This window comes from Chelmon rostratus, chromosome 16, assembly GCF_017976325.1.
Source record: "Chelmon rostratus isolate fCheRos1 chromosome 16, fCheRos1.pri, whole genome shotgun sequence".
NCBI classification, from domain to species: Eukaryota; Metazoa; Chordata; class Actinopteri; order Chaetodontiformes; family Chaetodontidae; genus Chelmon; species Chelmon rostratus.
In genome coordinates, this window is record NC_055673.1 from 22,244,064 (window position 1) to 22,376,355 (window position 132,292).

General features: G+C 42.5%; 6 protein-coding genes and 1 non-coding gene across 8 annotated transcripts; 4 read left to right on the forward strand and 3 right to left on the reverse strand.

Moving 5' to 3' along the window:
• Positions 1 to 2,067: 2,067 nt before the first annotated feature.
• On the forward strand, positions 2,068 to 14,185 carry maneal (mannosidase endo-alpha like). Its single transcript, XM_041955743.1, has 4 exons — positions 2,068 to 3,152; positions 4,190 to 4,299; positions 11,637 to 11,713; positions 13,128 to 14,185. Exons 1-4 carry the CDS (start codon positions 2,648 to 2,650, stop codon positions 13,762 to 13,764), a joined length of 1,329 nt encoding a protein of 442 aa, XP_041811677.1. The 5' UTR covers positions 2,068 to 2,647; the 3' UTR covers positions 13,765 to 14,185.
• A 2,477-nt stretch (positions 14,186 to 16,662) lies between these two features.
• On the reverse strand, positions 16,663 to 16,735 carry trnav-cac. The gene has a single exon. It is a non-coding gene; the product is annotated as a tRNA-Val (tRNA).
• Positions 16,736 to 24,825: 8,090 nt separating this feature from the next.
• Positions 24,826 to 31,740, reverse strand: sf3a3 (splicing factor 3a, subunit 3). Its single transcript, XM_041955305.1, has 17 exons — positions 31,526 to 31,740; positions 31,381 to 31,428; positions 30,739 to 30,791; positions 30,372 to 30,477; positions 30,208 to 30,280; positions 29,489 to 29,580; positions 29,314 to 29,396; positions 29,010 to 29,148; positions 28,836 to 28,904; positions 28,663 to 28,730; positions 27,534 to 27,641; positions 27,375 to 27,444; positions 27,053 to 27,217; positions 25,607 to 25,717; positions 25,341 to 25,431; positions 25,191 to 25,246; positions 24,826 to 25,093 (listed from the first exon to the last, which is right to left on the reverse strand). The coding sequence occupies exons 1-17, from the start codon at positions 31,619 to 31,621 to the stop codon at positions 25,016 to 25,018; spliced, it is 1,506 nt and encodes a 501-aa protein (XP_041811239.1). The 5' UTR covers positions 31,622 to 31,740; the 3' UTR covers positions 24,826 to 25,015.
• Positions 31,741 to 33,016: 1,276 nt separating this feature from the next.
• On the forward strand, positions 33,017 to 98,144 carry LOC121619262 (ubiquitin-conjugating enzyme E2 E2-like). Its single transcript, XM_041954842.1, has 6 exons — positions 33,017 to 33,150; positions 36,805 to 37,002; positions 42,066 to 42,116; positions 84,072 to 84,204; positions 90,001 to 90,148; positions 97,404 to 98,144. Exons 2-6 carry the CDS (start codon positions 36,812 to 36,814, stop codon positions 97,499 to 97,501), a joined length of 621 nt encoding a protein of 206 aa, XP_041810776.1. The 5' UTR covers positions 33,017 to 33,150; positions 36,805 to 36,811; the 3' UTR covers positions 97,502 to 98,144.
• Positions 98,145 to 102,917: 4,773 nt separating this feature from the next.
• ube2e1 (ubiquitin-conjugating enzyme E2E 1) lies at positions 102,918 to 119,568 on the forward strand. Its single transcript, XM_041955443.1, has 6 exons — positions 102,918 to 102,992; positions 104,242 to 104,412; positions 104,948 to 104,998; positions 115,631 to 115,763; positions 116,316 to 116,463; positions 118,951 to 119,568. The coding sequence occupies exons 2-6, from the start codon at positions 104,249 to 104,251 to the stop codon at positions 119,046 to 119,048; spliced, it is 594 nt and encodes a 197-aa protein (XP_041811377.1). The 5' UTR covers positions 102,918 to 102,992; positions 104,242 to 104,248; the 3' UTR covers positions 119,049 to 119,568.
• A 63-nt stretch (positions 119,569 to 119,631) lies between these two features.
• On the reverse strand, positions 119,632 to 123,388 carry nkiras1 (NFKB inhibitor interacting Ras-like 1). 2 transcript variants are annotated; one of them, XM_041955444.1, is made up of 4 exons: positions 123,294 to 123,388; positions 122,901 to 123,001; positions 122,301 to 122,542; positions 119,632 to 122,023 (listed from the first exon to the last, which is right to left on the reverse strand). In XM_041955444.1, the coding sequence occupies exons 2-4, from the start codon at positions 122,992 to 122,994 to the stop codon at positions 121,781 to 121,783; spliced, it is 579 nt and encodes a 192-aa protein (XP_041811378.1). In that variant the 5' UTR covers positions 122,995 to 123,001; positions 123,294 to 123,388; the 3' UTR covers positions 119,632 to 121,780. The 2 variants fall into 2 exon arrangements, with proteins under 2 accessions (XP_041811378.1, XP_041811379.1); XM_041955445.1 differs by lacking the exon at positions 123,294 to 123,388 and having other exon boundaries at positions 122,901 to 123,003.
• Positions 123,389 to 124,738: 1,350 nt separating this feature from the next.
• Positions 124,739 to 127,066, forward strand: rpl15 (ribosomal protein L15). Its single transcript, XM_041955442.1, has 3 exons — positions 124,739 to 124,956; positions 125,050 to 125,186; positions 126,709 to 127,066. The coding sequence occupies exons 1-3, from the start codon at positions 124,785 to 124,787 to the stop codon at positions 127,012 to 127,014; spliced, it is 615 nt and encodes a 204-aa protein (XP_041811376.1). The 5' UTR covers positions 124,739 to 124,784; the 3' UTR covers positions 127,015 to 127,066.
• Positions 127,067 to 132,292: the final 5,226 nt, after the last annotated feature.

The following is a 132,292-nucleotide window of genomic DNA, read 5'->3' on the forward strand; positions in this document are numbered from 1 at the left end:
TTACTGTTTCAACAAAAGAAGAACATGCCTGTATGAGGGGTGATTAGCGCCACAGTGAAAGAAAAGCAAGGGAACATTCAAAGAAAAAGCTGCACTGAGAACAAAGTTGCAGGTTTTTGGTCACTGAGGCATTGTCGTGGCATGTTGCAACTGCATCATGTACACTTTGTCTCACTGTAACAAACTTCTTTAGGCCTCAAAGGTACTATGACAAACTTCCTGTCTTCTAAAGGTGACTGGGCAGTGCCTCCTGGTCTCCCAGGGGAGCCAAGGTTATGGCAGATGATCTGTACTCTGCCCCGGACTCAACAAACTGACTTCCTGTCTCCCCTACAATGTATTACATGTGACCTGAGTGTACCATACAACGTGACTTAGGTATGCATAGTGTCCTGTTTAGGATGCAACAGCCAGTAGATTCTATGCCTACGTATAGATGAGTGAAGAATATCCTGACTTGGATGTGTGGTAAATCTCACGGTTCTAATAATGGCTTTCACACAGGAGACCAGGGTTTGACTCCAGTGTGAAGTCAATTGTCAATGTTGATTTTTTAAAGAAAATAGAAACCTTTTCCAAAACTTGACCAAGTAGTTTTGGTGCCAGACAGAACCCATCTTCAGCTAAGTACAACCATATTTTGTCATAATTCTAGTAGTTTTGGAAATATATCCAAACATGTAGTATAGAGTTTGCTCTCCACATGTCCCTCTGGTTTACAATGTGTTTTTAAATAGGTGGAGCCGAAAAGGAATTTAAGGGTCAAATCTTGCTAGGAGGACGTGACAAATATAACCTGACAAAACAAAGAAACCAGGCTACAATAATATGGCTATAAAAAAAAAAGGTGAAAGCAAAATCGACAGCGCACCTATACAAACTCCTGGAGCACCACAGCCACCAGCACGGCAGAGATCCTTCCACTATAAAGCACCCAGCATGCAACTATTTTACACGATGATTCCTGGATTACACTTCCACATATCTCACACAGCATGTAGTCCATATGGTTAATGTAAGGAAAGACTGGGATTATGGTTAAAAATGAAACTATTAACACCACTGGAATGAGACAGGATGAAAACCTGGACTTTCCACCTATTGTATAAAGGAAATACTACTTCTTGCATTGGCACAAGACTATGTTATTTGGCTCCAGGGAAAACAGAGCTTTCAGATATTCAATTCAATTCAATTTTATTTATATAGCACCAAATTACAGCCGAAGTTGTCTCAGGACACTTTCCATACAGAGCAGCTACAGACCAAACTCTTTATCTACAGACACCCAACAATTCCTTCATGAGCAAGCGCTTGGCGACAGTGGCGAGGGAAAACTTCCTTTTAGGAGGCAGAAACCTCGAGCAGAACCAGGCTCTGGGTGGGCGGCCATCTGCCTCCCTGCAGACACATTTTTACATATTCAGCTAACCCGCTGTGCAGGGAGACAAGGATAGGCCACTCGTTGGAATTGATTCATTTAAAGGTGTTTCAGCTATATGATTTTTGATTGACTCCACCCATGTGTATATACACTGTGCACAGATCAATTTCCTGTATGACTTTCCTGTAACTGGTCACAAAATTATTGCTGGAAACTTCCTAAAATTCCTAAAAAATGATTAAATGAAGCAAGTATACGATTCAGCCATTTCCATTTTCACAGTGTACTCTTTCAGTAAGATATAAATCAGGCATCTCAAACCGGTTCCATAAAGGGCCGCGTGGCTGCAAGTTTTCATTCCAACCAAGGAGGAACACACCAGGCTGGAATCAATTAATCAGCTGATCTCAGTCTTCAGCTGATAACTAAGTGATCCCTTGATGTTGATTGGTTGGCCTGATGTGCTCCTCCTGGGTTGGAATGAAAACCTGCAGCCACGCGGCCCTTTATGGAACCGGTTTGAGATGCCTGATATAAATGCTTCTTTATATGTAAGAGATTAACACCAACAGCTTTAATGGAGCTCCACCTCCTGCTTCTCTGGTGGCACTAATCACCCCTCATACAGTCCATTTGTTTCCGGTTGGCGATGATCCCGCCTCCCTGCTGCCCCCTCAGAAACAACATCTTCATTCTGTCGTCTGGCGTTGATGCTCGGTAAAAACACTGACTGCCTCATGTGGTGCTGCTTCCAGTGACGGAGCAGACACCGTGGAGAAAGAGGTGATCTCTGGCGGTCGGGATGGGATGATCGCAGCTGCAGCAGCTCGACGGAGAGATGCGAAGCAGACGGACGGTGCGGTCGGAGCAGAGGAAGGATCACGAAGCTGCCCCCGCTCGCTGCGCCGGAGCTTCACAAAAGGCTCGGCTGTGACCCGACTGGCTCCTGCTCTCTGAGGACGTGCGAGGAAACTGCCGATCCCCCGAAGAGAAGAGGATGGAGAAAAAATAAAAACCCGACGCGATCATCATGGCCGTGCCAGGGCGCTGGAGGCGGTGCACTGAGGCGTTGTAGCGCAGGATCCCCTCAGGTGGTGCCGATGGAGGGGGAATGAGATCGTTTTGGTGACGGCGCGTTTAACAGTAAGCTTCCTTCTACCTGCCCGACGCCACTGGAAGACGATGCCCGGCTGCGGGAGCCGCAGCTGACTGACAGGAATCGGCGCTCCTCCCCTGGACTCTGCAGCACCACGGACAGCGGCCATGACGCGGCTCCGCAGGAAAGCTCTCGTGGCGCTCTTCCTCTTCACGCTCTTCATTTTCGGGGCCATGATGGGGCTCAGGACGCTGAAGCCCAGCGACGGCTTCTCGGACCTGGCCCCCGGCATGGACCTGATCGCGGAGAGGTCCGACAGGAGGCGGCTGGATGTCAAAGACGTGGTGGCGTCGCCGGGCCAGTTCCACGCGGGCGGCAGCGACACTAAGGTGGTCTTCACCAAGTCGGACCGAGAGTACAGCATCTTCTACGATGTTCACATCTTCTACTACCTGTGGTACGGCTCCCCCAGCATGGACAACAAGTACATTCACTGGGATCATGTGCTGGTGCCACACTGGGATCCCAAGATTGCAGTCAGCCATGCCCAAGGAAGGCACGCGCCTCCAGAAGACATCGCCTCAAGTTTTTACCCTGAGCTGGGACCCTACAGCTCCAGGGACCCAAAGGTGCTGGAGGCTCACATGGCCCAGATAGAAGCGGCTGCAGCAGGTAACAGCTCACATGTTTCCCACCTGAATGTTGAATGTTGACATCCCTCCAGGGCTGTAACCAGCCTCCACATCGCCCCCACCCCAGACATTGAAAATTAACTCTCTACTCTTTTCTAATCATTTGGGTTTTCTTAAAAAAAAAAAAAAGGTTTATTTAAAAAAAACTGTGAAAAATACAGAATCCTTAATTTATCGACCTACATGCAGTCAAGTTTACATGCAAATTTAGTCTGAAAATACTGGAAACACCCCATAATAGTTTAATAGTAGAATGTAAACACCTTCCAGGTTGCTAAAACCCCAAATTTCTACACCAAAGTACAGTGTTGGGCCTCATTGGCAGCAGCTTCCCATCCACAACTGTGATCAGCTGACAGTCAGCTGACTGTAGTTTTTGTGTGTGGACAGTAAAAGCAGCCAGATAAGAACATCAGCATCAGACTGTTATAAAACAACAATGAAACCCTGGATAACATTTCATGCCGTTGTTGTTTTTTTTATGGAATTGGTTGAACAAATGGTTTGTTCCATTATAATAATCATAACAGTACACATATAAACCACAGTTCAACTTTGCAACTTTGCAACATTCACTGTCCTTTGGAATCTCTGTAAATCTGCATAGCGCCGTGCACACACTTGGCCTCGCTACACCCCCCCACAACTGGTCACGCTTCATTTCCACCAAGCTGCGTAAAGGGCGGGCTACTTCCTGCGCTGGCGCTGAACGTTGGCATTAGTCTTAAATCATGATGTGTGGAATCATCCAGTGTGGACGTGGTTGCTAGGATACAGGGCTGAGTAAAAGAGATTAAGCGAAACTCAGAAATCCAAGGACTTCCCCATAGCTTAATGTTCTGAAACAAAAGCAGAGCTATTATGGAGGAAACATCTCCATCTCAGTGTTGTACATGCATTCACAGGATAATTATCTTGAGTTTCCTGCATGTGCCCCAGTCCTCCAACCCAACAGTTGCCTCACCTCAAACACCATTCATCACATTCAAACTTCCCCCTCGTGCTGTGGTGCTGCAGGGGTGCTGGTGTTGTCCTGGTATCCTCCCGGGGTGGCAGACGACCACGGGGAACCCACCGAGGACCTGGTTCCCGCTGTCATGGACGCAGCCCACCGGCACAGCATCAAGGTAACTGGTGAGACAACCGGTATGTTTTTCCTTTCTGATGATTTACTGAATGAATGACTTGCCAGTGACGGTTAAATGTTAAAGCTGAGCGCATGTGGTACAAAAATCAGATTCTGACATATGCAGCCAACATGTCAGTTGTAGGATCTGTGCTTTATCTGAGCACTATGGCCTCAAGAGAATACTGAAATCATCATTTGTCAGTGTTGACTTGACAAAAAGCGAGTGTTATCTTTGTGTCAGGCTTCTGGCTGCACATCAGATTGGCCAGAGCCGAGCAGTAGCAGTGTTTTGTGGACTTGGATTAAACCTGGAATATAGACACAGCGCTTCATTCATGGGCAAACCAGTTTGGGACCTAAAAGTCTGCAATGTAAACATCATGAGTAAAGAATTTGAAAATGCCCACACTGCCAAACGTTCACCTTTCACCAACTTATTCAACGATCATGTCTTCTGGAGCTCGGAGACTCTGCAGGTTTGGAGTCTCCGGCTCTTTGTTTCCTCCATTATGAGCACAGTTATGACATTTGCTAATTGTCACCAATGCAAAGCATTCACCAAAGTTGAATACAGCAAAACATTGTCCCAGATCCACTTTGACATTTTTGCTCTTAAATGCTTGCATGACGGGCCCCTAAGAACGCATTTTCTCCAGTTGAGGAAAAGTGTGTCGTGCCCTTTATTCAAAATGCAGCATGTCTTGCGGCTGCATTGCATTCTGGTCCACTGAGGCTCCTGACGGTGAAGAAAGTGGTACCTACCCAGTGGGTCCCAGCGACATCTTCAATTTCAATGCTCTGACCTCAAAACCTGACATTTACAGTAATATGGGCGTTGCAGAGAGATGAAAATGTTCTGCTTTCAGACGGCTTTCTAGCCGAGCCAATGGCTGTTTTTAAAGACTTGAACGGCTTCAGGGTAGCTTTTCATTTTCAGTGTCATATTTACTTTAGCACAGAGGGGGTCAGATATCATAAAGCCGTAAGATGCTGAAGGTGCTTGAGACAGCAGTGGCAAAACAAGCTGTGCACAGACTAGATTCAGCATAGAGAGGACGGAAGAGCTTTCCCTCAGTCTACTTTCGTGCTCCTTATATGGAAGTCTTAGACTGAGAACTGGGTCTCTCTGTGTGTCTCAGTCAGACTTACACAACAGTGTGTATCTCACAGCTGACCTGAAGGCTAATGCTCCAGTGTTTCAGCGCACCAGAGCTGCCGCTGACAAAATACAGGCCGAAGCCTGTGTTTCTGAGCAGTGTGTGTGTGTGTGTGGCCATGTATTACTCATGTTGTGGGGACATAAATCTGTTTACACGGTCACATTGTGGGGACTCACCTTCCTTATGGCAACAAAACACAATTCCCCATGATCTTAATCCTTGATTTAAGGTTAGGGTAAGGTTAGGTTTAGGTTTAAATTAGGGTTAGGGTTAGGATTAAGCAAGTTGTGGGTCAGGTAAATCTCTAGGAAATGAATGTAAGTCTATCTAATGTCCCCAGATGTGATTGAACCTGTCCTCAGTAGATATCATATGCATATTTGTGCCTTGTTGTCATTTAAAGATGCTTTTGACACAGGATGAGTTCCTCTGTCAATAATCAGAAGTAAAATGAAGTTAAGAGGGATTCAGACCACATCACCGGTGTCACAGGCAGGCAGGAGGACACAGGCTGGTCTATAATCCCCTCCAGTGCTCCATACTCACTAATTAAACATAGATTGACCCTGTTTGCTCAGTGAAATGTTGATGTCAGGATGCCAAACAAGAAGAGACAAATGAAAGTTTAGTCGAGCAGTAAAGTGTTGTGTTCTAACGACATAATCTCTCAATATAACACGTAGGCTTTGTTGTAATGTTATTCTCTTAATGACAGCGATCTGAACATAGATGTGATCTGAATATTTGAATCAAGCCCTTCTTCCTTTTATAGTCAACAAACAAGCATGAAATATATGTTCATTACCATCAAGTCTGGCAATGAAAGCATTAAAGCTGCACCCATCACTATCTTTATATGAGCTGTGGGTCAGATGACCATGTGTGATGTGGGGGGTGTCGCTTGTAGTGACAAACCCACAGAAAGTGATCACCCACTTCTGCAGCTCTTCATAGCTTTTTAGCATCTGCAGGCTCATTGTTCTGGCTTTGTTGGCCGCAACTTTACTGTTTTGGTTTAGTCTCACTGGTTTCATCAACCTCATTTCCAGGAACAACAGGCAGCATCCAGCCCTCCGAAGCTTCCCGTCCGGCCCACAGAATATATTGAATTCAGATAATCTAACGAGAACCATCATTGGTTATTTCGCCAATCCCTGGCAATGACCCAAAAAGTCCACAATTCTTAGCTCACCCATTCTACAGAACAAGATTATCCTCCATCCTCTCTCTTCCATGTACCCACCATCAACATCTAGAGCTGTCAGAGAATCACTGAGCTTGTCTGTTAGATACCAGAGGCATCACATAGGATTATTTTCATTGACCAGCTGTCGTATTCACTCTCAAACTGAGTATTTCTGTTTGCTTCCTGGGATCCTGAAAAGGACTTCTGTTGAGATAAGGACTCATTCATCGGTAGCTGAACTGTGGGTTTTGTATTGAGCACTGACTGTTTCCTTGGTGGAGGTCAGAGAGCATGTTTTAGTTTAGCATCTAGTTATCACTACTGGTTTTCCATGTTGTCAGGAGTCTGTTCAGACTGATACAGGCTCATAAAATAACATTCATTTTGTAAGAAGGTGAATAACAGGATAGCTAGAACTAAACAAATGTCATTTTTTTTTATTTAGAAAGCTGGCCCCCACTGTACACTGTGTTCCCGCCACCAAATGGCAGAAAGAGAAAGTTAGCGACTAGCTGGGGAACATAGTGCAGCATTTAGCAGCTAAAGAGCTGAGACCAAAACAGAGCTCAAAGAGTGAATATTGGACATCAAGTGGTCAGAAACATGACTTCAGGTGAATGCCAGCATTTTCTGCTGGATGAGTAAACGGGCAGTTGTCAAACGTGTGGCCTAAAGCAGCTTTAAAGAGCAGCTAAACACAAAAAACATCTCTTCAGTTTTAACGCATTCATATACGTCACGTCTTAGCAATTCTGTCTTTGTGAGCGTGGAGCTGTAATTACAAACAGACATATTATAATGAGAAAGTTGTTCCACTATAATGACATGCACTCTTGAGAAAATGTTCCTGTCAAATCAAAGATTTGTCAAAGAGCACAAATGATATGATGTGTAAGTTGTCCAGAGAAAGCTGATTCAGCCAACATTAGACCCCGTGCTTGTGTTTTTGCGGTTGGTTGATTTTGGTATAAAGCCAAAGCTTTCAGCCATTTTCAGATCTCGAGAAGCGAAGTTGCCCCTGTGCAGATTTCAAGACTTTTCTTTCACAGTGGTTTTGAATTTATCACCTCAGTTTGCATAATGAGCTGATTTCATGTAGCACACAGCAGCACGATGAAGTAAGGTTGCTTCAGGTTAGTGTTTGTCTTTAACTGAAGAAAAGGCAAACTGGTAAAAACTGTTCAGGAGGCCCGTTAGTGGCGGCAGCGCCTTTACACCCGAGGCGAGTGCAAATATGAGAGTCTGCTGGCATCACGCAGCACGAGGGGATCTGAGCAAACGAAGCGTCTTTCATCCGCATCCGTTCCTCGGTTTATTCAGCCAAGCAGGAGCAGATTGAGCTGCGTCTTACCTCGCCAGCCTTTTGTGATTCCCAACCAGTCAGGACGGTCGACAAACCCGAGGCCGAGCGCCAAACGCCGTGTGTTGCCATGGAAACGGCTTAGGAAGACCTTGCAGCCTCCTCTGAAAGATGGAGTGGGCGTCGAGCACTCCGTGTTTGTGGCTCAGCAGCTCTGTCAGTGCTCTACTGTTCACCGCTTCGCTGTGGTAGACATGTTTCATCTGCGGCTGAAGCAAACGAGCACGCCACGGTTTTTCCTGGACAACAGCAGGTGTCCATCGCCCGGCTTTCACCTGCTGACAGAGAGCGTAACACAGTGTTCTCTGTGGCATCGTGCTCATAATCCCAATTGTGGCTAATTTCATATCTTAATTGTGTTCTCCTGAAAAATGTCTGCAGACATGTGCTTAAATCACATAAATCTAAGAGGAGTGTGCAGAAGCTCTTTGAAGTTTTAATCATTACTTAGAAGTAGCTGAAAAAGATTTCTGAGACAAGTGGGTCAGTGGAATAGATGCCACCCTGTGTCACCTGAGTGTGTTGACAGATGAGACGACGATAAGGGAAAAGCCCGCAGGGATGGTTGTCATCTCTCCTCCTCCTCTCTGCTCCATCCAAGAAATCCTCAGCATCCTGCCGCCTATACTTAGGTTCTGTCTGCAATTCAGCCCCCTTCTATCTTTATACGAGAGGAAAAGGCCACCGCTTGCCTGCCAGGTTTCTCGTTGATGACTGATGGCTCATGGACTAAGGTGCCTCACCACAGGGAGATTATTTTTATACCATTTGTCAGGCAAGCAAGAATCTAAGCACATTCGATCAGTCTGTATCAGTTAACCTGAGAAAGCATAGAGGAAAATAGAACTGCACTGAAATTCCACGTTTTAAAATAATACCTGGACCACGAGTGGTGGTGTAGAGAAATGTTTAATGTGCAAGTCTCGTTATAGTTTATATCTCATGTCCTACCAGCTCTAGCATGAGGACGCACGTTCAGGCATGAGGGTGACATGATCCTTATTTCTGCCAACTGTACAAGCTAATGTGTGGTAATTAATGGATCAAAGTAAAACGGTCAAAGAATAAAGGTGCAAGCCGCAAACAGTGCAGGAGATAGCAATGTGTTTGTTAAAGCTCTTTCCCGGAGTGCTGCCACATTTGTGGAAAAGTCATATTGTGGTTCCAGGTGGAGCTGTCTGAAGTCTGATCAGTGTCCTCAAGTAATGTGAGTGGAGTCAGCATCAGTTGGTGCTGAAGACTATACATTTGAACCTATAAAAAAAATGTGGGGGTGTAGAGTTAGAAATAAGTGAGATCTCTGTAGCTGCTCCTCATCTCTGCTGCAGGCTGGAGGCTGGAGGCTGGAGGCTGGAGGCTGGAGGCTGGAGGCTGCATCAGCTTGCCCGATCTCCGACCAAGTGCCATTTGAGTTGCCTTGTGGCTAAACTCTTCCAGCAATGTGTTTTGATAGATTTCAAGCCATGTGAAGCTATAAACCAGTGTGAGCTGTAAAGCGATGCCGTGAAGTGTTTTGTTTGTTCTCTGCAGAGAGGCTATTAAATGTGTGACAGACATTTCCTCTGTCAATCATCAGGAGGCACGCGCACATTCAGAACTTCCATGTAGGCATTGGGCAACAATTATCAGCACAAAAGAACAGCACCAGCACGCTGTTGCTCTCGTTCCCCATTCTTCATCTATTACACATGTACATGAGTGACGGCATGTCAACCACTGATGAATATTTGTAGACCAAAAGTCATGACTCATCAAGACCATTTATGGTTAAAATGTTGTCATTTGCATGTATGATGAAGGCAGAATTCACGTGGAACATCAGCATGTGAGAGATTCTAAAACAGAGATGCTTTATAAGGGTCATTTTAATAGAACTTTAATAGAATAGTCACTTTGTCTATCTGGGTTGTAGTACCAGGATCCAGTCTCCACTTTTTAAACTCTGTCTTCTCTCTGTTTCCACTGAAACTTGTCTTGATAGTGACATGACCTTTTCCTTCCATATTGCTTTGAAAGGCACAGTTTCCTCCCTCTGGTTTCAATCTAGCCCCATTTGTCACATTCGCTCACACTCTTTAGCGTTCACCACGCAAACCGTAGGTGAAAAGTTCAAATGCTATTTGTTACCCAGCAGTGGTTTGCATCTTCAAAGGTATTATCCAGCTTTGACAGATGTCTACTATCTGCCCTGAAAGATAAACAAGCCACAACTGAGCAACAGGTAAAAAAAGGGCTTGTTTTTCCCCCTTAGGTTCTCACAGGTAATGCAGTGTGACTGAATTATGGAGTAACATTCAGAGTACTGAAGTCAGAAACAGTGCTAGTGTTCATCTGCACTTGGTTTCTCCCATCAGAGAGCACAATTCAAACACAGCCTTAAACCTGAGCATGTGTGCATTGATTAGCTGGATGTTGACAGATGCTGTATCATACAGAGCTTCTGCATTGCTGTTCAGCATTATGAATATCCTTTAACTGGATTTTTTTTTTTTATTTGCATTGATCTGTCTCCTGTCTTTTATCGAACAGGACTTGATTTCTCAGCTTGATCTTAGTCCTCTTTGGACTTGAGGCCTGTATCACAAAGCAAGTTCATTAAAGTGTGGCTCTCTTGGTGTTACCTGGCTTCACTCAGCCGCAGAGGGTAACCACTAGCACAAAGATGGATATTTCTATTAAGTTTTCCTATCAGGCTGTGGCATGCTCATGTGAAAGAGGCCCGGGATGTGAATTACAAATGACATTGTCAGAGGCACGAACGAATGAGATGAAACTGTGATATAATTGCAGGGAAATTTGGTTATAGCAACAGCAATTTAGCATTTGTCTGATGTTGTATTTATAATCATGGGAGTTTATCAATAGTGTGGATTATGTCTCCAATGAAAATAAATAGTTCATGTTATTCTGAGCTGCAGTGATGGAATAAGAGGCTAAAAGCATCGTCACTGTCAGGAACCCTGCTGGGAATGAACAAATCTCTTAATGAAAAATAACTAAAGTGCCGCTTTAATCGTGATTATGCATTTATTGTGCTAAACTATCCCTCCGTGTATTCAAAGCTCTGTTTTAAAACCAGAGTGGAGCTGGAAAGCCTGGAACTGCAAAAATGATTCTGCTGACCTATAAAAAGACGTGTTGCTCCTCAATTAGTGGTCACTGTATTATAAAGTCAGTACTTGTAGGAATGATATTAGTCCAGTGAGCTGATTGGTCAGTAAACAGGCTGTTGGCAGGTTCTGATCCTCTGGAGTTAACCTGTTTCAGAGCACATTAGCTGAGCAACATCGACATGATGCTGTCACGATGCTGAGCAGTTTGATATTTGAGTCTTCACATTCAACCACTGTGGAACAAGTACTGCACCTCTCGAGTGGCCCCAAAATGACCCTCCAGTCAACACTGTGTGTCACAGAGAGTGTGACCAAATAATTAACGAGGTCCACAGACTGCTAATTAAATGTTGCCTTCGTACTGGCTGTCCATCAAACCGAATAATACTCTGGAATAATGGAGACCTGATTGCTCAGTTTCACTGCGTAACCCCCTGTTTTACAGGTTTGTGTGTATTTATGATGCGCTTTTCTAACCTTTTTGCTAACATCCGTGTTCAAATGTGTTTCGCACAGGTGGCTTTTCACATACAGCCATACAAAGGACGGACGGACCTGAGCATGCACGACAACATCAAATACATCATTGACAAGTAAGTTGTCTGTCTGTGCTCCCTCTTTCCTCTGCGTCTTCGCTGACCACAGGGCTGAACTCCGCTCCCCACATCAGCGGCTGCTGACGTTAGGAGTCTGGAGATCTGGTGAAACATGAAGTCCAATAAGGGAAGGCGAGGACGGTGTTTGTTAAATATAGATGTCTCCCCTGTGATCCTGCTGTAATGGATCATCAGGTACCTTTTGCTCTGACTTCAGGCAGTCTAACTGTGTGTCAAAGGGAACCCGACTTCATTGGCTACCTCATAAAATTTGAAGATGTTCAGCTTTTTCCATAACTAAAAGCACCGTATAAAATATGTTAGCTGTGAGAGAGAGACAGGGAAAGGCTGTGAGGTTAATCAGATAGTGTTTCAGCCAATAAGATATTTAGTAGTAGCCTGATTTTAAAAAAAGCCCCTGATCTCACACTGTGACTCGGAGCGAGAATAAAGAGGCTCACTGATGCCATGTTTATAACGATACAAGCCTGGAGGAAAATCAAAGCCCAGGCTAGAGTGCTTTGAGTTGAATCCGATTGCTGGACTTTGGATATTGCTGCCAGTATTTTCAGGAACCCACTGTGCCGACCATCTGTATAAAATGAAACAAAAACTGGAGGGACAGAAAAACAGACGGTGGTTTCAGTAAAACACAAATATTTTCTGAATGTCCGACTCAAAGTCAACCTGAGAAATCTTTGCTGTATTAAAGGTGCTGTGTGTGGCATCTTAGCATCATTCCGTTTGAATCGGCGTAGTTACAGTTGCCTGGCTAGCACGCTGACTCTGGATCACGCTAATGTACATGGCAGTTCAACTTCATGTCACTAGCATTTAGCTTGTTAGCTTAACTCACTGTCATTGCTCTCCTATTTTAGCAGTAATTTTACATTAACAATAACTTCAGTGGCTATGTCTAATCTGAAAGGTGTTGCTCGTGGTGGCAAACACAGGCATTTGTCACCCGTCTCTGCAGGGCCCCTCCGCTCTGCAGAGCATTTCAGCATCTTTCAGCTCATTCTTGCTTTTGGTTTTATGGACCTCAGACTACTGTGTTGGTTCAGTCTCACCGTGCTCATTAACCTCGTTTTCAGCCGTAACAGGCAAGACAAGTCCATTAAACCCCCTGGACGTTATCTGCATAGCACCAAACAGTATACAGACGATGTTAGCCGGAACATTTAGCAACTACAACCTCACCAGGACCAGAAGTGTTGTTCTGTGTCTACAAGGTGTCTCTGTAGCAGGGCTGCCCAACATGGGGCTTGTGGGCTACAGCTGGCCCTCCATAAGGTTTGCTTTTGGCGCGCCAGATGTTTCCAGTGGGGAAAAAATCTATAAGTAATGTTTATTCTATATTGCAACAGCTTGAAATTCAGCTTTTCTTGTCCCTCTCTCTTGTTTTTCTCAGTTATGGAAAGCATGGCGCCTTCTACAGATTCAGGTCCAGCACTGGGCGAGTCCTGCCTCTCTTTTACGTCTATGACTCCTACCTGACGCCACCAGAGTCCTGGGCGGAGCTTCTCACAGGTAAAGGCTCCCACAGCATCAGAGGCACGCCTTACGACGGCGTTTTCGTCGCCCTCATCGTCGAAGAGCGCCACAAGCATGACATCCACGCCAGCGGGTTTGATGGCATCTACACCTACTTCGCCTCCAACGGCTTCTCCTTTGGCTCGTCACACCAAAACTGGAAGGCCATCAAGACCTTCTGTGACGCAAACAATCTGCTGTTTATTCCCAGTGTTGGTCCAGGGTACGTGGATACGGCTGTCCGGCCATGGAACAACCACAACACCAGGAACCGGGTGAACGGACGTTACTACGAGACATCCCTGCAGGCAGCTTTGTCTGTCAGACCAGAAATCGTCACCATTACTTCCTTTAACCAATGGCACGAAGGCACGCAGATAGAGAAGGCTGTACCCAAGAAAACAGTGACCCGTTTGTACCTAGACTACCAGCCCAACCAACCAGACCACTACTTAGAGCTCACTCGCCAGTGGGCAGAGAATTTCAACAAGGAGAAGGACAAGTGGCTGATGTGAACATGACTTTATTTTCCTGGTAGATGCCCTGAGCATGACCAGAAATGACATTAAGTCCGCTTTGTGAAAAGACAATCCTCTATGTTCATCCACCTACCTGTTTGTCTTAACGCTGAGTACTTATTGATCAGATTTCCCTTAAATGTTCACTCTACCCTTACTGTTTTTAATCACTAACATTTTTGTACAGATTATTATGTCACTGACATGTTGAAGCTACAGTGGTACGAGGTCACAATGATGGACGGCTAATCAATCTTTTCCTGAAGACAGCTCTGTACAGTGTCTGTTTGTGACATCAAGAAAGTGCATCTATGTACAGTAACTCTGCCCTGTTGGGATTTTTTTCTTATTTTCTTATGATGAAACACTGTTTTTTCCTGTATTTCTCTCAAGACAAATTAAAATTTGTGTCTGTTTACTGTTGGCGGATCAGTGGTGTCACTGCACAAGAAAACCAACTTCTGAGAAAGGTTATAAATAATGGAAGAGGTGAAAGCAGCACCTGGGTTGGAGGAATGCAGCGCTGCAGTCATTTCCTGCAGACAGAGTCTAGTTTCAAAGCTGCGTGTTTGTAGATGGTGAAATAATCAGCGTGCATAAAATACAGAAGGTGAATCGGGAGCAAAAGGGTAGGAAAAGCTTCCCTAGGAGGTCTAAATTATGGGCGCGTTGAAATTCAGAGTCACAGTGGGTTAGGGTTCTCTAACAAATGACTATTCCATTATGCATGCAAATTAGTTCGAGGGCCGCATGGACACTGATTGGGTGGTGTCACTCCTAGGAATCCAGGGATAGAGGCTCAGTTAGAGGCATGTCTCAATGAGACTCCACAGCTTTATCATACCTCATGTGGTTCCTGCAGTACGAGAGAAGGAAGAGATGAAGCAGACAAGAGGGTTTGTAGGGGATGGTTGTGAAAGTGAGACAAACAGGAAAGAAAGGCGTTACACACAGCCATTGATAGTGGTAGGCACAGGAAATTGATTTAGAGCAAGGCTTTGTGTCCATTCCTCTCTAAGCTTTTTCATAATAAGATAAACTTGACTATGATGGGTCCTGTTATTCAGATATGGTGGCATTCATATGGATGCCTGAACTTCTGTTCAGATTTGTCTGTCATAGATAGATAGATAGATAGATATACTTTATTTATCCCAAGCTGGGAAATTGCAGTGCATTGCTTGGTTTTGTTTGTTAGGCTACCCAAGCAATCTAGTTGCCAATAAAAGTTTGCGCTTTCGGGTTAATTCCAAAAGTTGATTTGATTTTGTTCACATTCCTGTGTCCTTTATCCATTTCATGCAGGTGACTGGACGGCATTTATGCAGCGCTTTTTTAGTTTTTCCTACCACTCAGAGTGCTTTAGAACACATGCCGGCATTCGCCCATTCACACAGTGGTGGCAGGGGATACCATGCCAGGTGCCACCTGTTCATCCGGAGCGATAACCATTCACACGCACACTCAAACACAGATGGCACAGCTATCAGGAACAACTTAGGCTGCAGAATCTGGCCCAAGGATACTTCTACATGTAAACTGCAGGGGCCGGGGATCAAATCACAGACCTTCTGATTAATGGACGACTGCTGTACCTCCAGAGCCACAATTCATGTAAACTACCCCAAGCATTCCTCGCTAACAACTAGACATTTCAAGCAGTTTTCTCGGTTTTCTAAATGCATAAACCTCAGAGCAGCTTTCACTGAGCAGCCCTGACTCTAGGTAGATGACAAGGGGCGATACGCTCTAGTGTAATTTACCACTGAAGCCTGAGTGGGTGCCTCCATGCCAGGCAATTGGAAGTAGGTTCCAACTGCCTGGCACGGATACTGATCCAGGCTACTTGGATCAGTGTCCAAGAAGCCTGGCTTCACCCCTCATTTGAATGAGAAATCGCTGAAGCAAAGCTGATCCCTCAGGACACTGTAATGGGAACGCCTGTGCCCATGAAAATGCTGTTAGTACCTGGCTGCTGGCAGCCCACAAATGTAAGTTATCAGAGCAGCTAATCGCTGCTAAACTACAGTTTGGGATTTAAAATTTCTATCTGATTTTTTGCTGGGGAAAAGCCTCTTAACAGAATTTAGATCCTTACAAGAGAGTAAAATGCCTCCCCGGGCACAATGAATATAACTACTACTGCAATTACCAAGTGCTAGTGCCTAAACTATAAGTATTAACTGCTGCTCTGTTGTTGCCCTGCCTGCAATGTGTCTCTATATGGCAATGTGGATTTGTCAGTCCATCATTTTGGATAGCTGTTTAATAAATCATCATGAAGTTGTTTGTAGACATTCACTGTCTGCAGAGGATGAATCCTAATGGATCCTTCAATTTTCTCATCTAGTGCCTTCATCACGTCAAATTTGAACCAATAACCAATAAGAACATCAGCATGTTGACATTAGCATTGAGCTCAAAGCACTGTTATGCCTAAATCTATCTATCTATCTATCTATCTATCTATCTATCTATCTATCTATTTAGCAGTGTGTGTAGCATGTGCTGTATTGTTTTAACATGGACAATCAATAGTTCATCAGTAATGGGTCAGTGTTATAGATGCCACATGGGGATTGGGGAGTGGGGGATGGGGGTTGTTCTAGAATATCTTTGGTATCATTCATAGAAAACCACTACATCTTGTACTGGTATTTTGATATAACAGAGCAGAGCTTCAGTTGAGAGCTTCATTACATTACTTTACAGTGAGCAAAGTTGTTTCCAGCGCTTTTCTTCACCTTTCAACATAGAGAGCACATATCCGTAACTTTGCATGGCTGCGTTTCTATAGTCTTCAAATTAAAACGCACCTCTCAATGTGACGTCCTGTCGGATCCGTAAAACTTGTCAGTACAAACTAAAAACGCGTAATCACGAAAAAAAAAAATATGTTTCCGCCCGGTTTCGAACCGGGGACCTTTCGCGTGTGAGGCGAACGTGATAACCACTACACTACGGAAACCACTGCGTCGCTTGGACACGTGACTTGTACAAGAGGAATCCAGTTTAATATCTACGGTTGAAAAAGCGTCTTTCTAATCTCTTGTAAATTGCACGTTAATGCAGTCAGTGTTTCTGATGGACGTCAAAAGTTTATAAAGCTGTTTTAAACCACTACTGTCGTTTTCGCTATTATGTCATTTCAAATGTGAGAATATTTATCGGGCACTAACTCGTTATCAAAATCTAAAGGGCGATTTTACAGACCATATTAGACCAAAATCTAGCTCAAAAAACACCACACTGCCTGTGTTGGATGAACATGGAGAGCCTCTCCTGTATGGAGGTCTACATGTATAAATACATAAATAATTACATAATTAAATGCTTGAATTAATGTATAATTTATAATAATATGCTTAAATAAATGAATAAATAAATATAGAATTTAATAATTAATCGTCACCATGCATAAATAAATCACAAATTAAATATAGAAATATTGCATTTATTTATTTATTTATTTCATTTTTTATTTCTTTATGCACTAATTTATTTCTATACACATTTATATATTTATACATTTTGATATTTATTTATTAATTCGTATATTTACTTATTCATTTTCTTATTCATTTATTTATGAGTTTATAATTTTATTAATTTATTTACTTAACTACCCCTAACCCTACTTGTAATGATTGATATTAAAATGGAAAATCCCAGCGATGATACAGAAAGAACACCAAGGAAGTATATTTAAAGTTAAATCTTATTGGTGTAGAGCATCTTCTTGACTTTGAACTACAGATTTCCAATAATACCAATCAAGGCCACTGATTGCTATCTTAAAGGGCAATGAAAGGGAAATGAAAAACAACAGAACAAGAAGAGATTCTGACTTTCCCTCGCCAAAATTTAGCTTCTGACAGCTTCTGCTCACGTGACAGGACTAGCCTGGTTGGTGCCAGTGGATGCCTTAGGTCATCTAGTTTGATGTGATAGCAGTGTACTGACTCCAGCGTTAAAACTGAGCCTGCTACAGCCGCTGAAATCAATATTCAAATTAATCTAGCCGCCAGTGACATGGCTATCTTGCTGGTGTTGAACCGGGTGCTGCCATCTTGAATTCAGCAAAAATGGTAGATTTAAGTTCAACCAAAAATGGCCCTGGCTTCCAACAGATTTATGATATATGTATTTATTTTGACTTTTAATCATCCACTACATGATTACCTTGGTTGTCAACTTCCACTGGAAACACAGAACAGCCACAGATGGATAGTGGCCAGGTTGATTTGTTGAAGCGTGTTTTGTTTAGTAATAGTGATTGTGAGTGGGACAGATGCAACCTGACTAAACCCAAATATTCACTTGCGAGTGTCTCCAGATGGCCTGCAGCTGCCAGCATTTCTGAAACTGCTCATTCTGCAAACATGTCCTAAAATTCAGATGAGTCATGCAAGAGCAACGTAGAAAAACACCCAGTTTAAAAAGCAATAAAATCACTCACTCCAATCCCCAAACAAAAGGCCACATTAAACAGCAACACAGTGACAGTTTATTCAGAGCTTCATACCTGAGACCTGCACTTTCAGCACACTTCCAAATTGCAGGCCTTTTGCCATTTATTCACCATCACTGGATAAACGCTGAATATCTTGGACTGCTGGCAACACTGGATGGGTGGCTTCAAAAAGTATAAGTGACACAGTTGATGAATCATCTCTATATGTCGGCCTCTACCTATAGGAGCTCATTAAAACCACTTGCATCCACACTATTACTGATCATTTTGAATCTTATTCCAGAAACCTGTTTGTGTCTCACCATCCCAGTTCACAGAAAGACACTGTGCTTGATGAAGCTTTTCTGTTCTCACTGAGTATGTACTGCAGTGTTTACAGTGTTTGTGTTTAACAGCTCCACCACATACATCCCGCAGCCTACGTCACTTTAGAAACCCAACACCCGCCAGCAGCCTTGGGATGTTGGTGCGATGTCCAGTACAGTTCACCCTGCGAGCTCATAAACTCAATATCTGAGCTACTCAAAAAGCTTCTGTCCACTTCTCTGTGCATGGCAGAGGCTGCTGCATGTACTAAAGTGTTCAACATTTCTACAATCTATCCTGTGTTTCAGCTGGAAAATCATGGTAAAGTGGCTCCATCTGCAGGCTTTGATGAGTTTGTAGGTCTGAGGATTGCATTTAATGTTGAAAATATTGAAAGGATTTTAGCTATGACTGCAGACGACCACATGGCTGGACTTCCACAGGGTTTGAGGGCCAACGCTGTATTCTGTATTTCCAGAACACCATTATAAATATATGTGACATTTATATGGAGACTGTGACTGCTCCCTGTAATAAAATAATTAGCTCAATTATCCAATTCACAACTGATGTGCTACGTGTCATCACAACTCATCTTCATAAGTGTGTTCACACCGCCACCTTTACTTGAGGAAGATCATTTGCAGTCGTAAGGTTGTCATGTTCATGCGGAATTAAATGAAATATGTTTTTTTGCAACCGACTCAGGCCATCCAGAGGGTCACGCGATGAATCTGAGGGGTGGTGAGATGAATAATCGGGCAGGGAAGAGGAAAACACAAAGAGACACATCTGTTCGGCTTTTATATTGGATAGCTTGACTTCTGGGCCTGAAACAGTGATTTAAATAAAACCATCTGAGACGTTTAGAGGAGAAAAGTCTCTTAGGTTCGACTGCTACTCTGTTAATATGATAGGAAATAAAATATACAAAACACTGTGTGATAATTATACATATATGTACAAAATTAAGGACAATATTAAGAATTTAGGTTTGCATGTGTTCATTTATGTAATGAATGACTGAACATTCATGAAGACCTTCCCCCTTTTTCACAATAAGAAAACGAGCTTGGAGAGCGAACACTCTTCAACACAAAAGCCCTCTGCTGGAGTTCGTGGGCCCCCTGGACTCACTGCAAACCCTCGAGCCTGTCTGTAATAAGCTCTTGTTGAGTGAGTGAAAGGAAGGACAGATCCCCCTTTCTTCATTATTGCACCCAATGCAGGTTTCTACACAGACACTAAGCTCATCAAACAGACTCACGAGCTACTCAGCAGGACCTGAAGTAATTAAACTCAGCTCCACCTTTGCCAGCTGCAGTATATACTGTAGGTTAACCTTCACCTTTCCCCTGCTGCCGTCTGGAAAGGGACACAGAGGTTCCTGCTGCCACACCAGCAGACTGCAGAGCAGCGGTTACCTCAGGCTGGGAGACTCCTCAATTCATCCACCATAAAAAAAACATGCTTTATTTTTATGACTCATTATTTATTCATTCATTGATAGAATTTTTGTTTTGTGGGTGGCATAAAGGGACTGCAACTAGCATTTCATTGTCCAACCCTGTGTTCTGCAATGATAAATAAATGAACCTTGTACCTTGTAAAAGAAGTGGTAAAAGTTGGCAACCTCTCTCTGAAAGCCGGTTTGAAATACACCAGCCCCTCGATATTGATTAGAAAATATATTAAATTAAGATCAACCGACAAACATTTTGATCGAGTGTAATAAACTGTCAAACTAATACCTTGTATCCTGGCTGTAAGAAAACATCTTTTCATAAGCCTGTTTACAGGAAAGCTGTTAACACCTCTCATATAACCATCGCTATAATGGCAGCATGGCAACAGGCCCTGAGATGATCTTATTACCCCACGCTGTCGACAGAGGTGTTAAAACACAAGCCGTGCCTAATTATAACCAGAACATGAAACCACAAGTTTCAGCCTGTTGTCAGCTAAAGTCAGTTTTCGATGCGCAGACATGCAGTCTCCAACCACTCAGGTGAGTGGGAGCGTCGAGATGCTTTGCATTAATGCAGAGTTTAGCAGACCAGACGCCTGAACGATGAAGCACAGATATGAGTGAATGCTGGTAAACATAGTGTACAAGCTGAGAATGGTTTCATGAACACAGACGACAGGCAGACCACAACCCTCACATGCATTTCCACTGTATCGCCCCCGTGACTATCCTTTCATGTAATATCCTGCTTTCTTTTCCTTTGGTATCTAACTGCAAGTGACAAGTGGATGGTAGGGCCATCAGGACAATAACCATGCATCGAGCGATAGTTAGATCACTCACAGGTTCATGAGGGGATGCTGTTAGAGGAAACATTTCGTATTTTAACAAACAAACTTAAATACACTGTCTTTCCATGAGCTAGATGAGAAGATTGATACCACTCATATCTGTCCGTTCAATGTGACGGTGGAGCCAGGAGATAATTAGCTGAGCACATCTTAGATTAGGACGGCCACCGGAAGAGACTGTAGGAAGTCCCTGCTCCCTAACCCTAACCCCATAAAACCATCAATCATAATTTTTTCACTTTGGATTTTGCATGAGTTAAACAAACAGGATCTAACATGTCAGCTAGTGAGCTTTACAGGTGCAGGTCGCCAGGTTTTCTTTCGTCATTTTGACAGACCCTGGATAGCCTGTTTTCAGTCTCCATGCTATGCTGAGCTAACCATTTCCTCGCTATAGCTTCTTATTGAATGGACAGAACGATTGATCTCATCCAACTCTCAGCATCAACATCCCAAAATGTCAAACTATTCCTTTAACATTGAATTTCACTGCTCTCTGCCAGAAAATCCCAAATCCACCCATTCACATGGAAACACCAACATTTGAGAAAAGTCAGTCCAAATAATCGTAAGTGTGTAGCAGAAATGGTTTCTTTTGCTTTCCTGTAGCCCTTTGCGGGGCCCTTGGCCCCCAGGTCAGGAAGTGCTGAAGTTTTTTCCTGAATAGATGTCAATAGGGAGGCGCTTTTTTTTTGCAGCTTGGTGAAATCAGTGTGATTAATAGGATCATCACTCTGACATCATCAGTTATTTTCTCAAACTCAGTCTATGTTGCAAAGATCACTGCACATAGCAAATCTTACCTTTTTTTAATTTGTCATCAATTATGAAGAAGTACTCACAGGCAGTGGTTAACACATTTCAGTCTGTGGCAATTCAGTGCCAGAGCATCTTCCCTCAGAGACAGGCGCTGGCAACATCTCAGTGGCGTTTTCACTGCAGCGGAAATCAGGCAGAATATGTGATCGTCACATTGAGTCAGTCCAGAAAGAGACGTTGTGGCTATCACCACTCTGCCACAATGACTTTAGGGTTTGGTCTGGTTATTTTAATAACAGAGCTGATACTCAGCAGAGACGCTCCAGTTGTCTTGTAACAGTCATCTGTTACATCTTAGCAGTTTTTTAGTCATGCTAGCAGAGTGGCTCTGCGGATGGCAATGTTCAGCTGGTCCACCACTTTGGTCCACTCTAAAATATCTCAAAAACTTTTGGATGGATTGTCATGAAATTTTGTACAAACATTCATGGTCACCTGAGGATGAATTGTAATCACCTTGTCAATCCACTGCTTTTTCATCTTGCAAACATACGTTCAAAGAAGTTTCAAATTTCAATTTGTCCAATACTTTGATTTACGAACAAATACCTGCAAAACCAATGCCATTCCCATCAGCCTCAGCTGCAAAAGGTAGCATGCTAATGTGCTAAACTAAATTGGTGTTGATGGGATTATTTTACGTGCTAAACATCAACATGTTAGCATGTACAGTAGATGGTGACATTTAGCTTAACACACTGTGCCTGAGTACAGCAGGACAGAGCTGCGAGCACTCTCAGACTCTCCGCCTCGTTAAACAGGCTCAATCCTTCATGTTCGGTCGACTTTTGTGTGAATCTGAGCAGAGCTCTTCATTTTCATTCCGGCTGCCTCTGATGATATTAATCATGTGACAGAGCTCCACGGGAATAGTACAGAACACATCAGTGCTTCTGTAGCATGAAAATCATGTCATTAATTTAATTTATGCAGTAACTGCTTCCAATTACTGTTGAACATAGGAAGCAGAAAAATGAGTCCTAATCTACGGATAAGAAGCCTATTTGCTCTTGCTTCAAAATTAGAAATAAAAGCAATCAGTCATGCCACTCCAGCCTAATCTGAAACTGACTAAATCAGGGGGCTTCTTACAGTTTGCTTCACCCACTTTTTTTCACCTATAAACAAATTAAGACTGAACCAGAGGAGCCAGGGGGCTGCGGGAGCAGGTAATGAGCTTGTTACTTCATGTGCGAGCTCGCTGTATTGTGATTAACAGTGATGATGAGTTTGGTTTTCCATGATATATGAAGGTGTTTTGTGCTGATATTCAATATCTTAAATTTTTATTTGATATGATCTGTTTGAAAGCTCTTTTAACCCAGGCCTGCACAGAATAGATCACCGGTGATCACTGCAGAGTGCACGCATCGCGTCCAACCTGATCCCGACTTGCTCTAATATTATCCGCAAGTTGGCAACAGTACCATATGAGATTGAGGGGGCCGCTGTTTTTAAAGCCAGGCCCCAGCTGCTCTCCACTGACTGCAAGACCCGGGGCATGATGGGAAACACTTGGCGTCAAAGAGCTGTTATTTCTGTGCAACTGTAATATTCAACGCAAATTATGGGTCGGTAGTATCTTGTTGGCCAATAAGGTTTATCTGTTAACAAACATATATCATGTGGTTGATAACAATGATAATTAAGGTTATATATGAAGCAAAATGAGCAATTACAATGTGCTTTATAATGCAGACATACGAAGAACAAAGGATAGAATGAAAATGCCAAATACAAACACATTTCCACATATATATGATTAGAAACAAATATGAATAAATCAATAAATACAGATTAGAGAAAAGCCTGATCTGGTCTACTTTTCCAGGTGAGCCGCAACTCTTCTCCAGTGAGCCTCACGTCTGCTGAGCTGCAAGGACTGGTAGAAAATTAATGTGCAACTACCTTGATGAGCGATTATTTTTTTTAGGTTTGAAGTTTGAAGTAAGTAAGTAATGCTGAACATTCAGGTCCAGGGTCTTAAACGTGAAGATTTGCTGCCTGAATTTGACATGACAGTAAAGTCATTATCTTTGTTATTTAGACTGTTGGTCAAACAAGTTATTCTTACGTTTCCTGACATTGTACAGACCAAACAACTGATTAATCAAGAAAATAATCTGCTCATTATTAGAATTGATATTGAAAATATTAGTTACAGCCCTAATAATCAACTCACTTAACACAGCACAGGTGGGCATCTACGTTTGTTTCAATTGGAGGAATTTTAGCATAACAACAGTCCCTGGTCTGCGCTATTTTCCCACCTTAAACTACATTTAAAAGGTGTGTGTTCACAACACACCTTGTTTAAAATGTAACTATACTGTATCTGAGCTATTTTAGAAGCGACCTAGTAAATATTCAGGACACATCCTGTTGTGAAAAAGGTTAATACACTCTCACATTTGGCGTCAACACTGCATATGCTCCAATAAACCAGTTACTACCAAGTGATCGCACTTTTCTCTCGTTGAGCAGACGGTGCTGCATGTATCTGGAACAGCACAAAATGCTTCCATGCATTTATGTTTTATGATTTTCACACACCGGCTTTACTTTCTTGGCACCAGACCTGAGATATCTGTGACAAAGTTCCCCACAGGAACAATCGTTTTACCTTATCTGAAACAACTATTCAGCACCTTCTCATAACATCCTTTTATAAACAATATGGTGGTAGAAATACTCTGAATGCATTCCATTAGAAAGACGAGGAGGGAGGTTTTTGTGAGGTCTTTTCTGCAGTACAGGAAATAATAAAATTTAAATATAAAATATATATAAAACAGAAACCTTAAAATGTTCTGTTTTTATTGCACTGTATGTAGTAGTTTGACAAACAAGGCTCTGCTAACAGCCGGTTTGCACATTAAAAGAAATGTAGCTATCCATGTTTTAATTTATTACTCGTGTTTAATGCCACCATAAAACCACAGCAGTAAACTGGCCTACATAAAGAGAGTTAAAATATGCTTACGAGTCAACTGCAACAATAAATCACACACACACACACACACACACATCTGTCTGTGCACAGTTGCTGTAAAGTCCCAACACTGATCCAGTCCTTGTAGGAGAGACTCACCACCAGAGCATAACACCTAGCAAACAGGAGATGAACACAAACAGCCCAGTGATAAAAATACTCAGTTTATTAGAATGATCAATGGTTGCCACATTACAAAGTTATCAAAGGGAGGAATGGAGGGTGGGACACAGCCTGTAAAACAACATTACTACATACAAATAAAAATGTGGGTGATAGAAAATGTAGCCGATCTTAAAGGACACTCCTCTGTGTGACTCAGCCATATTCTCCTCAATCTACAGCAAGCCCTGTCTCTTCAGATCCTCATAGGTCTTCTTGTTGACCACATTTCCACTGGAGTCCTCATATTCTTCCTGAAAAACACACAGGTCATACAAGGTGGGTGTAGGTTATAACTCGGAGGCATTATTATCCCAATCTATTGTCCTGATTCCATCTATGTGGACTCACCTCTGTGTCTGGCTGCCATCGCTCTGATGCCTTCTGGGACTTCAGCTTCGCCCACACTGGAGGAACAAAAAAAAACAACACAAAACTTATTTGAACCAACTTCCAAGATTCTCCAGATGTTCATAACAAGCCCAAGACAAAGACTCTTACAAGAGACAGCGTCCTCAATCTGCGTGACGTTGGCGAAGTGAGCGGTGTTGGGGATTCCAAGACAGCGCATACCGTGAGCGTGTCTCCATTCCTACAAACAACACAAAACTTCAGCTGCAGAGACACACACTTCATGTCGTAATCAATACGATATGTTGATGTATTCTGTTGTTGACAGTGGAAAATCTGTTAGAAGACCTGAGGAGGTTTACTGAATGCAATAACAACGACTCTGTAATAGTGAGACCTTAAATGAAACAACATACTGCAAAGTGCCTCTGGAAGGCTTTGGGTCCCCTGTAAGTGTAGTTTCCACAGATCTCACAGTTGTAGTTGATGTTCAGGCCGTGGAGCTTGTAGAGCCAGTATGGAATTGGCTGGAGGGAATAAAACAACAGTGAGTCCGCACATAATCCAGTTCTGACAAGGAAATAAAACATGAGCAGCGAACACAAAGTGAGGAAGGGCAGAATTTTACAGTGACGACGGATCAAACTGAAGGCACTGAAGGATAAAAGAGTGTTTTCAATACGTCTGATAGATACTGCATCAGAGCTCCAGCCATTTAATATTGCACTGATTAAACAAAATCAAACCAGCAGATGCAGAGATATTATTAATTGTTGTTCCTAGTATGAGTGAAGCTACAAATAACACTGGATCCCACATTTCCCATAATGAATAATGCATGCTTTCTGCATGATGTATGCCTACTTTAAAGCTCCATGTCCCCACAATGCAATGCAGCTAGTATTTGTAATAGTAGTATTTGTAATATAGAGGTCGGGCCTCTAGTAGCCTCCCAGCAAATGATTTTATTCAGGTCTCTTAGCCAATATGGCTTTAGGGTTAGGGTTACAGTTGATCACTGCCTGTTGGTTTGGCAGGCTCTTGAAAGTGCTTCACTTGTGTTTTCAAATGGACAGAGATTTTTATGGGAAAAACCCTGTTTAGAAATATTAGTGTACACATGTGCTAAGGCTGACACACCATAACATCACAAACACATGACCATATTTATGTCCTTTTAATGCAGAAAAACAGAGTTCTGCAGGTGTTGAGATGTGGTGATTGCCTAAAGCTAACATATGTTGCAAACATACACTTGCTAGCTTTTGCTCTGAACTGATTTGACTCTACATTAATCACACAGTAATACATATTTTACTGTCATATGGCACAATATCATTTCTGCTGTTCCAGGTGATCAATACCACAATTGGAACATCACTAGAGACTTTTTTCCCTTTTTTTTTTTTTTTACTGTTGGGAGTTCCCTGCCAAGTTAAGCCTGTAAAATGAGCACTGCTGGGTTTTGTCATCTTCATCTGAGCACTGCCGACCATCTGCTACATAACTGAGTGGGTCTTCAATGTGTGCGGCTGTTGTGTCATTTTATTTTCTGTACTGGGCTCACAGTTTATTTTCTACCATGTGCCTTTGGTCAACATAATTTCATCATTAACAGATAATCATTTTTTCCTGTTCCTTTAAGCTTCATTCAGGAGCTGTTAGTTCAATCATATTTAGCTCAATCACGTGTCCCATATGGACACTATTACACAGCCCACTGAGCCAGATGACTCTGCCGGTGGAGTACAGTGGGTGCAGTTGCTCCACTCCTCCCACACTAGTTAGGTGACATTTTGAATGTTGGATTGTGTCATGCTTCACAGGACTACTGATAATTTGGTAATGGTGTGTCTCCTCACCTTGCCGTCCCAGCCCAGTGGCAGGTTCTTGGGGTTGTAGATGATCTCATTGTCTTCGTCTTCGCTCTCGCTCTCGCTGAGCTGCTCCTCCTCCTCTTCCTCGCGCTCCTCTCCGGTCCGAGCCTGTTTCCTCTGGACGTTCTCATGAGTCAGCTGCCTCTGCTCCTGTAACCGCCGACAACATCAACAGCTGTCATTAAAACTGTCATATCTGAGTGCACTCTCACCCCAGTAGGCCGGGCAACACTTTCTCCAAATGTTGGCTCTAACCCTTCATTTATGAATTCAACAGCAGAGTTAACTTGATGATACACTGACTCACCCCGAGGATCTCCACATATTCATAGACTTGAGCCTCCAGGAAGCCAATTTCCTTGTTACGCTCAGTGTCTCTGCAGAAGTGATGGATGGAAATTGTTATGAATTATGTAATGAACACTATCATAAGACACTGTCAGCATTAGACTGAACACCCACTTACTTTTTAGGGCCTTTGGCTTTGGGATTCTTGGCAAACAGCGAAGGGTCCAGTGATTCCAGAGATTTGCCTTTTGTGCTGAAGAGTCTCTGAGCTCTCTCTTCCAGAGTCCTGTGCGACATACAGACATACAGTCAGCCAGTTGTCCTGTGTGACATTCTCTATACTTGTCAATCACATTCTGACAGTGCAGAAAGGAAATCAGTAAGATAAGTTATTTAAAAGACTGTGCTGCGCTTACTGCCGTTTACCCTGACATTCATACAGAGGCAAACATGCAAAGTCTAAATTTTGAGGAGAAAGGATGCAATTACCAATTTTGTGGGGTATAATATGAAAGTAATATAACAAGTAGTCTAATGAATCTTTGTTAGCAGGGAGCAATAAGAAAAGCAATAATATTACTTTTGAAAAACTCAAAGTTGCTGGTTGTTTTCTGTTTTACAGGTGCACAGCAGTCAGAAATATTAAATGTCAGCACAAGCAATAAAAAGCTTTAGCGTCGTAAACAGAGATTAAAGAAAAGCTGATACATCTCAGCCCTCAACACGGTCTAAGAAGACAAAAACTCAGCTATCCAAAAGAACTAAGACTGAACAGGGAAAGCTACTTGGCTTATGGCTTTGTGGCTTGGGAAGGTATCCTGGGGGATACAATGGTGCCAAGTAAGCTCATCTTGACACACAACATTCTGCTCTTTAGCCAGCAAAGATATTGAATGGTTCAGCAAATAAGACGAAATACTGAATAAATATAAGCCAGAATTAACAGATGTCCGCATGTTTTTTGTTCATAGAAACCTCAACTGTAAGGTAAGTTTACTTCTGACCAGTAGAACAATACATTTGATTAATTAGCACAATGAACACAAAATCATCCCTCGCTCTAAAGAGTGCTGTAAAAACCACCAGAACAGACTCCCTCGGGAGCAGAGACTTCACGGGTTATAGGGACTACTGCCTGGGAACTAAAATTGGACTTAATGCCATAGAAAACTTAGTAAAGTAACTAAGTGCCTCTAAAAGTTCCCAAGTTCCTGGAAAAGTTCTGACAGTTCAATAGTACTAGGTTCTTCACACATTTCGAATAGATGTCTCCAATGTTGTTTTTTTCTGAATGCAAACATACTCACCCCCCACATTTCAGTCCCAACGCCATGAGGGCAGACTTCAATCTGTCCAGACCCAAGGAAGCCAACTCCTGTGTAAAGGAATATGGAAAAACACGCCAGTAGAAGAATTAATGAGCAATCTTAGTATCAATATTAAATGATAAATCTTCAAATATGACCACTTGATGTCTTACCTCCCAGGAAGAGAAAGCAGAGAGGTCCAGATGAGCTCCAGCGTGCGTCAAAGCACTACTTGTCTCTTTCTACATTTCAAAAAAAGAAAGAAAAACAACAACAAATAAACAGGTCAGATGAGATGAACAACAAAGACATCAACCATCATCACACAACCTGTGAGGAGAACGTACAGGCCAGCCTGGAAATGTCCCCATCTCCCACTTTTTCTCAAAGTCTGACAGCACTTTGCCATAGAGCTCGTTCTGGTCCAGAAGAGGTTTGACACGGTCTGTGTAGTCCTGCAGGTACTCCAGCAGCATCTCCAAATACCTGCACAAACAGCCATCACATCACATCACATCACATCACAGTACATACACAGTCTACACATTTAAAGTTATTATTCCTACATTACTAAAATGCTGAACATGTATTCTACTTGAAGTTCTATACAGGTGTGAGCAGTCAGTCCTGATGGGAGCATGATGGACCTACTTTTTGTATTCAGCATTCTTCCTGTCTTTAGGGATGTCAAACAACTGGTCAAATGAAGACAAGTAAGTGATATACTCGAGTTTCTGTAAGGGAAGAGTATAGATCATGATTAAAAAAAAAGTACTACTTCAGTTTGGTGCAGCATAAATTATGCAGACTTTAACATGCTCATTACCTCAGCTCCCTTCAGGTTGATGTACTTCAGGTAGCAGTCATGGAGGTCAAGATAGCGACCGTATCCTTCCTCATCAGTGAACTCCACCAGGTCTGTGGGAGACACACAGATTTCACTCAGTCATCCATTACAGATCTGGGCCCTGTCTTACAGGACCGGATTAGCAAATTGGCCAGCTAACATTGGTCTTATCTAGTTTACTTTTTACCACTATGGATCCCCATGGAGGCTACTTAACCTTCCACAGAGCACGCTGGCACTATAAGACCAGGCTCAAGTGTATTAGAAGCCTCCCTGGTCACTTATCTGAAAATATAGAGACACAATTCCTACAGGATCCTGACATGGATGAAACACTGCTCACAAGTGACAGTCACAAATAATACAAAGACCAATTGGCAACTTCTGAATGAACAGGTTGTAGGCGGGGTAGTGCAGAGGGTGATACAGTAAGTACACAACTCAGCAGAAGGTCTGTTTTGCATAATGAATTATTATGAAGTACCAATAATCAATATTGCTATGAACAACAATGTATCAAAAACAGAGCTAAAAGAGAGTGAATATTAGACTTATAGTCATCAGGTGGACACAAAAACAACTCTAAATTCCAGGTTCCAGTGTGAAGTCTGATGAAGACAGCCATGGCAAAGAGACAGCCGAGAACAGTCTTTTGTTGCGAGGCAGAGCTCATTAAGATGAAATACATTGAGACCTACTCTGAGCCTCCTCGCTGGGGTTGTCTCTGGCCTTCATCAGCTCCTCAAACTCCGCAGACATGGGAATGGAAATCTACAAGAAACAAATTATAGCATCACTGTTATTTCATTTCAACAGGTTTACATAGACAAATTTGAACATTAACAAGTGAGAGGTTAACCACCTCATTTGGGTGCTTCCTGTGAAACTCCTTTATCTGTTTCAGTCTGTTGTAGAACTCTGCAAACTCATTTGGTCCTGAGATGGCAGCAAGTTCATCCCTTCTCATTCTGTCATAAAGAAAAAGATTGTCTCAAGGTAACTGGTTAAGTGACTATTCTGCATGCAAACACAAAAAAAAATGTTTCCAAGTTGATAAAAAGAAACTGAGAGGAAATGAAAGAGGTGAAAATGTTCACACAATATGTATTGTCTTTCACAAGTCGGAGTACCATGATCCCTCAACATCTGTAATTTGAAGAGGGACCATTTGACCACATCTGGAAGTGAGTTAAGGTAGGAATAGCCACAAGTTAGTCTCTTTGACTTACCCATCTTTGTCTTCATAGGAGTCTCTAAGATTTGCACTCACTTCCATATACCTCTGCCAAAAGAAACAGACTGTCAGGCTGTAGTCGTTTCCACATTTATATCACCAATGCTTATATCCAAAGCGGCTTACAATAATAAGTACCTTCAACCATGCAGATACGACCCAAGAATCATGCAGTACATCATATTTATTAGATATGATGAATTGTTGTTTGTTATTTATACGTTTAGAAACAATAAGAGAAAGAGACCGGTGTCTTCCGAGTGCCGAATTTTCCACCAAACTATATCAATAAGAATGACGCTGGAAGTACAGTAAATGCAAACATATTCATGAATCTATAATGAAAAGTACATTTAACATAAATATATATATATATTTAAAGTGCCAGTTTTTTTCTCCTCGACAATATGACTTGCGGAGACATTATAGCTACGTTACTGACATATAGTAACGTCGTTACTGTGAGGAACAGCAGAAATATTGACTTATAAATAATATCAATTAGCTAAAAGGCATGTTTACTTTAGCGCAAGGAAGGCTAACGCTACCCACGTAACTGAATGAATAGCCACTACCTAACGTTAGCCTACCGGTGCTACCCGTTTACAGCAAATCAAAGTCAACAAGTCTCACTTACATCCAACATCGCTCTTGTCCGATGGTCAGAGTTTATCTGTTCCCGCAGCTGTCGGGGAAAGAAATAAGATAGATTTGAAAGCAAAAGTTTCCCATGTTTGCCGTATTGATTAGCAATAATGCTAATGCTAGCATGAACATCTTACCGTGGACTTCTTGTGTAGCATTTCTTTTGTTTTGGCATCCATTAGCCTCTCTTTCTCTTCGTGATAGCGACGCTGTTGCTCTAAAATAGTCTCCATGGTTTATAAAACTGGCGCACCCCGAACAAAACCAGGACAGGGATTTGAACTTGTTAGCATATATATCAAGCCACCCCCGCCGTTTCGGCTACGTTTGTTTTCAATGGCGCATGTTAAGAGCGAACGTCCGTCGCTATATTCGACGTAGAGAAACATCGTGCACATAAAGGGTTCCGCAGTGGTGACATTGTCGACACAAACCATAGACAATAGTTTTTCTAAAATTTCAAAGTTTACACGAGTCATGTGATAAAGAGAGTCAAATAATGACAACAATCAAAGGACAACAAGGCAATAGTGGCTTCATTTAGTTATTTATATGTGTTCATTAAAAATATTTACGGGCCTTCCTGAGGTGTTTTAAAGCCCATATTAATTTCAACTGTGACTCGTCCCAGTGCTTTAGATGAATTGAATGAAATGGAGTATGGTGTAGCAGGCACCAGAGCACATACATCATTAACAACTCATTGATGTAATAGATCATCATCTAGGAAATTGGTTATGTTCTATTGCACACTTTTCAGACAACATGGATTAGTCCTCACTGTACCCCGTTCTTTTGCACTTCCTTTGTAGTCCACACTATCATCAAAGCCTGCCATAACGCCTCAGAGCGCACAGTCTGCGCGGACTCGTGTGGGAGCGCGCACGGAGGCGGTCTGATTTGTCAAGCTACGGCAAACAAAAGAAAACATCGGAACTGAGGATTCTCTGCCGAAACATAAAAGACTTATCAGACGTTTGATGAAAAAAGTCAATAAGCTACTAGGTTGTATTAAAATGTGTTATTTTGTTGCAAAACGACGAAAGAATTAAAATAAACGTTTTGTATAGACACTGGCAAGCAAGTTATTTTAAATCGAACATCAAAAAGGCAAGGCAAGGTTTGCAAATTTTGAGGCCAAATTAGAATGAATTATGGTCTCTTCAAGAGCAAGGATTGAGTAAAAACGACCAGCAGTCGACGGAAAGCACTGCCAATTGATCGTTTTCTATTCAAAATGTCAAAACATTGTTACCGGTCAATGATTGCCAATAGACTGGCAACCACTATTTTAAGTTTTGGGGTCAAATGCAATTTGGTGAACGGGCTGTCTGTATAACAAACAGCATGTCATTTAAGATAAAATAAGAAATATGAAATTCATAAATTATGATAAACTGGCAACGATGGACGGACATTACAATACTCTAGTCATACACAACAGCTTTGCAGTGCTTTACCTGTGCGAAGTTTCTTATCGTAAATGTAGTATGACATTATAGCGTCGCCTCAGTTGCGTCTCTCTTGAAAAACCAACAAACATGAGAACCGCTCATTTAGGCTTTTATTTTGTTAGCGGACACCGGAAACCGCGTTTGTAATTACAGCTATCGTTTGACAGTCGCGGTTTGGCACATTCTCCAGCAGTCAGTCAAAGCAACGGCCGGAGAGCAGCGGGCGACCTGGCTAACGGAATACGGGATAAACAGCGGACATTATCACACATTTCTACTGCCGCCGTGCGTCCAGCCTGCCTAAAGAGGTGAGTCGTCCGCATTCTTCTCTAAAAAATCAACTCTACCAATTGAATAAAGGTTCATTACGTTATCTTCTAGAGGGAGGGGGCGGCGGTGGTGGTTGAGGAAGAAGGGGGGGCATCCATTCTGTCTTTTGTGCTGGGGGAGATTTGGCAGTGGTCAGCGCGAGCTCCGATACTGGTTAGGCTAGATGTCGGACAAGTGTGCCTTTGAGCTTCGTGTCGTTCTGCCTTCATCAAGATGTCTCACACCGAAGCTGTCTCGCTGTTAACTCCTCGCGGATAGCCAGTAAGCCGGGGCACCGGGGCGGCGGGCGCGCGGGGGCTCCTCACCATTAGCCCAGTACGTGCCTGCTCTGTGCGGTGCTGAATAGAGAGAGCGTCTCCCCGAACTCCGTCCAAATATCACTAATTGTAAACCTACTCCCTCCTAGCCGCGTTGATACACTTCAAGGGGACGTCGTTGAAGAACCTCTAAAATCGTTAACAGCCACTGTTTCATTCGGGGTACACCCATTGCACCAAACAGCACTTAAGAACAGTAAAATTTCAACTTTTTCGCCAGGTAGTCCTACAACCACTAACGACGACTGCCAACTAAATGTAAGTTAAAACGTGATATTTTTAAAGAGTTGCTTTGTTTACTGCGTACTCACAATGCACTAAAGTCAGAAAAGGTTGAGAGTAAAATACGATTTTACGACCGAAAAGCGAGGCAGTATTTAAGTAAATGCCAGATTTTGTCTGTATGAGAAGGGAATTTGACATGTAGCACGCAGGGAAGGACATGCGTTGGGAGTGTGGGCTCCTCTCTGGGGTGTGATTTTCTGTAGGCCTGCTCAATAACACACCATTTGGAAAGCTTCACCTAGGCTGATAGTTATGGTTGAGGTGTTTTGACAGTTTTACACGTAAAGGGAAAAAAAAACATCTGCCCAGTCCCTTGTGGCACGAGCAGCAGATTTACTGCGCTGTCTGCAACTTTTGCTTTCAGCGTGTTTGCCCTCACCTGACAACTGGGAACACATCATTTCCCACATGATAATAACAGCTCACCCCGAGAGGATTCCATTTAACAGAGCATGTACATGTTATAACCTTTGAAATGATGCCTCTGTATCACCCTAACCCGCATAATCCCCCAATTATCTCCCATATCAGTTCACCACCAAATACAGTTAATTGCATCAGATAGCCTGTGTGCAGTGGCTGTTTGTCAAATGTCAGAAGCTGAGTCAGCTTGCCAAAGCCGCTGTCATGTTTATTGAACAATCTGTCCTTACTTCTGTCCAATTTCATATTCATTCCAGCTCAACAGCGTGCTGCAAAAATGCCCTCACACTCATTCATCTGTATCATACATTTTTCATACCGGACCAGGGAATGTAAATAGAGGCATTCACCTTGAGGTTCACACACACACAGACACACACACACACACGCACACACACAAGCACAGTGTGATGGCGGAATTGGATTTAGTGAACATGACCTTGTAGGTGTCTTTTATTATGGAGACTCAAGGCTTGTGACCAGCAGGCGTTCGACTTGGCTGCTTCTGAGGATGAGTGGTGAAAGATCTGAGGTCTGTATTTAACTTTTCACCCTCTGTGGCTCTGAATATGTCTCTGTGGGACACGCAGTGCGCAACAAAAGTTCCTAGAGCCCATGGTGCTTTCACACGTTTTGTTCTCTCTAACCAGCTGTCTGAACCTCAAAGGTACTTGGATTACTGTCATAGGATATTCATGTTTGAGAAGCTGGAACGGATGTTATCTGATCACTGTTGATCACAATCAATTGATCAAAACATTTAAATTTGAATGAGTGTGTCTTTTACTTCTACATCCAGTTTTAGTGTTCAGATTTTCTTTTTCTTGCTATCATTTTTTGCCATCAAGAAAATGAAATAACCTGCTTGCTATGTTCTGTGCTGGTGGTTGTGATTGTGTGTCTGCTACATCTGTTTGCATCGCTACACACATATCCAATTAAAACATGGTATGTGGTGTTTGTATGAGGAGTTGATCGATCACCATTGTTGCCAATTAATTCTCTGTTGACCAACTAATCAATTAAGACAAAGAACTGCACCTCTATTCGTCATTTTTTCAAAACCCATGCATTCTTTTAAAGAAGAGTAGATAAATCAGTGCTCCGTTAAAATAAAAGTGATAGAGCTCCCGCAGACTACATGACCTTCATCAGGTTAATATATATATGCACAGATGCTGAGTGAATCATCCAATCAAAGGACAAAAATGAGTCAGTTGCTGACTGAAAACACACGTTACCATTTGAGTAATTAGTTAAAAGAATGTATATGTTCTTAAAAAGCTATTATTATTTTTAAGATAATATTTGTATTTAAGCTTAAAAAATTGTAAATTAACACAGTCACCCTCCAAAAAGAAAAAAAATTGTGTTAAAAGAATAAATAGATGACAGTGGTGAACATCATTTCCAGTTCATTGGAAAGTGTTCCAATAATTGAGCATAAGGGCTCCATAAATTAGAGAATTGCTTCTTTACCCTTTAACAATGTAAGTCAATCTTTCCAATGCAAGACAGTTCCTTTGTTCCCATTCCTGTACAATGTATGTCTGTGCTCTTACAGAGCAGTGCAGTCAGCCTCCCGGCTGCAGAGCCGACTACGATACCCATTATACATTCATCAGCCTGCTTCCACAATCACTGCAGCCTTGGGCATTCTCATAAACAAAGTGTTAATGTATCTCTCAGCATTTAGCATTTTGATGGCTCCTCAAATGTCAGAATGTGCTGCTTTTTAACGACGTGCTGATGTTTGATGGGCCGAACAAACAATCAATAGATCAAGAAAATAAGCAGCACTTGAATTCATAATGAAAATAGTCATTAGTTGCAGCTCTAAATGTAATGATTGCTTTTTCTTCATTCATTAAAAACTCAATATTATCTAAAGAATGATGACATTATTAGTAGATATTGGCATGATATTACAGGCATGCAAAAACATGCGAGTGTGATTAAACATTTGATGAATTCCTGGCTGCAGAATGTCCCACATTGAGTTGGTAATAATCTAACCAGACACCTGCACAAAGTACCTGAATCTGCCATAAACCCTGAATATGAGACTAAGGTTAAAATTAGCTTTGAAATGAAAAGTTGATTCACAGAAAACTCTTCAACAACAATTCTGAGAACTGATTAATAATTTGGGGGTGCATTTTGAGTCTTTATTTAAGAGTAGACAGTATAGTGATGACAAGAAATGAGGCGACAGAGAGGGAAATGGGAAATGGCAGGAAACAAAGGACCCCGGCTGGAGTTGACACAGAGATATTGTGGTTCATGGTTGGTGCCTCACACCCTCAGCCATGGGGATGCCACTTGATTTATTAAGTCTTTTATTAAGCCCAAGCTTTTCAAATGTGAGCATGTGCTGCTTTTCTGCATTATATTATTGTAAACTGAATATCTTTGGGTCTTGGAATGTTGTTCAGACAAAACCACTGTCACTGGGAACTTGTGATGATCCTAAATTAAGTGTGAAAATTCATTCTTGACCAACAAACAATCCAAACTCAAGGTCTACGTATTCGCTTTTTCCGGGTCTTTGTGTATTCAGTATACGCATAACACTGTGTGTGTGTGTTTGTGTGTGCTCACACGCAGTGTCAGCATGTCTAGTGAGGTGCAGCCGAGGCCGGACGACAGCCCCAACACCAGTGGGGGAAGCTCAGATGCCGAGCAGAGGGAGGCGGCTCCACCGGAGCAGCCGGGCCCCGAGCAGCGGGACCAGACGCAGCCTAAGAAGAAGGAGGCCAAAATCTCCAGCAAGACCGCTGCCAAGCTCTCCACCAGCGCCAAGAGGTAGATCCGCCGCTCTGACTCTCTTTGACTCAGTGTCCTCTGCTGGGTGGTCAAGCGATCGTTTGTCACTTGCTTATGTTGTGGATCTGTTTCTCCGTCTTTGGTGCTCGCTGCTGTGTTGTATTCTGGTGTTTCCAGAGACCACCTGCCAATCAAAGCAGCGGGGGGCTGTCATTTTCAGTGGACGAGGCCCGGTGATGAAACTATTAGCCGATTAATTGTTATTAGATCAACGGGAAATGAATTGAATTCTGTTAAATTATGTAAGACATTTTTCAAACACGAGGATGTGCTGCTTTCCCCTGTTTCCTGTCAGCGTAAATTGAGTGCTTTTGTGTTTTGGACTGTTGGTCGGACAGAACAAGACATCTGAGCTCTGTGAAATTATAACAGGGCTGTTTCCATGTTACAGTTAATCTATTCATGAAATGATGTGGAAGTGAATTGGTAATGAAAATAGTCATTATTTGCTGTGCTGATGAGCTTAGATTTTTTGTTGATGACATTATTTTCTTTGTCCTCTCTTTACCACTGGCTCGTTTTTAATTCTCCCAAACACACAACTGGTGGTAAAAGCACCACTTCCTGTGCATTCAAGGCAATTTCCTGAGAAGGCCCCACCAGACACCTGCGACACTAAACCATGACAAAGAATTCTTCTGTATTTGTTTATTGAACATCTTGTTGTCAGGTCAGCACTAGTTGCTAAAAAGCAGCATATGAACACAGTTCTGTGTGTCCACGTCTTTAAGATATTCTAAGGGGAAAGTTTAAATGGTATAATTATGCTGTAGAGTGCTCCATTATGTGTTAATAGCTGTATGAAAGTCACAGTTGTGTTTGCACACACCACTGTCGGGTTTTTACACCCAACGTATTGACTCACCCAATCAGATCTTAAAGGCTGCTGCTGCTGATGTGCACCGTTGGGATTAAACACAGACTCCAGCCAGAAAGCGGCTGCAAACCAATGCCAGACATTTTCACTTTAAAGGCACCGCTGGTGTTTTCGCCCAGCTCCCTGATGTAACACAACACTGATTCCGTTTATAACCAGTTCATGGCAGGTTGTCATTGGATATCACGGGGTGATGGCACGGAACAACAGCAGTTGTTATCTGACTGGGGAATAAGCCTGCCAAGCCGCACAGCCGGTTCACACGGTGTGTTGATGCTGATACCAGAACCGTCGAGAGAGATGTCGTTCGTCTCCGCGCTGTGCCACTTATTGGCAGCTGCAGTGGCGATGAAGAACAAGCCTGCTGGAATTGCTAGAAGCAATGTGGCCAAAATAAAAGCACATAATTCAACTGGCCTTAATGTCAAATCATATAAGCACATGGAGTGTGTTAAAATCACAGCAGCAGCTCTCAGAAAGTTAAGGCAGATTTCGACTAAAAGTTTTGGGTAGTTATAGAAACGGAACCCCCCCCCCCCAATCTGCTATTAGAAAAGTGTGAGGGAAGGAGCATGGACTTTGGTTAACTGACACTGACATCTTAAGGGTGGTATGTGGGAGAAAAACAAGCGCCCTTCACTCAGTACCACGTTAGAGAAAAAAATGTTACTTGGACAGTAATGTTTAAATGGAACAAAACTACATCTAAACCACACATTGGCCAGCATTCAGCCTGTAGCCTGGTAGCTACTGTCATGCTGTGTAATCTATAGGAATTCTTTAATGAAAGCCTCTGCATTTGCTCTTGTAAATAGTCTGCACCAGGCATCTCTAAAGAAAGCAATCCCGTGGCACAAAGGAAGTGATACTCTGTATGCTTTTGACAGCAGCCACAGCAGGCAGCTAGAATTAAGTACAGTGATGACTTCTTATCACCAGAGATGGCAACAACATATAAAATAAGGACCCTGAGGGTTACCACTTTATAGGGAGGTTGACAGGCACCAAGTTATTTAGTTGCTTTTCAGTGCTACTTCCTGTGATAAATCACTGGCTGCTCCGCACACAAGCCAGAGCTGGTGATTTCCATCATAAAAACTATGCTCAGATGATATTGACTTATTTGCATGTGTCGAGGCATGCAGAATGTAATAGTTTAGTGCGTGCGGTGTCTCAAGGGATTATCAAATGCAATGAGCTGTGCAACATTAGAGAAAGCAAGCGTTTGGTTAAAGGCGGCCGAGCACGAGCGTGAGGAACTCGCGGCATAACCAGCACTTTTCCCTTTGGATCACGCGGCCTTGTTCATTGCACCACTCTCCCTAACAGGTCCCCAGCTTCAGCCGTCAAAACGTGCCACCTCAGGAAATACTGCAGATAAAATTACACAGCACGCACTCAAGCTGAGAATGACTCCATAACCGTGGAGATTGTATTACAGGCTCCTTTGCAAATATATGTCTTTTTTTCCCCCCTCCTTCCCCAAGTGAGTCGTGTGCAGTCATTTCCCCACTGAGGACAGTTTAAAGGAAAATCCCCCCTTGGATACTCTTACTCTGTTATGTATCATCAACTTGTGATGTACACTCCATTCCAGGAGTTATTTTCTGATGAAGTGTTGTACTGGACTTCTTTATACGTGCGTTCCTTTAGCTGGCCTCGTGTTCTTCAGTTCCTGATTTGATGTGCTTTTCTCAGACCATCCTCACACAGGGGAGTAGCAGTTGGTTCGCTTTTGTTTGTTTTTATTTTGGACACAAGACAAAAATATATAGACGGATATAGTTCCATCATCACATCTGGCAATAACCATAATCATTGTTGAAGATGAAGGGGTGGAGCTATCTTTTTTTCTCTGCTTTATAAGCAGCCATCAGCAGTTTATATTGACCTGCATTCAGTTGTACGCTAAAGTACAAGAACATTGGTTGCAAAGGAATATCTTTCCCTGATAAATCTGACAGTTACATCTCTCTAAGCTGTGTAGGCAGAAGAACAGTATCAAACTACATGCCTGCAGTGGTGAGACTTGATAGTAACCCTATTCTATCTGAAAATGGGTAACCAGTGGATTCTAACGGAGAAATTTGATGCAAATTATTCTGTGATTTGGAAAAAGTTTGTACTGTTTTTACCTTAGCCAAGATAATCACACCTGACAGAAATAAGATGCCGTTTTCCTCAAAGATAAATGATGGCAAACCTGTCATTATCCATCATCCCATAATCACTGTTCCATTCTGCAGATACGTACGGTAGATCTTCTCTCCAGCATGCACAGTAAAGAAGCATTTTAACGCGTGTGACAAAGGCTAAATCAAGCTGTGGTGTAATGTGCGAGCCTCACGTCGCGTTGCGCTTTTGCTTTGTGACTGCTGCACATCCATTCACTGCCACGTCGATGCTGAAACAATACAGTCTGTCAACATCGACTGCTTGTCTTTCTTCTCCCTCTCTCTTGCAATAGCAAATAATTTTTATGTCCCAGCTAACAAATAGCTGAACGAACAGACAGCATGATCAATAAAAGCAGTCAATAATTTAGCTTTTTTGTTCACACGCACGCACGCACACACACACACACACACACTCACACACAAGGCAGCTCCCAATGCAAAGCCTTCATTCATGATGATGCCATTACTTTTACTATACTATATATCCTATACTGTGTTACTGTAACACTGTAATGTATGGAAAGGGTTTAAGTGTCCAGGAGATCCTGTAGAACCTTCTACATGTTAAAAATACAGTCATCAAGTTCCATGAAATAAATGTTCATGTTTTTAATCACATTCTGAGAGGCAACAGAGCGATCTGCCTACAAGGGGCCGATGGTGAGCTGATCCCCCGGCCGATCTCCTGCTCGCTAGTTTACACCGCAGTGTCACGTGTTTCAGATTGTTATCAAATGATGTAATTCCTCTGATCATAATGCAAGAATTCATGGAGTGTGATTATTTAAATCTTAAGATAGTAAGTCATTCCTGCTGGGTTTAATTAGTTCCTCCACGCAGCACTTTCACATGCAGACTGTGGAGGCTGGACAAAAGCAATATGTTAATGTTATTTTTCTGCGTTGTCTGTGTTGTAAATAATTTCAGAGTAATGCTTTGAGACTGAATAACTTCCACATTCACACAGTCTACCCATATCTGCTGGAGAGGGCGGCTGCTCCGATGATTAAGCCAAACATCTCTGCTTCCACGGTCGCTGTTAACATTTTTAGTTGAACTCTGCTACTGCAGTAATGGCGGCAGCGCTGTAAGAGTGCAACACAATAATCAGCTTCGTCTAAAGTATTTCTGGAATGTCGTAGAATTTGAATTCAGAATATTCCACAGAGGGACATTCTGGGAATGGAAGATGGAAAGATTTAACATATTTAATGCTTTTTGTAGTTTTCAACCAATCTGCAATGGAAAGAGAATATACAACCCTCCAGAAAAAGCGCATTAACAAACCAAGGAGAAAAGGAATATTTTAGCTCATGGGGGCACTTTTACTCACAGTCTATGGAACATTGTAGAAGAAGCATGGACACATGAAGACGATGGTGAAAAAGCTGGTTTGAAACGTTGCTCCATCAAGAGCATTTGAAGAATGTAAGTGAGGCAGAGGTGGCACTGCATGGAGAGAATAACAGCAGCATTTATAGCTGACCAAGTGATTGTAAAGTAACACCTGGCTGCTGGGTCCCTGTTGGCATCACTGACAGTTATGTAATGAATACTTAACCAGGGAGAAATCTGACCTCTCTATGTTCAATTCATTGAAACATTTTTTATGTGCCCAGTGTGGAAATGTTCCCAGCAACTTTCTGAAATGGTGAGAACTGAGACGAGATGATCAGCAAAATGAGTTAATGCAGATTGATGAGATGTGACTCCTTTATCTGACTTTTGACACCAATATCTATTCATGCTCACGTGGTTAAAAAAAACGGCAAACATTCAGGCGTGCGTCCCTGTGTTGATCTTGCGTGACGGGACTTATTCCTGCGTCCAGTCACAGCGCTCAGGAGCTCATTAGAAAATCAATGAGGTATTCAGTGTGTACACTTACAGATTGATTTTACAGGCAGGATTTATATAACTGTCTGTGTTTTGTGTGTGTGTGTGTGTTTTAGAGTGTGATTATAACACAGATCTTCCTCTCGTTGCAGAATCCAGAAAGAGCTAGCAGAGATAACCTTGGACCCGCCGCCAAATTGCAGGTAGGAGCCTGTTGATTGTGTGTTTTTAAAAGGGCTATTTGCTCTGACACCTGAGGCACTTTTGTGTGCGTGAGTGTGTGTGAGCCTGTGTGAGCTGTGTGAATGGATTGTGCCGGCTCAGTGAGTCACATGAACAGCATAGGTGGGTTATTGTGGCGTTTTTGCACCACTGTTTGCTCAAGCTGTAGCTCAGTGAATGGACCTTGTAATCAGTCTGAGCCATGAATCAGACTCAGGGGAAAAAATAAAATAGACAGATATCTGGGCGATTGACCTGATTGGTGGTGTTTACCATTAGGATCACTGTAGCAACAGTGTTGTGCTTGCTCACACTCCTAAGGGTGGGAAAGGCACTCAGCTGTGGCTTGACTGGTTTGCATGGTTTATTTTCCTCCCGAGTCAAAGCATGGTAAATGACGGAGCTGCCTTACGCCCCTGCCAGTCAAGATCTGAGTAAGAGCTTTCATTGTGTGTGGGGTTTTCATCGAGTCAGCATTTGGTATTCTTCTCTAACTGGCGACTTTGTGGAGCAGTGTCAGCGGGCGAGGGGAAGGTGGAGGTGTGACCGTGCAGCTGCGAGCAGCGCAGGCAGCAAGTCACTGACGTCTTGGCATTTCCTGTAGGGCTGAGAAGGCAGGGAGACTCACTGATGCATGCATGTCACGCTCGTAGGCTGAGAAATGCTGGCCAAAGCGGGGTTTGGTCACTCTAAATATTTTCACCCAACCCAAAAAGTAGAGATGCAGTGATCCAGTGTTTTCTCTTGCAGTACCATTCCTGATGCATCACCTCAGTGCTCTTTATTCCTTATTCAAATGTATAAGCTCACTGTGTGAAACACATTGGGATGAACCTGTGACTTCTTAACTGTGACATTCATACACCATCATACCTTTTCAGCTGATGCAAATTTTACTCATATTGCTCTAGACATTTTATAAGATTGTGTTGTTACGACAAATCAAGCTCAGTCATATTTGTGCTTTATCCCGACCAAAGGGCACGCACACCATCCTGTTCAACTTGTCTAATATATGTAACATGCACATCATTTTAGGCTTACTAGTGTCGTGTGCAGGCCTGACAAACTGCTCTGAGCTGCTGTGAAAAACAATGATCAGAGTCTATGCAGTACAGAACAGCTGAGGCAGAAGGCTTCATTTAGATTCATTACACCCTTCTGCAGCTCTTCTAATCATTTCACCTGCGCATGGATCTTTTTTCATCCCTCACGAACCACAACCAGCTGGCTAAACTATGAATACATAGCTCCTTTATAGGGTTTTAATCAAGGATCCACCATTCCAGCAGTCTCTCTCTGAATATTATGTTACCTAAACTCATACTGAGTGCCCATCTGATACCTGGCATATTGCTTAATAAAGTAATATTATGTACCAGGATTGCTGTGCCATTGAAAATTGAGTCAGTGGTCCTGAATTAATGTAACTGTGATGATTTTTGTGAACATTTTTCTGACTGTAGTTGTCTTTTTATGGTTCCAGTTTTGTGCACACCCCACCCCCTCACTTTGCTGAAAGTGATGGGGATCTGAGTAAAGAACAAAGAATGGATCAGTCACATCTGGCGCTTACCTGGTCGGCATAATAAGGTCATGATCAGTGGCAAAACCAATCCAATGGATCGGATTAGTGCTTCTATACTTACTGCTGTTGCCAAAAGGTCATCGTTAATAAGATGTAACTTCAGTCCTCGATTTCTGAGTCACTCTCCTTTGTTCCAGTTTTGTTCCAACATTACTTCGTCCTTTCATCATGTCAATTTTTGGTCATTCTACCTAACCTTGAATGGTGTTTTCAACACTTCTTTTTGCACAGTAAGAATTGATGAGATCAGAAGTGGTTTAGAGCATCAAACACTGCTGCAAACAAACATAGTAGAACAGAAAACTGTTTAATCTAGACTATCAGGTCTGGCCGGTAGCTGATCCACTTAATAAGGTCAGTATTGGGGCCAATACCGCTCTGGCAGATTGGAGCGGTGGAACCTTACTGACCCCTGACTATCTCACTCAAACCTGCGATGGACCCGTCACTTGGGCACAAGCCCAAACCAATCCAAGGCCACCGGTTTAACCGTGAGCTGTCTGGTTTCATTGTGTTTCTCGTATCAGTCTGTTCAGTGCCACAGTCATCTCTGGCCTATGTTACCTTGCATACAGATGATCCCGGTGTATTCCATACAATGAGGTACATAGTGAAGCTTGTGAAATAGATTATTACTTCTGTTACCACAAACAGCACTCTGAGTTGAGGTGTCGGGATCAGTATTGTGAAAGATCATCTCTAAATGTAAGTGGTACCCAGCCCCCAACTGACCTGAGACCTGATTTTGAGTTTTTAATGGGTCAGGTCCACCAGAAGATATCTATTTAAAAGTCGCCAGTCACCAGTAGATAAATGAGATTTCTGTTCCGCCTTGCCTCTTAACTGATGTGATCTAATTTTCTGAACAATGACTCCACCTGGACAGTGTGAACTGGATGTGGGGATGATTGCAATCATTCAGAGTTTTTTTTTTTGGAAAACTGTGAGAACAAACCTCTCAGGAGAACAACTGCACCCATTGTTTGCATGGATTATAAACTCTGAACTCTGTTCCGTTGTCATTTTTGACAAATGTTACATGGCTCACTATGTTAACTCATCAAAAGGAGCAAACACTTTGAAAGGTGTTAAAAAAGCCATTTTCCCTTTGAAAAGTTTGTATCTGCAGACAGCTACATAAATGGGGGTTGAGCTTCTTATCTGTGACAATAGAACAATTTCTCAACTGCGCTGCTTGCAGTGTAAATGCACAGCTGAGGCGTCTTCTAGCTGGTGAAGAATGACAGAAAATAACCTGTTTATATGAAGAAGCTATCTGTCACAGTCGGAGAAGCCCATCCTCGGCAGGTCGCAGTCTGTTTGTCGGCTCTCCGATCTCAAAGACAAGGCTAATCTGGCTGAAGCAAGCCATTATGTTTCCTGACAAAGGGCCAAACAGCGCAGGGGGGAAAAGAAATTTCATGGGCAGACGTTTCTATAGAAAATGACATTTTTGTGTAAAGGGAGGCTCCTTGAAGAATGTCCACGCTGAAAGGAGCTCTCGTGACGAATGGATTGAGCTCGGCTGCAGTCAGGAGTCCTCAGCCGTAAGTGAAAAATTAGGCTCAGGCTGCTCGAGCATATTTCAGCGTCAGGCAGAGATACGAGCCAGCGGAGGTGCGACGCTACTTGAAATGTAGATTTCTGTATTCATATGCTCCTTGGGGTATTTGCCTCACTCTAACAGCTCCTGATTCCCCCACAAGGCTGTCACATCCCCGGTGTTTGATTCTGCCTACACGTTTTACCACTACAGTCCTGAGTCAGCCTGTTCTTTTGTGCAATGAGCAAAGCACAATCGCACATTGTGAACATTAAAACCTTCTGCCGAGATAAATTCTCTTAAACCGCACTGTACCTCCCCGCACACAGTGTCTGTTTGAACAAAAGGCTCCACGTCTCCCCAGCCCTTTCTTCACCTACTAATTGATCTGACAGTGTTGAATAGGCTGTGTTCGCTGAAAGACATCAGATGTGAGGGGTTATGAACGGACGCTGTGATGCAGCTCATTACCCCACAGGCTTCAGCTCTTTTTTCCGCCGCCAGAATAAAGCACAGCTCATGATCACAGCCGCTCCCTACAAACATCCTCTCTGGCTCATATTCTGCATTCCCTTCCTCAGTAGACGGGATGGTACTGTAATCCCTCTTGGGAATGGGGAAAAAAAACAAAACACCTTTAACTTTTACTAAGACAGCACGCCTTGTTTTAGAGATCATTTGGATGGATTTTAAAAGGACTTAGCAGATTTTTTTGGAGCCATGTGAGGAAATATTTTTCATCATTCTTTTTAATCATCTTTGTCACCCTGCCAGAGAGTAATTAATTGAATGTGACAAGCGCTCTGGAAGGGTATGTAAATAGCCCCCACACCAGACACATTATATTAGCCCGGTGCTTGCTCGGCCTTCCTGGCTGTGTGTGTGTGTGTGTGTGCGTGTGTGTGTGTTTTCCATAATTACCATATCCTTTCATGATAGCCCTGGCAGCGTTTTGATAAGAATCCCCCATCGGCTGAGGGGAAACAATGTGTGGATTCCAAGGGGGAATTGGCCACGCTCTCTCGCGCTCTCTCACTGTCATTCATGGTCTCTCTCTCTGTCTCCCTCTCTCTCTCGCTCTCTCCTTCTTAATCCCAGCAAGACTTTGTGTGTTCCAGAGGAATAACTTCCAAGTGAATATCAGCGAAGATCTGTCAGCGAAATGAAAGCAATAAGGCAGAAGAAAGTGTCGCGGCGGAATGGGTTGAATGAGAGAAATGTAAATCCATCCATGACTATCAGTTCGTAGATATGATTGACTCAAACACAACTTGGCTGTCATTGTCTGCCGTGAAGCGTTGGTTCACTTTCTCAAAGGAGGATGACAGACGCTGAGCTCAGCTTTACGATGGTGGTCTCCATCCGCCTGTCGAAACAGGCAAAAAAACATCACATGAAGCATTTGTCGTGTTAGGTTTATGCAAATGAATATTGTTTGTTAATCTCATAAAATGTTATTAATGACTGAACTCGTGACTCAACAAGAGATTAGAACAGATCACCAGTATTGTTGTTCTTAAGTGTGAGCTAATGTTTGCCATATTTCATACTGTTAAGTAAAGAAAGACACTTAGCAGCATTACACCGGGCTAGACTGATGTGTTCAGCTATTACTAAATAGCTGATGAAACAAATGATGCTTTCGTTGTGGAATGATCTGCCAATTATTTTCTCTGTTCATTTTTTGGACCAAACAATTAATCTTTTTGTCCCTAACCGTCTGAAAATAGAGAAAAATCCACATCACAGTTACGTGATGCGTGATGTCTATGCAATGATTTATGACGAGGCAAAGCAGTAATTTCACACTGATGAGAAGCTGACACCATTAAATAGGTATTTTTCTGCCTGAAAAATGACTTAAACAATGACTTTAGCATCAAAATCTGACAAATTGATTAATCAGTTAATTTTTGATTATTTATTCAAAGCAGTTTGAATCCTGAAAAGCATCAAAATTACATTTAAGTGAGTCTGTGCCAGCAACCTTTTGCTGTATTAGCATCACTTCTGCCTTTTAGTGTTTTATAGCAGAGGTGGGCCACCTGGCCTATGGGTTTGGCAACAAGGGCCCATCAGCAGTTTTGCCCCTGGGCCCCCTCACAAGTGAATCTGGCCTTGTATGCAAGAAACAGTACGGCCCAGTGACATCAGTTAGGTAACCTGCACGTCCAGTGTCGCTCAGTAAAGAGATAAGTTTAATTTAACATTTTTGCATCTGTTACATGAACTTTAAAGATAAGTAATGACACTCCCATGAACAGTGAAGATGAGGAAACCAATGTTCCCAGTTTTCACAGTCATAATGGTCTGTGGGTCTGTCTTTTTGTGTTGAATGCTTTTTTGTGTGAAAATATGAAAAGCATGTAGTGATATGCAAACTGTTCCACAGTGAAGGCAGCATCACAAGACAAAGTCAGTACTTGTGTATACAAGTTACTGATGTTTTGTGTCGGCGTATTAAAACTGAACCCCAGTTGTTTGGAAAAAAAAGCTTCATTTTTGTCCAAAAGTCACATCTGGTCATTGCAGCATATGGGAAAGTTCTGGAGACATCCTGTGTTCTCCTGGTCCTGGCCTGGCCTGCTGGACCACGGAAAGTAGTTTTACTCCAAGTCAAGGTTTTTGTGTTCTGCTTTTTTAAGGGCTAAGACCTTTACAGACAACTTTGGTTTTAGTAAAAGGCAGAGAAGATGTTTTATTAGTGTTGGTGAGATATAGAGTGTTCCTGGCAGTGACTGTCTTATATCGCTCTCATAACTCTGTTATGTTTTGTCAGAATCATTAGTCTCTCAGCAGCTGGGGCAGCTCTGAGAACTGTAGTACATCAAAGTCATGAACAGGAGTCTTATATCAGGACCATCGCATATTTGTAGTGTGCTCAAGTGTCTAATGCTGCCACAGGACAACATTTAAAGATGTCAGTAAAATGGACAAAATGAAATCCCCTCACTTTGCCTTCAGTAGTCTCTCAGTGATTGACAGAGGCTAAATTAGTGGAGGGTCTTATTGACTTCTGAGCTCCGCTGCCTGTCAGCTCCTTTCCAGCCATAATAAACTAATAGAGATGGAGCTTTTACCACAGAGATGATAAATCTAAAAGCCAACAAAGTGTACAACAAATGTCAGAACGAATGGAAGCACATTTTATCCACAGACTACACCTAAACGGCTTTCAAGATTATTTTTAAAGCAAGAGCCTCGTGGATTAAGTGGCATTGTTAGCCACTAGTGAGAAAAGACTTAAATCAGCAATTTGCTTCCAGCTGAAGTTGTTCAAGTGGGTTGAGAATAGTAAGCATTATTTTCCTCAGAAAGGTTTGATCAGATTCCATTTTTCAAACAGGCATTGAGATGCATGAAAGTCCTGAGAAAACAATCCATTTATCAAGTGGTCAAATAAGATACACTCCAAAATAAAGAACATACAACCCAGCAGAAAAAAAAAAAAACATTTCTAAATCTGATACCAGAGATGCACCAATCCAATCTTTTCTTCACACAGAGCGATTCCAATACCTCATATCAGGGCATCTGTCATAACCAAGTGCTGATCCAAACCCACTTCTCTTTCTTTGCCAGCTTTAATATCAGTCAACCTCCATGTGTGGAACTGATTAAAATCATTCTCTATGTGTGAGGTAATGTGAGGCTGTAACTGCACATCACTATTAACTCTAAGTGAAGACATTCGTACATCAACATCCTTGTCCAGATTTAAAGATGTGCTGTTTAGAAGGTTTATGAAAATGCATTATTGCGACACATTTACTTAATGACAGGCCATCATGTTGGGCTTGCCTAAAGCACACAGCGGTGCGATTGCTGGTGTTGTGTGCAGATATGGTCCTTACAGTCGGTCCTTTGAGCAGCTGTGATCGGTCGATGCTGCACTCGCTGTCCTCTGTGTGTCCACAGCACAGCTGAGGCAAGAGGCAGTGTTCAGCGGCATTACATGCTCCTGCAGCTCTGCGTCTCAATTTGTTTTCCACTAAAACCAAACACGATCTGCCACAATGTAAATCCTTCGTAGCGTTTTTGATCTTGCTTGAAGTTTACGGCTCAGTTTTTAACCTCAGAGCCAAAAGTCTGTCTGTCTGTCTGTCTGTCTGTCTTGCAAAACATCCTGTGTTTGTCTGGAATCCCCAGAGTTTCATGCAAGATATGTTAGATCCATTCATATTAGACTCTGAAAGTCATGCAGGCAGAGAGAACAATTAGAGACACTTAAGCTTTATTACTTTATTACCCAGTCATTTAGAGAGTAAATGAGTAAACCCTGACTCTTAATTTATGAGGCACACAGTATCATAATGCAGTCATGCCAGGCTCAGTATATGAAACTAACCAGTAAGAAGACCAGTCTTCTAGTAGCTATAAATGCTACATTTGTTTAAATAGATAGATATTTGGCAGAACTTCAGCGTCTTCTCCGTGTCCCTTTCTTCTGGAGCATTGGGGTGAGGCTGAATGGTGGCTCGTGTGAAGCGCTCTGGCCTGGAGTTCAGGTCTGCAGTCCAGCCCTGCAGCATCGCAGCCAGCTACTGTAGCAGTGGTCTTGTCAGATAAATGGGAGGAGGTCCAGTTTGTTATCAGGAAACATCCCGCTGTGAAACAGCCGGCTCGTGGGCACACCAGCTGTTCAGCCAACAACTCGCTGCTCAGACTAAAAGCTGCATTAGTTCATAAACAGACACTGAGAGGAGCTGCGCTCTAAATGTGATCGCTGCCACCAAGACTAAAATCTGAATAAAACGCTAACTCCTGTTAACTAAAGGCTATATAAGGAGCCAGTATGTGTTAGGGACTTTGCAGCATGCTGTGCTTGTTGGTGATGAGTATGTGTGTTTGTGGTTCACAGGGAATAGTGCTGAGGCTGTGGTTTGCTGCTGAGAAATACCACAAGTGTAGCTACCATGGAGGGTCACTGCTTATGGAGGAGGATTATAATAACAATAGACTGTTTTGTGACAACAGTGCGGTCTGAAATGATGACACAAGGTTGCTGTTTTACTCTACTTTGTTGCCACTCATCTTTACCCATAATGCACGACAGACTTAAAACAGCAGAAATATTTCTACAGCACCACGGTCTTACCAGAGCTGTCTTTGTCATTTCAGCTCAAGGTTATGGCAAAAAGATATTTTTGATATTTTTGCACGATGTAATGTTGAATTTGAAATTTGTAGCTCAGTGAAAGTCAGTACTACCTCGCTCTGTGTTTTAGTCTGAGTAGAACAGGATGCCATACAATGATGTTTTACCATTAATGCCTGGATTCAACAAGGCGCAGTTTGTCCACTAAGACCATAATAAAATCATTCACTGTTGCCGCGGTCAGCTCATTTATCTCATTTGGTAATGCATGTGTCAAGTTCCTGACACTTAGGGTTGTATAAGCACAACAGCTGTGTTGGCCGCTGAATGGTTTTATACATCACATGAGCTTTGAGCATGGTATGAAACACTGACTCTAAGACTGTCTGGACAGATACAGACAACAGATCTGCACACAAGCACACACAAGTGGACCATTCATTTAATAAATGTATCAGGGATTATGTGGGTGTATGTCTAATGGAACATCTAGTATAGTACTAAGGCCAACTATATTCTCCTGTAAAAGACTTGAACAAGCTGTAGATATCGCGATCTGTCAAATCACTCCAGATTTGTGCCGCGTTGCCTGCTACATGGGAGGAATCCCTTGGGATTTGGACAAAAAACTCATTGTCTTTTAAGCTTGCAGATTGTTTGAGGAAGAAAAATGAATAGGATCATAGTTGAGCTGAGAGTGACAGAGAGAAACGTGCCCATCTGCTTTAGAAATGAAGCAGAGGAGGGACCTTAAAGATGTCTGCAGCCCCCCTGCAGCGAGACAGCACTATGGAAATACTAATTATTCACCATCTCGCCAGCCTGCGCTGCTCTCCCACTGGCTGACTGTGAAACCCTTTTTGATTTTCACACTGTGTGCGGCTCTTACTTGCTTTACACCAGGAAATAAGCCTGATGATTATGCATGCCTGTCTTTCTCATTTTTTATATACAGTACACCTATTGTATTTACTCCTACAGGTAAGTAAAGTGCATGTATTTGGCCCATCTGTGCAGTGATACTTCAGATTAGAGTCTTTGCGTATCACACACGATGTGATTTTATCTGTCTACACCAGCTGACCCAGACCATAACAGATCCAATCTAACTTGGTGCCATTTTTGGCACATAATCACGGGCGGCTCAGCAGTCCTAATGTGTGCGCCTGCCTGAAGACGTGCGTTTCGCTGGTGATTATCAAACAAACTTGGCGACTGACTTGCAGTACAGCAGTGAGTCTGTTTCTCCCACATCAGCACCTGATTGTGACTAATTGGTCTGTTTGTTTTAAATGTGCCCATGGTTTTCTTTGTTCCTGGACATGAACACTTTACTCTTACTAATCACTGCGATATGAACGGGAATGTGTTTGATGAATCGCTGGACCTTATTTGTAGCATTAAATACGCCCATTTACTCACCGAGACAACTTTGGTGGCATTTGGAGTCATTTTGAAGAAATTAGCCCCAGAGGAGCGGCGCGTATATCCGAAAAATGCGAGTCCTCGGGGCATCCATGCGCAGCCTCTATATAACGCATAATCTGCGGCGAAAGTCGTTCGTCGGCTACGAATACGCAATAACGAACCACAGCTGTTCAAAACTACAGCTAAACTAGCCGACCGCCGCAGAGTTAGCCGTGTTGTGGCTGGCTGCTCGCAGCGCCCGGCGTTCGATAATGACATCATCCACGTCAGAGGTAGTTGTCTAGAGACGTCGGATGTTGATAACATGCCACCACGGGCTCAGAGGGGAATAGCACCAGCATATCATAACAAAATATTGGAACATGAACGAGTTTCGCCGCAGATTATGCGTTATATAGAGGCTGTGCATGGATGCCCCAAGTACTCGCATTATATGGATATACGCGCCGCTCCTCTGGGGCTAATTTCTTCAAAACGACTCCAAATGCCACCAAAGTTGTCTGGGTGAGTAAATGGTCGTATTTAATGCTACAAATAAGGTCCAGGTTGTAAAAAACGAAAGTTATCCTTTAAGCTTAGTAAGTCCAATGTTATAGTTCATTACTTGTTAGTCTTTATTTCAGGTGTAACAGGAGGCCTCAACTTTATCTGTAAATCAGAGTCAACTAGAGTCAAACTCCTTCTATGTGCAGACAAACTTGGCCAATAAAGCCGATTCTAATTCTGGTTTATCTACTATGACTTTTACTGACCAAAGTCCAAATTGTAGATCAGTAGATAGACAGATGTGGAGAGAGGCGGGCGTGACATGCAACAAATGTACCTGGCTGGAATTGAACTTGTGTCCTAACCATTAATCCTAACCAGTAAAGCTCAAATTTCAAATGTTTAATCCATGGGACTGTTGGGAGTGGATGTCATTAGTTTAATGGTGTAAAGTTCACATATTTTGATCCTGTCCACTGCTATAAGAAGTCACATCTATTTTTTCCATTCCATTTGTTCTAAGTGTTTTCATCCTACAGCTTTGGCTTGAAACACACTCCATAGAGTCACTGCACTGATACGTACCATCAGACACAGCAGGGGAAGGCAGGCTTTGTGTAAAAGACCCATATGTGACCCAAGCAGCTGCTCTAGAGTATTACTGCAGTGTCTTTTGGAGTCTGTGATCAAACACAAAGGAGGGTGTCCTTGTGCTTTTTGTGTGCAGTAGGATGGCGTGTATTCTTCTGTATAAGGTCATCAAAGTGTGCTGTGGCAGCAAACACCCATTCTTTTTGTCGTCTGTGCCTTAAACTCAGTCTGTGACCCGCTTGAACAATCCCTTGATCTGACATTTCATGTGAAAGCATATTTATTGTCTGTATCCAGAGAGGCTCAGATATTGGCACAGTGTTCTAGCTGATTCTCCACCACTTTCTCCTCACCTTGTTCCGCTCCTCCATCCTCATTCATTTTCTCCCTTCTCTTGTCTGCAGTTCGCTACAGCTGACTAAGCTGGCCTCTGCAGTGCTGTGTGCGTGTGTGTGTGTGCGTTGTGTTTGTGAATGAGGTCATCATCGCGGTGCGTATATCAGCTATGCACATGGCGTCTCTGTGTTGGATGAATGATTAGTCCCTCATTAGATATGCTGTCCTGTTCCGTAGAGGAAGGACTGCAGCATCCCCCTCCAGCGCCGCTCCGTCTCTTACAGAAACGCATACAAGCAGCTACATGTTCCTCCTATCCACACACACGCACACACTTTTCAAAGAGACACACAATTGCACTCAAACATTAAATGTACCACTTCCTCTTCTCTGCTTAAAGGGAAACTTCATTCATGTCGGATATACAGAAACACACTTTGACTTCCTGAACATCGCCCATTAGCACCACACTGATACATCCAGCCATAATTGGGCTTTCATGAAAGGGTATCCTGCAGACATGTCGTCCACCTCCGATATAAGGGTTTCTCCCTGAGTGCAGCTCCATACCACAGTCTGAAAGAACTGAGTGATTTATTTAATTGATCCGATATGTTTCTTTGATATTAATTCTCATTTGACTATTACAAAAGCTTTTCTGGTGTTATCAGTCTAGCTTTGGGTGGACAGCTGTCCCGGTGCAGTGACGTTCATATTAAAAATAATGATATGTGGCACGAAAACAATCCAGATGTAAAGTATCAGTATTGGCCTATAGAAAACCACACTGGTTGAGCCCAGGCACCATCAACCGCACATTACAAATTACTGTCAGGCTGTGTATATTAGTGTGATTATGGTGTGTGTGTATATCCTTTCCGTTTTTGGAAGTCTTACATAGTGACTTCCCGTAGCTCAATGAAGCACTATTCATTCCTGTTACATATTTACTTTTCTAAGGAAATTGATTCTATGATTTCTCTTTGTCCACAATGTCCTTGAAAAGACCAAAACCAACACTGTGTTAGTCTGACTTTCAGTCACTGTCTGTTTGTTGGGGACTATTTGCAGCCACAGATTAATCCACATTTGGTGCTCAACTGACTATTTGGGGCAGCAGGACGGTATATGTGGAATTGAGTCAAAATAAACTACAGTGTGTGTTCACGGTAATGAACAATGTGCAATGACAAAGACTTCAGACAGGAGAGTATTGCTGTGCGGCAGGATGAATTGCATTCATTACATGTAGAGATGCATTCTCGTATTCAGAATAATTCTACTGCAGATAAAGTCCATGTATAAACTTCAGCAGCATCAAATAAAGATGCTTGTTATGACTTCAGATATCTCCTAGAAGTCATCATGTTTAGACATTTCCTTCTGATCAAAAGTGTTGCACTGATCACTTTTTTTAACCTCCTCTGACAGAGAAAACACTCTTCCACTATATCTTAATAGTTTGCAGTTATGAATGAATCAAATGTACGTCTGTTGAATAAACTGGCTGAACCCAGGAACTTACTCACTGTTTGCACTCTTATCACCACTGAGAGCATTATTTTCCTTCTCAGATAACTTTTTTTTTTTTTTATCGAATGTACAAGACAGCAGAACAGCAGAGTCAAAACGCATGCATGTCAGTGGTTAGCTCGCCAACTACAACAGCTAAACCCGTGAGTACAGTCACTACATCATCAAGACTGTGCTGCTGTATAAACGTAAAGCAGGATACTGCTGCAGAGGAGAGCTCCGGCAGCCACTCTGTGTAAACACAGTTGAAACATTTCTCACAGCCTGTAGAGCCTCTGCACTCATCCCATCCGCACCTGAGCCACCACGCTGCCAGCACAATGGAGAAAAGCGAGCTAATGGGAGTAATTGAACATCAGCTCCTCTGATCTGTAGAGGAGCAGCTGAATCGTGTGTGTGTGTGTGTGTCTGTGTGTGTGTGTGTGTGACTGGGTAGTAGCCAGAGTCCCCTGTCATCACACAGATAAAGCAGACAGCAGACACAGTCCTGGGCGTCTCTTTATCCGCATGTGTTGTTACAGCTTAACTCAACCAACCAGTTGTGAGCGAGGGGAAGATAAGGTGAGCTGTGCTCCACTGACACCCGTCATCATGCATCCCCGAGGCTGATCCTGGCGCAGAAATGTGTGGCCTCAGGAAAGCCTGGCAGAAACATGGTGTTGTTGACTCTATTTTCAGGTTTCATTGGCATTTTGTTGTCCAGAACCTTCTGTCAGTGTCTGTCTTGGTAATGTGTATTTCTGTTTAATATATGCATAGTTGTTTGCTGTACAGACTTTTTTACTTTTTTACCCATGCAACACTTTGGTGATGATTTCTGCATTTCTGTTCTTGTATGACTCTTCATTTACTGTCTAGCTGCCGTACCATTTTCCAGCTTTTGCAATGTTATCAGCTTTAGATAGTGATAGTCTCAAGTTCCAGGTAACAGCCATTTTTATCTAACATCCCAGTTTTCAGGACATATTAGTGCGGTCCATTTTAGCTTAATTTCTGTATGAATGGACAGAAAGTACAGTGCAGTTGAGTGATTGTCCATTTAGGCAATTAGAGGCAGTGCAGTGTTTTTTCTATGTAGCATCAGTACCACCATAAGCTCACTTAACCGGTACTCCATTAACTTTAAGCTCAGATGGCACACTTCATATAACGCAATAGGCCATTTCACAGCAGACATTGTGACTCGTTATAGCAGGAACAGCTGTAACGAATAACATGACGACTCTGTTGTATTCAGGTGCCGCAGTAAGTCCTGACAGTGAGCCAACACGTGCTGTACCAGGACCCTGAAACTGAAAATCATCACACATTTTATTGTTCACACCTGCGCTAGCGTTGTGCTGAGTGATGATCATATCCACTACTGTTGGTCAGTGAGACAACTGCCGGTTTCTAATGCGGCTGCCATTTTTAAAACTGTTTGTTTTGTGCTTGCCAGTTTATTTACTGGGCAAGAAAATAGACTTTTTCTGCTACAGGAACTTAACGGCCTGGAGCCTGCAGCTTCCTCGACTTAAATGAACAGAGGAGGCCCACAGGTTGATAGAATGAAGCAAAAAAAGAGAGAATACATGAGACTGACACCAGACCAGCTCCAACACTGCTGACCTGCTTTTGAGAGACAGGTACGTCTCTCGAGAGAGGTTGAAATTTGGTATCACCTCCTGAACCGTGCTGAAATTCATGTTCAGAAAGTATCCCCAAAAGTGAAGAGATAACACTGGAAACAGGCAGAACCTGTGATGATTGCTACACGTTTAATTCGTAGGAAGTGTGTTTATGAATGAATGAGATCACGCTGTCATCTGCAGGCTCTGCAGATCTAACATTGTGTATACAGTACATGCACGTGCCGGCACAGCTGTATATCTGACAGACTGACAGCTGGGTTGTGGTTGTGCCATGATTCCCCTCTGGGAATCTTCACATCCCCACTTCCCCCAGTGACTGATTTTTCCAACACAAACTCTCAATATGTGCTTTATACTTTCTTTGTTTTTCTTTTCTTTAGCATCACAACTACAGATGCCCTTCACATTTTTTGCCGTCAGTACTGATTGCAGATCCTCTGTGAGCCATGCCAGCTGATACACGGCCGATAGCGATCGTTTTTTTTGTTTTGTTGTTGCAGCTGGTATAGCAGAATAAGTCAGTTTGACTGCTGTGTGTTGGGATCTAGACCAGGTGTGGCGTAACCTAGGCTGTTAATGCTGTGGGACTATGTAGTGTGAAAGTCAGGTGGCAAGTTTACATACATTACTTAATTATAACTGTATGAATACTTTGTTGATGTGACAGCCAGTCAGACATCTAGCTAAGCAGTTTTAGGTGATAACATGGATGTAATTAGCGTGGCATTAAGCTACACAGAGAACGAACACGAGTAGTTTGTGTTTTGAAAGATTTCATTCACTTGATCGTGCAGTGCAGATGAAGATGCATTTGAAGCTTTCACTCTGAGGAAACGTTGCAGTGCAGGCAGAGGTCAAACCCAGTTAAAAGGCTATGAACACGAAGCTAATCAAACTTTCATTTCCTGCAGGCAGTGTGGATGCAGCACAAGCCGAGCAAGTGCAACAGGCTAACTTTGCAATGCTTCTTTGCAAAAGAAACCATCAGAAGAGTGAATGATGAATGAAAATATGTTTTGCTGCCTTTTCGTCTTCGCATTAGCTAGCTACAGACTGGAGAACCAATAATCTGATTCACTGTGCGGCTGGAAGTACAAAGGCTACTGCCAGCTAGCAGCGACTTTTAAGGGGGAATGTGTTCTTGCATGTCTTGCACTATGCGAGTGATCTTTTTGGTTTATTATTCTGTCAACAGCATGTTTTTGCTTACTCTGTTCTGTCAACCGAGCAGTACAAAGAACTGCCAAGGAGCAATGCAACAAGTAGCCTGCTACACACATTAAAACACATGATAAGCTGATAACGCTGGGCAGCTGATCGATCTGGGAATCCCTCATTATAAGTATTTATTATATGATTTAATAATAATGTAATAATTTAGAAATGTGTGTGTTTGTGCCCTGCTGTATAAACTTTTTGACTGTCCCGTCGCAGATAAAAAGCAACGGTTTAAATTGAGGTGAATGCCATTCAGTACCCGACACTGCCCCATCATATCATTTATTGGTAATCAAACACAAACACAAAATGTGTCTCCAAGCCCAAGCAAAAAAAGACTTGTCTGATTAATTGTCTCGATCTTGACATTACACAGCTGTGTTCATAGGCTGAATAGAGCTCTGCATGACGACTACAAGTAGAGTTCACATGTAAAATCAATGAAGCTCCCTTTTAAAAACAGCTAAAAACATCTAAAATAAATATTTCTCCGATCTGTCGGTCTGACAGATCAATGTGGACACCTTTTCAGAAATTGTCTTCTGGTTTCTGGTTTTAAAATGAATTCAACTGAGTGAATAAGTATAGTTTTACCCAAATTGAACTGCACTGTGAGGTGAAAGTGTTAAGATTAAAATGACTAAAAACTTAAAAGTGAGAATTTAGCTTGTGATTTTTGAATTGAGATTAAATGTTTCTCTAAACTCTTCAGCAGTGGGTAGTCTTTGGACTGTAATCATGAATCTGTATTCTTTAACTGGTTCAGTGTCTGTTGGTCTGCTCCCATGGAGCTCCCACAGCTCCCACTTGGTCCTCTGTTTATTTTCCATTTCTCGCAGCCAGCCAATGCTTCTCTAAACTGCAGTGCTGCTGAATCAATAGTGCAGTGGGAGCCAGGCTACACCCACAGGCTCCACTGTAGCATACACTTCACAGCCGCCTTAAAATCAGCCCATAATGTGTTTCAGTCAGCAGACAACGGCACGGCAGGCGTGGGAATGATGTATTTTTTTTTATCACTCAGGGATTGTGTTCCAAATCATCCCTTCTCTTTGCCTCTCAGGCAGCTCTGATCCTTCCTCCACCGCCTGTCTGAAAGGTATCTGCAGCTCTTATCATCAACCATAAAAGAGTATTTTTATTCACTCAATCGCCTCGCTTGTCCTCACTGCGCGCACGTCTGCCCTTGATAAGATTAATTAAGCGCAGTCAGTGCAAAGATAGTCGGAGTTTTAAGGTAGTTGTACTGCGGCATGCTGACTGTAGGTCACCTGCACGCCAGATGCAGCTCAATGGAGCCTGTGGGAGCCATTCACACAACTGGCCTTCCCATTTTGACACCAGTCACTGCACCGGCGACGCCCTTAGCTACCATTAATCAAAGAGTGCGTTTCATAGGAGACCACGGGAGGAAGCGGCAGATTCCACGTACCTTGCCTGATCGTCCTCCACGCAGTAACTCTCTGGTTAATTGTCTCTATGCATGCCTCAGTTGGTTTTCCAGCTGATGTGGCTGCGCTAGCTGTTGAATTCTTAATGTGCCCTTTTGTGGTCTGCTTTCAACAGCTATCACCTTCAAGCCTTGGCTCTTAATGGGGGGTGTCTCCCCTTTTATTTTCACGGCAAGTCAGCAGAGAAAAACGGCATTAATGCTGTTTTAAGGTGAGATAATGGATCAGCGTAAACCATCGCAGGGTGGATCCTTCGTTCTTTTCCTGAGTCTCCACTGCACTGTGCGGACACGTAGCCCTCTTCCAGCAGGGGTGAGGGGGTTAGCTCCTTCCCGAGGGCTCATGTGTGGGTAAACAGTGAAATCTTGGCACCGGCACAAATAGTTCCAATGCAGAGCAAGGCTACGGTGAGATTCCATTACTGTTTTGGCAGCAAGCTTTGCACATGCAGCCAGGCCGAGCCCCTGGCCTCAGCAGCCACCACACACACTGAGCTCCCTGCCAGGGCTTTGATTTCATTTAAGTGACGAATCCCTAGCAGCTGGCACTGATGGGGGCAGGACACCAGAGTCTTGTGTCCAAGACACTTAGATCGACGACGGTGTTTCTATTAAATACAAAATGAGATGCTGATGCCATGAATACAATATGTCCGTAAGCATAGCGTCTTTGTCATGGTTAATTATCATTTCCATCTTATTCTTAGCATAATTTTTAAACTCAAATGAATTGTTCATACCTGTTTATGGTGACATGTTATACTAATTTTCAGGTTGGGATTTTCTCTCGATCAGAATAATGAAAACAAAAAACTTAATTTGTTAATGTAATTAATTGTTAAACAGCCAGTGTCAATGAAAATCTATCTGAGGTGACTCAGGCAGAAATGTTCACAGACGAAGTGATGTATTGAAGTCTTGTTCATGTTTGTTATTAATTGGAAACCAAATGAAATGCACCATTACCTCGAATAAAATGATGGATTTCTCAGGGTTTAACATTGTTGGAAACATTTGGAATAGTGTAAGTCAACAAAATAAATAACACAGGTCTTGTTGTTTTTTAGACATTTTAATGTGGGAATGATACATATTGTGCTTTTAAATTTAATTGCTAAAGATTATTTGATTCACTGTGAGGTCAGGTGAAAACACAGGATGGAAGTTATCATTTCCAACAGGCAACGCTGTAATGGCATCAACAAGAAAGCGCTGACAAGGAACTTCAGCGCTAATGGACTGTACCATCTTTAATATCTGACGTTTAGGTCAGGTTGAGTGAACATACATGCTTTTTAATATGAGACCCCCCCCCCCCCCCCCTAGCTTTGATAATCCCTTAAGAGTTCAAGCGTCAACACTATGACGTGCACCTGCTTCATAACGATTTATGTCCGATTTAATCACACACTTATGCAACTGGAATGCATTAACCATTTATGTATGAGTTTAAGGAATACACCACTAACGAGTTAGCTTTATGAAAGCATAGCATTTTCAAATGTGGGCAAATTTCAGTTTTCATGTCAGTGGAGTCAGTTTTCCACTGGAACATGACTCACATGTTTTGTTCCACCCACTAAAAATCATTGTACTACAATTACACTCACTTAATTATCATTTCTTTTCCACAAAGAAAATCAAGTCACTTTAATAAACTACAGAGGAGTGTGAATGAGCCAATTCTGAAGCGTAAGGGGGATTCGTCTCACGGTAAAATCAGTTTAAAGGAGATCATAAAGGAGAAATTTGTGAAGTTTAATGCAATGATGAATATTTCCACATAAGTTTTAAAATCCAGCACAGATGCAGCCTGTGAGAGGTCTGGGAGCACCGCTGCTCCCTCTTGCATGTCACATGTCAAATACTGTGCTAGCATTGGGGCTCTTTCTGCACGGTCCTGTCTTGTTTAAATAGAGCATTTAGGCAACATTTACATTAGGGAGACCTGTATTTGAAAGCCCAAAAACATTTCCAGATAGACGAAGCTTGAAATGAGACAAATCGCCTGTCTGAAAATAGCTTTACGCTCTCATTTGTGAACCTATGTAGGAAATTGGCCAGTGGAAAAGTCTCTCAAAGACGTGTTGTGTTCATGCGTAGCACAGAGTAGATGTGTCTGTGCAGGGTGGTGAGAGAGATCAGGCCGACAAAGGGCAGAGTGAACTATAGATAGACTGAATGTTTCTGGCTGTGACTGATTGCAGTCTATGCGAGCCCATCTCAATAGAAGAGCGACGTAAATCAATATTCAGAGTGCAACCTAATCAATGCTGCCATGATGACTGTGGGGAGGGCACTGAGAGATTGTTTTATTTGGTTAGCCTGGGAGGTCACCCTGCGTTTCCTTTGAGACACCTCTATTCATAATAAGCTCAGCACATTGTGTTTTATAATATTACCGTAAGAGTGCTGCGGCTTTGACGGCACGGTGCTTGCTCGCCCGGACTGCTCAACATGTTTCTTTTTCACAGCACCTTGGCAAGTTTCCTCAGTCATTTAATTTTGTCCCCACAGAGAATATGTTCATTTCTGTGAGAGTGGCCTGCCGTCAGCTCTGCATACGATATTGACTGAACAGCTAAGACATTCACTCACAATAGTGAGCTGAGTCGGCAGGTCTCTGTGACCTTGGTGTGTGTGTGTGTGTGTGTGTGTGTGTGTGTGTGTGTGTGTGTGTGTGTGTGTGTGCGTGCGTGTGCCTCTTGAGGACTGTGTAATGGCAGAGCCAGGTCTTGTAGAGAGGCCAGAGGAAGAGGCTCTGATATATTATTGAAATGCTGTTTGACTTCATTCCTAGACTTCATCTTGTGTAGATAATAATAGGTGCACTTTACTTGAAGTGGTGCTTACAAGATATCAGAAATATATTACGGTATGTTAAGCAAGCAAGGAGGGGGTGCATGGTGATTAATGAAATTACTTGATGTGATAAAGTACAGAATATGACAAAGGTGGAGGTGGGGCGGCGGTACTTTTTGAAGTGGCATTTTCAGTTTCACACCCATACCTACACCTAGTTTGATCTCATATAGTTTAGTTAGGCTCTTCTTTTCTTACTTGTGTAATTACCACGCTTCATCGAAAGTGTAAGCATTGAAACACTGACAAAGACATCCTCTTACACAGTTTTAACCACATCTTACTGTTTTAGAATTTTGGCCTTAAACACAGCAGCAAAACCATGCAATTATTAACTCCCACTTTAACTTTACTTTAAATGATGTCATCTCTTACCTTGTGACACTTCCATTTCATTTATTCTTTTGACGCTTAAATTGATCTTTATTCTTCAATTGACAGTTCTCTTTCCATGCTCCCACTTCAAAGAAAATTTTAAGAATGTCTGTCACCTATGTATCACGTGGCATTTCAACTGCATTCATCTCTTACTCTTCAACTGTTCAGCTGCTTTCAGAGCTGAGGCTTCTAATGGAGTTTCAAATGCTTTAATAGCCTCCACTTCATCTGCTTTCACCTTCATGTCCACTGACAGTTCATTTCAACTGTCATTTCACCGAGAGCTTCACACGTACAGTATAGTCAAGTTCAGTGCCAAAATACATGAAGTAGTACACAAGCACAACACGCCTCTGATTTAACATCTTTTGACTGTCTGGTGTGTCAGGGAAAATCCCAGCATCCAGCTGCTAAATCGCATATTTGTCACCATGGTGACAACATACTTCCTACTATGTTCAGCACATAGAACCAGTCAATTAAAAAGGAGTTCTGAATTCATGTTAAAATGAGTTATCTCTTACGACACATTTTGATTTACAGCTTTCACACCTTCCAGAAGTGAATTGAAGCAAACTGGCAAATGCACCGCAGTTGATTTGAACCACACCAAACGTGGTCGATGTGAAGGCACCCACAGTGTCAACATTTTGACTGGCTGGCTGTCTGTCCTGCATGCACTAGTGCACTAGAGAGTTGCAGCTAAACCCTAAGACCTTTGTTTGAAATTCTAGTCAAGATCACAACTCAAGGTCCCCTTACTTGCTTGTTTTGGTGCTTTCAGCTGTATTGCATTGTCTTGCTCACTTTGCTCATTTAGAACTATGTTAAAACTTTTAAGAGCACTTCTGGTCCATGATAAAGACCCGAGGAGATTGTTGTGTTAACTACCGTTGCTAAGGTCAAGTGCAAACTGTCACTGAACATCACATGATCACAATCATTTGATAGATGTGTATGGGTGTATGTGATTGGGTTTGAGACATTTTAATAGAAAGTCTGCGTTACCAACTTGTGACATGAAGTTTGAAAGATGTGGACATTACCAAGCAGGGAGGGTCTAAGGACAGATGCCATCAAGTTGCACTATGGGAAGTTTAGGAGCCTGACTAAAAGTCAGGATATCCCAGCCACTGCTGCATTTTGACCAAAATATGTCTCTTGTAAACCCTCCAGGTTTGCAACACTAAATGTCTGGACTACTCCTTCAACGAACCAGATACAGGTGGAGGTTGTACTTTATGGGGCAAAAATAAAGTTAATGGCATGACATTATTCAGAAGATAATTTTTTATTATTATATGCTAAAAGTCTTTTTATTGGGCCCATGTGGGTGATCAAGCTTGCAGCCTTGGCTTGAATTAGGTGATACACTAGACAGAAGTGGCCCTGGCAGTTACTTAGTGTTATCAGGCCGTTCTACAGAGCAAAACTGCACTCGAGTGTCAGATATCGTTTTTTCTGAAGACAAAGAACAAGCTGCATTTGTGTTCAGTAGGTTTCCTGTCACTCCTCGACTTCTCTGGAATTATTGAAAGTGTAAGCGCTCTCACCTCGAGCGCCGTCTTCACACTTTCAGTGAAAGCGTTTACGGCTTGTAGCATGGAGCTTGAAAGGTGGAGGTGGCACTGGAGGCTTTGCTGAATTAATTCTAAACAGAAGCTTCACCTCTCTGCAGAGCTGGCTGTTGTGATGCCGCTGCTGGATTTTGTTACCTTTCAACAAGATGAGACACTGCCGACTGCACACACACAGTCACGCACAGAACACCAGCAAATCTCCATCCTCTCGCCAGTGTGGAATCTTATACCCTCCGCTTTTTTTTTTTTTTCATGAAAAGGATGAAAGAACTTTGACTTAAGATATTTTACAAAAGATGAAAGAGGCTTTTTAGATAAAAGAGTGTTTTTCCGGGAAAGGAACATCACACTGGCACTGATCTGAATTTCTGAGGACCACAACTGAGGCCATGAGGAGTGACCTGAATTCTCCCAGGTCTGACTTTCATAACTCATTAGTTTTGATGACTTCATTCGAAGCAGATTCAGTGAAAGTTTGCAGGGGGCAGATGGTGCTACAGTATATCATCAGAATTCAAAAGTCAGAATGTCGTGTTTTTTACAGATCAGTATAAGTCATAGTCAAGGTGCAGGGTCCAGGGTGTACTGACCTGGGAAGTGAATGTGATTAAGGTTCATGCTTTTCTGGAGACTTGACATGCAAGAAATGGAACAGTGGTGTATGCATACAAGTTGACGATCCTGATCCTTCATGGTCGGCGCCTGAAACCCATCAGAGCTCGTGGCAGTCTTGACAGACTAAATTTCCCTCATCACTCCCCGATCAGCACGCAGTCAGCTGAGGTAATTAAGGCACAGGGTCTCCCATTGAAAGAAGTCTGTTTGTAGGTCCACATGCCTGCTCCCAAAAATGCATGCATTGAGGTTTAAACTCCCGCTATTCGTCCTCCCAAACACATGAAAAGGCCTCGCTATTTCAAAAATAAAGGAGAGAAAGGAAAAAGAGAATGATAGAGAGCACCAAAGAGAGAAACTGTGTTTCTACCAGCTACCTCCATGTGTTAGCGGGAGACCAGTATTAGCCAGCAGGACGCCCCCTGACCTTTACTTTCAGCAAGGAAATGGACAGCTACAGGATATCATTGTTTTCTATGCAGCTATGAATATTTATTACAGTTGTTTTCTGATAGCTGCAGTTTTGATTGTTATTCAAATTAAGCCAGTCATGAAGGTTTTGTAATAAGGCCAAAACTGATTTGACAGCTTATGTGTCATCGTCAATACTGTTAGATAATGTACTGTATATCATTGTTGTCATTATTGTTGAGGCAGTGGGATTTGGGGGATCTTCCATGTACTGGGACCCCTTTTTACATAGTTTTATATTTTTTAAGCCTTTATTACAAACAGTAGAAAGATGACAGGAAAAAAAAGGAGAGATAAATGCAGCGAAGGTCTCCAGCTGGACTCAAAACAGATGTGGCCATTTCAACCCCTCCACTATGGGCATGGCAACTGGTTATGTTTTAAAGTTAGGGAGCAAACTTGGAAAATACATGGCGGGCTTCTGGAGGTCCTCCCCTGGAAAAAAAAAAGTAATTCAAAACATATTTCTTGCATATTTCTTTACAGCACCAAACCGCTTGGATTAAGTCAAGACACAGCCACCTGCACTAGTCTAGAGTAGTTAGATTGAGGGGGGCAATGAAAACCAAGAATGCATCAAGAATCAAGAACATTACATGAATTGGTAGAGGGAGAGAGCGGGGCAGCAATTCTAAAAAATGCACAAACATAACCTTGCCTCCCCCAATCGAATTATGGGGACTCATTTGCTCCACTCGCTCCATTGTTCATCCGCCTTTGGCTTTGGGCGTGTCCCAGCTACACTCACTGTTAACCCATGTGCCAAGATGGGGAAAGAAGATTTCTGTAATGTCACCCAAGCATGAGTTCTTGTTTTTCCACTTCACGCTGACTGGAGAAATGAAATGAATGAGCACATTATGTGAGGTGCTGTAAGAGCTGTCAAAACTTGATCTACTGTTGCCAAGTAGTATGTTGTAAAGCTGCATTTGTCGCCAAAAAGCAACAAGCGTAATCCTGCTAAGATGCTGGTTGCTGCAGAGATAGCCTTCTCTTTGTGGACAGAGCGGCCGCATCCCACACAGATCACAAACATAATTCATTATCAGTTTCTTTTAACAAGCTCATTGTTACCAAGCGTTCCCAAAGCATCTCTCTTCTAACGGAAAGTGCATGCTTGTGGCTGCCTAACCTCCATCTCCTGGCAGTTCCTAACAGTTCAGGATACACCTGGAGCTCTCCTAGATATATGCACAGAGAGAAGAGTAATGTACGAAGTTAAAAAAAATGATCAAATGTTTTCACTCCTTTTCCTAAAAGAAGGCCCAAATATGCATCAATCTGAGAGTCTGAGACATCCTAGTGTCTGCATAGTAAGATTTTCCTTTCCTTAGAAAGCGACGTGAAAGCCCGTTTTGCATCTGCACCATTTATCTGCTGCGTTTTTCAGTCCAAGGCCAAGGACACATGTGACAAGCTCTGAAACTATTCATATTCCCAGAGTCTTTTCATCTCTCAGCACAGTGACTCAATAAAATTGGCGTAGACTGTCACAGAGATGACTGGCCAGCGGGGCCGCTCAGAGAAAAAGATTCAGCCCTATTGATCTCTGGTTCAGCAGCTGGTTTATAAAACAGGATTCACCGTGAGCTAAAGTTTATTGGGCAGGATGTATGTAGATTGTCATCCATTTAAATCTTAACATTTGCTCTGAGAGAACAAAAGGTTTTAGGGCAACACAGCTTAGCTTTTTTTGTGGTCATGAATTATGAGAATATCATTTTTATCTTGCATCATCTTTTTAATGGAAAATGCTCAATACATGATGGTGATCTGTGATTTAGCACAGGAAGTAATCATCATTTTTTGGTGCGCATGACTACCCAACCTGATTCATCTGCAAATTCCCCATAGTGTGCTTTTATTTTATTTTATTTTCTATTCAGAGGTCTGTTGTGTGATAATATTTTTCTTTGAGCTTTGCTTCACCAAGCAAACCATCACCTTCTTGTTGTCTCATTTCTCATTTCTGTGTGTGTGTGTGTGTGTGTGTGTGTGTGTGTGTGTGTGTGTGTGTGTGTGTGTGCTTTTTTATTGGCTGTAGTTCTGCGCAGCTGGTGGACGAGGGTTAATGAATTACCATTTCCGCACCGTAATGGGAACCATTAATGGCTACAGCAGTAAAGGTTATCATAAACACATTTGCCTCCCTTTAGTGTCTGAATGTGTGAGAAGATGAGGGAGAAATGACTCACGGCCAACCTTATCATTTGCTTAAATTATCACTGTGGACGCAGCGTAATAGGCTGCATGGGAGACATATGCCGACTAGTAGACAGAGTGATGTCATTTTAAAACAGAAATGGAGAATATGTAAATGATTTCTGATGTTGCACACACAGGCCAAGTTTATGGTTTCTATAACAAGAAAGAAGAGTTTCTTTCTCGTACAAGAGTACTGAAAGTTGACATTGAATGAGAGGGTGCCCTGTCCCAGTCCTATGACACAGTCAGAAAATAAGTAAATAAAGAAATCCTGCCCATCATGTGTCTTTAGGCATTACAATGATTTTGATATGAAGTTCTCACCATCCTTTTAGTGGCTGCACTACGCGTCGTCATCACAGTGCTCACACATTGACAGGAGAGAATAAAAAAAGATAAAATAAGACAACATAACTAGCATTATGGTCAAAATAAAGACAATCGTGTGGCATCCCCAGCTGAATGATGTTATCTTGATTGACAGTAGTTCCCAAAACATTGCGTGAACACAGAATAAACAAACTGTAAGAGTGAAAAAGAAAAAAAATATTCTGATGATATCTATCACTAAAAGTGTAATAACATTCAACCACAACTTTAAGATTGTGTATTATAAAGATCAAACTACTTAATTTTAATTAACTGTACTCTTAATGCAGTCATGAAATACCACGATTTATCTTGACAAAATGACAAGCTCTGATAGCGTACTGAAATGAAATGATTAGTCACTTTTATACATCATCAAATATAACAAACATCGTCAATGAAAATCATGCATTAAATGCATCTTTAAGCTTCCGAACATGTAACAAAGCCAGTGAATGCAAATTGTTTGCTAACATGACTGGAATTACGGCACATAGAGCCAACACAGCATCCTTGTTAGCTTAGACACACACTCGCCCACACTGCTACACAACGAACGCGAGGATGTGTTGATGACATTGATGACATTACATGGAGTGTAGCTGCTCCCTACTTTTTACTGCATGTCTGTTTGTGGCTTTCCACTCTTTTGTTGACATTGCAGATATGTGCAAATACATGTAGTCCCGCTATCAACACAAAAATAGTCATCATCATGGATGAGTCCTTCTCTTCCTGCACGCCATCCCTCGCCTAAACCAAAAAGAGTATTACCAGTAATCAGTGTCCGAACCTGATTCTGTCTGTCCAGATTTGATATAAGAAAACAGCTGTGGTGTTTGATATATATTTGGGCCGTGCAGCACGATGCAGCAGTCCAGCTGCCTTTCAGGGAGATGTGATTTGGGCATCAGGACAGTTTACCACGTTCTCCTGTGACATGCGAGCGACAGTTGGTGGCAATAATGCAACTCTATTACGTTACGTTGTTCTCATGTGGAACCTTAAAGCTTGCATTTTGAGAAGAAGTTAGAGTTGCTGTTTTGAGTCTTTTGTTTTTAAGTGTTGTGTGAGGCAGTTGTTTTTGTTTGTATGGAATTACCGAATACATGAAGAAAATAATCAAATGTGATGAAGAGTGGTACACTATGGTTATTTTACACAACAATTTCTATATTGTGATGTAAAATTCCATACACCATGATAGAACATTTTGACCATATCGCCCACCCCTACATGTAAGCACCAAAAACTATTGAAAGCTTATGTACAAAATCTCTGATTGGTCGGGTCCTAATGTGTAAGAAATGTTTAAGAAAGTTACTTTTGACAATATTTTGTTCGCAGTCGGTATGCAACTACTAGTTATCAATGATTAGCTGTTCTCATTTTACAGATTAGATTCAATTTGATTGAAAATAGAAAAAGAATGAGTGTACATTGTAAAGCAGGACTACACCGTTTCCCGCTCCCATTCCAGCTGATGTACTGGAAGAGGAAAAAGCCGCCTGTGTGTCTGCAGAGGAGTGTGGTACAGCAAGGCCTTAGATACACACACAGGCCGAGAGCAGAGAGGGAGGGAGGGGTTGGAGCTAAAGCAAACACCCGCGCTAACAAAATGACTAGAAGAAAGTGGAGACACAGAGCCAGAGAATCCCCTCCTCCCTCAGAGTCAGCAGTGTGGCTGCACTGTGTTTTGCCTGTACACTGTAATGAAAATAATGACAAAACAATTCACACTGACAATACGATGCCTGAGCCTTGGCACCTATACAAAGCAATGCTTTTTTCAGTAGCTTACTCTGAGAAATGAAAACAAGCTCTTTTTCTGAAATATTTCATTTAACAAAACAAACTCCAAACACTAACAGCCGCACAAGAACTTTGTACAACAGAACTGATCAATAGTTGAACAAGATTACAGGTCTGGACATTTGACGCTAGCTTTCAGCACTTGACGGTTATTGCTTAATCCTTTAGACAAAATCAATGTTCGACACCCAGCTGTAATCAGGACACCTTTGGAGGGTAGGATGGCACACATACCCACTTTAAAAAGGACAAAAGAAGCTGTGTTGAAATCATCGTCTATTTTTAAGGAATTTAAAGCAGTGGGTCAGCGATCGACCAGAACTATTTTTGAGGTGTTCTGAAAGAGGGTTTTGAAAGGACACGTGGTAGCTGATCAGAAACAGGCTTCCATAAGCATCTAGTCAAGTGTCGCGCTGCACCAAGTAAGGACTCACCAAACTACATCCTCTGTGAAAGACCCATCAGGACGTCAGTGTGTTCCATGAAGATAAGACGTGAGGTAACTGAGTTGGGGATGATGAGTTTTTCCCATGACTGCACTGTCAGTGCTCGCCATCAAAGCAAATCATGCACAAAGCCTGAATGGCCTAATTCATTTGCAACTGCTCTATATTGGTGCAAATCTCACTTCTTATTTGAGGCATCGTTAGAATGAGCATGCGGCGAGTGTGTTAGATTTGATGCCTGCCCATGAGCTGTCACTAACATTTAGGAAGTAATGTGTGTCTTGATTTCTTTCATATGAACTTGTTGGCTAATTTAATAGCTTAACGTTTGTTGATTTGTCCCTGAGGGACCTACTTGGAGGTTATGAGCCATAAGTAAAGATGAATGTGTGAGATCATTCTTGTATTAGCCTTTATGTTTCATCCATCGGGCAAACAGTTTTCAGGTGAATCCTGCGCTGTTTTGTCTGTCTGGACTACTGTTGTTTCCATGGAAATTTCTCTTGCCGCACAAAATGCACGCACACACACACATGCACAGAGTCACTGCCGGGATGTAATGTTGCCAGGCAACATGTTCAAGATAATAGGGACATGCAATTGGTTTAGTGCTGATTCAAAGGTTAGAGGGTGTTGGAGTTACTCCAGGGTCGACCCTCCTCCAATCAGCTCTTCCCTTGCTTGCTCTGGTCACCTCTGCTCCCAGTGAACTTGTGCATTGTGAATGTATAGCTGAACCAAGTGAAGAGGGACAAAGGCCTGCACAAGCCAACACTTAGTCCTTTTAGCTAAAGCAACAAAGGAATCAAAAGAGCTTTTATCTCAAGAGGGTTTAAGCGTTTCACCTCTTGCTGGAGCCTTTTTACAGTGGATCATTCCCAGAGACCTTGAGCCCACCCTTCATTAAAAGAACTGACGTTCTGATGCTGGTTAGTGTTCGCTAATGAGGCTTTGAAATCCTGCTAACCTGCAAGGAACAGCCTCCTCTCCAGAGATTTACTGTTTAATAGTACCTGCTATAACTAGTTAATGGTTGTCAGTCAATACCTGCAACCTGCTGAGTTGTCCTTAATGAGATTTAGCAGATATCTTTGGAGCCTTGAGTGACTGAGTACGTGCTATGTAGCTGTAATGAAATAAATGCATCTGTTAAGGTGTAGTTGTCTAATGTAGGTTGGGGTTCATCTGCATCTTTGAAATGTAACTAGGTTTTACTAAGTGTCGTCAAGCCACATCTAAAGGCAAAGCAAGAACCAACAATATGAGCTGTGCCCTGTTTCCCTTAACCCTACCTAAGTAGTGCTTGTTTTAACCCAAACCATGATCTTTTCCGAACCCTGAGCAACAACGGTCTAAGGTTCTGTGTCGAGGGCTTGTGTCTGACTTATCGGTTCAAGATTTGCATTCAAAGTTCATGCTACTGCTAAATATGCAGATATCCACAAATGTTGAGATCAGAAGTTCAAGCTTGACTAGTGCTGACCAATAAATGGTATTTTCATCGTCATCACAATATGAACATGCACGATATACATATTGCAAAAGACTGCCTGAAACCTTATGAGTAAGGAAAAACATTTTATTGACATGCGCCAGTGAAATCAACACCCCCCAAGTACCAAATGCAGATAGATTTTCCATTTGGCAAGTAAGTTTTGGACGACCACATGCCACACTGATTCGTAAATGTTTGTACCAAAATACAGACACGCTGCTTCTGGCTGCTGTCGATGTCAGAGCTTGACACAGACACAGACACAGGGACGTCATGGTGCTTTCAAGTGCACCTCATAAACCAGGAAATCTACACTCAGATGGTTGTTGTTTAATTCTTTAACATTTCAAAAATGCTCATTTTCAAATTGTTTTACTGGAGATTTTTTTAATAATTATATAAAATGATTAAACTAAATTCATACCCAATATACAAAAAAAAAAAAAAAATGCATGTTCAAATACTACCTTAATTTCTTTATTCAGTGGAAATTGGACAAAATAATTTCACCAGAAGGTCCCATAGGAGCTGTTCTATTGCTTTCTGTTGTATCATGAGGTATCCAAGATTGTATGACAGTATAGTATACAAGGTCAAGAATGATTTTTTGCATCAGGTTTTAAGACAACATGAACAAGTAGTCCTCAGAAAAACATAGGCAATTTCCATCTGCTGTGGAAGACTCTGTGATTCGATCAGAAGCTCCAGGACAGATACTAACCTGCCTTTGGGAGAGATTGTTTCAAATAAAATATGATTTTGAAGCCCTTGAAGTGTGTAGTGAGAATGTATTTGAGTCAATGCAGTGCTGTATCATTCGTTGTCAGGTTTTAATCCAGTTAGTTTAGCATTACCATCTACTTACACTGCAGCCATCCAGGCTGCAGTGTAAGTAGATGGTAATGCTGCCAGTTGGGTTTCATCAGTGGCAAACAGAAGCTGAGGCTGACAGTGTCCTGCTGGCTTGTCTTCTTGAATCTCACCGTACATGGATGTCTATCCGTCTTTATGAAACATCTGTACCCTGCTTGACAAGGTGCTAAGTGGACTGCATTTCTAGTCCACCAACCATTGCAAGCACTTTACAACACACTTACCCATTCACACTAAAAACAGTCCAGAGCCACGGCCACAGTGTTACGCTATGACAGTCTATTCAGTAGAGGGTAAAGCTGTTTGTCTACTAGGGGATGCTGAGTGAAGGGACAAGGACCTCACTTAATCTCACTGGGATTATTGTATAAAATTACTGAAAATTACTTTTTTTAAGAGATTGACGTCTTTTTTTCTACCTGCATTCTACAGTTGAGACGTTTTTGTATTTGATTTATTTAAATTGACTCTTTCTTACCAGATGTTATCTAGTTTTCTTATGCTAACAAACACATGGAATAGGATCACAACCGGAGGCTGGTGACTTTAGAGTTCAAATGGAATTGCTCACACATAGTCAAACACACCCACTAAAGGAATATACAGTGTAGTTCAAACGACCTGACACATATGAACAATGCCTAAACGTCCGCCTTCTCTCCTTCCTGTCAGTGATTCTGACATTCTCTTGACTGGCTTTCTGTCTGGGAGCCGTATGACTTTGTTTATCTCTTCGTAATAGATTTGTGTGGTCTGGCCTCTCTGTACGCTCCCCGGTGAGTCACTGACATTTGCGCAGTGCCCTTGAGCGTAGAAATATTGCTGAGATGCTTCTACAATAATAACAGTCTGTTGGTGGGCTAGATGTTGAGGTGTCAAAGGCCTCAAAGACACTGTAAGCAAACATGCTGAGAGCTCTGCTACACCCGGAAGAGCAAAGGTTCTTTGGAAGTTGTGATAATGGACTCACCTTGATGAAACATAGAGACTTTTCAGGGAAGAAAATAAATACAACCTGAATGTTTGAGTATAGCGGGTGCTGTATGCTGAACTGATTTTTAGAGCCCTTTGAGGTACATTTTAAGTTTTGGGTTATATGAATAAAACTGATTTGACTTGACCTAAAGCACAATTGGTGGATCTTGACTTTTTACTCTAATATATTTAATAACTTAAACATTACAGCTAATATTACACTTTCACGGCGCAAATCCTTAAAATTATATCAATGGATTGTTCTTTGCACACTTGGGAGCAGCGCAAAAGGCTGGAAACACAACACTGACATATTATCACCTTATGAAGTTGGCATGATAGTGTGAGCAAACAGCTGCCTGTTTACACATGATTCAACAGACATGGAGCAGCATTAGCGTTCATTTGGAAATGTGTCTCTGGCAACATGACAGACAGGACAAAGAGTACAAGAGCACTGAGGCAACTTCTGTTGTGATGTGGCTCTATATAAATAAAACTGAACTGAAATTGAATGTGTCCAGTATTCTCTCTCCTTTTTTATTTTAGCATGATACCATAAGACTTCAGTGCAATACTAGTATAAAAAAGGTACTTGATACCTCTTAAGATACCACGCCAAAAAGAATTTAAAAAAGTCAGTTACAACCTGCACACAGTGATGGTGCAGAAAAGTCACTGAACACATACCAACAAATTAGTCATTTTGTTGAGGACCAGTTGATTTTCTTCCCCAATGTTGCATTTGTGTTGCCTTGTGGTGAAAATGTGATTGTAGATCTGTTTTTCTTGTTTGTTTGGTTGGTTGGTTGGGTTTTTTGTTTAACTTTGTTACTTTTAGTACTATAGAATGTATAATGATTTTTTAAACACTTGGTATCGAAGTATTGATACTTCTGACAACCTTACTCTCCTTTTAGCTCTGGTTTGGTCTCCACCAACTTGAGAAAAATATCTGGCTCTTTAGCTACTTAATGCTCCACTGTGTTTGCCAGCTAGTTGCTAACGTTGTCTGTCAGCGGTTTGGGGCAGGTTGTGTTCACTCCAGTAAAGACAAAACAATGAGCTGAAAGATGCTAAAACTCTCCATAGAACTGTGTGATAGTATGCTTAATGTGAAATCATTGGCCACACCTGCTCTCGGGTCAGTCATTACAAACTCACTCTGTGCAGACAGTGTTCAAACCCACAGAACTTCTTTTCCAAAGATAACAAATACAATCCTGAATTATGGGGAAATGTACATAAAATGATGCCAAGACATGTAGAATATTTGCATTTCCTGGAATGGTGCATGCATAAAACATAGAGTCATGGGTTTGAATATTTCACTCAATATAAACATCATACAGCTTCAGTGAAGAGTTAGAGCAAGCAAATAGAATATACTGTAGATGCTACACTGTCAGACAGTGTGGAAAAAAAAGGATCAAAACAAAATTAAAGCTACTTAAAGGCACAACAAAAGAAGAGAACTGGATGTTAGGGATTAATTAAATCACAAAGTAATTGACACACACAAACCTAAGGGAGAGTATTATTGCAGGGTAAAATGGGTTGTGTGTATGGGTCTATGCGGGGGCTCAGTTAGGGCTCATATGTTCCCTGGCAGGTTAATCTGGCCCTGTTATTTCCAGTATCAAGCAACAAGCAACCTATATCTTACTGACTATGCCTTGTCAGTAAGGTGTAGTGGATGTCAAATTCAGATTTTTCTACTCGTTTTAGCCAAATAACAAAACCATAAAAAAGCAAAAGTAACCGACGGGGTATTTATTGGGCTACAAACAAAATAAATTGCGGTGCAATGGTCTTGAAACTTTATTTTCATTGTTTATAGAAAATGAAAAAAAGCCCACTGTAAACCAAAAGCTGAATCAGTTCCTTCTCACAATTCACCACCAATAAATGATGACAAAATCATCATCAGAAAAGGGAAAAGGTTTTGCAGCTGTGTCTTTGTGCAGTCATCCCCAAATCCTTCAGCCCCCCCCCCAGCTTTAAAACTGTTAGTCTATGTGACTTGACAGAGATGGACACCCAGGGCTCCTCTGTGTCACTCAGCCTCATTAGCTGAATTGATTAGCTAGCGTAATCATTGATACACCCTCAAGGGAAAATGATAAATGATGCCACTTTGAGCACAGAGGTCACAAAGCCGCAGCTTATTCAGGAGACTGCTGCTTTCAGCTGAAATCAAGTGGAACTGTTGAAACCCCCGCTGTTTTACCAAGAGTTTGACCACTAGCTTTGTTTGTAGGTAATCAGTATTAGGAATCGCTGGTTTGTTGTACTTAAGATGCCTGCGTGGCTTTTGGAAATCCTTTCCTGTAGCATGGGTTTGACTGCTGTGTACAGAGCCCCCGGAGTCCAGAAATGTGTTTATGCTGCACAGATTAATATCTTTTACACACAAGATATGCTTGTTGTGCACATGAGATAATAAGTTGTGTGCACATGTTACAGATCTAGAGTGCTGGCAGCCAGTGTAGAGTTACTTACTTGTACATGAAGTTTGCAGTGATTCAAACTTAGATTTTAACAGGTGGGCATGACTGATTGGACCAGATCAGTCTTTTTATCTAGAACTATCATCATAACAAGCCAAAGTGTTCAAACGCAGACTAGAGATGAAGATTAGGAGCAAGCGCAGTTTGTCCGTTGAAGATGTGAAGCGATCGATGGCCTTTATCATCCCCGTCCATATGTATGCTCCTCAGTCCTGCCTGGTCCACGGGCCTGCTGCCTGTCAGCCAGCCTGAGGAGAGTGACGCTGATCAGAGGAATGGGGGATGATGAAGCTGAATACACTTGCTCATCAGTTTGTCCTTTAGCTCCTGTGTGTTTGAGCGCTCTGTTTAATCTGCAAACTGTCTTGTTTGTGCTGCCCCCCTCCTCACTGTAAGCATCACTCTGTGTGTGTGTGTGTGTGTGTGTGTGTCAGTGGAAAGCAGCTCCGCTGGTCTCCGTATGGCACAGACGTTTTAGGGGTGTTTATTATTGTGGCTTCACAGAGCTGGAGTCTATCCCAGAGGTCTGTCCCAAAGCAGGACAGACCTGGCAAGGATGCGTTCATTTGTTTGCTCCCTCGCTTTCTCTTTACTCTGCTTTCTGTATAGCAGTGATTGTATTTATCTTTCATTGTAATTCTTCAAATTTTAGCAAAAGAATAAAGTGAGATTTAGGTTTCTATACTCCATTCCAGGCCTGGAATGTTGGAATTTGGAGCAGAACTACTTGGCCTGCAGCAGTGGTGATTTTGAGGGCACAAAGACCACATGCAAGGGCATAAATAGACAAATTCATGAAAGCCTCTTTGATATACAGTGTGCACTGTAACTCATTTTTAATCAGAGGAATAATTTCTTTGCAATTCATGTTATTAGAAAGATTTTCAGTCATTCACATGTGCAGCTTGCAACATCATTGAGAGCTGACATAGAAGCTATTGAAAAAAAAATGCTGAATGTTGGAAAAAATATTCAAAAGATTAAATAAATAAAATCAAAGAAGCACTAAAATCCAGTAAAATGATGTGTGTCCTACTTGTCCAGTGTAGTAATACAATTTGGTATTGATTTGCAGTCAGAGTTGCTTCTCCACAGAGAATCTGGAGGAAAACATGTCTGTCAAGTACCACTGCTCTAAAAGTAGGCTGCTGAACTTCAATAACCAGTCCTATTTGCTTTTGTAGCTTAAGCGAACCTAGCTGTCATTACAAACATGTTTCTTGCCTCATGAATAACAGTAGTTCATCCCTTACCTTGGTCTTGCAGAAATTATGAATGCGTCACTCCCCGCTGCCTCCACATTTGAGTGCCACACGTAATGTGCACATGCGCTTGCTGATTGCAGTTACTGATAAAAGGGACCAAACCAAACTTTGGAAACCAAAGAGTTTTGGTGTTTTAAAATAGCTTTTGCATTTTTGTCAGAATTTTGAGTAACGGCAGCCTGCCTTTGAGCTTGATGGGCAGGGAAAGCCCTGGGAAAGAAAAAAAACAGACAGAGAGTGGGGCACCAAGGCCACAGTGGCTGACAGACTTGCGATTTTCAGAAGGGCACCAAGGCCGGACAGAGGGACCATGACGACCGTGGTCGCCGGTGAAATTCCTGCCCTGCTCCACAGTGATGAAAATATACACAGACTTCTTAATTGAGGGAAAAACGGAATCATTGAAAACATTCACATCTCTTTCATGAATTCCAATGTGCAGACTGATATTGTGTTTGACTACCAGCCCATGCTGATCATTCCCCATGCTGTGTTCAAGTGTTGATTCATGCAGCACTGTCGTCTTACACAGAATTTTTTGTGAGATCATGTTAGATAAAGCAGCACATTCAGAACACCCTAAGTCATATATTAGGGGATTCCAATGTCAGTCGGTCCGCCATTGTTAAGGCTGACATTGATGCTCCCCAGAGGATGAATCCTCATTGCTTTGATGGTTGTCTGAATACAGTTGAGTTGACATTTGCTTCTCTTGTTGGAGATGGATTGGTACAAAATGTGGTACAAACATTCTTTTTTCCCAAAAGCTGAATCTTTCAAACATCAATCATCAAACATTTCATCTCGCTTCAACTGTAAATTGAAATTTTGGGTTAGATTAAAGTTGCCCAGTAGAGATTTTTGTAAGCGAACAAAAGTTATGTTACTCAAGTGTTGCCACCCACCGCTGCTCTCAGAAATGTGTTGAATGAATGATGACTTTCTGAGCCCTTAACTTTTTGTTTTGCGCCATCTAGTCAAATTTCAAATTTGTCCAATATTTTGGTTTTAGATCAAATACCTGCAAAGCTAACGTCATTCCCATCAGTCTCAGCTGTACTTTGTATTTTCTGCTAATTAGCAAATGTTAACATGCTAATACACAAAACTAAAATGACCATGGTAAACACACCTGCTAAACATCAGTTTGTCATTGTGAGATTGTTAGCATACTGATGTCAGCACTTAGCTCAAAGGTGCTGTGCCTAAGCAGCCTCACATAGCTGCTAACATGGCTGTAGACCCAACAGGCTCAACAAGTGGTTTATAATATTGTGATGGATTTTTTCTGATTTTTTTACCACTTGCTGGCAACAGAAGCAAAATGCAAATGCAACATTGACACATCATCATCTTTTAAGTTGATATGTTGAACTCGTTAGCAAGTAGCTGCTTACTTACAGAGCAACATCATCATTCATTTGAAATCATGTTTGTGATGAATGTAAGTTTATCACTCACTCTCTTTTAGCTCTGGCTTTGCTCTCCACCAACTCCTTAGGGAAGTGTCTCTGTAGCTGCTAAATGATCCACTCTTCACCAGGTCATTGCTATGCTCCGACGAGCTGCAGATTCAGGTGATGATTCTCTGTATGAGCATAAATGTATGATGTTTTCACGTTGGAACCAGAAAGTTAAACTACAGCTGAAAGGTTATTTGATATCCTGTTTTGACCTCTGCAGTTTGTTAGGTAGAAACTGAAACAGTAAGTCAGCATGAAAAATGTTTGCAACGTAAAGAGTATGCTTTTGATTAATTTAATTGTAAGAGAATTATTAATTGCAAAATTGTCTTATTGTTTAAGAATTTATAATTGTCAGGAATTTATATGGAACAATTTTATTGTGAAATTTTGAAGGTCAAATCATAGTCAAGCTGTTGTTGAGCACCTCATACATATCTTAAGTTGTGAGTCTCCTCACAGTGGTCGATGTGAGGGTGGTAAATTATATACTGTTAATCAAGCCTGCTCTGAAGCATCTGCAAGGGCAGGCCATTAAACAACCAGAAAAAATACCCTTCGATTAGCTTATCTAAAATTGAAGAACTTACATCATTCTGTTGTGATCATCAGTTTTTGCGTACACATCATCCCTTAAACATACATTTGAGTTTTTGTGGTAATAATAATCTGTAATCAGCAGTAGATTCGAGGTTAGAGAAGGTGTACATTTTAAATCCCCAAACATTTCATCAAATCCCCAAACTGGCTGGAAAATAGTGTGTGTGAAGAAAAGTGAATAAGTTACGCTCTCTGCTCCCTAAACAACCATTGTGGAGGTGCCCTTGAGTGGGGCATTGAGTCCCAGCTGCTGCTTCTGCAGCAGTACAAGGCTGTGATTGTGTCCGTCTGAATGTGTCTGAATGTGCAGCAGGGAGCTGCTGTGAAAGAGCACAGAGCTGACTTTCCCTCGCTAAATAAAGGTTTAAAAAGGCAATATGACATATTCACAACCCTAGGTGACTTAGTATTCTGCTGTTTCTCTGTGATGTCCTAACAAGCTGTCACAGGAGATTATGGCTACTATCTCAGCCGCAGCTGACAAACACCCACTCAGTTTAAGCATTAGTCACATTCAGCATTTCCGCTGAAGCAAGACTCCAGTTTTTCTCTTAGCTTAACTCTGCCCCGTGGCCCTGAGCAAGGCAACACAGCAGCCCCAACCCTCTGTAGCCACCAGTGAAAGTTTCTGCATGTGTGTGTGTGTGTGTGTGAGGATGTGTATTACACATGTTGTGGGCATCTAAATCTGTTAACACAGTCACATTGTGGAGACTCACTTCACTAATGAGGGAACAAAAAACAAGTCCCCATCACGTAAATAATTAAATGTTAAGGTGAAGACTTGGGTTGAGGTCAAGGCTAGTGTAAGGGTTAGGGTTAAGCAAGTAGTGCTTAGGGTTAGGTTTAGGGTAAGCCTCAAGCAAATGGCGTGTGTGTGTGTGTGTGTGTGTGTGTGTGTGTGTGTGTGTGTGTCCTGCCTGAGTAAAAATAGTTTTCAGGAAGCGTTACAAAAGAGGTTCGAGGGAGGAATGGGTGAAAGATCTGAGATGAGTCTGAGATGGTGGGGCCGAAGATCGAAGCAGCCTTATAAAGGTGTTCAGAGGCACAGCAGTCAATAGTGAGAGTAAGATAATACTGATTTTTAAAACTAGAACAATATGCAGTATATATAAAACCTAAAACCAACCTAAAAGTATGCAACTACAATCAGTTAATTTCTGTATTCCTCTAAGTATGAAGTGATACAAATAGTTTAAACAGGCAGTAATATATCTGCAGTATGAACGTATAAAACTGTTTCGTCTATTAGTCTGAATTGCCTTGTTGTTTTTGACCAGTGATAACGTCTTAATTTTAATCAATGTGTTAATACCTGAAGCAAAACCTGATTAATGAATTCCTGTCCAACCTCCAGCCCTGATTGTCTTTATTAAATCTTTAATTAGACCGGTATTTGTTGAATAATGCTGGACAGCAAAGAGGTTTCCAACACCAAGCAAATGCCAGCAAAGTAAGGCCAGGAGAGTTTGTTGTCCTCAAACCCAAAAGTGTTCAGTCCATTTTTTTCCATTATCAGTTCCTTTTCGAGGTTGCACATGTCAAAAACATGCCATTACTGTACTTATTTGTGCCTGTATTTCATACATGTGCATTTCAGTTTTTTCCGGATTGGGGTTACTCAAAGGCAGGAGTAGATACAAGCTGCTCTCAATTCAGGCAATTCAGTGCATCTGACTTCAAAAACACGATATAAATGTTTCCTTTTTAGTGTGTGATGAGGTGGAGCACAGTGTGCTTCTGGCTATTTTGAAATGTTTGCAATTTTTTTTTGCAAAACATCAACATAAATCAGGGCAGAAGGGACAATCTACCTTTTGTCGGCGATGTCGACATTTTATTTTCCAGTGGTCAGTACCAGGCTGAATAAAGAATTCACAGTCGCAAGGGAGCTGAAGGATACAGAAATGGCCTCATCTTAATTATAGTGCTCCTCTGGTGGGTACTGTGTAGTGCTCTCTGGCTCATTATTAATGGCTTTCAGTGTGGAAATTGACACCGTGGGAAAAAAAACGGGTCTTCATTGAGCCTTCATTATGAACAGCACTCTTTTTTCCTTTGGCCCGAGTTTTGGGATATTTGAAGCAAATCCCAGATTCTAAATGAGAACTCCTCAGCTATTGAACAGAAAGACAGGTACGTTGCCTTGGATATATTAGAGAGTTTACACAGAGGTGAGCCTTGAAGGTCTGTGTCCTCCATCAGTCTAACAGGCCAAGACATGTGTTGAAAATATAGTTCCTTCTCTACTGGATCCCAAATCTGTTCTCCTGTCAGAGCGGCTTGTACCAGGCTGCATGAACAGAAAAAAGAGGCGGTGCTGGCAGGCATCTAAACATTTCCAGATGCTGCAGACTGAACTGTGGGAACTCGATGGAGAGAAAAATCAGTGGTTGTCCGACCTTAGAGGCCTTGAGGGCGATTTTAAATGTCTACCTTGCAATAGGATTTGACTAATAACGGTGTTTTCAAGGTCGACTGTGGTCATTTGTGGATTCAGTTTACCAGCAGTTGCTCTATGTGCTGATATTCATTAAAATGTAGCGGCCTCATGCAGCAAACCTGATGTGGCTGGTTGTCCATGTAGGGTATGTTAAGCATAATAAGTGAAATTATAAAAGCAATGATCAGTTCAATAAAACCTATTTGTTTCAGTTCTGTTCTTATCTGCATTGAAAAGACTTTAAAAGAGCAATTAGACTATTGTTAAACATACACAGAAACCATCTAAGAATAATAATTCTAATAATGATAATAATGCTCTATTCATACAGCAATGTTCAATAACAGAGGTTAACAGAGTGTTCAACAAACAAAGCAGGAGTGCTGAAACACAGTAAAGATAAAACTGCAATCAGATAGTAATAAAATAAGTACAACACACACATATTAAAATAGATGAGAAAATAGGATACATGGGGCAGTAAATAGAACTGTAGACGTGAGTTTAAACATATTAACAGAATCAACGATTCTAACATGATATGATCGGCCTGTTATCATTAGGGGCCATGATTGCAAAAGCTTTGTTCCCTTTTTGATTTGAGTAGAAGGCACCAATGACCACACACATTGTAAAGGATACTTTGGTCTTTTGGACTTTCATCATGAGGTGAAAAGATGGATCTGTTTTTTACAGTATTTCTGAGCTGAAGAACAAATTACTGAACCGGTTTGGTGATGTAACTTAAAACATAGACAAGTCAAAAATAGAATCCTAAGTCTTCATTTGCAAATCATATTATATGACCATATAATGAAGCCAAGGGATGTGCAGAAACATAGCATGCCCTACACTGGTTTAACTTCTGGCCTTGCTGCAGTGATGTACAGGAGTACTCCAGGGCGCTGTGAAGTCACTGTTTTGTGAACACACCCAGTCAGAGCTGAAACAGGCTTTAAACTTTCCACTGGACAGGGCAGTAAAATATTTTTTTTAGGTTTCTCTTTAACTATTTTGATTGGCAGGAATTGGATCAATTGTTAATATGTAAGTTTTGTTGACAGTCAGCTGGAAGAGGATTTGGTTGATCTATTTTTAATACCAAAAAGATAATCATAGACTAATCTCAAATCCATATTGTTAGGATTAAAAGAAAAGCACAGCCAGGTGCCATCTGAATAAAATGTTAGACAGCGTTATAACAACTGTTACTCAAGAAAAATTTATAAATAAATAACAATACAGGACCATGTATGGAGCCTTGGGGCACACCAAGAGACACTGCGCTGTGTATTGAATAGTTTCCAATTGTTACAGGAAAACTTGCGCAGTACAAGACAAACCATTTGAGAGCAAAGCCACTGACAACCACTGTTTCAGCCTCTCAGTTATTATATTATGGTCTACAGTGTTAGTCGCAGTAGTCTCAGTATGTTGATGCTTGGCGAAAGCCAGATGGAAATTTTTCAGATGGACTGCTTACTAGCAAGACTTCGTAAAGTTGCTTCAGACCCGCTTTTTCCATGATTTTCGACACAAACGGCAGTTTCGAGATGGTCCGTAAATGCCTTGAAGCTGTTGTAATAATAAAAGATCAATATTGTTGTTTAACCAAAATTGCTGCTCTACAACCGTTGGAATTTAAAAATCTATTTAACACACAAAAATGGATTTCTCCACCGAGTCACGTCAGGCCATCTCCTCATGCCAAGCAGAGCAATTTATTGGCCCTCTTTGTCCCCCATCGGTCCCAGCGCACTATCGCTCTCTGGGCTATTTTTATCCATCCAGGAGAACATGTCAGCATCCTTTCCCCAGCCCACTCCCATAATTCCTCTCTGTGTCCAAACACACGCTGACAAGAAATAGGTCTGCAGAGGCCCGGTGCTTTACAACAGGCTGCTGTCTCACATGAACAACTCCACTCACACTCTCATCTTACATTTATGTGCCTCACACATGCTCTCACTCACTCGCCCTCCTGCCACCCCCCCTCTCTCTCTCTGGCTTTCTCTCTGTGTGTAAATGATGAAAGTAAAAGTAATACAAGAAACCGACAGGGGCATCTGGCCTAATTCCAATAGAAAATAGAATTGGATTAGTGCCTCTCTTCTCACAGCTGTGTGTGTGTGTGTGTGTGTGTGTGTGTTTGTGTGTGTGTGTGTGTGTGTGTGTGTGTGTGGTGAGAATCAAGACAACAATGGAGCTCGGCAGCAGCCAGCTGCCCAGCGGTGAAGCGCTGATGAACAGTGAGGAAACAGAGCTGCTGCTGCTCAACACCTTCCTGTTCGTGTGTGTGTGTGTGTGTGTGTGTGTGTGTGCGCGCGTGTGTGTGGGTCTGTTGGTGTGTGTTTCGTGCTTGCTTGCACATCCCAGACAGATCATTTATAGACATGACATTGATCATGCTCATTTTTCTGGCTTACAGATGCAGTCTTTGTTATACACACTGCAGCAATGTAGCATAATCTTCTAATGGATAAGAACTTCAAATACCAGCTTTGTGCAGCTGATTTAAAAGCTGATAATCACTCACTTTATTTATTCACTCCCTTGTTGCTGCAGAGAGAATTGAGTTAGACGATTAGAGCTTATTTTCCTCTCTAAACGCCTGCTGGTGGATTAAATTTCTCCCCTTTTCTTCCTTCTGCCCTTTATTTTCATAAATGCAGCGCCGGTCCGAAAGGAGACAACATCTATGAGTGGAGGTCGACCATCCTGGGTCCTCCAGGCTCCGTGTACGAGGGAGGAGTGTTTTTCCTGGACATCGCCTTCACACCGGACTACCCCTTCAAACCACCCAAGGTAAGTGGTGCCCTGCAGCTCTGCAGCACAGCCCCTTGCTCCTTCACCCAGAGCTTTGAACAATGTCACCATTGTCCCGGCGGGCTTTTCACGCTGTTGTCCAACAACAATGACTTGTTTAAGGCTTTTTCACCTACAGCACGTTGACAAAATAACGGGTGACAGCAACACAGAGAACTGAAGCTGGTCTGAAAGCTAATAATGGGCCTATGCTTTATTGTTTTAGACATATAGCATAGGGTTAGACAGAAACCAACAATGTGTTATCCATCCTTCAAAACTTTCTGATGTCCTGTATCTCTACCCTGCCTGCAAACACTCAGACTGAAGCGCACTGGTTCCTATAGAAACACTGTTAATTGAATTAACAAAAACTGTGATGGAAGATGTTAGTTGACCTTTTTTCCATAACAAAAACGAAAAGACTAGGAAAAAAATCAAAATATGGTTTTGAAAGAGAAAACTGTGAAGACACATTTTGACAAGACAGACAAATGGACAAATGAGCAAATTATTGTTTTAATGCAAAGTCTTATTTAACGACCTGCATGCATCTGCAGACTCGCACATAATATGTCCAAGATTTATAAAACCGTGATGTGGCCAAAAGTATCTCTACTTCAGTAGTGGATCTAGCTGCTTGACCTGCACTAATAAGCAGCATTTTTGAAACATATCTGCCAGTAATGTTGGCTGATATTACCTGTTCTTAGAAAGAAAAAAGTAGCTGATTTATGTATTAAATTCTATCTATCTATCAAGCTATCTATCTGTCACTTCAATGTAATCAAATATAAAACCAGGAAGGCTTTAAAAGGATTTCACTGTTCTGCAGTTGCGAGCACATGAAGCTTTCAACGATGTCAACTGAGCATGAACAGCAGTAAATGAGGCAGCTCTATTCACACAGCCAGAGAATAACAGCAGCATTTACTGCAGCGAGTCGGTCTTTTGTATTCTATACAGGTTGGTATAAACAGGTTAACAAGGTCTTTTCCACTAACCTTGTGATAAAACATCTGTAACCATGGTAACAGTACATATCAAAATGGCTTAAAACACATCAAAATTAAATTACTTGACCAGTACCTCTTTGGTTTCAAAACCAAAATCAAAAGTGATACAAGTTGGTCGAGAGGCTAACACAAAAAATATAGTGATGTTTATTTTCAAAAAAGCCTCCTAAAATGTCTGGTCAGTGTAGTGTTTGACAAATGTTACTCAAACAGGAGGAAATCAAGTTAAAATACACTCCAGTGTGTGTGTGTTCATGTTAATGAAGGAGCCTGTGACCCAGCGTAGTGTGGAGCTCTGTGGCACAGAGGAAGAAGATATATCAGGCTCACACAGTGCTTGTTGGTAGGACACGTTCAGTGTTGGTTTTTGGCTGCACATGGGATTTATTGACAGTTAGAAAATTGTAGATGTAGCTAATTTTGCTGTTAGTGTTGCTTCATGTCTACAGAAACATTTGAAGGCTTCACTTTGACTGTTAACCCTCAGATGCATGGATGGGTTAAACATTACCCACCTTGTCTGTTTTCTGACAGTATCACCAGCCTTGTCCTTTATCTGTTTCTTGTTATTGTGTCCCCTTGTGATATGCATGGTGCTACAATTTGGCTTCCCTCGAGTCAGGCTGTGGGTTTGTGGGATATGTGTGTGTTCTGCTGATGCAAGTGTGTGTCAGTATTTACTCAGTAGACCGGCTGACAGCGGTTGCCACCTCCCTCGGTTTGAGTCGTACTTCTGATTTTGTCCTGGGTTTTGGTTTCAAGTCTAGAAATACTCACTTGCTAACCTCTGTCAACTCTATAGAGACATGTGCTGTAAAAATAAATAGAAAAAGTAAACAGGAAAATATTTTTTCACCATGTTTATCCTGTTTAAATATGGACCATTCAGTATGGAGAGGTATTTGGCTTGCTGTGGCGTATGGTTGAGAAGTGAAGTAGAGTTGTTGAGCAGCAATAGTAGAGGATTTGCCTGTTCCATTATGAAATACATCATATTCAAAGCTCATCCTGAGAATAACGCTCAAAGAAAAGACAGGTGGTCACCACAAGTATTAGGATTCAACCTCTGGGGAGCATGAACAGCAAATTATGTACCAAGCCATATTTTTTTAAGATACCTGTGACCAAGGTGTGGTCAGAGGAATTTTTTTAATGAAACTGTGGCATTCAAAAAAAGGGCTTTATGAGCCACTGTGTTGGAAACATGAATATCACACAGAAGATGTCAGGGTAATCTGTCCAGTAGTTGCAGAGGAATTTTTTTGTGTGTGTTTTTTTGGTTGGATGCTTGAAACCAATTAAACTGAAACTGGCACCAAAGAGACAAAAATAGATTTTTTTTCTGTAACTGTCTTCTTTTAAGGGACAGTCGTGCCCTGTTTTCAACACCCCTTATCATAACGAGGACTGTATATGATGAAGATGGCTGAAAATGGCCTGTCTGTTTTTATTTTTTTAACGGTGAACTGTGTTTAGAAGGGCTAGGTATCAAATGTCTAGATCTGTTTCTATTTCCTTGTCTAAATCATTATTGTGGGAATGTTAGACTATTTGAGTAAAGATTTGATATGTGTTAAGACAAAATTGAACACTGTTGCATGTAGAAGTTTGGTTTAATTTGTGAAATGCAGGGTTTTGTTTACAGAAGCCCCTTTCAAAAAGAGAAATCATGAAAAAGACACAACATTTGTGTGACTGACTTCCTGATTCTTTCTCAGTTACGAGTGGGCCTGTGTCTCCCATGCAGCCTATTCTGCTGCATCCACAAGGATAATTTGAGCAAATGATAAGGTTGGCTGTGAGTCATTTCTCCCTCATTCAAACACTAAAGGGAGGCATATGTGTTTATCATAGCACTGACATATTTAAATTTGCAGGTTGCAGAAAAACATTTAAATTCCGTCTTGTAAGACATAAAAGAGCTTAGTATCAGTTCATTTAGCTATTCTATTAGCACCAGCCTCGACAGCTTTTAAATGAAACCCAGCCTCGATAAACAGAGCGCAGACCAGATACTCAGTGCAAATGGAAACTACAAATGCACAGTTTGGAAGAAAAACACTGACTTTGCTTCATACAACCGTAGAACGGATTTGGCATGTGGTTTGATCGGCCATTTCCTGTTGAAAACATTTAATATTTTTACAACAGATTCAATTGATTGTGAGTTTCGCTACAGCCTTTGATATTTGATCTGCAGTCCGAAAGAGAAACAACGTGCCCCTCATTCCATCCTGACCGGCTCAAGCTGCCTCCTTCCTGGCAGTCCATGCTGATGGGGAAACGGAGCTCATCTAAAGTCTTGGCCTCCTGTCGCCTTGTTTTTCCAGTCTGGCTGTGAGCCATGCCATCCAGCAGCTCACCGGCTCACGGCCACCAATCCAACACCTGCAGCTGCTCGCTACACTGGCTCGCTCCCTAATGTTAGGATGATAATGCCAGTTAAGGCTGACACTGATACTCTTAGATAGAGGTTGAGGGTGGCAAGGACATTGCCTCAGCACTTGTATTTTGGTCCAACGTTGAGCAGAGCTGCCAATGACGAGCTCAGAGATTAGAGTTTAACTGACTAACGTTATCCCCCTCAATCAACTCTAATTTCCTCCTGGCTTCGAACTAAATTCCACCGCACGCTTTATCTTCCTCAGCATGATGCCATTCTCGTTTTCAAACTTGTGAAATAGGCTGTTTAATGTGCCACGAAGCACCATGAAGTCAAGCTTAGACTTACTGATGATCAGCCATTCAGTATATTCCCTCCTTTAAACCAAACCTCTCTATTCGTCTCATTTAAGATGTGTCATGGTGACTGCCTTCTCATGAAACTATGAATCAGTTCAACTGCTTTTCACTCTACACTTGCCCAAAATGTTACATGTGGACATTGTAAATGAGCAGAACTGATGGATGACTCAATAATGTAGCTTTGGGAATTGAGATGTTGGTCATTCCATCCAAAACGCTGATCCAAATTAAGATATTATGACAACTACTGGCCAGATTAGCAAGACATTTTACTGTGGATAATCATATTTTAGGAAAAGGTGATTTTAAAAGGACTTTAGTGACCCCTTGACTTCTCAAACTCCACCATCAGGTTGTTAAATTTACTGTAACTGCTCCCCAGAGGGAGAAACCCTTTCATCTTGGGCACTCTCCTCTAGCGCCTCCCTTAGTCAAAATAGGTTCCACATTTTAAAATTAAATACATTTACTGTGAATTGATTGACATGACATTTGCTTTAGATATTCATATTGAGGTATTGGAAGTGTTTTCTGTGAAAGCTGCATTTGTAGAAACACACAGTGCACATAAATGTGTTGATCAGAATGAGAGCTGTTGGGATACATAATGAGGATGTAGAGGTTGGGTTTAGAGGCTAAGGGATGAATCCATAATACAGAGGGGATGTAGGATTAGGCCCATAGCTTTTGTTACACGGAGGCAGCATCATAATCTATTACCATCAGCCATGATGGGATTACAGGCTGTTAATGAGACCACACAGGCTGGCCAAGGATCTTTTTCATGGCTGCTGGGCTGCCAGCATTAGCCTGCCACCGCTAACCCATCTCAGCGGAGGCGTAAGAAAAGAAGAGGAGCGACTCAAACATGAGACCTGCCCTCAACCAATCACCATCAATCAACGTGTCTCTGCCTTTTCATGTCACATCTCCTGAAATCCTTTCATGCCACGCAAAGTGTCCTGTTTATATCTCTGTCTCGGTAATACCAGCGTGGAATGTGAGGAAGGGAGGGCTGGGCTCGCACACGAGGCTTGTTTATTTCTCATAAGAAGGAGATGTGAGGGGAGGGATGGAGACTTAATGAGAGGATAAAAGAGGGAGGACGGAAGGAAATAAACAAGGGCAAGCTGCAGTCACAAAGCAAGCAGAACAGCGAGATAGAGCACACGCATGCCTGGACTAGCTGGTCCTGGTCCAGCAGCCAGGTCAAAGGTCATTCCTTAATGATGTTGTGCTCCTTGTGCTGATGGCAGGTTCTGCTGAGTGCTACAGGACTGTCCTCACTTCACTGTTGACTGAGGCAGATCCACGGGGACTGTCAGTATCACCCTCACACTGTATGGACAAAGCTAGAGCAGCAGCTGTTTTTCAGTCTGCGGCGTTTTTCAGTGATCCTCCTCCACCGTATTGACCTGTGCATTAATGCAGAATAGCCTTCAGGTGCTCAGATGGAGTTGAGATAAGGTAGCTGTTTATTAATGCATTAGTATATTGGCAGACATCCATTATTGACCAGTTTGGACTTTGGATATCAATCAGAATGTGTGTGATTTTTTCACAGACAGCTTGAAAGTGTGTTGGCTTCTATCCTTTTCTGAAACAATGAATCGATTAGTCAGTTGACATAAAGTCTATATTTGCTAATGAATTGATTGTTTTAGCCATTTATGAAGAAAAAACTGCTTGTTTGTGGTCTTGGAAGAGCTGGAAGTGACTCTGTCAAAGACAGTCATGAGATACATGTGCATCTGTCACATTTATCCCATGACTGTCGTAAGTGGCCTCATCCTCCACCAGATTTAAAGCTACAGCATGTAATCAATATTTTTATGCGAACAATCGATCAAATGACTGTGAAATGTGAAAGACGTCACTCGCAGTAATGAGTGTTGCTGTTAAAATAAGAATCCTTTATTAAGATACTATCAATGACAAGCACAAAATATTGGCGTCATGCAGCTTGAAACCAAAATGATTATAGCCGTCTTCTAGAAACCAACACTGATCAAACCGTCTGACTGTCCGTGTCCAGGTGACGTTCCGTACGAGGATCTACCACTGTAACATCAACAGTCAGGGGGTGATCTGTCTGGACATCCTGAAGGACAACTGGAGTCCTGCCCTCACCATCTCCAAGGTCCTACTGTCCATCTGCTCCCTGCTCACTGACTGCAACCCTGGTGAGAGCTGAGACACACACACACACACACACACACACACACACACACACTTCTCCTTGTCATATCTCCCTCCAATTGTATCTGTGACAGGTTGACTGGCGTGTCCATTCTGTGTGGAAAATGTACATAGAAGTGTGTCACTTCGAGGCTCGAGTCCTGCTCTTTGTAGCACAGCGGCAGCAGTCGTCTGAGAGCGCGCTCCTGTGCTGAAAGTGTTGCTGCCTTTCAAACAGGATCTGTAACGTTGCCCTATCTGTTGTCGTCACGGCCTCTGGCATTTCAGAAAAGGGTGTCCGTTCCATAAATGTTCCACATTGGATTTATTCATAAAGGAAATCATTACAGAAAGAGGCAAAAATGCTCATGAGATTTGGTAGTGTTGGATTTTTGCTGCCTATTTCATACAGTCTGCCAGTGCCCAAGCATAGTTTAAAATGACAGGCCTTTAGGTTGTGACTCTCATTTAATTCACGGCCCTGTTTGTAGTGTGTGAATTGTTTGCTTGTTATTTATACTGTAAGCAGTCGGCATGATGGAAAGTTAAAAATATAAGGATGCTGACTGTGAAGGGAGAAATTAATGACACATTTTATTGACTGACCTCGCATTAAAAGCAGTGTTTTAAATGTGTTTCAACCTTCAGGTACTGTAGCCTTTAAAGCAGGCATGTCAAAGTGATTCCATAAAGGGCCGTGTGGCTGCAGGTTTTTGTTCCAACCAAGGAGGAGCACACCAGGCTGGAATCAATTAATCAGCTGATCTCAGTCCTCAGCTGATAACTAAGTGATCCCTTGATGTTGATTGGTTGGCCTGGTGTGCTCCTCCTTGGTTGGAACAAAAACCTGCAGCCACACGGCCCTTTATGGAATCAGTTTGACATGCCTGCTTTAAAGTGATGAGTTGATCAGCATCTATTATCTTATGGCCTATATATCAGAATTGGCACAAATGTTGAAAAATTCCAAAGATACGTTTGAGAGCTGCAAAAAGTCTCACTCAGTTCATGTCTGAGTAGCTCTAGGAGGTTTTTTTTAGATTAAATGTAAATGCACAGCATGTAATTTCTGCTGCTGTGGTTCTCTCAACAGATGAAATGCACCTTGAACCTTGAAAATTATGGATTTCTCTGGCTTTCAATTAGGGTTGTCAGAATAGGCAAACAAATGACATTTGATTACTCCATATGGAAAAACATACAGGTTTGAACCACTTAAATATCATTTTGCACATTGCATCCATAAGAGGGCAAAACAATACAACAAGAGACATACTACTTATATATTATATCAACATATCCTGTACAGTGTTGTTGAAATCCAGTTTTAGTTTCCAAGCGGTGCCGGTCCACATACGTTGAAAGATTTCAATGTCCCGGACAAACGGGAGGAATTCCAGTCAAATATGAATCTATGATTAAAGATTGTATTTTGCCATGTTTCTGTGTCTAAGCGACTAATGGGAGAAAACAGTTTTTGCAGTTGTTCCAGTATTGAGTGAGAGCGCTGCAGCCAGCAGCCGCGAAACACGCCGCAGTTTAATCCCTCCAGGCGTTCGAGCACGGTTAATGTACGTCCACTGAAACTGTTTGTTTTCGCCGCTGACAGGCTCAGATTGTTATCGTAAGAGTCTGACAACGTTATGGAAAGGATCCCTACAGAGAGAGACCTATTTGTTAAAGAGTAAGATCCGTTTTGTGTAACCAGGAACAGCTGTTATATCGCTCTCACCAGACTCCATTTACAGAAACAGCAATTTTCTCAATGTAAAACACACTTCATTGAAACTCCAGAAACTAAATAAACCTCACCAAAACCTTCTTGGTTCGTCTTTAACTGTTCCAACAATGACCACCAACCCTGGTTTGGGTTGACCGAATCAGGAGAGGGAGAGAGAGAGAGAGGGCAGACATCAGGGAAGAAATGAACAGCGTGCAGAGCCGGAATATTTTCACATCTAACTCAGGAGTTATGCTCAGCAGACATTATGACAGGAGGGATTTAAGTATGCTGGCCTTCAACAGATTTTAGAAAATAAAAAGGGTAATCACCAGATAACGGGACCTCTTGTTGCGTTGACTCGCAGCGGCTCAGGCCCACGCAAGAACAGCCGTCACAGGAGTGCTGCTTTTTTTCACAATTGTATGTCTGGTTGTTTTTTTTTTACAATTCGATGATATATTTAAATTTAGAACATTCATCGACAGCCCCAGGTTGAATATTGTTGGTAACGTTTAGGATGATGTAAGTACACAATTGAACAAAGGATATAACACAGGTCGAGTCGTTTTTAGACATTTTAATGTAGAAATGGTATTGTGTGTACAGGTGTTGATGTTTAAACAAAGACTATTATACACCAGCTAATTTTCAAATATCGGCATCAGTATCAGCCCCAAAAATCCAAGGTTGGTTGTTCGGCGTGTAGTGACAGCATTGGAAGTATGACAGAAACATGGTCCCATACCAAGTTAACAAGTTAACACCTCTGTCTGCGTGAGAAGTCATACAATGTGTTGTCAGATCAGAATCTTTGCAGTGTTAGTGTTTAGTGTAATGTTCGTCCACAGGCTCAGATTGTTATTGTAGGAGTCTGACAGCATTATGGAAAGCATCCCTACAGAGAGAGACCTTTTTGTTAAAGAGTAGAGTCCGTTTTGAGGATAACAGATCACACTCTCGGACCGCCTCTCCTTGTGTATTTGTGGCGTTGCAAACAACCCTGGAACAAGGGTTTCAGACGCAGCTCGCACTGAATCATACTGAGGCCTTTTTAAAGTAGCAGATAACACTCCTCTCTCCTGTAACCGCTGCTGTCTCCGTGTGAATGTTTAGCCGTTGCGAGCACGAGAAGCAGAAAAATGATGGGAGCATTTTCACACCATTTGCATACATCCTCTTACAGCGTTGTGTCAAGCAGTGGGCCTGGGTATTCCTGCTCCCTTCATTGCAGCTTAATCAATATTTAACCAGGACTGGCTGGCTAAACGCAGCTCTATAAACAGCTGACACCATTCGAAGAGAAGATGTCAACGTTTTTAAAGCTGATTAGATCCATTATAGCCCGGTTTAGCAGCAGAGCAAAGGAATGGTAGGAACAGGGAATTCAGGCTGTCTTTTATGGACCAGTTAAACCTGGTGTTTCTTTGTTCAACTGGTCCTCAGTCACCAATTCCGTTAACGTGTGTTGGTATGAAGTAATGAACTGAGCGAGCAGAGGTGGTAAAATCTGCCCAATATCACAGCGATATGATTCAGAGTGAAGGAACTGGGAGAGACGTGCCAGACCAAGAAAGGCAGGGAAAGAGGACTTAAAAGGGCAGAAGAATGACAGGTGATTTCAGCTGTGAGTCGGGAGAATAAGATGGCAACAGAAGAGAAGGAGGGGGGGGCTCTGATGGCGGCTTGTGTCCTCTCTGCAGGGATTGCTCTTTCATAAACCTGGCAGCGGAGATTCTCCCTCCGTGGGCGAAAATGAGAATAGCTTTTCCTCTCCTCCTCCTCCTCCTCCTCCTCCTCCATGACATTTTCAGATGTTGGCAAGATGAAATGGGCCGATTCCTTTAAAGTATGATACAAAAGAGACTTGATGGACGCCCCGTCACCCCTCCTCCCCGTTACCCACGCACTTTCTATCCCTCTTTCCGCCTCTTGCTTCATCAAAATCAGTCCGCTCTCTCCACTTCTCACCACTTGCTTAAGTTTTTTAAACCCAGCCTCAAGTGCCGAACGTGGGACCTGGATCTCAAATAATCTAAAAATATCTCTGCCTCCCTCTCCGCCGCCTTCCATCGGAAGATTTTCCTTCCCGTGCAGGCGGAGATCATTGGCATGCGGCTCATTAAAGCGGGGGAAGAGGATGGAATGACAGTTAATCAACCCTCCCAGGGCTGCCGTCCCTGCCGTCACGCCACATTGAACCCTGTATCGCGCCCCACAAGCAGATTTCTACCTGGGGCGTCCTGGTGGCTCATTGGGACTAAGCCACATGCCATGTCAGAGCGTATCTAGGACTCAAATCCAGCCCGGGGCCTCTGTCGAATGTCATCCCTTTGCCTCCCTGCCTTTTCCTGTCTTGTCCTCTGTGGAACGTCCAAAAAGTAATCTTAAATTTTTAACAAAGCCAGAGGGATTCCTCCTCAGTGATTTCTGCTGCTGCTGCCTGGGCTGGATCATATATCTGGCTGATATGTGCTGATATTCGGCCAGTCTTTTATAATAAAGGTGTCTGCTTTTCTTCCCTCAGTAGCTTCAGGGGTGTCAGTTTGTCAGACCTGTAATAACACAGGCCTCACCCTGCCTTAAAGGAAGGCTTTACGGTCTGGATTGATATCAGAGTGTGTGAGATAAAAGCAGTTTATGTCCTCGGCTAGTGCGGCTTCTGTGTGCCCTCTGTTCAACTGAAGAGGCTGAAAACAAAAAAACAGAAACAAATAGGGCTGAAACTACAGCGAAATTCCTCAAACAGCGTAATCTGTTGTTATGATTGCACTGTTGGTCCAGCAGTTCCAGTATTTGTCTCATTATTATCTGGTTTTTCCCAATTTTTAAAACCCTGATCAGGGTTTCACGTGAGCTTTAGCATTATATTATATATTTAGCATTAGCATCGTAACATCTCGTTCATATGGATTCAAAGCAGCAGGCTCGCTCGCGTCTCCCAAGTCTGAGCCTCAGTGGGTATTTTCACTGACCATGTATTTACATACTGGTTATATTGTCAGTTCGCCATTCTGGCACATGACAAAGCACTTAATTTCCTGAGTGATGTGCCTCCATACATGTTTTCTCTTGTTCAAGTTCTGATGGCTAATGGCTTATTCATTTGTGTGGTCGTGTGGTAAAAAAAAACAACCAGCTCCCGTTTCACCAGGGAATCTAAACAAGTGTGATTGTTCCTCCTGCGTGTCAGAGGACATTTGTATGAAGCTGAACCTTTTCTCAATAAGGTAGACGCAGTGTGCAAAGCTGTTAGTGTTATTTGAGGTTTTATCCACAAAGAATGGCACCCTCTTGCATCTCTGGTGTTAAAGATTAATTTGTACGAAGTGTCATCCAGACATCTCTTAGGTCAAAAGTTTTTATAGTCGTTCCAAATGATCACACTTGAAGGCGGGTTGAAAAGCCGGCCGTCATTGAGTGGAGGGTCACATGATCATTGTACAGTTTCTGTGAAAGTAGTTGTGTGAGGAATGAACAAATTGTGATCTTTGTTTCGTCCTTCGAAGCACAGATTGGTCGAACGAGGAAAGAATGACATAATGCAGTCAGTGACACGATGATTCATTCACAAGGTTTCACCAGCAGACAACTCCAGCCTGCTGTCTTCAGCTCCAGCTGCCTCGTAAGAAGTCAGACGCTTCCAGCTTCAAGCTACAACGCTGTGATACGCACGGCTCCATTCATCCAGAAATATGGGTCTAAGCCTGTAAACCCCCCCCCCTCCCCATCATTGAAACCCTAGCAGGGATTAATGCGGAGGGGTGTTTGTGCTGCTCGCTCGAGCTCGTCACACTGCTCGGTCAGCAGGCCGAGCCCCGCAGAGTGCACGTGAGGGGACTCTGCTGGCTGTGGCCTGGGGGAATTTGTTTCTCTCGCCGTCACCTCGCTGAGGAACGGACACAACGAGTCAATCAATACGGCAGCCAATGGGAATTCATAATGGTGGCTGTTGACCGGCCGGACGCGTGTGGTGTATCAACAGACGGGACAGGCTGCCTTGATCGCCTCTGATTTATAGGAGCGAGCGCATTTTACCGCGCCGTCGATAAAAGTGTCGGCCGCGGCGTACGTCATACGATACGAGCTCCACTCCAGACCGCAGGAATGATAGAGCTCCGTTCGTTTGACGTACGGCTTTTCTGTGGTTTTCACCGGTTGTAATAAAATTCCCATGCATGCCGATGAGCCACAGCGGCCGGCTGCAGGTCTCTGCTCCGCTTTAGACTTTGACACACTGCGTCAGGTAATTGGATGTCAAGCAGCACCGCGTGGCTGTTTGTGTAAACATGCTGTATGTCCTAATAAATAAAATATCACTCGCACAGTTGTGGATTTTTGAAGGCTGTTGCAGAGATTATGTTTCGCCTCAGGAAATCTGTTGGTGAAGGTGGGAGATGTTTACATTTTCAGGAAATTTCCTGCGGATCATTTTGGTCATCTGGCTAAAATTTCTACTTATCTACAAGAATATTAAACCTACCAGAGACCGCCGTGATGTTTCGGCTCTTTCGTTGTACTGTCTGTGTCACGCTTGTTGTTTCGTGACTCTACTCAGCTCAAGTGTGGCTAATGCATGTGCATAATTTAAAAGGTTCAAATCTTAACTGCTAATGCAGCCAACTGTCAACTGGAGCTGAGATGATGGGTTTTTTATCAATTAGGCGACTGACAGCGCCAACAAAAAAATGCTGGTTCCAGCTTCTCAGCTTTTATACATCTCACACGACAGCAGACTGAATATTTGAATGTGTACGTGATAAGTTTTGAATCGTTAGTTGGACGCATTTTGGCTTTGGCATTTTTGTGATGGAACTATTTCACTGTCTTTTTTTGACATTTTGTAGATTAAACAATTAATGGAGAAAATGATTGGTAGATTAGTCGATAAATAATGATTAATAATAACCATCAGTTGCAGGTGTCAGCACTTTGCACAGTGTATTCTGATAATAAACATGGTTTTGACAGCAGTGAAGGCAAAGACATCTTTAATGATGTGCTACCATGTCCCATAGAAAAAGTTACTTTCCTGCTGATATTTAAGGTGGGAAATTGGCTTCTTTCATTTGTGTATTCTTGAAAAAAGATCCTGAAACAACTTTTAGTCATAGTTTCACTAAAAAATGTGAATCTAAACACTGAGCTAAGGATAGAAGTTGTAATATGCTTTAAAAGTTGTGTAATTCACAATCAGCCTTGCTCCCAGTAGACCACACACACCGAAACTGACAAACTCACTCATGCAATGTGAGTGCACACTAAACGGTGCAATATCAATATTCCCTATGTGCAGTAGTGTGAACTCAACCATCGCCTTGTTCTTCGGGTTATATTGTTTACCCACGTATCTTGTGTTTGTGTTTTTTTGTTACCGATGTTTCTTGCTCTTACTATCCCCCCTGCAGCTGTAACACTACACATTTCCGATTCATCTGATCTGACTTTAAACAAAGTCACTCGAGCAAACCGCGGAGAACTGCTTTGTTTCATGTGTTCGCTGCACTGAGTCTGACCGAGTCATCCCTCTTGTGTTACAGCCGACCCTCTGGTTGGAAGCATCGCCACACAGTACCTGACCAACAGAGCTGAGCACGACAGGATAGCCAAACAGTGGACCAAACGCTACGCCACATAGAGCAGCACGACTCCTCCAGGACCCCTCACCCCGCCCAGCACACACACACACACACACACACACACACACTTCCCCTCCTCCGAAATCTATGGAAGCACACCCGCTCCTGTCATCCACCCCGGCCCCACCCCAGAGAAATGAACTGTTATTTGTTCCATGCTGACTTGAAAAGCTTCTTTTTTATACAAAGAGTCTATTGGGATTGTATTTTCCAATACACTGAATGTTGATATGGTCATGAAAAGCTTTAATACTGTTATTGTTCTTGTCGATGTTGTTCTTATTGTTATTGCATTGTTTATAACATTGTCGCCACCCTCGTCATCTTCTTTATCTAAAAGTGCGCGTGTATTATTCCCGTTTCATGTGATGGTTTCATGTAAAAATGATCATACTGACTGAGTGCATTTAGTTTGTTTTCTTTCAGTGGTTTTACAGCTCATGGTCAATATTAGTGCATGGCATCAGGATATGTGTTCATGCAGTGGACATGTAGTCATGGTATTATTTCTGTCCCGGCAGAGTTCTGGCATGGAGTGAGCCCATCACCATGTATGACAATAGTGGTAGTTTGCTGTACATTTAATGCCTTGTGAGAATACATACTCATTGAATACTCAATTAAACACTGGCTGTAATGTGACTGGCTGTCTCTGTCTCCTGCTTTAATATGACTGTGTGTGATTACAGTGTGTGTACACGCAGGCTCGTCTCTCTGACCACTTCCTGTCAGAAATGAGTCTTCACGGGCTCACCACAGAGAGGAGAGTGATTAGATGATTTCTACCGCCTCACTCAAAAAACGTGTCAGTGTGACGTTTCGCTCCATTTTTCTCACGTTCATTCTCTGGTAACTGTAAATCAGTTGTAGGTAGACATGCAGCACATCCATAGCTTTTGTAAGTCGAACTAATTTTCCAGTTGGTGCATTTCTCCAGTGGTGTGGTGTGTGTCATGCCTCATTTATATACATTCAGACTAAAAACAGCAGTGGGTTTAAAGCCACCAGCGGCTCCCAGCTAAAGAATATTGTACTTTTGTAGAATATACTAAGTACACTTTGTGCTATTTTTGTCACCTTCAAGTATATTTAAGTGGACTCAAGTAGTCCTTGAGTACCACTTGAGTGTACTTGAAGTAAATAGTTGTTAAATTGGCACAACCTTTCACAAACTTTAGGAATACTGAAATCCACCAGTGAAACTCAGGATTCATGAGCTTCAAAACACACCTGCAGTACAACTGTATTATATCACCATGTGTTGGAAATGTACTTAAAATGAAGGGACATGAAAGTCTGCTTTCATGATGCATGCTAATAATGTATTACAAAGGACTTGAAAATAAGTAGATATTTCAGTACACTCTATTAAAAGTATTAGTAATTTAGTACACTTTTTAAAAGTACACTTAAGTACAATTTATAAAACAGCACTTTTTCTAATACTTTGAAATACCACTTTAAGTGTTGCAGAATTAGTATATTCATTTTTAATACATTTAAGTAGAACTTAATGACAGCTACACTTTTTAAAAGTATATGTCAAACACACAACAAGTAAAAGTGTACTTGACTTTTCTATGCTTAAATGATGTTTCTAATACACTGCAGTATCGCCCTTTTTGACCTGCTGCTTTGCCTGGGCTGTGTTCCTTGAGCTTCCCATGAGACAGAGAAATATTCTTGGGAGTCGAGCACCAGATTTATGAGATTGAAGGATTATCAATGGCAAAATCAACACACTATGTAGAAGGATTTTAAAACAGACACATTCCTCTGTCAGCAGCCAGGTAACAGAAGATGTGCAGTATGTTGTTCAAAGTATGCTGAGCGGCAATGTCTGCTTACGTGTATTTGATGGGCAAACACATTGCAGCCCACAGCCACCAAGTAGCAAGTAGAACTGAGGAACTGAGACTTTACATTTACAGGACCATCAGATCAGATGTGATAAACCACCAGAACACCACATTCAATCTAACAGCAAACTGTGTTTAACCCCATATCTACATTTTTATGACATTCTCCTTTAATTTTTCATAATCCTGCACCCAAAACACGTTTAGAATGGCTTTAGACTGCTTATGTCAAAGCTTTTATGTGTCGCAGGTTTTCATAAGAGCACCGTGGAAGTTAAAGTTAAAGCAGCACCTGGGCTGTTAACTGAGGACATGAAAGCCTGAGTGAACGTCCCTCTGCTGTCAGTGCAACCGTCTTAATGCTCCACGCTGTTGATGGGCAGCGTGGAGCATCATCGAATGATAGATGTTGCTCCTTTTTTTTTCCTCCAAAATCCTCCCTCGGCTCCTCTGATACCGTCAGACATCAGCAGTCCGGGACGCTCACTGGATTTTAGTTATTTGGTGATCGATATTTCTCTTATGTACTTAACCTTCTGCCGAGTCCCAGAGGTCCCAGGGGACGATGCTTTTCTATCTCGCTCGCAGAAGATAATAACGAGCACAGACGGAACAAGATATCATCTGATATCTCGTTTTATATCATTGTTTTATGCTCACAAGATATCATCTGATATCTTGTGAGCATAAAACAATGATCTTGGGCAAACAAGATGTGAGATAATATCTTGTGAGCACATGTTCACATAAGTGGTCATCTTGCATGAATAAGACCTTAGATAATATTTGATAATATCTTTTGTCCACAAGTGATTAACTTTCACACACGTTATTATCTTGCAAGATGTTGAATATCTCACAGATTTGTGCAAAATGTTTAAGCTAGATAAGACATTCGATAAGTTGCGTGTACGCTGTGTGTTGTCTGCCGACTGTGAGTGCATTCAAGGACCTGTCAATTGGACCTGGACAATTTCTGCTTTAACCAGTAATTCCTACATTTCCCAGAATACCTTTTGATAGCCCAAAGAGAAGGAGGATGAGCGTGCAGGGAGAAGTCGCTGGTTAACCTGGCGAACGGTGGGGTGTGACGGTGGTTGCGGCCTCGTCGTTGACTGAAAACAGGACAAACTAGCGCCTGTTGACGGCTCTCCTCACAGCCGCCGTGCCTGCCTGGCTCTGAGCTGAAGACAGTGCTTTGCTGTGGTTTACTCTCTCACTGCATTGCAAAACCAGCAAAGTGGAGCAACAGTGGCAGAGTTAATTATGGCTGACACGTCGGGGAGGGGGGGGGGGGGGGGGGGGGAGTCCTCCTCACCCCCTCCTCCTCCTCCTCTCTTCCTCCTTCACACGCTGTGGGAGGAAGAGCCTGACAGAAAAGGAGAAGTCACTGATGCGTGGACAGTAATGTAACATTTGCAATGAGAGGTAAGTGATCAATAGCAGTGAAAAGGCCAAAGTTGGCCTGTGAATAAAAATGCGCCTGGTCTGCATAATAATGGATATTAAGCAGGTATAATGTGCTGAGTGCAGACATGCTTTGTTTGCAGTTTGGACAGACATGCTCTCAGTCTAGCAGCCAAAATGCCAAACAGGTCATTATGTCACACAACACAGACAGTTTGTCCCAAACAGTCTGTGGCTGAAGACTCCTTTTATATGTTTACTTGCAATTTTCCGATCTTTTTAGAAATAGTTTTGCAAATGACCGTTCGGTAATGACCACACACACACACACACACACACACAGCAAGGCTGTGTAAACAGCAAGGCTTGATCTCCAGCTCCAGCTCCAGCCCCGTGGCCCCAGATCCTCAAGGGGCCCTAACAGCCATGTGATGCTAACACTGTAAACCACTTCATAAACAGCCTCAAGGTGACACTTATTATTACATAAATGTGGGGCCCCATCTTGTAGAGGGCCTCAGGTCAACTTTATCCCTGGAAAGTAGCCAACCTCTTTTGATTTATTTATGTCGCTTCCTTAAACTAGTCAAATTTGAATATATTAAATACAGAAATAGTGAAGTCAACCTATAAAGCACACTATGGGACAAATATTTAATAGTAGAGTGTTAACTCCCAGCCACTGCCCTGACCTCCAGGTCCTCCTCAGTTTGGGCTTTGGTGATCTGTGAGGTTACAGCTATTAGAGTGATTGTAAACCCATTTAGAAATGTTCTGTTAGTTGAATAAATGAGGATGAAATGAAGCTGGTTGTGATCCTGTCGGGTATCCAGAGACGTCTCTCTGGAGGAGCCGGACTCGACCCGAGGAGAGTCAGCTTCACGCTCTGGAAACAAAATGAACGTGCCACTTTATAACTCTGCTCTCCTTTCATGGCGCCCATTTTGTTTAATGTTTATTTAACCTGCAACACATTTCACATGTCAGGACACTTTATCAAGCAGCATAATGGCCTTTTAAAAGTGCCACTCAGCTCTTGGTTGGCTTGTTTTAGCGTGTGGCACTAACTCAGGCTAATGGCTAACAGTAGCCTGGTTTTATTACTTGCCAGCAGAAGGTTCTGCTTGGTTTTTATCGGCCCATCACCCCCTACATACCCGACAGACATGATCCAGTGTCAGTGTGTTTTATACACCGTTTCCCTGACAAAACTGTGAGCCAGGAGGGAAAGGAAAGACGTTTCCACCAGAGCCAGAGGCAGGTTTCACTAACTTAATGGCTCTCTTCTCCAACAGGCCTGCTGGTCTCCAACCACTGCTCCTGACTTTGGCCTCCATTCATTTTAAATGAGCTCTTTTTGTTTGAATGTTTTGGTTTTCTACCCTCTCTTATAAAACCTCTGTCTCTCTCCGACATCACTGCTTGACACTGACGCCGTGTTACACATAGAAATGATGATCTCGATGACAATGTCAGGACGTCTGTCTGCTGCTGGACCAACACTTCCGGCTAGAAGAGGCACGCGTCCAGCGGCAGCGTCAAGTTCCCGCTAAATGTTCACGATAATCCCGGAAAGAAGACTATTGAACCCTGCAAAGTAAAGCGTCAAACCTCTATTCACGACTCAAGACGTTGATGCATATATTTACTGATATTTACCCCTCAGTTGGCCGGTCCCTCGACATTAAATGTTTTTTTGACCGCAATTTAGACATTTTAATTTGAAAATTGTTTGAAAATTTACAATTTCTGTACAATTCCCAAGCAATATTTTGAACAAACAGCACACTGTGCTCCATCGTATATGTATATTGTATTTATTCTTGTTATTTTGTTGCATTTGTGTCTATATTGCAGTCATTAAAAAAAACTACCTCTAAATATACTTTGTAGTTACTTTTGTGTATATGGTGTTGAGTAACTTTTATTCTTCTTTTCATTATTTTTGCAGCCTATGCTCAGTTTAAAGGTCGCATGCTATGCTGTACTAATATTTGCTTTTGCTGCTCGGACACTTCAGTGATCCAGCATTTAACAGTAAAACATATCTTACCTCGTCTTATCGTATCTTATCAATATCATATTGCCGCCTCCGATTGTCTGTGCTTTTATTTTTAAAATGATGACCGGAAGTTTGATTTCTCTTCATTGCGGGAGGTTTGACACTGGTGCGTCCAGGCGGCGGAGGCACACACACATAGGCTGTGCACACACACAAAGAAAGGTATCAAATACTAAATATTTATATTACAGCGCGTAATATTGTGACAGTTTATGTAATGTATGTCTTTTAGAGGATTTCTGGACTACAAATGTACCCGTGCTGTCGTCAAAGGAGAATTCAGGAGCCGGTCCATCCTGTGACTGGCTGCACTGAGATCAGCTGCATGTCGACGGATATAGCTTTAAAAATGCGAGGAAAACCTTAAAGTGAATGGCGTGTCGTCTTTGTTTTGAGCGTCGTCATGTGGCTCGAGCGCGTTCGAAGCGGTGTGACAGCGCCGTGGCAGCACGCGGACTTCCTGAGGTGAAAGTTTGATTCGGCTGGAAATTGTTGAGGTGGAGTGTCGGGGCTCCCCGCCGACTGCGACATCGCCCCGTCGATGTGTTTCTGCCCCTCCGCTCCGACCTGTTCGCCTCCGGCGAGCGCAGAGGTCTCGCGTGTCGCGTTTCGCTCCGTGGTGTCAGGCACAAGTAGGCCTTTAGCCGAACTATTCCACCAAATCATTTCCTTTGTCGCAGCCCGACAAGGCTAAAAATAACGCCCGGCTGCAAACGTTAGCCGAGGTCACAATTCGGCGTTGCGAAAGAGGAAAACGCTCCGCCGATAAGCACGATAAGTTCCTCAGTAACGTCCACACAGGAGCGATTTAAACTGATGGATCCAGTTAACCCGGGTCAACGCCGAGTCCAGGCCTGCTATTTCAAACGACGGAAGTCCGTGACTGCACCGTGGGATTCATAGTTGCGATCGATAGCCTTGATGTGCGCTGTTCTAGTATGATGAAAACGTCGTGCAAGATTTCTTTTAAAAAACACGAAATTTAAACTTTAAGCGCTTAACAGCACGAGTTTGTGCTTCAGGAATCGTAATGTGGGATTGTGAAGGAATTGTACGGACCCTCTGTTGAATTCGGCGTACAGTTGTGCCATCAGACAGCTGGGCATTTTAATAAATCTTCATCTAATTTAGGTTCACACAAGTCACCGCTGCTCACAGGTATTGTGAAAAAAGCAGCAAGAGGAACTGCAGCTTTATTGAAGTGTGTGTTTATTGGTGTGTTAGATGCATGCAGTTTTTTTGAGTGCAACCTGAACTTTATAACAAGCTGTCATTTGCTCTTAAGCAAGGCACACCAGTTAAATGCTGTGTTTTTTTAAATGGGGTTTGCTGTGGAGTTCAGATTATTTATGACAAAGGTGGTTTGGCTTGTCTACCTTTTCTAAACCTTACCTTTCTGTTTGTCCCCCAGGCTCGGTATGTCGGATGAAGATTCCCGTGCCAGCACCAGCTCTTCCTCCTCTTCATCCTCAACTCATCATCATCATCAGCAGCAGCAGCAGGACGCAATCCCCTCAAAGAAACGAGAAAGCAAAGCCAGCATGAGCAAGACCTCCAAACTCCTCTCTACTAGTGCTAAAAGGTGAGCTCCCTCGCGGCTGCCGTCGGGGATGTGGTGCAGGGGCGCCCGGCCTTTTTATGCTGGTGACAGTTTCACAGCTGCATTTTATCCCAGATGTGCTGCCACTTATTTCCAGGAGTGATGTTCAGTCTGTTTAAGGAGCGTTATTCTCTCAGCAGCTGAAAACAACAGTGACGGTGTCAGCTGAGGCCCAGATACATAGAGAAAAGACCTCACATCACTCATCCGAAACAGGACGAGTGTTCTGTTTTCGGTCTTCTAGTTTCAAACATTACGAGTTGTCGAGTGTCCTGTCTTGTGTCTGTCATTTCACTAATTGAGAGGTGTGTTTCTTTTGAGAAATTTGTGCCAAAAAAAGGCTTTTCATGACTCTCGAAGCTTGTAGATTGACACAGAGGAAAGTTCTTTTGCTGCAAAGCAGCTTTTTCTCATTTCCATCAGGCCTCCCCTGCCTTCTATCCAGGCTTTGAGTTTGGATTTACAGTGTGTGATCAGAGCTTAGCTTTTGATGCATGGCTTTTATTTGCTTTTGCAGAATTCAGAAGGAATTGGCTGACATTACATTGGATCCACCGCCAAACTGCAGGTAAGTGAATGAGTGTGCGGCATCGCATCCTGCGGAATTATCAACGTGTCATTAGAAACATCTGGGTCGTTGACACGTGCGTGTTTCAGTGGCGGCGTGGTTGTTTTGGAAATGAGGATATTTAGTCTCTTATGAGAAATTAATGCAAGTAGTCCATCATGTGGGCGTCTGGAATGTGAAAGTTGAAAAGCTCCTTGCGTCTTTATGCCTGAATGTGTTTTCTGTTTGCAGGTCTTAAGACCTTTCAGGTGGTTTACCCTTCATCGCGAGGTTATCTCTTTCTTTTGTATTGCTCTTTTCACATTTCAGCTGAATATTACTGTTGGGACTGAGAGTTCAACCTGAATACTTCATTGATGCTGAGTGAAATGTGTCTGTGGCAAATGTAAAGTACTGAAGCAGGCACTGAGTGTCTGAGTTCCTGATTACAGTTAAATGAGATTTTAGACCATTATGTATTATTATGCTGTCAGGTCAGGTAGACAGCTTGGTAACTGTAAGTGTGGGACAAAGACGGCTTGTGGTCAGAATTGTTAAGCGCCTTCAGTCAGTTAGTTCATCACAGAGGTCATCGGCCTCATATCAAGCTATTTAGCTGTTCTGAATAAATCTAACAGTGCTTTTAAATGCTATGATTATATGAGAAGATTATTGAGTGAGATCGAGTATAACAATGATGTCGTATCTAATGTTCCAGTGAGTTCAGTTAGTAACTGTTTGCACAGAAAACTAGCCACGCACGTAAAAGTTGATGTTCTGGCTTGAACTCTGGAAGGACCTCGATGTCAAACAGCTGCGTCTTGTTATCTGATTCTGTTCATGTAGAAAAAAAAATGTGACTGTGTTTGGTTCCAACTCTTTCATACAATATACATCACAAACACAGAGCTGGAATATTAGCCCAAAAAATGCTAATTAAATATGAACTTCAGATGGTTCACCTCTGGTTGTTGTTGCAGTCTGCACCTTGTCCTCGCTGTGTATACACGTTCAGCCCAGGTTAGCTTGCCTAGAAAACACATCTACGAATGAAACAATTTTTTTGTTTGCCGAATGTCGCCAGTTTGACCTGGCTTTCAAACGAGCTCAGCAGGTTTAGACGCGTGTCCTGAAATTGAATTCTCGCCCTGTGTTACACGTGCTGGAGCTACTACAAGATCCCTGCTATCACTTGCACAATGCACCTGAGACGCAGAGCTGAGTCTCTGTTTGTTGTGCACATCCTGGTCGGATGAATCGTGTTGTGTCATTGAAGTGAAGCTGTTGCAATGTTGTGTTGACACAGTCTTGCTACAACAAGGATCCAGTACAGAGTCACGGGTGGGAGAGAGGCGTCCAGTGTTCAGGACAAGCAGAGACAAAAGGAAGGCTTGATGTCCCTTGTGGACCGTTTTCTAACAGTCCAGGTGTCTTGAAGCAGGTGTGTTGCTGACTGTGTGCAGTAAAGTTGGTGAGGTGTGTGTTTGTGTGTGTGAACTGCAGGTCATGATGTGGAGACTATAAAGGCGAGCTGATTGCATGGCACTGAGCTCAAAGCCAGGAGGTACGCAGCCGAGACCCAAAACAAGCTTTTAGACCATGAACCCTGACTACACAGGAGCTGTTCCACTCAACACTGTGTGTGTGCGTGCGTGCGTGTGTGCGATAAATCTCAACCTTTGGAACATTTGCACTGTAACTGTACCCCCAACCCCCCATGGTGTCCCAGATGAACCCCTCACACTGAGCCCTTCTGGAAGCTCTGACGGCTTAGTGAGAAAAAGGATTTGATGAATGCAGGACTGTTGACATTAGATCTTGTTGTGACGCTCTGTTTTGCACAAGGGGAAACAGTTTGACTTGATAATCTTATTCAGACTTAAATCGCTGCACACAGACTGTCACTCGTATGTTCGATAAAACAGTCGGTCACAGCGAGCACAGATTCTGCTTTTCACTCACAGAGATAAGGGATGTGTATACGAGACAGTGGGGACGGTCAGAGTCAAGTGTCTTTTTTCCCCACACATTTGTTTGATAGATTTACAGATGTCAAAAAGTTACATTTCAAGTATAAAGTACAACATGTATGAAGAATTCAGTACAAATACTTCAACAATGCAGTGAAAGAGGACACAAAACAAACACGTCAGACGGCGATCAGCAATAAAAGACAAATCCAGAATTGGCATGACAAAAAAAGTGTGAGTCAAGTTTCCATCAGTCAGTGGAGACATGTCAAATCAAGTCTTCATAAACAGCCAGGAAGTTTTTCCTCTGACCATTAATAACGACGCCACATTTCAACGTTCCTTTCAAAGCCGTTCATTTTTTGCATCGCTGAGATCAAAGTCTTTCAGTGCGCAGCAACACACCTTAACAGTTAAACGCAGTCAGGGCGTGTGGCCGCCTTACGTGTTTGTTATTGTCCTCGGAGTCAGAACTCGAGACTTAAACATATTTTGGATTAATCTGTGGCTGAGTGCCACGCACAGGGCAGGGAAGTCAGAGTATTAACTCATTGTTGGTCCTCTCATGAGATCTGTTGAGTGTCAGAATAAACTCCACTCGTATTCTACAAGTCAAGTCCAAGTCACATGACCACAGCTGCAGAGAACTGTGTGCGCTGTAGCTCTTGTGAACGCTGCCACGGATCGGCTTTTTGAGGCATCTCTGCGGTTGATTCTGAGGCACCTGAGTTCTAGAGACGCAGTTCTCACCTGTCCGAATGAAGTAAAGAAGGAAATGCCTCAGGGTTGACATAAACGTCTCCAGACGTGTGTGGTGTGACCGCGCCCAGAGCGTTTTGTCCCTCTTCCTCACCAGCAGCGTGGAGAAAGGCCTCATCACTTCATTCTGCTCTGTTCCACTTGATGAAAAACTCTATTTAGCGCCACGTGCAGAAAGGGGATTTTTTTTTGGTGGATCTTGGTTCCCTCTGCTTCATTTAGCTCAGAATCTGCTCATTAGAGTGTGAGTGGAGCTGGCCAGCTACGCCTCGCAGATGCTGTTTAATGGATTACACACCGATGAGTCAGTCGGCCGTCGTCTCGTTTCTCTGGAGGTTGTTCCGGGCCCCGTCGCTCTTAAAATGGACACTGGCGGATGAAGAAAAGGCTTCTCCTGACTAGTTTCTCTTATCAGCAGCGTCCCTCTCATAGCAAACACAGTTTTATGAGCATTATAGGGCAGAGTCTTTCATCTGTCGTTCATCAGAATCTAATTATACTCCACGCAGGGAACGCCGAGCAGACCCTCTTTTATTTTTCTACTGCCTCGTTGCCACTCAAGTGTGAACTGCAGACATCACAGGCCTGCCCCCCCCAGCCTCCCCATGTTGCTTTTATTCACCGTGTTTTATCCCTTTTTCCTCTCGTCCAGCTATTTTATTTATTGCTTGCTTCCTGACTCTCGCACTTTGCTCTCCCTTCCTTCCACTCCGCTTCTATTCTCTTTCACAGTCGTTCTCTATATCTGCTCTTAAGATGCCGCCCTCGGGTGTCAGACAGATTCCTGACATTCCAGGGTCGGAGCTCATGACAGCTAAGGAAAGTTAGACGCTGTGTACAGTAGGGTAATTGGTGCTAAGCAGGGCTGGACAGACACGGTGGCTTAAAGAGAGTTAATATTTTTAGCTTGAACCATTTGGAAATCACTTAATGTTTTCACTGTGTGTGTGTGTGTGGAGTGTGTGTGGAGTGTGTCTGCCAGGCCTGGTGTGAGCCATCTGAGCTGCATGTGATCCCTCGCTGATGTTAGCAGCAGCGTCTCCACACACACCTCTGCAGTGTGCTACCAGCTTGCACGTTCGACAGCACTGAGGTTTTCTCAACAGCTTCTTCATATCTATAAAAAGCCTCGTCCCTGGGGAGGAAGTGGCTGGCCTGTACACCGTTGTTGCTTCGGAAAGCGGCGCTGAGCTCTGAGCCGCCGCCGCCGCCGCTGCAAAGATGGAAGTTTAAAGAAGCTTCCCCTCTGCGCGCCAGGCTCGAGTCGGGCAGCGAGGGGAAGTAGGTGTTTCACTTTATCTCCCGTTGGCCACAGGTGGAGCCGAGAATCAAACTCGACACTGACATGTGCGCATGGAACAAAATGTTTTTCTGTTTGTCAAATTTCAGCTAAACTGTGATTGGGATATTCGTGATCTTGAGATAGATGACCTGATGACCTTCCCTCTAGCGCCACCCTCAGGACAGAGTTCACATTGCAGAATAGCAAAAATTGTCAGAAGGGGGTTAGTCCGGTCTTTGCAGTGGGCTGCAGTGAACAGGGCAGCCACTAGATGCTGCTGACGAGGCTTTAAATTTAAAGTTTTTGCTTTACTTGTGTGAAGATTTGCCTGATGTCATAACAGCTAAATGTTATGAACATGAATTTGATCGTTTTTATATAGCATTTTGCCTGCATTTGCATTTGCAAGTTTCTTACTGACGTCCTGATATTGATTTTATGTTTCACTCGGCTCTAATAATAACAGCAGAATGTATTGGGCTGGAATGTGACGCTTTGTTTCAGTGGAGGAATACAAATGCTAACATACGAGATTCATCCCGCACTGTCCTCATAAAGCACCGAGAGAACATTTACGGGCTGATTGCCGTTGTATTAAATTGGCGAGGTGGGAGGGGGTGAGTGCGTGGCGCTGCTGCATGGAGTCTCTTCAGCACTCAAGAGAAGTGGAGTCATTATATTGTCTCAGTCAGGCAGCTTATTACAGTGTTTCTCCTTGTCATCATAATACCACTGCAAGCAGACAGCGGTGATTGAAAATGAAGCCCAGCGTGTCCTGATGGAAGTGTGTATATGAAGAGACGAGACTCGCCGCGGCGGATCCAGAGTGAAGACGCCTTGAAATAACACAACGTGTCGAGGTGGAGAAAAATAGATTCATTGAAACGTGAGTGATAGCAGGAGCGTGCTCAGTTCAGAGGGAAGCTTATGAAGAGAAAGACCAGCTGCAGGTTGTCCTTTCATGATCATTTGTGAGGCTTTTACACTGAAAGTCACTGACATTCTCATTATTTCAAAGTTCAATTGTATTTCTCTGCAGTGATGATGTCACAGTGTCTGTGTGTGCAGATATTAAAACTGAACGACACACCACCTCAGCTCCAGCAGCCTCATGCTGCATTCACACTATATCCAAAGAACGGGGTTCACGCATTATTCCAACATGCTTCACCAGAGGAATTTGTTGTCTTTTTTTTGTGGTTCTTTCTGGCCTGTGGCAGACAGAGCAGCCGTCAAAGCTCCCTTTATCTCCAACATGGGACTGCAAGTCAGAGGCTGACCTGTTTCTTCCCATTCGGCAGCTCATGGCTACAGTGTGAATGATGGAGACGTGATTGCGGCATTCAGCCGGCCAGTGTTACGGCGTGACTTCGTACGCTGCCCCATGTCGTGATTCGAGTCACACAACTATGGCTTGCTGTGGCTTTTAGTTTTGACAGTCAGCATTTGTTCAGATAACATCATGAAAAGCAATAGCTAAGGAGAATCAGCGTGTTGACTGTTCTGCAGGGACAGACATCTAAAAACGGCTAATGGCTCATATCTGATGCTATCTGAGTGGGTCTTTTTGAAAAATGCAGGATAAAAGCATTGAAACAATGTTTGAAAGCTGTCCAAGACTTCATTCTCCTGCCAGTAGTGGACCATAAAAGTTGACTTTGCATATCCTTGCGAGCCGCCTCTCAGTTGTCAGCTCAGCCAGCGCCATGGAGAACGCCTCAGAGGTTTCAAGGCTTTGACAGTGTTTCCACATGCACAGTAGGCCTGCATCAAAAACTGCTTCATCTCCTTTTGATACCGTTCATAATATGCGCAATAGCTGTTTGCAAAAAGTGAGGAGAAAATTAGTTTCCATTCTGAATGAATTCAGATGCTCAGCCTTCATGTAAAACTGTAGTACCCTGTTTGTACTCGTACCACGTCTTTGTATGTCAGGTACCTTTAAGGTCTGCGTGTTGGAGCTCATTGTGGCTGCTGCAGACTGAACGCGTTCATCCGCTGTTCTCCTCTGCTGCGCTGCAGTCGTCTGTTTTGGGTAAACCGCCGTGTGCCTGTTTGAAAGGTTAAAGGCTCAGAAAAAACAGAAACGGCTGAAATGTCAGCACTCTCCTCGCAGCGTGTGTGTACACAGAGGCCGCAGAAGAAGGCCCCCTGACATTGAAGTGAATGACAACAGTGATAGCGTGGCACATTACTGGCTCGCACAAAGCACTGGGTAGACTTTGTGTGCGTCGGGGGCAGGTGCGGAGGAAGCCCAGGCTCTCTCTGTGGCTCGTTTGTGCATGTGAGACGCCTCTGTTGTCAGGCGAAAGAAACCTCGCTTTGGTCGATTCAGTGGGAAATTATACAATATCTATTCTTGGTGCAACAGCGGGTCCTGACTGAGGTCTTGTGGTGTGAACCGGTATATTAGCAGGTCTGGGCTCCCCTGCAGGAATGCTGGTAACACAGTGTAAATGAACTGCGTTCCTCTCAGGGACGTGTGGTATTTTTTTATACCAGGGGGTGTTTCTCCTCAGTTATTTTCAGATCTAGATAGCACACCCTGGCTGTTCCCTCAAATCCGGGGGAATAAATCATCTTGTTTTGTACTCTGGGCATTAAAAGAAGTCTACTGAGACTGTCCTGTTGCTTACAGTATGTCCAGTGTAGGAGTAGACCTTTGACCTTTTTCACTGTTTTGTATAACATGACCTTTGCATTAATTTTCAACATCTCCCTGTTTATGCTGAGCACTAGCAGCTAAGTATCGCTCAGCACAGCGTAGCATGGAGCAAGTATAGTATCTGACAGTCCACGGAGGACTAAAGCTGCATTATATGGAGAAAGTGTGCACTGTGTGTGTTCACAGGCTGGATTAGGCCCCAAGGCTCCATGTTCACCGTGTGACAGATAGTTTGTGGTCATTTGTAGAATTGGAAATGGGTTTGGTATCATTGGATGCACATCTAAAACAACATGAACCAAGGTGATGAAGGCCTTTAGGTGACAGCTACAGTCTTTGCTTCTCGTGTGTAAAAATCTGGTTTGAAGACCTTTTACTATTTCAGCTCTGAATTTACATGATGCATATTCCAAAATCATTTTGTGCCCAATCAAATTATCACAATTGCTAACTAACAATTGCACACATTGTTTTCATGAGCCACTACTTCATTGATTCATCATCTGCAAAACATGAAGCATATGGTGAAAAATGCCCATCACAACTTTTAATGGCTGCTTTTGTCTAACAGTGCGGTTTTTCCTGATAAATAACGGGTCTGTGGGGCCTCTGGTGGGTTTGTCTGGCCCTGCTGAAGGCTGCAAGGCTTGTAGGTAACCCTTAAAGCAGCTGTATTCTAAAGATGTACATCTTCTGACTTTCTGGAATCTGTTGGAAACAGCGAGCGATGTGGACTTAATCACATCTCAAGATCCCATAAAGGAGAGTGAGAGCCACAGTGCGAGCTCTGTAATGTGGACTGCTCTGACGTCTTGGCCGCTCGTTATCTGCTGAACTTCATGTGGCAGTGACGGTAAATGTTCTACATTTACATCTGCAGGCCCACTGAGGACATGGAGATGGTTTAGGTGTCTGTGCTAGCAGTGATTTGAACTGCTCAGCTGTGGGAGCAGTCTAAAGACTGGAAAAAAACCTGTGAACATGTCTTTTTTTTTCTGGACTGCTCTAGAGGTTTAGATTCCTGACGGTGGTACTTTTTCTGTTGAGGACGTGTCTCTGCTCTCCCTCTCAGTCCTGATAAAGACGGGCAGCGTGGAGCGTCTGCTTCACAAAGTGAGATTATTGTCTGACATTTACCTCAGCTGTCGTTACTCTGAACAGACAGCATACAGAAGCTTCTTATTACACAAGCACTGTGCAGAGTAACTGCCTATGTGCTCAGAATCAGACTCATGCACTGCATCTGAATAATGAATTATTGTATGTTTATTTAAAATCTGTGTCTAAATCCTGTATAATGCTGTACACTGCATGTTGAATGTCCTCAGTGAAACAAGTCTTTTATTTTTGTCCGACAAACATCCTTTAAGAGCTTTACTCGTGTAGAAATGAAATGACAAACTGTGGAAGTGTAGTTGGGAGCGCTTCATCAGGCAGTCAATTATGTGAAAACATCTCCACCATTAAACGCTAACAGAAGCTGCTGTTGACTCACTGCGTCGCTGCTGTTGAATCAAGGCTCTTGTGAAGCGGCTGTAGTCGTCAGCTTTATCACCACGGGCAAATAAAGTCCCGATGATCTTTTTCTTTTCATCACTTCCCACTCTGTTGGCATAATGACGCTCATTGGCGACTGCGCTCAATTGTTTTAATGAATTACCAATAAGATGACACAGAATAGATTTCTGACTGGAAAACACTAGAAGAATAGTGATTATATAGACATTTGACTCATTTAGCAGATGTTGGGTGCAACAGCAGAATAGGCTTCAGTACATGGAAGATAAAACTTCAAGGCTGAGGTCAAAGGTGGAAGGTGAGGGTCGTCTGTATACCAGTGCTATGATTTCATGCCTTTATCAGCCAGTGGAGGCTGTACTGGACGTTTTTGGTCTGAGGCAGCAGGAGAAGTCTTAAGACCAGGAGGGAGCAGCAAGCATGCAGACTGAGGACGATTAAAGCTCTGTGAGGGTGGAGGCTGGTCCGGTGAGGCCCAGAGGGAGGTGCATGAATCCAGATGGAAGACGGCTCACACCTGAACACAGAGCGGAGCTTTAGACTGGAGACTTTGACTGCAGGCAGCTCGGACTCGTCTGATGTGAGACTCGAGTTACCTGAGACCAAAACGCTGAGTAAACTTAGGCGTGACCCATAAATATTCCAAAATGCAATATTTGGCTCTTTTTCCCTTTTGGAGCTGTGCCAAACTGTCATGAATTATTAATAACATAACCAGGATGCACGCAAAGTCTCCATAATGCACACTTTCAGCCGCAGCTGCTGAAAATTAGAATTCGGCCTTTCATTAAAAGACGTCTTCACACGAGGAGCTTCCTCTCGTCGTATCCAGCATAGGGCCTGTCTGCCTGCACGCCGCGGCGATCATCGTGAAGTCATTATTAACTTATTTATGTGGTACTTCCTGCTTTTAGTTAGCCCTTTTGTTTTTGTTAAATATTTAAGATTAATATTAGTATAGTTTCATCTGCCCTGTTTTAAACAAAATATGGGGGGTGCACTTTCTGCATTTGATAAAAATATCATGTAATGTTTTTGTAAAATGCTCATGCAGCTTAATGATGACTGATCTTCACTGCTGCTGAAAAGGCGGTTTGAAAGTATCTGGCAGTAACACGCTGGGTGTAACGATGCGTGCAGCTTGTAAACACACAGCCAGCGTACAGCCCACTCCTCAGTGTGACCATTAACTGTTTCTACTGGAGTTGGAGCTTGTTAGTAAAGTTGAATACAGCACAACACTGCATATACAGTTTACATGGACTTCGTCCATCATGACACATTAATCTCTGTCATGTTAGCAACAAGTCTGATGTTTCCATCTTATAAAATCCTATAAATATGATCCTTCTGACATCTAAGACCAACAACATGAGTTTGGTTCCTTGTGATTTATGCTGCAATTAAAATTTTAAGTGAACTGAACTTATACTGGATAGTTAGATTAGTTGTGATGTTAAACTGGCAATAGACAAGTTTTTTGCTTTAGTGTATTGTTATGAAGTAAATGTTGATTGTTGTTGAGAATAATGACCATCAGCATTCAGTCTGGGTCCCTGTAAGCGTCACTTTCACTGTTCACTTCTGTCAGCCGGAGGATACGATCTCCCAGGAAAATGACTGGTGATCCAGTCAGGCTGCCGCTGTTTCTGTCTGCTTTCATGTCTCCATCATATGAATGAATGAACTTCTCCCCCTCCACCCCGACTCCAACAGCTGCTGTAGTTGTTTTCACGAAGAAAATCTCAGACTATGTTATTACTTCTTATAGAATTATGACAATCTGACTTCACCTCTTCAGTGAACACCTTCTTTCTTCTCTCTTACTCCCACTGATTGTTTCTTCATGGACATTTGGAAACAAATGCAGTGTGTCCTGTGCTGTTAGTAGCTGTTCAGCTCTGAAAACAAAGCGATCCGCTTGTCTTTGCAGCAGCAGAGGAAACAGTTGGAACCACTTGGTAATGCTTGGGGGTTTAAAAAGTTGTCTGTTTCCGCTTTAACTGCAAAAAATAAACTTGAAATTAAGTTGAGATTAAATGAATTCATTCAACAACTGTTATACTGACGAGCTGCTAGTTAAGCTTGACTTTCAGTTTTCCACCAGTCACAGTTTCAAGTCTGATCCCTAACGTCTGCTGCTCCTGACTTGTGTGTTTCTAACATGGCATACAACCCCGACTCCAAACAAGCTGGAATGCTGTCTAAAACATAAATCAAACAGAATGTGATCATTTGTTAATCCTTTTTGAGATTAACTAAATTGAAAACAGTACAAAGACAACAATGTTTGTCTTTCTAAATCTCTACTTAGAAATAGGAATCAGTCCCACAGTCACATAAGTGAAATTTTGTGGTTAAGTCGGATGATTGCAGATGCTTCCATCTGTGAATGACACTGTCTGGTTTTGTATCATCCAACTGTTAATCAAGAATAAATGTTTCCTGTGTGCTGACAGCGCCGGTCCTAAAGGAGACAACATCTATGAGTGGAGATCGACCATCCTGGGCCCTCCAGGCTCCGTGTACGAGGGAGGAGTGTTTTTCCTGGACATCGCCTTCACGCCAGACTACCCCTTCAAACCACCCAAGGTGAATTCTGCATGGTTGTTAGCATCCAGCAAAGCCTTTTCTGTAAGCCATAGCACAGATGGCTGTATTTCCAAGGATAGCCATTTTCATATTTTCCACTAGAGGGCACCCTTGCGCTTTAAAACACGGCTTAATGAAATCAGCAGCTCCTACTTCAATCTTAATTCCCTGGGCCTCTCTAATACCTTTGATAACTCAGTGCTGATACTTGTAAGTCTCTCCTTGTTAAGGAGCAGCTGTCACAACCAAACTGCATTCAAAAAATGTAGGAATTTTCTCTGACCCACCAACAAATATGACCTGATTGCTTTTCTAAATCATTTTCAGAAAGTGATTTACAAACTATACCTACTGTAAGGCAATCGTGCATTACAGTTATAAAGTTCCCATTATTTAGATTTGACCAGATACTACAAACACAGAGCAGAGCAACATGAGTAATACTCAACAAGACAAGAGGCACTATCATATTGGATTTTTTTTCTGTGGAGTTTAGTGTGTAAAAGAAAAGAAATAGGGGGAAAAGTTGTTGAATACAGGGTGTGTGTCTAGGTGACGTTCCGTACGAGGATCTACCACTGTAACATCAACAGTCAGGGGGTGATCTGTCTGGACATCCTGAAGGACAACTGGAGTCCTGCCCTCACCATCTCCAAGGTCCTACTGTCCATCTGCTCCCTGCTCACTGACTGCAACCCTGGTGAGAGCTGAGACACACACACACACACACACACACACACACACACACACACACACACACACACACACACACACACACACACACACACACACACACACAGTCTCTGTCTTGTTGATGCTAAGCTGTAACTTGCCAGTGATCAGAACTATTCATACAGTGAGTCCAACATGTCCACAGTGTGTTGTGGCAAATCAGCCTTTTTTTAATATTCTACACCGTCCAGCTGTGATTAGTCTGTTCACATTAGTGACACTGATGAGCACATTGAATTTATGTAGAATTAAACATGTTTACTTTTTGCACCTGATAGCCTGCCAGCCAAACCCAAACCTTGCTTATGTTATCCCTGCTCTCTTCTGTCTTACTGCTCCAGCTCAGAACCTTGACTAACAGGTGAACTGGCATCACTGGGCTCAATGGGCAGCTCTCTCTGCTGCCACTGCCTTCAGGCTCACTACGCTCAGACAGTCAGCGGTGTTGACAGGCTTTCAGTGTAGTGAAAACATAATGACCACCCATAGCTAGTCATTTGAATGGGTCCCAGGGAAATTGAGTAAATCCCCAAAAAATGTGCAACTTGACAGATTGTTGCGTTAAACTCGTGTTTGGTGTTATATAGTTACATGGGATTATGTTCAAAATTCAACAAACAAATTCTGAAAACTTCATTTACAAAACAACGTCAGTATCTAGGGCTCTCCAATGAAAGTCAATGAGCCAAATCATCAGTGTGAGACCCCTCAGTCGATAGTTGGTTTGTTTTTCCTCAGTCTTTTGGTGTGCATGACAATAACAGGATAAAACAAACCTAGATGCACAGGGATAACATCAAAATGCTGGGCTGACAGCACCGTCAGCAGCCCGGCAGGAGAGACGGCACTAAGAATGTAACTGAACTATGAGCAGGATGCGAACTATTACTCTCTCTCACTGAGTGTTTTTGATGCCTCGTAAGTCTCACAGGTGAAACACAGACTCATGTAGGCTAGTGTACTGTAGGAATGTAGTGAGGTGTTGAACTGGGGACAAAAAAAACAACAAACAGTCAAATCTTTGTATTAAACAGCCAAATCCAAATTTGACTGGCAAAATTCAGGTGCAGCCACAGAGCTGGGATTTCTCCCCGTGCTCTCGATCTTGAGTTCACTTTATCTCGGAATGATTCGGTCCTTTGTTCAATGCTTCCTTTGTTTACCCGCCACCATGCCTGCTAGGCTGATCAAACTCACCCACTTCACAGATTCACCTGCATTCGGCTGTTGGCAGGTGCTGATCTCCAACCCTGGCTGTGCCAATATGAAATATGTTCTTTCATTTTTACAAATGTATTTTTCATCTGCAAATATGACACCTTTGACTTACAAGGAAGCTTAAAAGTTTTTGAAAAAGTAAATAATAAATAAATTGCTGCATTACATGGGGTCAGATATGGGGTTTGCATTGATGGCAGTGAGTCAGTATTTTTCCTTAAAGCTCAGCAGTAGCTCCACTTTGACCTTGGATGTCAGAGGAGAGTCCATAAAACTCTCATGTCCAGCTGTACATTAATTACAGGATTCAGTTCATTAAATCTCCTCCTGACTCCATCTTATATTACAGAGTTTTCTAGTCTTATATCTCCAGATTAAGCTTCTCTGTTATGTGCTCACACTGCCTGAAGTAAAGCCTTTAGGGAATATATATTTTATAGGATTTACTGCAGCACCGTGGCTCTTTAAGTCATCCTCTTATTTTAGCTGAAGGTTTCTTTCATATTACAGTATCTGACTTTGGAACTTCCACACAAATGACTGTGGGAGATGGGAGAGATGCCTTCAGTATCTTTTAGTAGGCCATTGTGGATAGAAATAGAAAAAAAAAATGAATAAATGAGCTAAACTGGTTTTATGTCACTTTGGGATTTTTTTGCAACAGTTTGATGAATTACCTTTCATGATTCATGTGTTTGTAGTTTGAGGTCATAAGATTGGCCACATTGGCCACACCCCCAACCAGTAGTAGCTGTTAAATTGCTCATCAGACTCCATTTAGAAAATCAGTAATTTTACCTCACAGATCACCATAAAACACACCTCATTAAAACTCGACATAAGCAAAATAAAACTCAGCAAAACCATCTTGTCTTTCCACTCAACAGTTACCAACTCAGGTTTGGTTGGGACAAACCCTTAATTCTCCAAGTTAGATGTGAAAAAATGCTGGCGCTTCATGCTGCTTTTCCCACTGAACTTTAGAAATGTATTCAGCATGATAATGAACTTTTTCCTTCGATCTGCCGAATAACTTAAATCCATGTCATGGAATAATTAGCTTGCTAGCTCTCCTGCTGCACTAACGACCTAAAACATGGAGCAAAACGTAAAACATGCTTTACATTGCAGTAATTTGATGGTCTGGTCTGCAGCTGAACACTTGGCTTTTGCAGCTCTGTGTGGGAAAACAAACCTGGAGAAGGACTGATGTGATGTTTCGTTGATCTGTCCGCAGCTGACCCTCTGGTCGGAAGCATCGCCACACAGTACACAACAAACAGACCTGAGCACGACAGGATAGCCAAACAGTGGACCAAACGCTACGCCACATAATCACCAGAGGAGCTGCTGGTTAGACGACTTAGGGGATGTGGGGGCGTCGACTCGGGGGGCGTGGCTCCCAGCGGAGGTGGGGCAGGTAGAGGGGCGGGTGGATTTTTATCTCGGAATTGAAGTCTTAACTCCTGACTTTTTGTTGTTTATTGTATTTTTTAAGTTATCTGCGGCCCAACTATAATCATATCCGGCAATAATGCATTTAGTGTTTTCTCTCTGAATTTTTAGCTTGTGCTTGAAGATGGACATTAATACTAAACTGCTAGAAGAAATGTGTCACAGCATGATTCCCAGTCAATTAAGTCAGTGTAAATTCTCACATGTATAAGTTCCAGTTGGTGTTTGCTTCCCTCTCCAAACTCCTGGTCTTTGAAAAGGTGTTTTACACATGTAGACATGTTTAGCTATGGATGGATATTGGTTGTGATTTGTGTTCTGTACTGATAAAAAGCTGTTCTGTTTCTCCCTTAAGAATTAAACATGACCAACTGAAGCGTCTGACTTTGTTCGATCGTTTGTTCAGCGAGCGTCATCAGGAACAACCACTAAAATAAACCTTTCAGAGGATTTAATATGAAGAAGCTACATTTTATTCAGTGCATCTTCAGACAGTTACAGAGCAGAGAATAATTTAGGGTTAGCATGAATACAGAGTGCAAGTCTTGATCTCACTAACTCTGTTCTACTAGCAGCACATGAAATGTTATTACTCTGAAACATTAAGGACAGGAAACAGCGCAGATCATCCTTCACATTGTTTCTCAATTTTCAAAAAGTCAAGGAATGTGGCTCATTAAAGTGACAAAAATAAATTAGTTGAAAAATAAATATTTCCTCTCAACACTGACGTTTCTACTGTTAGAAAGACGTACACACAGCTTTAACTAGCAGCCCTGTGTGATTACACAGGCTGGACGACGCAGGGATGCAACTAATGCCAGACAGACTTAAAGACTCTTACAAGTAAAAGCAGTACCATGAAGATTATTGCTGCCAGGCCATATTTGATATATGAGATGGACTGCACGAAGGCTAGCTGAGTCCTGCCAGGGGTCAAGGATTCATGCTGCATTCACATCAGATGGGAAATTACATTGCTACAAGATTCCTGTTTGAAAACACTGACAGAGTTTACAGGACAGTTTCAAATTTCTCAAGTCTGTTCTAGTACAACTATCACATGCCTGTATGCACACTGAAAGAGTCACAGGCTGCTACAATCATTCACCCTGTCCGTACCAGCCATAAGAGCTCCCTTCCCAGCGCAAATCACATTTCACATTCACCAAAGCTAACAGGCATCAACAGTATGAATCAGACAAGTGGACTGCAGATTCCTCTTTCACTGTAGTAGCTCTAGATTGGAATCTCTTTGAGACAGAGTAGGGATGATTACAACAACTAATAACTCTTTAAATCCGAATATGGGCCTGTGACTATTGTATTAATGTGAGATAGAGTAGAACTTATCATTTCACTTGGAATGCCATACACATTTCAGTTGAAGAGTGACAGTGAACAAAACACATTATTTCAAAATTCTAAAGTGTAAATCCGTAAGATCTGTGTCTGGGTTGTGTCAAATCTTTGGTACTAAAGTGCTTGCCCATGCTACGATGGATTGAAGGAAAAAAAAAGACTTGACTCGACACTAACGTGTCAAACACACTGTACAGAAAAGAGATGTTACAGATGTAGATTTGACACTTACGTTTGGTTTGCTGTGAAAGATAAACTACAACATGCATTCTGATTGGAGAAGTTAACACGTTGGGAAATGTACTTGTTTGCTTTCTTTCTGTAGGTGAGATGAGAAGATCAATGTCATGTCTGTGTGTTAAATACAGAGCTGGAGTAATGACATGATTAGCCTAGCTTAGCATAGAGACTGAAGGTAGAGAAAAAGCAAGCCTGGCCCTGTCAAAAGTTCAAAAATATGAGTAACAGCACCTCCAGAGCTCACTGTTCACAAGCGATCCAATTTAACTCAAATGAACAGAAATGCAAAAATGAACGGGAGGAGAGTGGCACAGTTTATCCATCTGCCCAGCACCCCTGTGCAACTATAGCTCAGATATATTCTTTGGTCTCTGTAACAGCATAGTGTTTACCAAACCTGGCAACCTCACTGGGATGACACTTCAGGAAGCTGCAAACCGTCACTGCACCTCATTAGTCCCTCTACATCCAACTATTTTTATTTCTGAGCGAAAAACAGCAGTAAGCAGCTTCACAGTGTCTTGTCATCACAGTGAGGTTGCCAGGTCTGGTCCCAATATGTCCATACAGAGATCAACACCAAAACCCTTACAATCATGAAATGTTGATTTCCGTGTGTGTACGCATTAAGCAAAAAGCTTTAGAGGTGTTGGTAGGCATAGTCTCTCCCTTCTCATAGTGCCAGGCAAGCTGCTTCCCCCTGCTGACAGTCTTAATGCTAAGCTAGGCTAACCGTGTTCTGACCCCAGCTCAGCACTTAACAGACAGATTGATATCCATCTTCCCACCTCGCTCTCAGAACGACAGCAAACAAGCATATTCCCCAAAATGCTGAACGAGTCCACTAAAACTATGTTGTCTCTGTATCTAACTGTATATTTACACAGAGGCAACCAAAGTCATGTTGCTAAGCTGAAGACCCTTGCCATGCTGTCCTGCTGGTTAGTCCAATATGAGGTGAATGCAGCCTGCTGACAGCAGCGCAGGGGAGCGAGGGGATCTTCAGAGTTTCAGATGTCGTTGGACGGGGTGCCTTTGCTTTTGCGCCCCGGCAGAGGGAAGGCAGACTTGCTCTGAGGCTGCGTGAGGCGGCTGGTCAGCTGGGTGAAGGGTTCGATGAGGGAGTTGCGTTCGGTGACGCTCACCTCCCACAGCTTCACCTTCTCGCCTCGCGCCCACTGCTGCGCCACCTCCTGGTCCACCTGACGGCGCTCCCGCAGGTCCGTCTTGTTCCCCAGCACGATGACGGTCACCTGAGAACACATCAGGCACACCTGAACCAAGTCCGATTTTTAAAGACGGTACACTATGCTCTTCACTGTATGGAGAAAACCATAGTAGACGATTGGCTCTAAGTCCTAAAAGAACATTAAATAGAAAATGTAGCGTAAGTATATGATCTCTGCTGCACACACATCCTCAGATCCTCAATCCGTTTTGGGACGACGCTGAGTAACACATTGCCTGCACAGACAAGAGAACAGCACATATTATGAATGGTAGTTAAAGCACACTTTGATCCAGCCACACCTCTTTTTTATCTCTGGACTTTTCTATTTCTTTCTTCAGAACGTCCACCTTCTTGAAAGACTCCAAGCTGTCGACGCTGTAGACGAGGACGAAGCCGTCTGCCACTGAGTAGTAGTGTTTGGGGAGGTCCTGTCCATCGTGGAGACCTTTGGTGTCATAAAGCCTCAGCTGTTCCTTCACGCCGCGGTCAGTTTCCACTGAGGCCACATACACATCCTCCTGGGTCTCGCTGGACTCAGAGCCTGGAAAATGTAAAGAAGGCACACCGGTTAAAAACACAAGAAACAAAGTGTAAAACAATAGAAGCAAACAGGCAAAGGCACAGGGTAAAAATAACAAAAACAATAAAACAAACAATTAAAAGCACACAGAACAAATACAATAAAACTAACAAATACGTGCGATTTAAAAGAAAAGAAAAGTAAATTCAAGTAAGCAAAGGCAAGCAGGTGGGTCTTTAACTTGGATTTGAGAGCAGTCAGGATTGTCTCACAGACTACATCTGCTGTCAGAGGAGGACTTTGAGGCCAGCAGGGAGGGTAAAGGTCAATCAGTTTTCAGCGCAAAGGAAAACCAGTGGAAATATTCGATGCTACTTACCGACGGTGTGATTTCCGTACAGCAGCTGCTCCAGTATGGCAGTTTTTCCAACTGCTGCCTGGCCACACACCACAACTTTACAGCCTTTTCCCATTTCGAGACTACAATGTACGAACACAAATCATCAGACTGATTAAAGTCTCACCTGGCATATGTTTGACGTGCTGTAACAACACAAACACGGACAGGAGCTCCGCTGAAAAAGCCCGAAACAACTCTGATTTGAAGTTATCTTTAGCGTTGCCTCAAAACAGCAGTGTTTTGGCTGTATAGCCTTGCTAGCTAACAGGCTAGCCGTAACAACTAGTCCTGCATAATGGAGATAAACCAATGACAATCCAGCTGGGAACCAATGTTTTGTAATTACCGGTATATTCGGGTTGAGTTCTTTACCTGAATCACGTGGATATTTAGCTGTCTATCAAGTCTTTAAATGTTGCATCACAACCGGAGCATCCATCCTGCTCCACTAGCGCTGACAAGGCTTAGTGTGTCACTGCGCATGCGCGACTGTTGGCGTTCAATAACACCAGAACCATAAAATAATACAACAACAATAAGAATAATCAATATAATAATGTTATTTAACAATTATAAGAATATAATCATTACAAAAATTTAAATATTATAATATATTAATTATAGTAGTATTCAACGGCACTTAACACAGAATATTGTATAATAGTTGTGGCATAATATTTCCATGTGCTGTGAATATTGTTAGTTATGCTGATGCTTACTATTATTCTTACTATACTTACAATTATTGTTGATTTACTATAATTGTATTTGTGAAATTACAAAGCAAACGAAGACTACATTTCCCATGAGTATTACACAGGAACTGCGTCACTGTCGTTTTCATAAGGCATGCTGGGTACTTACCCTCTCTCTTTCCGGCTGGTACGCCATCATGTAAGCGAGTATTTCTATGCTTTTGTACAAAACGCAATCCATTAAAATCATTATGTATATACTTTCATCTGTCTGTTTGACTCAGGACACTGTTCGGTGACTAATTAACGATCTATACAACTTGATTATTTTTGAACTAATATTGTTAAGAACAGTGATTATAGCTCTGTTTCTGGTGAGAAGCTGTCGATCCGGTAGCCATTGAAACTGCTGGCTGTAGTCGCTAGCTAACGTGTCCCCATGCTGTCTTGTCATTTGTGTAAAATTGCCAACGTTATCGCGTCTTTATTTAGTTGAAATCGGCACATGCAGTTTATTTTAATCGTGGTAATGTTGGCAGCAATCAAGTGATGCGGAGAGTGATGAGCTACTCCGGCAATGCTAGCATGCTAGCTTTACTTGGAAATGCTAGTTAGGAAGCATGGACCGGAATACCGTCTGAGTTTTGTCACTTTATTCTTTTATACGTTAAGACACCTGGGTCGTCATACAATGCGTAACGCGACTATTAACGCTACCTTGGATAATCTGAGAAATTGAAATCGGGGCTTTCAACAAACGGTCTAACAGAGTGGCCTCATGACTCTGAATGTACGAGTCTCATCAGGAATCATAAGCTATAATAAAGCTACAGGCTTCAAATCGACTCTGAACTCAAAGGCAGCATATTCACTTTTTAACCTGAGCCTGACAGTAGCTAATCAGAAGTATTGGCTGTGTTGTGGTTGCAAAGTACTTGCAGGGTCTGGGATGGCATGTGACTTAAGAGCTCTCCTCTATCATCTCTAAATGTTGCTCAACAGTTTGTTTTTTGATTTGAATTGCAGATGCCGGCTGCAAATTGTCTTATAATGACCCTTTCTTGTGGATTTCTTAATTGCATCATGTTAAACAAAAACAAGCTCTGAATTGACATTATGGATGTTTCACTTACAAAGTTGGTGTTTTCCTTTCTTCAGATAAGTCAACATGGGAGCATATAGGTATATGCAGGAGTTATGGCGCAAGAAGCAATCCGATGTGATGCGCTTCCTGCTCCGTGTCCGTTGCTGGCAGTACCGTCAGCTGTCCAACCTGCACCGTGCTCCAAGACCCACCAGACCTGACAAGGCCCGTAGGCTGGGCTACAAGGCTAAGCAGGGTGAGTACTGAGCCCAGAGATACACCTGTACATGCGGGATCTGTCAGCTTCATCTTTGCTACCTTGCTAATCACGTCGTTTGACTCCCAACAGGTTACGTAATCTATCGTGTCCGTGTGCGCCGTGGAGGTCGTAAACGCCCTGTACCCAAGGGTGCCACCTATGGCAAGCCAGTGCACCATGGCGTCAACCAGATCAAGTTTGCCCGCAGTTTGCAGTCCACTGCTGAGGTATGTTCATGTATCCGCATTTAGACTGGTTTTAAAGCCTAAAGATGAGTTTGTTTGTGCTGCTTTGACGATGCTTCAGATGAACCACACACACATTGTACACTGTGCCCGAAATAATTTGTATATATCATCCCTTCTGATTCCAAATGTTAACACAATGAACAGGAAAATTGAAACAGGAAAAGTTTTCGGTTTCTATTAATGCTGATTGCAACTAATTCTATTGATGGCTGTTTCACAGTAGTTAAAGTGTTGAACTGTCTTTTTGGAAACTTTTATGCCACCCAAAAGCATAGCCCTCTTCTCCACTGCCCATCTGTGTACCAAGTCTGTTTTAGACAGTTTCACATTTGTCTAATTTTTCATACATTCTGTCAAACTCACAAACACTCTGGTGTACTCATCTTAGAGTATTGCTCGTTGGCAAGATGACCAAGCCTCATGTTTGATTTTATATGTAAGAACAACAATTTGGATTTGTAAGTAAATCGAGAAGTTCACTTTCTAATATTTATTAATGGGTTCCTGAGGCCAAAACCAACTTTGACTTCTATCTTATTATTGGTTTCTGACTAAACTTGCTCGTAACTTGGGTGTTGGTGTTGATCATGCAGGTTCACTGTCATGACTTACTAGAATATTTGAGTAGAACAGAGACGTCATTAACATCACAAGTAATAACTGTCTGAAAACATTATTTGGTTAATCAGTCGACTGATGGAAAATAACTATTTTGTTAGCAAGCCAATTAAGTCAATACAGAACTTTCTTATAGCAGTCACTTGACTTGCCAACACAGGTGTAGTTAATGATGGTTAATGGCTGAATTGCATTTAGTAGCACCAGCTCTGAGTGGTAATGTACATGCTGGCTAACAGAAATTACTGGGATGCTTCATTGGAAATGTAACATTGTTACATCATTTTCCTCCCACAACAAGTTGAAATGCGGACAAAGGAAAAGTTGTTACTCATATCCATATTGTTTATGAAAGCTCTGATTGGTTGACATCTCTTGAAGGATTTGTTATGCCTATGAACTGTGATAACTGCACCACAGTAGTCCACATGTTTTTAAAATTCTGTTGGAGGCATGAGAGACAAGAGACTTAGTGTCCTTAAATGGACTATTAGGTTGGTTGTACAGTTGTCCAGTGGTTTTGACGAGGTTTGAAGTCAATACTTGCAATTTCAGCTCCTCCATCTGTATTAGATGCTATCTGAAGATCTGCAACATTTGTTGTTGGTATACTGTCACTGAATATTGTATTCAATAGCAGATGAGCAGCTTGTATGAATACGCTGAATTCAGACAAAGGGAAAGTTAGGCTGCTAAATACGAGCATGTTGTGACCACCTGGTGCCACCTTTTCATAGGATTTATGGGTGTTTACCATCAGATTTCTGTAAAGTTGCCCTCTTAAATTTTGTGCTGATTTTCTTACTTAGTAATTACACAGGATTGCTTTTACTACTAATCTGGACAGTCAGAATCAGTCACTCACTATGTTTGTATTTTCTAGGAGCGTGCTGGGCGTCACTGCGGAGCCCTGAGAGTGCTGAATTCCTACTGGGTGGGTGAGGACTCCACCTACAAGTTCTTTGAGGTGATTCTGATCGACCCCTTCCACAAGGCCGTCAGACGCAACCCAGACACCCAATGGATCACAAAGGCTGTGCACAAGCACAGAGAGATGCGTGGCCTGACATCTGCAGGAAAGAAGAGCCGCGGCCTGGGCAAGGGCCACAAGTTCCATCTGACCATCGGAGGCTCCCGCCGTGCAGCCTGGAAGAGGCGCAACACCCTGCAGCTGCACCGCTATCGCTAGAGCACGTCACACGTCTGTACATTAAACAAATAAACAACCCTTTTTATGGTGACAGTCCTGTCTGGTTCATTTCGTGTCAGAATATTAGCATTTTAAACAGCAGCTCATTGACGGCTATCAATGTGAAACAGTTTAGTGAATAAATCTTTTATAGTCTTTGGTAATGGAATGTGTGTCACTGGATGATGTAGGTCACACTTGTACATACATGATTTCACTTGTAAATGATTAGAGCTCCTTGATTACACTCCCTCACTTTACTGTTGCAACCGCAAGGGCAGGACATATCATAGCTTTACCTTTTTATTACTAAGAAGACATAAATGACCCCACAACATCCCGAGCAAAGCTCCACCCAACTTCGACCTGAGAGCTGCGCAGAGCCCTCCAATAATTCCAATGAATGAAAACACTAACCCAGAAATTAGAATGAGGCAAACTGAAATACGAGATACTGCAGTTTCTGAAAATTATAGAAAATACATGTGGAAGCCTGCAGCAAACAAACATTTCTCTTATTTCTCCAATCATTTAAGACAAAATGTTGCAATTATGTTACCAGTCCAAAAAACACAACCTTGATCAATCTATTCAAAACACAAATGCAAGTTACCTGTGAGTGTTTACATGATGATCAAAAGCGTCATTCGGTCTGCCATGCTTTAAAGCGGCGACGGCACACACTTCACCTTGGAGGTCCTTTTGCTTCAGCTGATGTAGCAGTTCATGTCCAGGATGTTCATCATAGTGAAGAGTTGTTTAGTTTTTAATTTTAAAGCTCTGCCCTGATTCATTTGCCTTTTCAAAATGTTGGTGAAAAAGTAAAACTAGGACACCGAGCTCCAAAACTAGCCTCCTGCCTGTGACCCGCCACACTGAGCTACTTCCAACCAATTACACTCACATTCACACAGCAACACAGTGCACATGAACTCCTCACGGTGTTCACTGGAAATGATCCCGCTCATTTCTTGGGACATTTAGCTCCAAACCACGTTGATTAGAGCTAATAATTATCTACTGGCTGATTGCCCTCCAGTCACAGCACAAGAAACCCAGTCTGGACCCATTTGTTCTGTTAACTCCTGACCTATTTCTAAACCCTCAGTCATTTTAAGGTGTTAAAAGGTAGTCTGTAATGTAGTCATGTATAACAAACATAAATGCAATGCACAGGCTATGTTCTTTAAACTGCATGCTATAGACAATGATGACTCTCCTATTTCACAATGATTCTCCTGTGTGTGTGTGTGTGTGTGTGTGCTAGGTGACCCTAGCTGTTGTGCAGGGGGGCGTGAGTTCATGTGTAGTGTGGGAAAGGTGTAATCCTAGAAGTGTTTGGGTGTGATATGTTGAAGACTTATATTTGTGTGGCTAAGGCTGGCAGCTGCTAATAAAATCCCATAAAAAAAAGAAATAAAACTAATTACGTGTTCGCCCATCTCTCGGTCGTTTCAGACCGGCCTGCTCTGTCTGTGCCTATGACATGAACCGGGCCTCTGCGATCACCGCCGGCCAGCGCACAGTGCACGCCACTGACATCTGCAAGCTGCAGTTTTCAGAACTCAGAGCCTCCAAGAGGGTCCAAGCAGACCTCAGGTGTGGAGACCCCAGGTCTGTGGGTCGTCCCATTGATGATGATTTAAAGCTGCTCTGACAGTGACTACGTATCACTGTGATGAACCTACAGAGAACTACGAGCTGAATCTGCAGCTGCCCTCGGCTTTATGGACTTCTACAGTGACTTCAGCTCATTGTTTAGCTGTCTGGCTGCAACCTCACTGTTCTGGTTCACTCTCAACGCTCTCACGGCGGCAGACAGACACAGTTAGACACTAGCTGGTGAACATAGCAGACCACTTAGCAGGTAATGAGCCACAAATTTCCCTCTGAAGTTGGTAGAGACCAAAAAAGAGCTAAAAGAGAGTGAATATTAAATATTAGTGGTAAAAAGTGATGATAAGTCAATGTTCATGACTCAGATTTGTTTGTTTATGAATTACCTATTGCAGGATTAAGAGGAAATTCCTTTGTAATTTCAATAGCTATGAGAGTTAAGGAGTAAACACTGTCATGACTATTGCAATATATACTCTTTATAGAGAATTTAGTATCTTATGACCAATCACAGAGCATCACTTTTAAACACCATCAAATATGGACTTTATTCTTTTAAACTCATAAATAAACTGTTATGCTGAAGCAGCTTTATGTCACTTCCCCCGTCGAGGCGAAATTCAGCTCAATTGTGCCTGTTTTAACTTGTCACAGGAGGAAAAGCACAGGTGTTAGTTGTAACATTAACAATAGCTCTGTTCTATTCAAGTGTGTCAGTGAGCCAGCGTGAACAGTACAGGACCCTGTGAAAGTGTCTTCTGTGGAAAAGGACTGTGCTTGTTAGCAGGGTTGATTCGGCGCTGGTTTGAATCATTTCATGCAGTTTGTTGATTGTAAGCCAACATCATCTCTTCAACTAAAGCTCTTTTTGAAGGTACACCTACAGAGTGCACACAGGGACAGGAAGTGCAAATCAATCTGTATTGATGTATTATGTACTCAGGTGGGGGTTGGGGCAGCGCTCCAGGACACACACACACACTCACACACACACACACACACACACACACACACACACACACCAGCCATGCAGTTGCACCTGTTAATGAGCTTTTAAGTGTAGTTTTTCTACATGTACTTTTTCTTTGAATTCATTCATTCAGTCATTTTTTTCCTGCACCAGGAAGCGCTGCTTTGTGTTGATCTGAGGTGAGCACAAGCGTTTAAGAGTGAAAACCTTGAAGGGTAGAGCTTTGACCACTGCTGTCCATTATTCCTGTTTCCAGGTTCATCCTGTATTAGTGAGCATTCAACTCATTAAGACAATAACTGACTAACAGCTTCTTTGATGATCGGTTGATTGTAACTTCAGTCCAACAACAGTCATTTTTAACCTTTATATAACCATTGAAGAATCAGTGCTTTCTTTTCCAGTAATGTCCTGTTCACACTCACAGTTCCACACATTCACACTTGGAAGATGTCCAGTACAACCACAGTCTGATCAGTTGGCCACTGAGCCGCTCCACTGGAACAGGTCCATGGTTGGGCGTCCTGCTCTTTCACTGTCCCCACCATGACTGTGTTAGGATCGACCTGTCTGCTCACAAGCCTGCCTCTCTAACCTTTAGGCCACCGCTGCTCCACATGGCACATTGTACACTTCAAATGAGGTGACATTTTATGGTATGGGTTTCAAGCAACAGTGCCTCTAAAATAGTTCACTCAGCTAAAGAGCTAGACGCAGCACATATGTGCTGCTTCATCTCTTCTGCTAAAAGATGCACCTGAAGACACCACAAAGACAACAGCCAGCAGACCGGCCCTCAACATGCTCCTGGTCTGTGCCTGCGTCACAGGACAGAACCACTGAACGGTCTGCATTTGTACTCCAAAAAACAAGAAGACATATATCATGTGACATTGGTACGGTCATTATTTAGGAACATACTTGAGATCGGCTGCCTCTGCTGGGGTCAGGCAGACAGAAGTCTGTCAGGACTATAAGTCAGAGATAAAAACATGCATTCACAGTCTTTTTGTCACGTTTATAAAGCTCTGTGCATGTCTCCACATTTCTAATTATTTTTAATCTCCACTTTATTACAACTCTGATAAAATAAAAACTGAATGCAATCATTTTCAAATGAACTGTTTTACAAAGTCTTCCTGAGCCCATGTAGTAACATCCTTTATCCAATCATGTGTTCACAAAGTGGTGAACCTCGCTCCATCCTCGCTTGTGAACGACTGAGCCTTTCCAGGATGCTCCTTTCATACCCAATCATGATGCTATCACCTGTTACCAACCAACCTGTTCACCTGTGGAATGATCCAAACAGGTGTTTTTGGAGTGTTCCACAACTTTCCCAGTCTTTAGTTGCTCCTGTCCCAACTCGTTTGAAATGTGTTACTGCATCAAATTCAGAATCAGCATAAATTTAAATAAATCAATGAAGCTGATGAGTAAAACATTAAATATGTAATATATAGTCTTTGTACTGTTTTCAGTTGAGTACATGTCAGAAAGGGTGAACAAATGATCACATTCTGTTTCATTCATGCTTTACACAGCGGCACAGCTGTCTTGGAATGGGGATTAATTATGAATTCCACTTATTGTACAGAAAATGGTGCATGCATATTTTATAAATTGTTCATGCATCGGTCTTGGGCCACAAAGTAGAAAAAAATGAAATAGTAAATTGTGCTGATTATAAATGCAGCTTTTAGGACTCGAAGAACCCAAAAATTGTGATACGACAGACCAGATGGCAATTATTAATGTTTTGTGTGCTGTTACTATCTATGGTTGTAGTGTGTCTCAGGGATCAGAGTCTCTCACTTTGTTATGTTAGCTGCTACAGGATTAATTCACTGGGTCATGGTGACAACATGACACAGTCCTCAGCTAAAATAGCGCCTCCCTGACCTCCAGAGCGAAATGGTCAAATGAGAACATGGAAGGGCTGAGTGAAAACAATGGCCGTCTCTCACATTACTTCCTCTCTATTGTCCCTCCTTACATTAGTCTGTGGGGCAGCAGTAACCCCTGACCTGCTCTGTAAAAATCCCCCCAAAAAGAAAGTGGAGAATGGGATGGTACAGCGTGGGATAGCTTGCTCCTAAAAGGTTTCATTGTAGTGAGTGAGGAAATATTAGCTGGGATTGAGAGTGCCTTGGGAAACGTCTGGTCTACATCTTTGTGTCGGGCTTTGGTCTTCTCCTGCCTGCTGTGTGCAGATGGAGAGGAGGGAAGCTTTTCCATGTCGCGTTAACCCAGTAAGAATTTTGCACGAGGACAAACTGAACTGGAACCACTTGCCTGAGGTGCATCTTATCCAAACAGCATCCTCACATGATGCAAACAACACAAGCTATTGAAGCATGTATTACTGTGCCGCGCTCAGACAGTAAGCTTTAAATAACTGTTGTCCGGGGTGTTTTGTTTTCCAGAGTCAGGCTTTCGTGGAAGGTTTAAATGTCAGGTTATAGGGCTCCACGTGATGTTTCAAATTTTATGTTTTAACCCTTCCAAGCTAATTTAATGCTGCACTAATCCATTATACTACTACTACTATTATACTGGCTATGTGTAATGTGAAAGTTATCACCAACTGCAGTTTCCCTCAGATCTATGGGGCTTTTTTTGCCTCTCTCATCTCTTTGCTTTAGTCTTCCAGCCCAAAACTCTGTCACAAACTCATTCCCTCGCCTCACA

What these genes read in the sequence shown, in the direction of transcription:
- maneal (XM_041955743.1), top strand. Translation starts at nt 2,648, where the DNA reads ATGACGCGGCTCCGCAGGAAAGCTCTCGTGGCGCTCTTCCTCTTCACG. An exon ending in CCCACCGGCACAGCATCAAG is followed by an intron (nt 4,300 to 11,636) that starts GTAACTGGTGAG and finishes TGTTTCGCACAG; the next exon opens with GTGGCTTTTCACATACAGCC. An exon ending in ATCAAATACATCATTGACAA is followed by an intron (nt 11,714 to 13,127) that starts GTAAGTTGTCTG and finishes TGTTTTTCTCAG; the next exon opens with TTATGGAAAGCATGGCGCCT.
- sf3a3 (XM_041955305.1), bottom strand. Translation starts at nt 31,621, where the DNA reads ATGGAGACTATTTTAGAGCAACAGCGTCGCTATCACGAAGAGAAAGAG. An exon ending in TTGGGACTGAAATGTGGGGG is followed by an intron (nt 27,642 to 28,662) that starts GTGAGTATGTTT and finishes TATGTCGCACAG; the next exon opens with GACTCTGGAAGAGAGAGCTC. An exon ending in GATGGCAGCCAGACACAGAG is followed by an intron (nt 25,094 to 25,190) that starts GTGAGTCCACAT and finishes TGTGTTTTTCAG; the next exon opens with GAAGAATATGAGGACTCCAG.
- LOC121619262 (XM_041954842.1), top strand. Translation starts at nt 36,812, where the DNA reads ATGTCTAGTGAGGTGCAGCCGAGGCCGGACGACAGCCCCAACACCAGT. An exon ending in CTCTCCACCAGCGCCAAGAG is followed by an intron (nt 37,003 to 42,065) that starts GTAGATCCGCCG and finishes CTCTCGTTGCAG; the next exon opens with AATCCAGAAAGAGCTAGCAG. An exon ending in GACCCGCCGCCAAATTGCAG is followed by an intron (nt 42,117 to 84,071) that starts GTAGGAGCCTGT and finishes TCATAAATGCAG; the next exon opens with CGCCGGTCCGAAAGGAGACA.
- ube2e1 (XM_041955443.1), top strand. Translation starts at nt 104,249, where the DNA reads ATGTCGGATGAAGATTCCCGTGCCAGCACCAGCTCTTCCTCCTCTTCA. An exon ending in CTCTCTACTAGTGCTAAAAG is followed by an intron (nt 104,413 to 104,947) that starts GTGAGCTCCCTC and finishes TTGCTTTTGCAG; the next exon opens with AATTCAGAAGGAATTGGCTG. An exon ending in GATCCACCGCCAAACTGCAG is followed by an intron (nt 104,999 to 115,630) that starts GTAAGTGAATGA and finishes GTGTGCTGACAG; the next exon opens with CGCCGGTCCTAAAGGAGACA.
- nkiras1 (XM_041955444.1), bottom strand. Translation starts at nt 122,994, where the DNA reads ATGGGAAAAGGCTGTAAAGTTGTGGTGTGTGGCCAGGCAGCAGTTGGA. An exon ending in GTACGGAAATCACACCGTCG is followed by an intron (nt 122,543 to 122,900) that starts GTAAGTAGCATC and finishes TACATTTTCCAG; the next exon opens with GCTCTGAGTCCAGCGAGACC. An exon ending in AGTCCAGAGATAAAAAAGAG is followed by an intron (nt 122,024 to 122,300) that starts GTGTGGCTGGAT and finishes ATGTGTTCTCAG; the next exon opens with GTGACCGTCATCGTGCTGGG.
- rpl15 (XM_041955442.1), top strand. Translation starts at nt 124,785, where the DNA reads ATGGGAGCATATAGGTATATGCAGGAGTTATGGCGCAAGAAGCAATCC. An exon ending in GGGCTACAAGGCTAAGCAGG is followed by an intron (nt 124,957 to 125,049) that starts GTGAGTACTGAG and finishes GACTCCCAACAG; the next exon opens with GTTACGTAATCTATCGTGTC. An exon ending in GTTTGCAGTCCACTGCTGAG is followed by an intron (nt 125,187 to 126,708) that starts GTATGTTCATGT and finishes TGTATTTTCTAG; the next exon opens with GAGCGTGCTGGGCGTCACTG.